At 54.2% G+C, this 141,225-nt stretch overlaps 1 protein-coding gene across 2 annotated transcripts; it reads left to right on the top strand.

Annotated features, from left to right (window-relative positions):
- The first annotated feature begins 72,771 nt into the window (after positions 1 to 72,771).
- Positions 72,772 to 126,005, top strand: PCDH1 (protocadherin 1). 2 transcript variants are annotated; one of them, XM_082324185.1, is made up of 6 exons: positions 72,772 to 73,072; positions 79,063 to 79,877; positions 81,459 to 83,651; positions 100,611 to 100,830; positions 123,488 to 123,530; positions 125,484 to 125,509. In XM_082324185.1, exons 1-5 carry the CDS (start codon positions 73,009 to 73,011, stop codon positions 123,511 to 123,513), a joined length of 3,318 nt encoding a protein of 1,105 aa, XP_082180311.1. In that variant the 5' UTR covers positions 72,772 to 73,008; the 3' UTR covers positions 123,514 to 123,530; positions 125,484 to 125,509. The 2 variants fall into 2 exon arrangements, with proteins under 2 accessions (XP_082180311.1, XP_082180310.1); XM_082324184.1 differs by lacking the exon at positions 123,488 to 123,530 and having other exon boundaries at positions 125,484 to 126,005.
- The last annotated feature ends 15,220 nt before the right edge of the window (positions 126,006 to 141,225 follow it).

The following is a 141,225-nucleotide window of genomic DNA, read 5'->3' as shown; positions in this document are numbered from 1 at the left end:
AGAGAGTCATGTGAAAAATGCTCTTGTTCCCTCTTAAGATGCTTGGAAGCAGCCTGAGGGCTTTAGCACTGTGCCGCTTTGGTTTAAGTTTCTCTAATGAGGTTTGCCTTCTATTACTGTCAGGGAACATTTTTCATTGTTGAAGCCACTGTAAATGCAAAGCCTTAAAAATGAGTTTCCATTTCAGATCTGACAGCTCAGCTGCTAATGTAAAATAGAGAAAAACCACAGATCAGGCTGCCTTTTAGTGCAATTAGCCCTCCAAATGGAGCAATTTACATTGGCACACTTGTGTATCTTCCTGCAGAAGGAAAAAAAAAACTCATTACTTAAGCTCAGACCTTTATGAACAGAAATGAGAGGAAGAGAGAAAAAACACACCAGGGACCAGAGCTCTGGGATGTGCACTCACATCCTTGCACTGCCATGCTGCTCGCTGCATGCCAACGTGCCAGTGAGCTACTGGGTTTGTCAGTGAGCGCTGGGCTGGGTTTGCACATGGTGCCTGCCTCCCCGGCTGTGCTCCCCGGTGCACTTTCGCCAGTGCCTCTCCCGATGCACGTGCTCGTCACGGTGCCGTTGGCACATCCCTCTCAGCACCTGCGGTGGGCAGGGTGGGTGCGGTGCGCCAGCATTTGTCAGCATGCGGGAATGCAAGCATTCCCCATGCCAAATGCTCTGCTGTCCCTCCTCTGCCAGAAGGGTTTACAGATTAGAGGCTCTCATCAATTTTTCAGTCCCTGCAAAAGCCTGCAGCGCTCCGATGTCATCGCCCTTTCTGTCATGTGTGAGGTGGACCAGCAGCATGCCCACTGCAGGCCATCATGCAGGTCCTCCAGAAACACACTCCTGGAGGAGCTGCCATTTGCTTGTCAACACCTGCCTTGCAACCTCACTCCCCTCGCCGGCTCTGTGCCTGCATCCTTAATATCCACCCAAGGCCATGGTCCTGCTGCCCCAGCCTCTCTCAGAATAAAATAAAGTTTCTTTGAGGTCTCGGTGCTCTGATTCATGTGTTGCTCTTGCCTTCTCCTCCCCTCCCCGCTCCATCCGTCTGGCTAATGAGGCTGGAGCAGCTCCGTCCAGAAGGTCTGTGTGCAACCCCTCTCCTGTGAGAGACGTGGGGAGAGCAGACCTTGAGACACAATCCAGACACAGCCAATTGCAGTGGCCCCTCCCGTGCATTTATTAATGCTGTTTGCAAGGACGAAATCCAGCTGCCTTGGGAGGAGGAGGCAGGCAGGACACCGGCAGGGAAGCACATCCCCGCTGCGGGTGGGGGACCAACCCTCCTCACAGGCAGAGATGGGGACGAGCTGGAGCTGGCTCAGTGACGCTGTGCGGGTGGGATGTGCTGCAGCTCTAGGCAGCGATAAACCAGAATTAGCTGAGCAGCTTATGCACTGCTTTGAACTCAGGGACAGTCTGGCTGTGGTGGGGTGCTCTCTGCCCGCCGGCCCCACAGAGAGCGGGGCTAAGCCTGGTGTGCTGCAGCCCAGCATGGTTGCTGAGCCTGGGATTCCAGCCTTTCTACTCCCTTTGATCATCTGACCTCTCTCCCCAGGCATCCTGCACCCAAATCTGGTGTTGTTCTCACCCTTCCAGCCCTCAGCACAGGGTTTCGATCCACGGGTCTCCATGCCAAGCTGGCTGGGGTTGCAGTAGCCACCCCTGTGTGAGAGCAGGCTGTACGGCTATGGACCCTGGCAGTATCAGCCCTTCAGATCAGGGATTTCAGCATCTCCTGGGGTGCCTGCAATGGCCTGGGGGCTCTCCCCAAAGCCACTGTGTCCCCTTTGGGGACCAAGGAGCTGGGCTTATGCCTCAGCTGCTGGGGGGCACAGAGGGGTGGAGGAAGTATGGGTGATGGCTGTCTGGCTCATAAGGAAGGAGAAGTAACCCCAGAGGTCCGCACAGTTCTCTTTGGCCATCAAACCTGTCTCACACCCCCGAAATGATCCTGTCAAGCTGACACCATGCGTTTCCCACAAGCCCCAGTTGACGGGCGCTGGTTATGCCACCTTATTCTACCTCCTCTGTAATCAAGCCCTGTACAAGCCGCTCTGTGGCACTGCCCAGGACAGATGTCAGGCCAACCTTTTCAAACAAACATCATCACGACACCAGCCTGCCTCCACTCACCTGAAACCTCCCTACTACTCTGCTCACGGAGCAGCCGTGCGGCAGGGCACAGAGCTTTGCATCCAGCTCTTTCCAACCTCCCTGCTCTATATCCTCGACCTCTGTCACCCCGCCACCAGCAGAAAGTGCCTCCTCATTTTACCCAGCCAGACTCCCATGGGAGGGCATGGCAGGTCCTGAGCCACCCCGACCGAACCCCCCCGGCCCTGCTGCTGACGCTGGATGCGCGGGATGCTGCAGGTGTGCAAATGCCGCCTCTCATTGTCTCCCACGGTTGTTTTGTCACTTCTCAAGGTTAGAAATGATCAGCTTCCCATTCCGCCGACTGCTGTGTATTGCTGCTTTCATTCTCTACAGCTGGTTTCACTTTTGTCTAACGCTGCCCGCTTTTCTTAACAGGCCTCTGCTCTCCTGATTGAGGGATTGTCTCTTCGGGTAGCTGGTAAAGTATTCTTCACAGCTTGGAATTATGATTCAAATTTTTCAGATTAAATGTGCTCTTTCAGCTGATTCAGCTCATAATTGTTTCCAGCTTTGTGGAACTGGTCCGCTCAATGCCGTAGGCATGTTCCATGTTGGGGAGGCTCAATTCGAGCCACGCCGTGGTCGCTTGCACCTAAGCAACCACTGCTTTTTAGCTTGGAGATCAATTCCTCTTTATCTGCCAAGATCGGTCTGATACAGACTTCCCTGTGCTGCACGTAACTTTTTTTATCGAGGATATTGATTTATGAATCCATGGCCGCTTTGGATACCAGCAAGTGTGAGATGCTTGCAGGACACTAAATTTTAAGTACTCTCACGCTGTCCTTCCCCTACTGTGCAAAGCATTTAAGGAGCGGGTCGCTCAGCTCCTGGCACATGCAGCTTCGCTGCCTGGTGCAGCCTGATCCACCGGGTGCAGCCAGGTGCTCTGCTCCCTGCACCCAGTGCGGGCCAGCTGGCCAAAAGCAGGGGGAGAGGAAGGTGCATCACCTATCTGGGACTGAGCATAGGCTGGCTGCAGTCCCATGGCATGGCCCGCACCTCGGGGGATGGTGCTTCTGCCTGCACCCTTGAGCCCTGTGAAGATTGGTGCCAGGAGGCTTGACCAGCCCTGCCTGGGGGCTTTCAGCCGTGGGATGGCATGGGTCCGTCCTGCAGCGCTGATGGTGTCTGGCAGGTAGGATTGCCCCAAAACCCAGGGAGAGGGAATTGGCAGCTGGTGCCACCTCCTGAACCCTGGTGTCTGAAGGTTGTTCCTGCACGGCCCTTCCCTGCCAGGCATTTGGAAGTGTCTAGCTGATGTTGCAGCTGGCAGCGGCTGCTTCTCCTGAGACTGATGTTTTATTGATGCCCAGAGGTGCTGGCAATGGGCACATGTGTCTATGCATCCAGATGGGAGCTGCTGTCCCTGAGCCAGGTGAGCTGAGCAGGAATGGCCTCTCCTTGCCCTGGGGACTGTGACACTGGCTCATCTGCCCCATGGGTCACCACCGAAGGCTGCAAAGTCCCAGGGCATCTGGGAATAGGGACTACCTCACACTGCACCTCTGTCCTCTCTGCTCCAAGCACCGAGCAGGTCAATGCTTTCTCCCATTCCATCTCTTCCCAAGGCTCTTGTGCCTTGGTGTGGACCCCAGTGTTGAGCCCCCAGCCAGGTCTGGAAATGGCCTGAAGGATGCAGGATGCCACGTGTATGAAGCTCAGCCTGTCCTGCCAATGCACAGAGCTCCCAGCCCTGGGATGTGCTGATCTAGGAAAGTTACCTGGTTTTGGACCCAATCTGGGGTGTCTGGCACCAGCACCAGCCCCAGGACCATATACCCAGGAGAAGGACCAGGGACACACCATGCCATCACAGGAGGACAGGGCACTCAGCCCATCCATGCACTCACAGCTACCTGGGACCATGCTGGGGCTCCTGTTTCCCCAGCCCTCACTCCAGAGGCTCCAGAAAAGCTGTTCACTGATGTGATTTGTCCGCATGTGCACCAGATCTGGACCAAACCAGCACACAGGCTTGCTCCAGCTTTGCCTGGGGACTTTGCAGCTCCTTGAGGCTCCTCAGCCTAAGGAGATTTAGCTGCCAGCAGGCCCCAAATGGTGTTTGAGTCAGCATTCCCTGTCTGCTCATTGCCTGCTCTGGGTCAGACCTGGCATAGAAAGCCAACTGGCTTTGTCTTCCCAGCACCAACTCTGCCCTGCACTGGTCCTCCCCTTCCTCCAGCCCCATGAGCTTCCCGTTCCCTGTGGTTACTGTTGGATCCCCACTGTCTCTTCAGCTTGTTTTTTTTTTGCTCTTTCCTTTTGCAAATCCATCCCTGTCCTCCCCAGGCTGAAGTGCTCCACACACTGCAGCTATTAGCTTTGGCCTGTTCCTCCTCCAGCCAGCACTGCCCCGTGCCATGGGCACTGCCTGAAAACACGCCCAGGGGCTTCGTCATCCTATTGGGAGCTGCAGGGGGCTGCTGCCATCCCTTTCCCGAAACACCAGTGTGCAAGGGCCGAGAAGGGCAGACTAGCAGGCAGTGCGAAGTGGCACCGTGTGCACACGTGTGTCCCTGTGTGACAGGGCTGGCACGGCTCTGGAAAGTGCTTGCCTTTTCTGTTATTTATGAGGGCTCTTCTGGCAGCATTGCACCCCTGCCCGGAAGGAGGCTGGAAATGGGATGAGGCACAAGGCTTGTCCCCTGTGTGTCCCCCGGCAGCACTGGAAGGACTGGGGCAGGGTGGACAGCATGAGGATGGGAGATGGAGCAGGGGGTTTGGCTGGGGAGACCTAACCCCCCCGTGCCTTCGCACGGAGCCGGCTGAGGATGAATCTGTCTCTCTCCTGGCATCAAACCTGAGAATTCAGAGCTAAAACCAATTCCATGTACAAGGCAACAGGCGGCTGCATTTTTCATGAGCCAGATGACTGCAAACAAAACAAGTCTTTTCCAAATGGGGGGATAGCCGGGCCTGTGTTAGGCTGCCGCTGCTGGTCACGGTCACTAAGCAAATGAGCGAGCAGCAGATTTGACAGGCCATCATGTTCCTGCGATCCACTGACAGGATCCATCCTCGCTCTCCAGCCTCCAGCCAGCTTTTCACACCAGCAGCCGGCAGCAGCAGGCATGCTGAGCTCCCCAGGGATGCAGTGGGGCCACTGACACCGGCACACATGTGAACAGCCAGCGACGCATCTCTCTGCTTGACACCCTCCTCGCCTCGCTGCCCAGGCCCCTCAGACCAGCTCCAGCACTAGGCTGGGCTGTTCCATGGGAAGAAAGAGCTGCATTTCTTGTTGCTGTGTTTTTTTAATTTTTTTTTTTTTTTTATTTTTAACACAATTAATTAAAAAACAGTGATCATCTCCCAAAAGACATTGTGGAAAAGCATAAACCCAGGAGCGGCTGGGCTGCCAGGTGGCTCACGGATGCCTCTCTGTGTTTCATCCTGCCAGGGGGCATGGGTGGAGGGACTAAAGTGTGCACCTCTGGGGTGGGCATCACTGCCCAAGGCACAGACGGACACTGCTGGCATCCTCCTGGCTCCGGTGCAGCCCGGTCCCAGAGCTGCCCCCCAGCCTGGGCTGGGTCTCTCCAGATCAGCAGAGCTTTGCAGAAATCTCCAACAGTGCCTTTTCCCAGCAGCGCTGAGCATCCAGGACCATCCCTCTGGAGCCGGCGGCGAGCGTGGGGACGCAGTGGCGGACGAGCATGGTGCAGTGAGGCCAGAGGCTGTGAGTAACCAAGCCTCCACCACGTCCACAAACCTCTAGGCCTTTGATTTTGGTGCTGTCTAGACAGGAGCACGTATCAAAGCACAGAAGCTGAGTGCATTTGCGAGAAGGACCTGAAGAGAGCGCGCAGCACACCCCCTGCTCTTCCAGAGCTGGCGTCAAAAGCCTTTTGACTCAGAAACTAATGAACAGGTTCCCTAATGACTTCTGGAAATTTTGCCAGAGCCTGAAGTGAAGTGCTGGGAGCCTGGGAAGGGACCTGGTGGGTTATTTTTTCCTGCAGAAAAAGAGTTTTGAGCACAGGTCTCCATGGACACGATGGAGATGATGTTCTCCTGGGTGGGTGGGATGAGGTGTCCCAGGGACATAGAGCATGGGGTGGGTGGGATGTGCTGCATGGCTGGTGGTCTTTAAACAGGGACTGGGCTGTAGTCTGACTTCGTGACCTCTCCAGAGGGGTCATCAGAGAGTGGGGGATGACTTCACCCTGCCTTGCTCCCCTGCTTCATTGAAAGTGATATCTGAATCAGTATTTTAATGATAAATAGGTATAGGGACACAGAGCCAGCAGTGAGTGATGGGTCCTTGTCCATCATCTGCATGGTGCCAGCCCCAATATGTGCCCATCATACATCCCGGGAAAAGAGCCTGCTCCATAAAACCAGTGAGGCAGGGTGCCCTGGGAACCAGCATGCCGGATCTTCTCCCACCCAGCTTGTGGGGGTACGGGGGTACCCCAACTTTTCCTGTGCCCAGCATCACCAGCATCACTGTGGGGAGACCAGGCATATCCCCAGCGTAGCTCGGGTGCTGCTGTGCACTCGCTGAGTCTCCTGCCAGCGCCTGACCCATTTAGAGGAGTGGAAAGAGTGCGGCTAAGCTTGAGTGTGGGGTTTGAATTTATTTATTTATTTCCAGACAGAGCCCTCCTGATGTAAAATCAATGCTGGCAGGTGGGCAACGGCTCCGTGCTTGCAATGGGAATGGTTCAAGTTCCGGTGATGGATCAGGGCCCCCAGGGGTGACAGACAGCATGTCCCCAGCTGAAAGCACCTCCAGGGTACACCCCTGGGGTAGGGCACAGGCCCTGTGAGCACCCCCAGATTTGGATGCCTTGTCTTCATCCCAGGGGCAGTACTGGCAGCCCCTGAGGCATGGGTGAGTGGGAAGGCTTTCCAGCAACACATACCCAATGAGCCAGCCCTCCCCAGAAGGCTGTGGTGCTGCTAAATTTGGGGCTACTCTGCTGTCACCATCTAAGCAGGGGACAATCCCTCTGAGCCTGCTGTCCCCAGTGCAGCAGCACTGTGCTCCTCATGCAGAAAGACTTTCAGGGCTCTGCTGGACTGGAGAGGTTTGCAATGGTTTTGGAGACCAGCGGGATGTTTTGGGGGATGCAATGGTTTTAGGGACCAGCAGCTGTGGATGAGTGCCCACACCCATGGGTGGGTGCAGGGCAGCAGCCAGAGCATGGAGTGTCGCAGGTGCCCTGGACATGTGCCTGGGCATGGCAGGGGATGCTGGAGCACAGCTGGGTGCCAGCACAGGGCTGGGAAGCAGCTCAATGTGTGCATGTCTGTGCCTTGCACAAGCTGGGGACACGCTGCATCTGTGACACCCCTGTGGGCACCCATTCCAGCTGCAGGGGCCATCCTGATGGGAGTCACAGGAGCCTGAAGTCTTCTGCCCCTTTCCAGGGCAGTGCCTTGTCATCCCCTGCGGTGCAGAAGTGCCACCACAGCGGCAGGGTGCTGTGCTCAGAGCCTGCTGGAGCCTCCTCAGGGACCCAGAGGCTTCTCTCAGCACTGGTGCAGCAGGTCTGGGGGGACCTTAGCAACAAGCAGGCAACTTTGTGCCCATTCGGAAGGAAAGGGAGCTGCTGGAGTCAGAGTAAATAATTAAAGTTGTTAACTGTGGAGGAGAAAGCGGAGATAAAGGAGGGAGCTCAAGCAGAAAACCCGGGATTTGCTGCCACCAGCTCTCCTGGGCACAGTCGCCCCATTGCCCTGGTCCCTTGGTGGCCGGTGTCCCCGGGTGCCATCCCTGCTGCCTCCTTCTTGTCCCCCACTGAGCATGGCTTTGCCATCTCCCTCCCGTTTTCACACCTCAGACGCCGGCTTTCACACTGTGGTTTACTTCTGGTGCTGGCACAGCTCGCTCCATCTGCCCACCACTGCTCTTCCTCCTTCTCTTCCTCCTCCTCGCTGGGGTGTCTGCCGTCAGCCCCCCATCGCCCTCCCAGTGCCCGGACCCATCGCACAGGGAAGCCCCCTTCCCATGTGTGCGCCTATTGATTCATCTTGTTTTGCTGCTCCCTCCTGTGCTTCATAAATGTCAACTTTTTTCTCTGACAAAGAAATTTTGTGGTAATGACTCTTTGTGCCGCTTCTAAATCCCCAATTACATAAGGAGCAGCAGCACAAAGCCATTCCCTTTGGTGGAAATCTCCGCGTAATCCCTTTTCCAGAGAAGCAGCCCGCCAGTGACACGCTTCTAACTCTTTGTTTGTTCTTTTGGATCAAATCTAACTGATTGCCGTGACTAATTAACTTTCCCTTTCTTCGGGCCTCTGTTGTCTTAATTAATTTCACAAATACTTCATTCCCAGCTCCCCGCCAACAGGCTCGGTGGTGCAAATCACCGGCAAGCAGCAGAGTGGCGTGGCAGGCGCCTCTGGCGGGGCTTGTGGCATGCCAGCGCTCAGGGCTGGGTTGACCTTGCAGGCAGCGTAGTTTCATGGCAGAGACATCCACCCAGCCGTGCCACCGGTGCCACCGAGCCACTGAGCAAGGCTGCAGGGCAGGATCCCCCGGGCACCAATGCTGGTGAGGGTGGCAGGAGGTAGCTCATTGGAGGTGTGCATGGGTGCATCATTGCCTGCTGCTGCCTCTGGGGCTGGTCCCCATGCAGGGCTTAATTCAGTCCTCTCCCCCTTCCAGCACCTGCTGTATCCTAGTTTTCACCCAGGGCATTTTCCCCTGCCCTGCAAGCCCCTCCTGAGTCAATGCCTAGGCATGGAGAAATTCAGCCCACGCACAGCAAAGTCTGGTGACGTCTTGCTGCAAAGGACGAGCTTTGTGAGAGCTTGCCCCATTCCCTTCCTGCTGGATCCTGGTACAGTGGCCACCACCACTGTCCCCTCCAGCTGCCACTCCGGGACCCCCGATGCCTGTGGCAAGCCCCCAGCATCACTCCCAGATGAGCAGCAGGGGACATGGCCCATGTTCTGCAGTGACAGGCATGTGGGTCTCAGGGCTAGTTCTTCTGTGGTATGGATGTGCATCTCTGTGCGGTTATCCCCCAGGCTAGGCTTTTCCGGACAAGGGGTTGAGATCAGCATTAAAATATGCCCCTTTGTCCTAGCCAGCACTGCACAATGGAGCTGCATATTCATGAAGGCAGTGCATTACATAGTGGCTAATGCCTTGTGTGTGCAGCAATCTCTGAGATCCTATCTGCTTTTTCAAGCAGCCCGTTGTGTTTGTTATCAGTCCATTGGTATCTCGGGTCTGCCCTGGATGAATAAACATAGGCGCTCTTCCACTCAAAGGCACTCCATCTGTGGAGTGCAGCAATAGATGCTCGCTGGAGATAAAGGGCAGGCAGCCTGGCAGCTGGCAGGGAACAGGATGCCGAGCGGCTGCAGCCCAGGCTGAGACCTCTGCCAGCCTTTCTGTGCATGGCGTGCAGCTGAAAGTGGGGCTGATATTGCCCTTGTCACCCCATGGGGAGGGCTTTCCTCCATGGGGAGATCAGGAGTCTTGGGGGAACCTGGGACAGGGGAGTGGGGGCACACACCTTAGACACTGCTCCAGCTCTTGATGTGGCAGAGTTTTGTGGCCACCACGTCCCATGTGGCAAGTGATGATGGGGCCATGACCATGGCAGGTGTTGGAGAGCCTTTGGCTTGCGGGATCTGTTGGAGGTGCCCCTGGCACAGGCTAGCACAGCTGGCAGAGCTTCGGCATCCTGAAGTCAATAGCAGCATCATGCAGGGAGGTGAGCAGAGGCAGGCGGAAAGCTGTGAGCTCTGAATCTGCATTGAAAGGGGTGACCTTCTTTACCATCAAGGCCTTTGGTAGCAAATGAAAAAGTTGGAGGAAATCCAGGAGCTTGGAGGGGATTCTGAGGGGGTAGCCCATCACCCCAGCAGGTTCTGGGATCTCTGAGGGACCTGCACTTTGGAAAGCATGAGGCATTACTGGAAGAGAAGATGGCTTGGTCCTAAGGCTGCCAGGAGAAATCAGATCCTTTGCAGGGGGTGGATTGAAATCCATTTGCAATTAAGCAAAGGCAGTGTTGCTGCATTTCCTCCCAGGCTGGCCAGCCTTTGCAAATCAGGGAGTGCAATCGCTGGCTGTGCTGTCATTCCCAGCGGCTGTAGTTCACCTGGGGCAGCACCCACCCCTTGCATAAGGCATGGATAAGGCATCCACTTCCACTCCCAGGAAGCTTGTTTCTCTGTTGCAGTGCTTGTAGCTAAAAAGCTTGTATCACTAGACAGAAGGGTACTTGGCCTCCGGGGACAGACGCTTCGGCACTGCAGCTTGGCTGGCCCACTGGCAAACAGGGGGTAGAGCTTCAGAGAAAAGGGCTAAGGACAAATTTTAAAAGATTTGGTCTCCCTTTGTAGAAACCTTTGATTAAACCGTGGCAGCTGGGATTGAGCTGGTGCTCATCTCCCTGGCCTCCCACCCCCTCCTACTTCTTCATCTCCTCTTCTGGCTTTTCTCCCTTTACTTTGGAAGGGAGCAGATCAATAAATAAATAAACCAAGAGAAATGTTATTTCTCTGGTGAGAGGCTCCTTGAAGTTCATCAGAAATAGCAATCCCAACCCCTTGTGCATGCGCAAGCAAGGGAGAATGGATACGATTAGCCCCTGGGGAAAAACACCAGTGCAACACGTTGGGCCTGTTTCAGAGGGCAGTGGACTGACAATTTAACAGCAGCGTTTGAGGTCTTACTCAGTGTCTCGAAGATTTTGACATGAAAGGGACACCAGTCAAACGAACGGAAGGATCATCTTGCAGGATTAAATGTCCTTGTCACTAACACATCAAAACACGGCATTATTTTGAAGGGACAGATCGTGCTGAGGAGTTTATAGCAGATTAAACCTGAAATTCCAGGGGATATTTGGCAGATAAAACTGACACAGGTGGCATCAGCGTTGTAGGAGCACCAGGTGACTGTGTGTCAAGTCCTTATACAACTCGTCCCCAGGAGGATAAGGATCTGCCTGGCCCTGCAGGGAGCCTCAGCCGTTAATCTGCCATGCAGAGGAGCATGCAAAACCCTGGAGTTGCTCCCAAATTGACCCAAAGCTTTCTCCACAGGATGGGTGAATTTGAAATCCAAAGTTTATGTAACTGGTGCAATGACTCAGGATCCAAAGGCTTTCATCTTGGGACTTGACTGCAATCAGAAGTTCCCCAAACTGCCACCTGGAAGAGTTTGTAAAGGAAACGCTCCTGCAGACATCCCGAGGCTAACACGCACACCCATACAAAGACACGCAGCGAAAGCTGTCTGGGTGCATTCCTGAAACTAGACATGTCCCTGAGTCCCACCAGCAAGGGCACGGGCCCCAGAGCACAAGCCTGCAGACCGGAGCCAGAGGATGAAGGCTGTGTGTGGGGCACAGCCACAGCCCCTCAGCCCTCCTCCATCCCCTTCTCGGGGAAGAGTAGGAGTCAGAGTGAAGGTGGACAGGACCCTCCTGGTCTTTGCCACTCTACAGCACTGTCACAAATGAGCTCTGGTTGCATTTGACCAAATGAGGGAGCAGGTTTGGGGAGCGAGCATCCAGGGGAGTGCATGACAAGTGTCTGCCAGGACAACCTGCATGCAGTGGTGCTGCTGAGAAACCTTGGGGCAGTGATGTGTGTCCTGGGACAAGGTGGAAATAAGGGATATCCTTGGCTCTGAAGTGTTAAACCAGCTCCTCTCCAGGTGCAGGTGTTAATGGGAGCTTGGCTTGGATACGGGCTGTAGGATAAAAGAGAGTCTTGCACGGACGATAGGAAGCTAATCTAAGAGTTATTGGCTATGGGTCAGCAGCACTAGCAGTGGCTGAGAAGAATGAAACCCAGCATCAGAGAAGCTGGGGTTTCTCACTCCGAAGCAGACTGTAACCGATAAATGTTGTGACTTCCTCTGCTGCACGCAATCCTTCATGGTTTACAGCAATAACAACCCAGTGACCTACGTCTTCACCCCTGCAAAGCTGAGTGCCGCAGCACGGTGTGCTGATGGGTTACAGGCTTAGCTGGCTTTAATGTCCCAGTTAAGTAGCATTTGGGGAAATCTAATGCAGGGACAGGTGCTCCATCCAGAGTGCTCTTCCATATGGAAAAATCACAAGGATACACTGCAGAGGGAATATTAATGCCGTCTTCCAGTCCTTGTCTCCAGAAGGAGACAGCAAGATATCTCGTCTAGCAGCTATTGCTGTCAGTTAGTTGACAAGAAAATACTTGTGTGCAAGGTCTACCCCATAGCCTATTCTATGGGAAGATGTTGGCAGCTTGAAAGAGAGCTACAGTAATTGCTAAATGTCTTTCATGAGGATTTTCACAGCCAATGTAAGCAAGGGGGTGCATGGGAAGCGGCAATTTGAGCACTCCTGTGTCAGCATTGAAATATTGGTTTTGTTCACGTAAATAGAGGCTGCAGGATGGGTAAAGCAAGTCAGAAAACTGGCATCACCTGGAAAATTCAAAATATGTAAAAATCACAGTGAAGGGACGGTGGAGGTGAAATGTAATCAGCCTGGTGGGATGAAGACCTGAACATGGTGTTGTCTGAGCCTGTCAAGCAGAATCCCCACAGCCATCAGGAGCATCTCTCACATGGCTCCTGGAAAGCTCTGGAGCTTGTACCCATCAGCTTTGTGAAGCAAGGCAGCAGCATGGAGAGAAGGAGGATGTCAGAGGCGATTGTTTCACTGGCTTTGTCCAAGCCTGCCATCCCTCTGGGAAGTCAGTCAGAGGGGTGGGGTGGCAAGCAGCATCTTCAGTTATTATGTTTTAAAATTCTTCTTCCTTTGGAGAAATTCGGTGTGACCAGGCCAGCTGGTTTCCAGATCACTTACCCCGAGGTAACTTACTCTCAGGAGCACTGCAGAACCAGCATGTCTCTCCTGTCCCCTCCCCAAGCCACCCACTCAGCAGAGTGCACTCAAAAGCCAGCTCACGTAGGGCAGAAAGAACCAGAATCACAGGACACTGCTGGGGATAGATCTTCTGCAACTGTCCAAGGTTACACCTTCATTCACGGGTGCTGCAGGACACCTATATTTGTCCTCTGCCATACAAACAAGTTCCTAGAGAGGCTGCCCTTGGATCCTGCCTGCACCCTGCAATACAAGCAGCCGAGGAGAGGAGCCCAGGGATGCCCCCACAGCTCTGCCAGCACCTGGTGAGGCTCACGTCCATGGAGCGGGGCAGCCGGCGGCCGTAAAGGCAGACAAGCAGCCCAAAGGGCAAAGAAAGGGACGCGCGATGAGCAGTCAACCCTGCTCTTCTGGGCTTGTGAAGTGAGGCAGGGAGAGCAGGTCCGACCAGCACAGGGAGAGACAGCAGCAGGGCGGCACGCAGGCAGCAAGGCTGCTCCGGATTTGTGCCCAAGGCATGCTGCTCTCCTGCCTGCTATTAACACAGCTTCCCCAGATAACCCACAGCACCGTTGCATGGTTCCTGCAGCCCTGCAATGGAGATGCAAGCTGAACTGTTGAATTCATCTGATTTGAAGGAAAAAAGGGCTGAAGAGAGATGGTTAAGGCTGCTGAGTACTTTGCAGCATCAAAGGGTGGCCTAAGCTCCTCTCTGCTCCATCTCTGTCCTGCCCAGCTTGCTTGGGTGCCTCAGGGATGATCACAGCCCCCTCCTCCATATCTGTTTTTTAAACAGCTTTTTGGCCCATCATTCCAGGGAGTTCATCACTGAATGCTCAAGCCTGTTGCTTGCTGCCTGCACATCAACAGAAAGGTGTCTCCTGCAGGGATGCTGTGGTGGGGCCCCAGAGGAATGATGCTTCTGGAGAAACAAGGGGTTGCAAAAGACCCTGGACCTCCCATCCCTCACATCCAGGCCAGGCTTCAACCCATTTCCATGAGTAGAAACAGCAGCTACAAAAAAAAGTAGGAGGTGTAAGATGTGCAGGGTACATATAACCAGATTACAAAGTATTCTTCCATTTTCCACACTCTGACAAGGAGGGGGGAGAGCAACAGCATTTCATGCTGATAGGCGACGCTGTCCATGGCACAAACATCTTATCTGTGCCTAGAAAATGAGGATGTGGAACCTGGAAATGAGAAAACTGCCCATTAGGCTAATGTGACATTAATGCTCCACGTCGCAGAGACTGGAGTGCCTGTGGTGAGCCTGCAACCTGAGAGCAGCAGGACCGAGAGGAGGGACTGCCACAGCAGGGCTTGCTCATGGATGGGAGCTGATGGGCTGCCAGCTGGCAGCCCAGGGACACCCCCCGGTTGTGGCAGCCTCACTCTCATCCTAAACACGCACTCATTTGGGGTGCCCCATGCCACTGCCCTGAAACCTCCATTCCTTAGCAAGGTTGCTGTTGTAGCAGTAAATGAAATGCTATTGCCCTATTACAGTCAGGATATCGCTCTAAATTGACTGTTTTATAGTCTTGGGTAATTTAATTTTTTTATTTAGTGAATGGCTTGCCATATGCCCACTGACTGAGTGATACAGCTATAACACGGATCATGTCAGAGCTGCTGTTTGAGAAAAGCTCCCATTGCCGGTCCAGGTCTCCATCACGTTCAGCCCCCATTGCTGGCAGGTATGGTGGTTTGCTGCAGGAAATCCCTGCCTGAGTGGGCAGAAGAGCCATCCAGAGACTCTTGAGAGAGACCAAGACTGAGCAGCAACCTGTGGGCAGATGGTCCAGCAGCAGGGTACATGGTTCTGAGACTGGGATTAGCACGGCGAGGATGCATGTGGTGTGTGCACCCCAGCTGCTGCCAGGCTGGGTGTGCAACGACTGGGTGGCTGGGGCTGCTGATGTGCACCCAGGACACAGATCTCTGGCACAATGCTGGGAGCCCAGGGCACTGGGACAGAGGCTGTATTTTGGGCTGTGTGTGCTTCATAACACTCCTGGTGAGGCATTCATCCTACCTTATCTTCCCATAAGCAGTTGCCACCCTCCCCTGGGGTGGCAGCATCCCCAGGGCTTGTAGGGAGCCAGCCTGGCTTAAAATACTGTGTGAACAGCAGAAGGATTTTCCAGCCAGACTCTGATCCTCTGAAAACGTAGGATGGATGGGGAGAAAAGAAAACAGTGGTGTGGCGAGACCCCCCTCAATAGCAGTGATAAGTCTTGCTCAGCCTCACTGCACCATGGGGCTCCCCCTCCCAGTGACTCAGACCATGATTTGGATCATTTTCTCCTAAATGGCCTGGCTGTGTTTTTCCAAGTGGATCACATTCTGCCTCCAACTGCCTGCAGTCTCAGTGGGACCCGCTTGGTGTGTCCTCTATCCTCTTTGGTATTTTGATCTCTTCTCCAATTTAGTTTCATCTGCAAATTTCAGGAATATGTTATTTAGGAGAGCTGTGTGTCTTACTCATTTCAATGAATGCCGCTTGGTAATATTGCTCGTTTGTCTTTTTAAATCTTTTTTGCTAGCTTTCTGCAAAACTCCTGATTTTTTTCTGATTATTTTCTCAGCTAAATTGGGAGAACACATTTCATATGACACTAGTCATAGTGCATGTTATGTGAACAGGCAGTTCATGGGGTGATTTTGCTTTGCTCCATCATGGAATGCTTTGAGACCCAACATGGGATGCCCCTGAGACCCAACAGCCACTGAAACCATTGCAGGACATCTCATGTAAAAAGGTTTTCCTTTATTATACGACTTGCTTCATGTCCTATATGAAAGCAGACAGGATACGGCACCTCTTACAGTTTCACAGCAAATATCGGCCATGGGCTCAGTGGTCCAGGGCACTGCAAACACACAGATAACCCCATCCCCGGCACAGGTCCAGTTTAAGGCAGGTTGGGCTCAGTGGAAATGTATTCATCTGCCTATCTGCAGAGCAGCTCTTTGTGCAAGGAGTCTGTTGGCAATGGGCACTGTCCCCTGTGTGCATGGGATGCCTGACCTTTGCGTGTGTCCATTGCCTCCAGGGCCCTTCAGGAAGCCTTCTGGTGATGTCTTGTAAGTCAGAGAAGAAAAAGTAATGAGGAAAATTATTGTCCTAAAATTGTGAGAACTTCAGGACTCAAAGCCATTTTTGCAAGTACCCTGAGGGCGGTGAAAAATTCAACCCCAGCAAAATACTGCTTTCACACTGGAAAGTACCTGCGAATCCCTCACAGTTGGTTCTTCTGTTTACTCTCTCTGCCAAGATTATTAACGAAGGTGTTAAACAAGCAAACCTAGCACTGGTCCCTGTAGTTCCCCTGACACTGCCTGATCTTTATAATTGTCCTTTGTCTTCAGCTTTGAGGATGGTAAGAGCGCCTTGCCGGCGCAGAGGTACAGGCAAGTTCATGAGCAAAGACTTCCCAGTGGAGATGGAGATTTTATTGCTACAATGTGGGCAAAGTTCCTGCAGTGACTGTGGCTTTGCTGGGTAGGATGACCATCCCTGTACCAATGTGCCCATCCCTGGGGCTGTCTGGAGGAGAGTGCTGCCTTGCATTATCATTGTCTATAGGACAGTGTCCATGGGGCACGTCTCTGGATGTCTCTGATGAATGGAGTCATCACGTTACCGTGTCCTATGAGAAGATAAGCCCTACATCTGCCCTTCCTCCACATGCATCCATGCAGAACAGAGGAGGCGGTGCCACATGGAGCAGGGCAGCAGGTGAGGAGGAGCGAAGTGGGTCCCTTCCTGAAAGCGTCTCTCTACAGCAGCTCTGGGGCAGAGAGGGACCAAGCTTGAGGTCCCCCGGCACTGAGAGAAGTCAAGTGGCTGTGGGCATGCACCAGAAGCCTGGGCGATAAATTCAACTGCAGTCCCATGGCACAGTCCCTGGATAGGTTGGCAGGTAGGACCCTTCCCAGCTGGGAAGGACAGCCAGCACCTCCCCATCCCAGGCAGTAGCTCTCTGCCTGAGTTCTTGGGTCCAGCAATCAGCTCTGACCTTGGGAGCAGGAGGGGAAATCCAGGATGTGCTTGTTGTTCCACGTTCCTGGTGTGTTTGCTGTGGGCTGGAGGCTGGAGACCTCCATCAGGTCTCCACCATTGATGTCCTCCTCATGGGTTTGCCTTCCCTTCCCCGCTCAGGTTCCCCAGCCACCATGGGAGTCACTGAGCACCGACAGCCTTCTCTAGAGGGGCAAAGATGTCGTCTATCCCCTGGGGGGCCAGCACCCCATCCCTGCTTCCCCGTACCCCTGCAGCCTGAGTGCCAGTGCAGTGCCGGGAAGCTGCAGCCAGCTCCTGAGCTCATTAACGTGGAGAGCATGCGTGCCCTGCTCCCCGTGCATCGATCTGATAAATGAAGAGCCGCCAATGGTATTTTCTACCCTTTTAAGTGTTAAAATAACATTTTAGTGAAATATGAGTAGGTCAGAGTTGAGCTGCCCCCTTTCATCTCACAGCACAAAAGCAGGCTGTCTTGGGGAGGGGTGTCTATGCACGTGCGTGTAAGCGTGCTCACACATCTGTGGCGGAGGTTCCCAGGTCCTGAGGGCAGATGCATATGCAGCCATGCACAAGCAGTGCCCTTGTGTCTGTGGGAGAGGATGAGGAGTAAACGTGCGTGCGCAGGTGTCAGTGAAGGCAGGATGCTGCACATGGACAAGTGCAGAGGTCGGGCTGTGCACAACACTTGGCCACGGGACAATGAGGAAGACCCATACCCATGCATACCATAGTGCAAATTTTCACAGGTGCAAAGCTCTTACAGGTGCAGAGCTTTTTTGGAAGCTTTAGCAACTCATGGCTGCTCCTTGAATCTTTCTTGGTCTTCTTTTTGCAATTCCTTTGTGGAAATGCAATGACTTGTGTTGAGGATTGGGAAAATGAAATTGCATTGTCCTTGAGCTTGGCTCTACCTGAAGGGCCCCCTCTGCACTCAGCCTCTGGCCATTGCAGTCCCTGCCTGGCAAGCAGATGAAGGCTGAATGCAAGGGAAACCAAACCCCACATGAAAAATATGGGTTTTCAGCCTAGTTAAACTAATCTATAAGATGGATTGGATGGGGAAAAAAAAAAAGGCAAATGCTCACTGGACTACGAAATGATACACTGAAAATTGGAGTATATCACTGACAGTTGCTCTTGATGGAGTCCAATATGTCAGGAAAAGAAGCAGTAGCGGTAGCAGGTTTGGCAGGTCCTGGGGGATCCTGTCCTGTTCCTGGGAGAATGATGGCCTGACCCCCCTTGTCTGGGGTATCGAGTCCTTTCCAGGCCTCAGGGATCAGCTGGACCTGGTGTCTGCAGGGGGCGAGTGCCGTTTTCACACTCTTGATATGAGTGGCCCCTTCAATGCCCAGGATTTCTGTGCATGCCCTGGAGCCTGGCTGGAGTTGCCTTGTGTGTCCTTCCCCTGCCCATCCCATGCACCCTTCCCCTACCCATCTTGGGCATTCATCCCCTGCCCATCTCATGCACCCTTCCCCTTGCCCATTACCCCTTGAGGCCCTTTGGTTTCCCCTCCTTCCCCTGCCTGCAGGAGAGTGGTTCTTCATGTGGCCTTGCATGCCTTCTCTCCAGCCAGCCAAGCCCAGCTCAGCCTCGGGTCCCAGCCCCCCTTTCCACCCTGTTGCCCAGTGTCTCTTCTTTCACCACATCTCTGGAGTATGATTACTCCGCGCCCTGGGTGAGAGCAAGAGAAATATGTGCTGAGATGACATTTCGGTTATACATGATGCTATTAAAATATGATAAGAATGCTATTAACATTAATAATCCTTTTCATTGTATCATTTAGGGAGCAAAACAAGCCATTAAATATTACGGAGTCATTGGTGCTTTGATGGCTTCAGGGAGGGGAACATTTGGCTGTATTTGTCTACATGCACTCTGAAAATGTAACATTATCTCTGGGAAATGGGTTTCTCTGGGCTCGTCATCTCTCTGTGGCTCAGTGGATCCAGGCCAGTATCTGATGTTCTGGGGTGGGCAGGCATCGCAGAAGGGGCAGGGTGGGATGGCCAGGTCCAAGGTGAGGCAGTGGTGTTGGAGATGACACCCATGCACACTTATTGGTGCACAGGGAGAGCAGACTGGCCAGGACACCCCTGGGAAGGGTGCAGGGGATATCTGTGTGCGAGGAGGCTGAGAAGGAGAAGACCATATGCTGCTCGTACCCGAGAGGAGGAGATTGCATGGGTTGGGAAGGGCTGCTCAGCCCACTGCAGGGCTGCAGATAGTTATGGGTACCTGTCTTTGAGTTTAATTTCCACTGCCCCCCCGCCTCTTTCCTCCTCTGGGGTATCCACAGATGTTACAGCAGAGGAACCACTTAAATTGCCCAACATTAACTGCGTGGTCCAGGCCAGAAACTCTCAGGCAGGGCTCAGCTCTTGGAGCAGGCTGCTCCGTTTGCATACTGAGTCTGCTGCTCGGTGCTCCCAGCCCTGTCAAACAACCTTCAAGCTCACTACAATTTACCCAGACCTCACCATAAATCTACCTACTCTCTCTGATGCCCTGCTCAGCCCCGAAGTTCATCCATGTGGGAGTTCCCTGGACACTGAAGCATTAGCTCTTAAATGCTCTGAAAGGCACCTCGCTCCCAGCCATGTCCCCAGAGAGGACCAGTCTTTGCATGCCTAATGCTCTGCCTACACTGGTTATGTTCAGTCTGAAGCCTGGCAGCCAGAGCTGGTGACAGCAGCATCCCCTTTCTGCACAGTCATCTGCTGGTGAGAGGGCAGCGGGGACATTAGCTCCTTGCTCTTCTTTTTGAGCTGTAAAACCCTCTCTTTGGGACAGCTGTCAAATACCCAAACTACCAGCTCCACTGAATGCCTACAACTGGACAGGAACCAGAGCCCACTCCTTGCCCATCCCATCCCATCCCCAGGATCTGTCTACGTGAAGTCTGGGCTGAGAAGTGGCACCAGGGCACAGGGCCAGCATCGTTCTCTGGTCTCGAGTGCTGGGCAGCCCTTTGATACCCACAGGCTCATTGGTGATGCTGCTGCATGGGGCCACGCCAGGGCAGCGGGGCAGCCAGGCGGTCTGCGCCAGGCTCAGGGTGCAGCCATGCATCCCCGGGCTCACCAGTGAAGGCTCAGCGTGCCAGAGAGGGACAATGCAGCCGAGCCAAGGCCCCTGAGCTGCTCAAATGCCACCAGGGCCGTTGTTATCTGGATGTTTCCCCATGGTGACAGGAGCAAATGAGGGAGAGAACTGAAAAATGTGCAGAAGCTTTTGACAGGACTGTCAGAGCACCGAGTGAGCGCTAACAAGGACAAGTGTGGGCTCTTTAAACAAATCACTGTCATGTTGCAGGCATATCATTGTTTAACACAGCCACCACAAGTCACCAGAAAAGGTTAAAGCAAGAATGGAAGACTTAGTCCTAGGAAATGTGTCACAGCTGGGCTGTCCTCGGGACTGATCGCTTTCTCCCTGCACTCCAGATGGCTTTAGGTCTGGAGCCCACAGTCCTTGGAGCATCCTTGGGATGGATCTGCCACAGTGCTTGGTGTTGGAAAGACTCCCCCGTGCAGATGTGATGCTCACATAGGGCACATCAGCAAAAGCAGCTGTGCTACACCTATTCCCTCTGCCCTGCCCTGGTGAGGGGCTGGGGAAGAGGGTTGGCCTTGTGCACTGACAGACAAATGCAAGCATGTACCTGCAACAACACCCCGGGGATGCTCCAGGGATGTGACCCAGACAGCCCTGGGAAGGACACACTGCCCAGTAGGCTCGGAGCCCCCAGGATTTGCCTGAAGAAGCCTCTCTGGCTATGTTTGACTCGCAGTTGTCCAGGATCCATCATTCAGGAAGCCTCAGGTGGTTTTGACATCACGGGCTCGCTGTCTTCTCCATGGGGTCCAGTGTCCTGCTCACAGCTGTGCACAGCTCTGCAGGACCAAGGGCTTGGGTGTGTGACAGTGGGGTCCTATCACAGCTGGTGACAGTCCTGTCTGTGGGGAAAAGAAGGGGAGACATGTGAAATGGGCAGGGGGCTCCTGGGTGAGATGAGCTGCTGCAAACCCAGTCCAAGCCCAAACCCTTGCTGCACACAACAGTTCACTGGGAGATATGAAGGTGTCCCTGTCCTTGGATACTTTCAAGGCTCAGCTAGGTGTAACTATGGCCTGAGTTAGTGTTGGATATAGTCCCAAGAGAGGACCAGGATCTCCAAGGAGCCTTCCCACCCACCATTGTAGGATTCTGTGCAGACGAAACATCCTGGTAATATGAGCCGTAACTCTTTTTAAAGTGTAAGAAATGAAATAACTGAGGTTGCTCACTGACACCCAGGGTCACTGCATGCAATTCATGAGAAGCCGCTCACTGCGCAGAACCAAATGTTCCTGAGTATGAAAATCATATGCCAATGTCACATAAGCAATCCAGACTCCGACCTTAGCACTCTGCTCACGTGCAAGCCATTAGGCAAGGAAATATATAACAAACAGCCCCCAAAGATCCTAAAGGCCCTACACAGCTCCTACAATGCCTAGCAAGTCTTCTCTATCCATCACGTAGCTTCTCCCAGAGCAGTGCATCAAACTTTAATATCTTACTCTTAGTCACACAAAGGCTGTAACAAGCCTGGCCTTTCATGCTACACAATCCACCAAATCAAAGGCTCTCTGACAGAACAGAGCACCTGAATATAATCTTTCTTTCTCATCTAAATCTCATCTATTTCAGGGCTCTGCATACCCCTCATCACTATGATATACATCAGCATTGCCAAACAGCCCATTTTCCTACTGTGTAAAACAATTGGGCATGTTTCTAATTAGACAAATATCATTAGACATAAGGCTATTGTAGGAGAGATGAAGGAAACCCCTATGTGAAATCAGAGCCAAGCCCACTGTGCTCCAACAGCAATCGCTTATTCCTCCATCCCTCCTTAAATGCGATGCTATGGGGCACTTTGCCCATATTTCCAAAGATAAAAAGCACACAGAGCCCACTGTTGGGGGTAAAAACATTATAGGGAATCCAGGCTAAAAAAAAAAAAAAAAATGTAAATAGAAAGATGTGAAGGAAATATCTTTAAAATGGCTGCAAGATAGCAATGCTAAAACTAATTCCTGGCAGTCAGGGATTTCACAGCTTAGAGGAGATTTTATAGAGGAAAATTTGGGAGTGGCAATGACAAGTACATTTCCCTACAAGAAAGGCTGGTGTGGGGATGTATGCTGCTGCCATGGCCAGGCACTGCCCACCCGTGCTGGGTGGCAAGGCACTGCTGGCTCCCCATGTGCCACGTGGAGATTGAGGCAAGCAGCCCAACCCCTGATGTCAGGATTTTCCCCTTGGACAAAGTGTCCAGAAAGGGAAGACATGACTCAGATGTGCTATGAGCTAGGCAGGGGCTTTCCAGCCTGTCACTTGCTTTTGTGCAAAGGCATGTCCTGTCCTGTAAGCCCTGGGGCAGGAGCAGAGAAGGGAATGAAGTGGGATTAGTGTATTGGTTGGGGTCAGGGCATTCCACTGCAGAAGGCACGTGCCATAGGGTACAGCTTCCAGCAGCCTGGAGATGCTTCCAGCTCCTTGTCTACCCCTCTGGTTCCCACAGCTGCATGGGTGAAGCTGGCTCAGAAGTAAGACGCCATGCAGAGAGGGTGCTGCACAGACCCTGAAGGACGTGGCTGGCAGAGCAGAGCATCCCCTGCTCTTGGTGTTGGGGCTGGAGCTTGGTGGAGCTGCCTGGTCCTGTTTTCCATCCCACATACAGAGCACCCTATGGCTGGGGATGTCCTGGAGCCCACACACAGCCTGTGTCCATGTACACCTATCTCCTATACATATGTCAGTGTGGACCAGCTCTGGCCAGGAGGCTCTGCTTCCCATTCTGGTCCCCAGAGGGATGTCTGTGCCCTGTGCTCTGCCATGGGAACCTGGGGGTTTCATGCAATGTGGGCATCTCTGCCTGTGTAGTGCCATGGCTTTGCTTTCCTGGGCTCTTTGCTGGGCTCTGGGGTCCACGGGAGAGGAGTGGCAGGACTGGGGCAGTAGTGGAGAGCAGGAAGACATCTTTAAGTTTCACCATCTGCATCCATTCCCATTTGGTTCCCTGTGCAGAAGCAAAGTGCCTGAATGCGTGCAGGTGGCAGAGCAATCCCATGATCCCACTGAATCAGAGATTATCAAGGGGGGAAAACTCAGGGCTTAGGTGGGATCAGGAGGAGGAGAGGAGGATTTGGAGCTGGTCCGATGGGTTAAGCCACTTGTACTGGCTGAGATTAGGCAGAGAAGAAGCCTGATTTAGATGTGAAATCTGCTGCCACCTCCTCTGAGCCCTGCCCACGCACTCCAGCATCTAGCCGTGCAGGAGGGTGACAGCTTGTCCCAAAACAACATAGTTCAAAGGGCAAGAGTGGGACCTGGAGGCTCTTCCATGCCCTTTCCAAGGCTCCTGTGAGTGGTTAGAAGTGTTCCCTGCTCCACTGCCATCCTCAGTGATCCCTTGTCTGGTACAGCATTGATCTTGAATGTCTGGCCGTCAGGTTCTGCCTCCCCTCTGCCCTGCCTCTCTCCCCTCTGGACAAGCCCCTTGCTAAGCCTGCAGATGGAGAGAGATGCAAATAATTGGCATTTACTGCTTCCCTTTCCTGCAGGGATCCATCACCAGTAGCATCACAGCTTTCTTTTTCATGTCTCCAGCCCTGTCCAAGAAAAGGTCACTTCCATGCCTGTTTCCTCTCTTACCCAAGATGTTTCCCTGCTCCGATGGGGTCCAATTCACTTCTTGCCTTGAAGTACTGCCTGCTTGTAAGGGCAGGAAGCACTGAATCCATCTGGGAGCCCTGAGTCCCACAGAGATGCTCTGCTGTCCAGGGTTGCCACTGTTTGCAGGGACCTCTGGTCTCGTCTTACCTGGTTGCTTGGCCACCAGTTGCTTCTGAAGCCGTCAGCCCCTCAGCCTTGTCCTGCCCTGGGATCTCTGCCAGGACCTGCGTGCTCCTGCACACACCTCTGCACCTTGGCATTTGGCTGCTGGGGCGCAGCATGGCATCCTGCTGGCTTTGGAGCAGAGATGGGTCTGGCAGGTGCCCTCCATACTGATGAGTGGAAAGACCTTGGAGATTTTCAAGGGTGAGGATAAGATGAAGGAAACCTAAAAAAAGCCAGTGATGTGAAACAGCCACTGGAAGCAAAAAGAGCAGTCAGTAATGACAACACCTCCTGGCACTTTCCTTTCCATGGTGCATCCAAGCAGCGTCCCCTCAGGCTGCTGTGCAGACACTTCTGGGAGTGGGTCCCAGGTGCCGGGAGCGCGCAGCAGCTTCCTGTGGGTGCTGGGAGAGGAAAGCAAAAGGGACCTTGTGTAGCTGCGAGAAGCAGCCTGGAAAGGAGAGGCAAAATCCATCTCTGCAAGTGGTCCCCATGGCTGATGGTGGCCAAGGGTGGCAACAGAGCCCTGCACATGGCCACCCTCTCCAGTCACTGATGAGCATAGTCAGGAGACAGCCTGGACCCTGAACTCACACCTGCAAACTCTCTGGAGAGGCAGGAACCAACACAGGACACCTCAATGTGCCACTATAGGAGGCTCTGGGTGGCAAATCCCCAAATGCAACCTTTGGCCTCCTTTTGGACTCCTCATGGCCCCTGGAGGGTGGTGAACCCCCTTGCTTCGGTGCACTGGCACTGCCTGGCAGCAGGGCTCTCATGAGCATGTGGAGGAGTGCAGAGAGAGCCAGAGGGGGTAGAGTCCAATTTTAGTTGTAATGAAGCCCCAGAAGTGCAAGATAAAAGTGCCAGCAGCCCTGAATGTGCCGCTGGTTCCCATGCAGCAAGTGGGACCGCATGGGTAAAGCAGGGCAGGTGACGGGCACGGGCTAACGCTGGTCCCGGTGTCTGCATCAGGGCAGATGTCTGCTACATCCCCACCACACAGTGGTGGGTTTGCATTACACTTGCCCGCTCTGTGTGTCCTGGGCATGGAGAGCTGTCCTGCAGGAGCTGGGGGCTGTAGGGCACTTGGGTAGGACAGTGCTGGGATAAATACCATCCAGCCACAAGTCACCATCCCAGAACAGCACCCCATTGGTGCCATCTCCAGCCATCAGCTGCCTCCTGAGAAGAAAAAGTATGTCTCCTTATGGGGAGCAAGAGCACCAGACCTGCAAGACCCGGTAGCGGGAGCTGCATGCCTATATAGGAAGGAGACCTAATGAAGTGCTTTATTAATTGCATTGTGAACTTTTCCTTTAATGATTCTCCCTGCAACTCCCTCTAGTTAAAGCTAATGGCCTGTAGCATGTTCAGCAGATGGATTACCCATAGGTGCCCAGGCAGCTGGGCCCAGCTGATAGAGGGGTGCGTGGGGGCTGCCAGTGAGGCAGACACATCACCCACTGCTCCCGCACATTCCAGGGCCCCACAGTACTGCAGGGGCTTTGCTGGACCCCAGGAATAGAAGGGCTGCTGGGGCACACTTTCCTTGCCCATGCACCTGGTGCATCAGCCTGTGACAGTGATGCTGGTACCAGGATCTCTCTTGAGCCCTCGGTGGTTGAGTTAGCAGGCAGCCAGACGGGCTTCCCCACTGCTGGGAGTCACGGTGTGGGGGATTGCTGGGCTTCACTGCCCCATGGCATGAGTGTGGCTTTGTTTGGGCCAGCTGGGTCTGTGCTGCCGTGCAGTTTTTCCTTCTTTGCTTCTGCGCAAGGCAGAGCTTGGCCTGGAGATGGCAGGAAGAGCCTCATCTGGGAGCTTGCAAACCTGGATGCACCAGGGCAGCAGAGTGGTATTCAGTGGCCAGTGGCTGGCCACCTCCACTCATCCCAGGATGCTGGTTTGGGGGCTTCACAGAGCCTGTTTGAGTTCAAAGTGGGGATTCAGCCTCATTATTTAAATTAAACTGTAGTGGATGCTCCTCCAAAATGACCACATGCCACCAACCGATGCTGGTGACCAGCCCCCTTGAGAACAGTGTGGGCAAATGGTTTGTGCTGCTCTGTCCCAGGTTGACCCTGGCAGAGCAGGATGGCCTTTCCAGTAAGTCATCACTGCACATGCTACCACATGGATTATATAGTGCCTTGTGAGAAGATACTGATTTCCATCGCCTACAGACTGTAGGGGTCACAGCGACCAGCCGCATTAAGCACTGTGCATTAACGAAACGTGGCCAGCTGGCTGCCTGCTGTGAGAGCAGAGAGCTGCGCTCCATAAAAACTCCTGAGGGTGCCACGGCCGGGTTCGTGATGCAGGAAAGGGCCACAGTGGCGCAGTGTGGCCCCATGCGCCCTGCTCAAGCCCTGCATGGTTTAGCCAGGGGCCATTCTTCCACAGACCTTCTCCAGGTACCTCTCCATCAGATAACCCCATGTCTTAGAGCTGCATCCTGCCCTGCATCCCTTCACAGGCCTTCAGCTCTTTCCATGCTCTCCCCTTTTTCCCTGTTCCTTCTTGCCACTCTCAGGGCTGCTCTTTTCATGGTGCACAGTAGAGTTAAGGGTGGGCACGGGCAGCTCTGGAGCCAGCTGCTGGGACTCATCACACATGCTGGGGCATGTCTGCAGACTGAGCATCAGGAAGGGGAATAAATTAGCAGCTTTGAGTAGAGCTGCAGGTTTCCACATGGGAGTTTTCTTCGTTTTTAAAGCAAGTGCTGGTGAAAGCTGTGCATTTCAGCCTGTCCACGTCCCACTAGTGAGTAACGTGAATGTGTTTGTATTTAGTGTTGGCACTAATTAGTGGTGGGAGATGGGGTGAGTGTGAGCTCCAGCTCTCTGCAGATGAGGTGACTCATCCATCCCCTCTTCTTCACGACAGACTTTCTGCTGTAGCTCCGTTAGCCTCAGCCGCCCCCCTGCACCCGGGGAACCTCTGCAGAGCAGCTTGCACATGCCCACCACTCCCCTGTGGACCGTGCTACGGTGAGCGCCTGATGCAAATTCCCTTCCCAGATCTGGCTGCTGCCACATGATGAGCCTGTTGCTTTGCTGCCTTAGTCTGCACTGAAAGATGAGAGTATTTTTAGGCTCAGACCAATTTTCTGCAAAGGCACCAGCCTGTGCTGTGGGCCTTGTATAGCACCAGGTCACTCTCCCACAGCTGGGGCTCTCCTCTGGCTGTGTTGGGGTGTTGAGGACTACAGAGGGCCCCAAAGCAACACCCCCTCTGAGCCAGGAGCCCTGCAACCAGCAGGAGCCTGACATGCTGTTGTTCTCCAGGGGTTTGCCCCCAAGTCCGTAAGTTGCTAAGGGGTTTGCCCCCAAGTCCGTACCCCCACCATGCTCCCCCTGGTGTTTCATGCAGGTGCACAGGGCAAGGCATGGTTCAGGTGGCTGCAGAGATGCAGTGGGAGGTCTGGGCACTGCCAGGGTCATGGCAGCCCCTCTGCAACCATCCAGCCTGCAGCAGCCTATGGTCTCTGCTAAGCACCTAGATTGTGGGGGTGGGCTGGTATAGGGAAGGAATGGGGCAGGATCACTCAGCCTGGGGTAACCTGCAGCATGGTGGGGCTGGGGGCTGCTCAGAGGGGCAGGGAGGCAGCAGGGACCTGAGGCAGGGGCTGCCTTGGTGCAGGGCAAGTGACATTTGTTGTGATGGAGGTACAGGGCCACAGCAGATGGGGCAGAGGGGGGCTTTGTAAAACAATATTTCCTCTGTTCTGCCTCTCCCTGAGGTCTCTGTGCCTGAAGCCAATGTAATTTCTGTTGAAATGAAGCCTGGCATGGAAGTTCAGAATCTCTCTTGGTCATGGACGTGGGCAGACCCACTGCCTGGGTGCTGCAGGGCAGGGAAGGGCTAAAGGATGGCTGCAGGGCAGCAGGACGGCCAGGCTGTGGGTGCAGGCATCCATGCTGCTCTCCAGTGGATGAGCCAGGAGTGGGCTGAAAGAAGGCTCGGAGAGTGCCAGGGTGGAGGCCACCGTGCAGGGTCCTGAGCAGGTCTGCTACAGCAGCTACCCAGAGCCGATGTGTCTGGGGACCTCAGAGACTCCCCCAGAATCCTTGTTTGCCATGCACATGCCCCTTTTGGGTCCCTACCACCCCTGTTTAGGGGTTGGAGGGGCTGTAGGGCAGCCCAGCAGCTCCAGGTGGCTGTGGTGAGAGAGACCACCTCTCTGCAGTGGACATGGCAAATCACTTCCCCAGACCAGTTTTTGCTTGGACCATGTCCTCAGAAGAAGTCACACCTTAATGAAACACAGCTTGTCTGGCACAGGGACATCCATGGTGACCAGTGCCATGTCCTCTGATGTGAAGCTCTTCCACTGTGCAGAACTCAGCCAGGCTCAAGCTCCCAGCCATCAGCAAATGTGGAGCTGCAGAGGATGCTTAGCTGTGCCCCACCAGGGAAGGCTATTAGCCCAGAGGAGCTGTCTGTTGGCGGCCCAGGAAAGCCAAACCCCCCTGGCTCAGTGCTTGGCAGCAGAGCAGAGCAAATCCCCCTCAGCCATGTCTGTACAAAGGCAGAGGGAAAGCAGGGGTCGTGGGCACCAGCCCCAGGGGCCCTTCACGTGCATGCATCTCATGAGAGTCTGTTTCTGCCTCTTGAACACAAAGTAGCTGTTTTTATTTTTTTTCCTCCTGTAGCTGGAATTTTGCTGCATGTTTTGTCCTGGATCAGCTGAAAATAGCTCCAGTCAATCTTAACAATTCATTAGCTCAGTTTTGTCGTGAAACTGTTGTTGCTGTTGCTTGCACAGGAGGAGAATGGCTCCAGTGGTGGCAGAGCACTGTGTTTGCTGCCGAGAGCTTCCCAACAGACTGTTGTTCGCTGGGGCTCTAGCTTCAAAGGCAATTTCCATGGACTGCACTTGCCTGACCCCAGTCCTGGCATTTATTATGTGCTCGTTTGATGCAATGCAATCCAAGGCAATTAGCTCACCCATTATCCTGATGCCTGTCCAAATACTAGTGTGGCACTTTCCCAGCTTGTGCACGGGTACCTTTCCTCAGTGACTCTTTCCCTGCTAGCCCAGGCCAACACTCTGGTCAGCACCCTTAGCATGGTGGGGCGGGGTTTTTTTAGTTTTTGAAGCATCTTGGTCTAATACCATCAAGTCAGAGCAGGGGTGAGCGAACCCAGCACACACTTTGCTTCTGGCCTTCCATTATCGCTGTTCAGCTGTGCATCCTGAATGAGCAAAGCCGTGGCTGATATCTTCATAGCTTCAGCTCTATGTCTCCCCATTTCCCGCATGGGGAGCAGGGGTTTCATTACCAGCAATGTCCTGTCCTGGCTGCCCGTATATTTATGGCAGTCCTTTTTTATAGCCAATTTTGTAGAGTGCCCAGCAGTTAGCTCAACTGCTTCCTTTCATTTCTGCATTATTGCCAATTTCCTGTTCCACAGACTAAATTTATCACATCTTTAATTGTTTGATAACTCCTAGAACCGGCTTAGAGTCACCCTTCCCTATGCCAGCCCCGTTCCCTGTGTGCAGGCTTCATGCTCCCATCCCCAGCACGTGTCTTAGTCCCATCCCAGCACATATCTGCAAAGAAGATTCCAGCCTGAGAGCCTGTCTCAGCATCTCTCGGGTGCTTTTGGCCTCCTTTCTCTCATTTTAATTTGCCAGTCCCAGCCTAGCTCAGCATCCGTACTTTGGTCCACAGCCAGTTTTTCCTGGGAGTCCTTGCGGTGTGTGTAGGTCCGCCTGGAGGTCTTTCTCCTGACAGCAAAGGCGGCATTATCCTATAGATGTTTGCTCTAAGCTGTGTCCTTCTCAGCTCATGCCTGTCCCAAAGCAGATGCCAGGACTTCTGCCAGGTGTGAACAGCCTCTGGCAGGGGTAGGTCCATGGCACCTGCTAGCTGCCTGCATTTGGGCTGTGAGGTGAGCAAGAGAGAGGAGGAAGGATGCTGTTGTGTTGGGACAGCCCAGTCCTTCCAGAAGAGCAGTCCAGCCTATGCTCTGAGGCTGACAACTGGTCTTGGACCAGAGTGCAAGACAATGAGACCATTTTTCACTTTAGCTCCTGAAGTCCTTGTGCTTGTTCATTTCTGTGAGCTATTTGGAAGTCTCTGATGACTCTTTTGATATCTGCTGTCCTGTGCCGCTGAGCCAACAGCATCCTGGCTGCTGGTTGCGTCCTCGGTCTGGCCCAGCAGGGAGATCTGCAGACCGGCTGCTCGGGCTGCTTCGTGGTGGGTTCTGCTCCAGCAAAGATTTCCCTCCTGACTGCAGGCTGCTTCGCAAGCTTTTCTGGGAAGCTTCCAGTTTTTCTCCTAGATTCAATTTTAGCCAGACTTGTAATGCCTCTAGTTATTGCTTTGGTTTTGTTTCAGTTCTGCCAGACTTCTGGCCGCTGGTGATTTGTGTGACTGCTTTCTGGTGCCCACTCCCTCCCGGCACCTCAGCACCACTGCTGAAGCATGGCTGGGGTGGGTGTGCATGGTGGGCACGTGCAGGGGTGCACAGCCCCTGAGCCATGCAGCCCTGGACGTCCTTCGGCAGGGTGCCAGCCTCCTGGCACAGAGTTGCATCCTGCTCCCAGGTGCTTGTCTCCAAAACCTGCAGCAAGTCCTCTATCCAGGAGCTGCGCAGGCTGGATGCCTGAAGCCTACCCCCAAGGCTGAGCCCCACAGCTTTTTCAGTGGCCTGGCATGAGGTTGTGTCTCTGTGCCCTGAAGAGAGCTTGTGGGGCCTCCAGGAAGGTCAGGGACAGTTTGAAGTCAGTGTGAAGAGAGGCTTGGGGGATAGAGGCAGACGTGCCTCTGTACTGAGTTACCCATTTCAGAGGCTCCACCCCATACCTAATCACAGCTCAAAGACACCAAGCAAGTGTCATGCCAAGACTTTCTGCTGAATAACATCCAAACGTCCCAAGCATATGCCCCACTGCTCAGCAGCCTGGCTGTGCTATTGCAGAGGGGGTCGAGCATCACCTCTGTGCAGAGCCACAGGAGCACTGCACCCTTGCAAGAAGGATCCCTGTCCCGTACAGCGTGCATCCATCCATTTGGGACAAGTTTGCTGTCCTTGTTCCTTCAGGCTGCCTTTAATGCATGAATTAGATGGGTCTCAGTGCTGTGCCCCGTTTACACCTAATTGTGTGACATCCCAAAAGCCTGGAGGGGAGCAGCCGGTCCTCAATTGAGGTCCTGGCACAGTCTTTACATCTCCCCTGAAGTAGCCCTAGCTCTGCAGTGCTGGAGGTGACAGGTACCTTTTAAGGGTAATTTGGAGCCACAGAATTACCAGGGGGCTTCACACCTTGCATTGTTAGTGCTTGTCAAATATTTATGAAAAAACAATCTGGGGATAATTAATTCAGCAGCAATGGCAAGGCCCGGCTGAGATTTATTTGATGGATATGGTTGGAGCATGGACAGAGCTCTGCCAAGTCCAGGAAAGTGTATCATCAATAATAGATTTGTCAATAGATGAAAACATCATCAGATAAGCTAGTCTTGAGTGCCACCTGGCCAGCACATCCCCGCAGTCATCCATGGCCAGTGCCCGAGAGATGGGCTGCAAGCTGCCCTGGCAAAACAGCTGCCCCACAGCTCCTAGTGCCACCTTTCTGGGCTGGAGTCTTGGTGGCCAGTGGCAGGGGACCAGCAAGAGCATCTCCAGGGCCACTCCACACAGCTGGCCCCACAGGGCATAAGGGGTGGGATACAACCGGCTGCAGGGGGAGAGGCTGGGGGTAAAGAGCCCCTGCGCTGGCCATGTGCCATCATTACTCCGTTTGGTGTCACCGCCATCCCCAGGGGAGCCCCTGCTCTGGGATGCATGGCACAAAGGCGACCTTGAGCACTGGGAGGGCCATGCTCTTTCCCTGAATAGCTGCCCTGCCGCGCCATGCCCGTGGGGTACCCCTGACCCCAGCCCTACTGCCCAGCAGCAGCCAGTCTGCAGGGTCTTGCAGGGGGCTGTACACACTGAGCCCATTCATCCACCAGAAAGGGGCCCTTGTTCCCTGCAGACAGGCTGCAGGGGCTGGACCAGCTGCAGCGGCACGGGTCCACCCAGGGCAGGACCAGCCCCGGGCGCTTCACAGCCTGGCTGGCTCCAGCAGGGCTGGCCGATGAGCTATGAGATGTTTCCCACTTCTGGCAGCTGCGGGCAGGGGTGCAAGCAGGGCTCCACAGCCTCCAGCACCCACTTATCTTCTGAGGCTGGGGTAGGCTGCGCTGGGACATACAGTCCCATTTCCGATGCACCAGGCAGGGACCAGACCTTGCTGCTCTGTTGAATCGAGGCAGCCAGGGGACCATCCCCTTGCCTGGCATGTGCCAATGCTGGGTGGACATGGAGCAGCACAGGGAGGAAGCTCTGCAGGCTGGCTCAGGTGGAAGCAGGAGGGATGCCAGGAGGCTGATGTAGTGATGACCCCATCCTGTCCTGCAGCCTCTCCCTGCCATTGCTCCTGCTCTGACAAATCCCAGTGCCCCACTCGCAGCACCCTGCAGCCCCTGGCACATGGGGCTGTGAGTGGGGCACCTTCTGTGGGGCATCCCCCATTCAGGAGATGCTGGGCTTGACCACACCCAGGGGGCCATGCCACCCTGGGCAGGGTTGCCCTCACTCCCCACGGGCATCGGGGCTCCCCAGCCACTGGGTCGCTGGCTCAGGCTGCTTCTCATCCATCTGCTCTCCTGTCACATCCCCATCTCCCTGATTATTTTAATGAGGATAATGATTCACACCTGGGCAATTCAAACCCGCTAACAATAACAATTTTAATTAGTTTCCACTACAAATCTGAAACGTCGTCATTAACATTTAAAACGCTTGCAATTGGCAGCTCCATATAAAGCAAGGCCTGGGTGGGCTGGGAAGAGCTGTGGGAGGGGCAGGCAAGGCTCAGGGGTGCAGATGGGATGGGGAACCTGCTAGCGGGGGGCAAGGCCAGATACCCACACGCTGTGGCCCTGAGCTGTTCCACCCCACTCCAGCTAGCCCACGAGGGTGGGTGGCAAGGAAATGCATCACCCAGGCACTTCAGTGAGTGTGGGCAGAGACCAGCACCTGACACTTTGTTGCACCTTTGTTGCTTGCAGTGGCATGTGAGCTGCAGCCTTTGGGGACATGCGTGGGCAGGCAGACCCACAGCAGGGGACACCTATCACCCAGGCAGTGATGCACGCCCAAGCAGGGGCACCTGTGTGCCAAGCACAGCAGGTCGCTGTGCCCCACACCATGCACACAGGGCATCAGGAGAAGGGGACATGTCCCAGAGGCTCACCCTACTTCCCCAAGTCTCTCTTGAACCGCAGAAAACCTTCGCTCCCCCAAAAAGCTTTGATACAGACTTCCCACTGCACCACAGCATCTGAAGACCATGAGCATTGGGGTCAAGCCTGTCTCAGTCCTACACCCAACTGTGTGCCCCACAACTGCCTCCGGTGCCTCTCCCTCCAGGCAGACCTGTCCAGCCCCAGCACAGCTCTGCCCAAGCAGCCCTGCAGAAGATGGGGAAGACCTTGGAGGGGACCAGGCACAGATGCAAACATGCCCCTCTCTCACATAAGGTGTAAGACTGGGGAAGAAGTGGTGGTGCCCTAAAGGTAAATAAAGGGGCTTTTTCATGGGGGTGGGAAGAGACAGTGCCCTGGAGCACAGAGCAGGGTTGAGCAGGCTCTGGCTGGTGCAGTCTATGTGCAGATCTTCGATCACCTGTGGGCACACATGAGGAATGCTCCCTGGACCAGCAAGCCTTTCTGACCCAGCCCCTCCAAGCTCACCCCACTGTGTATCTCTTATCCACAAGGGTCCTTCTCACCCAGGGTACAGCTGCAGCCGGTGGGGTAAGGGGGCGGGGGCTCTGGGCAGGCTCCTGCAGTGTCTGGAGTGTGGGCAACACAGGTCTAGGGCTCCAGAGGCACTGGGAGCAGAGCAGGGTTAAATACAGCTGCAGAGGAGACCTGCTGCTGTCACTCTGCACATGCTGGGGTCCCGCAGCCCCTCGCCTTTTCCTCTGCATGGTGGAGGACTGCCTGCTTGCCCTGACTCCTCAGCAGCCTGGCATGAGCTAACACAGCCCCATGTTCCCACTGCTCTTCCATCTGCCTGCGGTCTTTCCTCCACTGGAGGCATCTGTGGCCCTGTTCATGGGCTTTACCCTTGCTTGGCTTGCTCAGGCATGTGTGGCAGGGGACCACACTCCAAGAAGTTGCTCCAGGCACTACAGAGAACAAGGGGAAAAGACAACACCAACGACGCTTTGGTCCAGCTGCTGCCTCTGGGATGTGGGGTCTGTGTCCCCTAGGATCCTGGGCTCAGCTTTCCCTTGACACCAGGTCTGCCTTTGCAAAGCAGAGCCCTTCTCAGGCTGCTCCTGCAGCTCCTGGCACTGATGCTCGCCTGTCCCTGGAGGAAGCTGGAGGAAGAAACACTTCTACAGTGCCCAGCTCAGGCAACCTGTCAGTGATCACATCAATCATTCAGCCAAGCCTGGCCTCATGGGACATGTTTAGCAGGAGGATCTGGAATAATGCTGGGCAAGGATGTTGAGCGGCACATGTGAGGCCCGTGTGCGTGTTGCCCCAGTGGCAGGGCAGTGAGATGCTCTCCTGAAAGCAGCAGAAATGAGCAGCAGAGCTGAAGCTGTGGTTTCAGGGTGATGGGGACTCAGCAGTCCCTCGAGGGTGCCCCAGTGACAGGGGAGCAGGCAGCGTTCCTCCAGCCCAAGACATCCTGGTACCTGGGGTGGCATGGGGTGCGGGAGCTTGCAGGGTGCAGGATGGAGACTGTGGCTGCTGGCAGAGGATGTGGCAACTGCTTGGGGAAGGGTGACCCACAGCCTAGGCAGGGACCTTGGGGTCAGACTGGGGACAGGACTGCAGTCCTGAGGCTGTTTGGTGTCCTTGAAGTTGTTTCACTCTAGGCTTGTCCAGCTCTTTGCATGCTGATGGAGGGAGCTGCTTGCGTCCTGCTCCGCCAAGAGCTTTCCCCCAACTTGGCAAGCCTGAGGGTCACCAGGGCTGGAGCTGTTTCCCTTGTGCATGCCCTGCCAGCTGTTTTGCAGGGACACGAGGGGCTCTCCTGGGGCTGTGAAGGGGCCCATGGGCTTGGGGTGCCTGTTGTCACAGCAGTGCAATGAGGGGCACCCGGGTGGGAAGAGGACAGGGACTGTGTCTCCACAGCAGCCCAAGGCCACCATCAGCCAGGACAGACCCTGCAGCCCTTCACCTCCTGGACCCCCACGCTGGTGGGGAGGGGACAGTTGTGCTAGCAAATCCCCCACCCCAGCTAGATCCCAGTGCGAGTGCTCTCCCTCTTGGCTTGGTGAGATTCTGCCTGTCTTGTGCCCAGGGTGCAGTGGTCTCCGGCCCTGGGACATGAGACATTGAAGGGCTGTGCACCTTTCCTACATCTTTTGTAAACGGAAGGTGCTGGGCACTGGGGAACAGCATTGTGGCTGGGTCTTGGGCTTGGTAAGTCCTGTTGTGGCCCTGATCCTGCATCCTTCTCCTGGGTAGAGGTTCCCCTTTACCACTTCCCTCCAGGACCTCATGTCCAGGGAGCAGTTGAACCAGCTCTTTTGCAGAGTGGACACCGGTAGGCTTAGGGCAGGGTGGACAGCTGAGCCTCTTGCCCCCTAGAGCCCCCTAGACTCAGCATCATGCAGGGGACCCCTGGGCAGATGAGTGCTGCAGAGCACCCTGCCCTCACTGGCCCACAGCAGAGAGGAAGACCACAGCAGAGATGGGATGATGAAGCCAACACACAGGCTCGAGACAGGGTGGTAGCATCACTGCTGAGAGCCCTAGACCATCCCTGCAGCCAGATCCTGGCCAAATCCAAGTTCAGCAGCTTCCTGAGAGGCTGGCAGGCAACAAGCTGCTGGGGCAGAAAGCATGAGTAAAGATTACAGCCACCTCCTCTCCCTCCCCCAGCTACACCGGCTGTTGTCTTAGTGTAAACAAGGTATTTAATATGCAGAAGCACTCATTAGCATCTCCTGGTTTCAGCAGCGTCGCGTCTGCAGCTGGACTCACGGGACATGTCACAGGAAATCTCTACACACAACTTTTAATTACAGACAAATGGGTGGACACGTTGTCATTACCAGCTCCCGGTGCTTCCTGCCAGTCCAGGTCTGCCTCACCTCCAGAGGAGCCTGTCGCCATGCTGGGGCTGTCTGAGCTGTGAGGGGTCCCAGGGCAGCAGGAATGGGGCGGATTCTGGGGGTGGTGGGCAGCTGGGGGGTAAACAGGGACCTTCCAGCAGCAGACATGCATCCCCAGCGCTGTTGACTTGCTGCAGCATGGAGTTGGGTGTAGGAGCCCCATCCTCACTTTTAAGGCTGGGGTCTTGGCAAGGTGGGTCAAACCCTTGTGAGCACATGGGAAGATATGGATCGACTCCCCTCTGATTTCTCCTGGAGCCTCATGGACCCTGCTTCAAGGTGTTTAAGCAACACTGTCCTCCATAAATGCTTCCTGGACCACAGCCATAGACCACAACCATCCTTGACTCCCTTTGCCACTCCTTGGGGTCCTGTGGCTCACGATGACAAGGCGACAAGGAAATACTCAGCCATTTGCTGGACTCAAACCAAAGGATCCCAGAACGGACCCTGTTCTTCCCAGTATGCCAAGGGGGAGGCAGCTGTGTGGGCTTGAAGGTCATCATGCGGACAGATGGCCACTGCTCATCCAAAATCAGAGGTGTTGGTCCAAACTGGACACTCCAGCATTCCAGTGCCCATGCATTTCCAGATCCTGGAGGTGCCCATCTGCAGTGAGATGGGTAGCCATATCCTGCCAGCTGGCTGCACAGAGAAGAGCAGGATGGAGAGGGCAGCTGGGTGTAAAATCCTCACCCTCGGAGGGAGCAGTGTGCAGGCAGGTGCCAGGGCCAATGCCGAGCCACCTTGTGCGGTGGGGACAGGAGCCCTATGCTGACCCACAGCCTGCAGCCCGCTCTGCAGCCAGACATCAGCTGGGGGGAAACCAGGGGAGCAGCTGGACGGGGACCTGTCCTGCACAGCCCAGCATTGCTCCGGTGCTGCCGGAGCCTGTGCAGACCTCCCTTCTCTGATCCTGGTGTCAAGCACGTTCCCAGGGCAGTGGTTTGGCCTGGGGCACGGGCAGATGTGTTGATCGCTCTTTCCATCACAGAAGGAAACCATCTGAGCTCCAGGCCTGGTTTCTGATGCTGGGCTGGTTTAGAAAGCAGAGTTCACCTCTGAGCTCTGGGACATCAGCCAGCTCGCCAGCCCCTGCTCGGGCAGGGTCTGCCTGCTCTACAGCAACACTTTTTTAAAGCAATCTCATGCAGGTTTGCTTTTGCAAGCAACTTATGGCTGATGATTTCTCACTTGCTTTCCCTTGGGGTCACTTCTGTGCTTGAGGGAGGGAGGAGAGGGGTGGGCAGGCATTTTTGCACACAGCTTTTGGATATTTTGGAGGCTGCAGTAAGTGGTGCTCAGGCTGGGGATTAAGGTGCACTGACACAGGGTACAATAGACAGCTGCCACCGGCAACCACAGCTGCGCCAGGGCCCTTCCCTGCACAGACGGCTGCTCCCAGGTGGGTGCCTCCCTGGGGAGGCAGATGGGCAACAGCAGGTTATAAAGTCTCTTCTTGCAAAGCTGTTAGCAAAAGTCATTCGTTGGCTACTGGAGTTACCTGGAATACTATCCCAGCCATGAAATGCCCCTCCTGAGGTGGGCAGCAGGCAGCAACCAGCAGCCTTCTAGGTAGCTGAAAGGATGCCTGTCTCACTCTGGCACCAGCATTCCTATCCCAGTACATCCTGGACAGTTAATGAAGGCTGGGATGTGGGGTGCGAGGTGCAGACTGGGATCTGTGCAGCATTGCAAGGAAGAACTGGCTCATTCACACGTAGTTTGGACATCTCTACGTTCCATGGTCTGGGGGCAGCTGTGCCTTCCCCTTGTTCCCTTGGAGGGGCAAAACGGGGGTCCACAAAGGGACAAAAATCTTGGGGCTGGGCTGGATTTCAGGACTCCATGCTCCATATGAGAGCACAGATCATCAGCTCTATGAGCTGCAAGGCCAGGAAAGAGTTACAGCAACTTCCCCATGGCACACCCCTAAACACCCACGTCACACCTCTAAACACCCACAGCACCCCGGTCTGTGAGGGTACCAGCCACATTCGTCATGCATCTAGCCCAGACCTTGGAGGGCATCTTCTCCTCCTCCTCCGCATCGGGGCTGAGCATGTTGCTGGCATCACTTTGCTGCATCCTCCCCAGGGATCACCAAGCAAAGCGCATGCAGAGCTACTCTGCAGCCCAGGGGTCACTGGAGGTGAGCAGACAGGTGATGCGCAGGCATGTGTCCTCTCCTCCTGACGTAGCCTGGGTGCCCTCCCATTCCCTATTGCCCTCCCCTGACTGCGAAGCGAGCTGGGATCCCCTGGAAACATCAGAGATGCCAGATAAAAGGATCCTGTCCATCTACCTGCTCCTTCCCCTCTCCAAAGTCTGCTGTCCCTTAAATTGCACTGGCCCTGTGGCTCCTGACTGCCAGCCACATCCTGAAAACAGCTGTCCTAAAAATAACTCTCCCAAAAGCCCAGCCTGGCTTGGCACATGCCCAGCCCGGGGCTGGGAGTGAGCAGAAGGAGCCAGGACATCCCTGTGCCCTCTTGGCTGCCCGGATGGGTGTGTGCACTTGCCTGTATAACTATGCACTTATCTATAGCCTGGGCTTTCTTCACCACCACAGTCTTGGAGCTGCCATTTCCTCCCCACAATGCTGGCACTGGGGCCACGTAGCCACATCGATGCCAGGGTGACACCTCTCCCAAGGGACCACAGTCCCCATCCCAGGGGAAAGGCAGGGAGGGACACAGCAAGGACATGTGCCAGCCTGGCAGGAGGTGGGATTTGGGGGCAGTGAGGTGGGTGACTGTGCAGGGAGGGTGGACTGAGGGTGTTGGCTGTTTGAGGATGGCTGTGGCAGGTTTGGGTGGGGGCATGGAGAGATGAGGACTGTTCCAGGCAGAAGAAAGGGAGGCGGATGATGAAAGCCAGGTTGGCAAAGTCTGAGGACATTAGGAAAACCATCAGGATTTACACCTGGAATGGGAAAATCGAGAGAGAGAGGGCTGGGAGGAGGGTCTCATTTAAGGTAGGGGGTGAGAAGAAGTGCTCTTTGGCTTTCTCCATGGCAACTGCTGGAGCTGGAGGAGGGAGGACTGGGAGGAGGATTAAGGGACGCGTTTTGGCCATGCTGATCCTAAGCTATTGCCTGAACATCTGTGAAGCGCGGTGCGTGTCCCTGTGCCTCCATGTGCCCTCTGGAGTGCTCCTGCCAGCAGTCCAGAGGGGCATCCAGCTGCTGCTTAGCAGAGGGCTGCACCACCATCTGACCTGACAGCAGACATCTGAGTGGTTTTGGGGAAAAGACACCCGCTGCCTCCCAAAATCCAACAGCAGAGCATCTCCAGCATCCTGTAGCTGGTGCACCGCAGTTTAGACCCTGCCCTGGTGGGGATAAGCCTCCTGCTCCCTTGAATCCTTCTCAGCCACCACTTGGGTCTCGCCATCGCCTGCTGAACTCTGCAAGAAGAAAGCTCCTCTCTGGGAGGTATTTTTAGGCCTGGCTCCTGCAGTTTCCTGATGCTCACAGCCTTTCAGCATTGCTGATCTCTGAAAACACACTCCCCTTCCAGTCCATGTATCCTGCACGGTCTGTTCCTAGGTGTGCAGCCCTGCTCTGCATGCATCAAGAGGCGAGCAGCCGTCACATGGACTCATACGCAAAGGCAGAGGTGTCCCAGCTCCACCAAGAGCCAGGCAGGGAGCGCCTCCCTCACCCCACGTCACTGCCACCGGCGACCTGGATTCCTCCCTGAGACACGAGCCGGTGACCTCAGCAATAAACAAAGAAGTGGAATAAAACCAGGGCAAGATAGATGCCTGTTTTATAGGCTTTTTAAAAGCTTTTGACTCATTCTGGCAGTCAGTACTAACCTTAAATTGCTATGTGATGGAACTGGTGGAAAATCATCTGGCAACATTGAAGCCGTGCACTGATCCATCAAGCGCAGGATAAAAATAAACAGCATGTAAACGGGCACCGGGGCTGGCGGGAGGGGCAGGACCCCCAACGTTAACCTCCACACCCCGACACAGCACCTTCCCTTCGCCCTTGGGGCCAGGGCTCAGTGCTTCACAGGGCTGAGCATCCTCAGTCCCCTTATACACAGGAGGGCTCAACCCTGTGCAGGATGGGACCCGAGGGCTAGCATCTCCCCTCTACGAGATTCTTCAGTAGAATCGTCCTTGGCTGGGATCCCACCACAGTGCCTGGGCCTCTGCATTGCCCCGTGGGACTCAAAGCTGGCATATTTACTTCCCTGGCAAGGTTTATAAAATAGACCCAGCATAAACATCCTGCTCTAAGCAGTGAGGGGGAGCGTGATTCCTAAACAGACCTGGGATGTCTGCTCGGAGAGGGTGCACATCCCAGCTGAACCCATCCTCTCCCAGGGCGAATGCAACAAGGAGTATTGCCTAACATCCACTCAACATCTGACTAGAAGAGCGGGCCTGGGAAGTCCAGCCCAGCAAAGTTGGGCTCTATGCACTCTGCATGTCTGAGAGCCAGACAGAAACCCAACCCCATAAGCAAGCCCGGCTGTGCATGGTGAGGGGCCAGCACCAGCTACTCAGGGCAGGATGGCAGCATCATCTGTCACCTCCCCACCAGGGTCCCACTGTCCTGACAGCAGCATCCCCAGGAGAACTGACCTGCTCCTAGCTGCAGCCTCAGGTCACAAACCCTGTGTGAAACCCCCAGATCTGATCTGTCCCCAGCACCCAGGAGTGACTTACCAGGAGCATCCACATCAGACCTGCATCCAAGCAAACACGCCAGGGGCTGGGACCTGCGAGGAGCTGGGTGCAGAGGCGGGTCTAATCCTCTGGCACCCTCAGTGTGCCTGTGGGTGCCAGCAAGTGTGGCTCTTTCCCAGGATGTGGCACTTGTGCCGGAGTACCTAGGGCCAGGGTGGATACCAGTCTTGGTACCAGCCAGCCGGCAGCGTGGTGGCCAGCGAGACCATGTCACCCTGGGGACACAGAGCTGGGAGCGCCCATGTGACTGTCTGCTTTGCCTGCCTTTCAGCGGAGAGCATTTGCAGCATCAGATGTGCTGCTCTGATCTGGAGGGCTTTGAAGCGGCTTCTAATGCATTTCTAATTCCTGCTTATCGCTGGAGCCTGTCAGAGCTTGTCTCCCCGGCCCCTCTCAGTGCGGTGCTCTAGCTCAGCTCTGTTACAGGAAGATCTCAGCTTCAGACCTGTGGTTTTTGACTGGAAAATCTCCCCACAAGCCCCTTCCCCGGCTTGCACTGTGGAGAGGGAAGCTCACACCATGTCAGCTCCCTGCCTGTCCCTCTCCTACTCCTTGCATCCCTTGGCACCAGGTGGGATGAGACCCTGGTCCTTGCCAGGCTCTTTTGGCAGGTGTCCCTCTGCTCAGCTCATCACACCCTCTCTGTCCACAAGCCAAGTCACCTCTAGGAGATGGGGGAAGCCCTTTCAGGATGAACTCTGCAACCCATCTCCAACCCCAGAGTTCTGGAGATACCTTCAAGGGGTGACAGAAAGTCCCCAATGGAGAGGACAAGTGAAATGATACCTATGCCAGGGCACTGCCTGCCCCAGAGCCATGGCCGTGGGACAAGGAGCTGGGTCCCAGCCCCTGTGCCCTCCCATTTCAGCCCCTGGCAGTGCTGGGAGGGCAGTGGAAGAGGCAGCCTTGACATCCCCACACCAGCCAGCACTCCTGGGTAAGGTGCTTCTGCGCTCCTCGTATCTCATGTGATGGTGAAATGGCTCAGTGCAAAGTGCTCTGAGGCTGCGGATGGGAAGTGCCCTCTGCACTGTGCTGAAAGCTGTTATTAGCGTTAATGGCTCTTTTGCTGGCAATATTCAAATAGCAACCACTCCATTTTCATTGCAAATCTTTTCCCCCCTCTCCTCTCCCCCCGCGAGGAAGACAAAGGCTCCTCACTGCAGAGTCCCAGCAAAGCCACTCTGGCTGAGGAAGCCCAGCTCCCAGAGACCATCAGCGCTGCTGGGGCCAAGCCCAGGCAGAGCAGGCTGCACATGGCCTGGATGTTTGCAAAGGAAAAGTCCAAAGCAGCTGCTAAACCAGCACTGGGGGAGCGAACAAAGCTCCCTTGTGCAAGGAGCAGATGTACCTAGGCAGAAAGCAGAGATGGGGGAGAGCATACACAGCCCATCAGGGCCATGGGCACTGGTGGGCACCAGAAGCTGGCAGAGGCAGTGCAAAAGTGCAGAGCATATCCCCTTTGTACCCCACAGCCCAAGGGATGGGGTGGGCTTGGGGCTGGCTCGTTGGTCAGCAGCAGCCCTGGGGCCATCCAGCCTGCCTGGCACTGACTGCTGTATTTGCATTTCTGGGATTCACAGAAAACGAGAGTGATTTTTTTTACTTAGTAAGCACAGAGTTTATGTTAGTTGAAAATTGACTCAATAAATATTTCAGCCGGTATTTTAACTGCATGCGCGGGCTTCAAAGGCTATTAGGGGAACAGATTTATACAAACAGGCACTGAATCACACTGGCCAGAGCACGTTATGGACCGAGGTATGAAGACTGCTCCCGGGGGAGCTGTTCTTGCCACAGCCCAGTTTGGATAAACTAACTTCTCCTGAAAACTGGTAGCGATGGGACCTGGGACTCGCACCCCTGAAATGCCAGTGGACACCACTCGCTAGGGAGGATGCTGAGCTGGTGATTTGCAACATGGGGTGCGAGCCCCGATGCTGGTTTGCTCTGGGAAAGCTGATGTGACTGATGTCTCTGCAGGCTGCTTTGGGTCCTGCCACCAAGTGATGAGGAGACCTGGGTGCTGCTATGGGGCTGGGGGTGCTGAGGCACTGGGAGGGCCAGGACCTGCTGCTGCCAGGGTGCTCCCTGGTGCTGCAGAAATGAGCTGAGAAGCAGCAGGGGAGGACCGAAGCCCTGGGGGAATCATCTTCCTCCCTCCTGGTGGGGAGAGGGAGGCAATTACTGCTTGCAGAGCCCTCCCCGTCTGCCTGTGCACTGAAATGGCCCCACGGGCAGGCTGCCAGGCATGCGTGGCGTGGCCAGCTCGGGCTCTGCAGCTCCCGGCATCGCTCACACCCTGCGCTGCTCTGAGCAGCCTCGTCCCAGCAAGGCACAGCTGCAAAAGCAGCAATCTTGTTTTGGGCATCTTGACACACCTGTCACCCCCCCAGGCACTCTGTCCCCCACCTCTGCCTTCCTCCCCATTGGTGCTGGTGCAGGCACGTGCTGGAGCCCAGCAGACCTGGAAATGCTCACAGCCAGCCAGACAAGAAACCACTCCTCTCCATTTGGAAATTAAACGGGAGCTTTAAATATTGCTGAAGCCAATTGATGGGGTGGACAGGAGCCCAGTGCAGCCGTTGCCAAGAGCTGTCCGGCATGGAAGGGAGAGGACTCAGGTCCCAGCAGCATCACCTCAGATGTCCCCAGCCCCATCCCCCTTGGCCAGTGCATCCACACAGCTGCATGGGGACACCCCACCATCCCGAGCCCTCCCTCATAGGCACAGCATCCCTGGGGTGACAGCCGAGGGTGGTCCTGGTCCATCAGTGCCCCAAGTGGGTCCATCCCTGACCCACGGTGCAGATCACTTACAGATTTGCTGGCAGGCGGGGGGCAGGGAGACTTGCGCCAGGATTAGAGCAGTTTGTTCTGGGATTAGAGCACTGTTTAGCCATAGCACGGTGCAGTAACCCTGCTCTGCTTTACTGAGCTCCGTGGGATTAATACTTTGTTTCAAAGGATTAGGGCGATTAGGAGTGTTGTGGGGGGTGCTGCAGAATGCAGGGTTGCTTACTGGTGCCACACAGCAAACAAGCACTGAGTCAAAAGGACTCGGTTCCTCGACTGGCTGGGAGGGCTCCAGCAATGCCCCAAAATCATGTTCCCATCTCTGAGGGCTGTCAGTCCCTCATGGGTCCCTGCCCAGGGCATCAGGGCCATGCACAGAGCTTCAGAAGATGCACTCTGCCTAACCCCCTTGGTGGGATGCAAACCCATCCTGTACCGTGCCAACCAAGTCCAAGCCTGGCCTGACCCCATCTTCCCCATCCACACATCTCAGCTGCCTTTTACCCCATTCCTGCACAGCCTTGGCCCAGAGACCCATGTAGCAGGCAGGGAGCAGAGGCCATATGTGGGAAGCCCTTGGAGAGCAGGGAAATGTGAAAAAACATTATAAGCTGTCCCCAAGTCCCCACGCCCAGCAGGGACCTCTCATTCCTGACACATTGGCCAGCAGCTTCTGGCCCTGGGACCCCCTGTGCCACCCTGGCACCACAAACCAGCAGACCTGGGGTACAGGCTGTGTCAGTGCAGCAGCTCCCGGCTGGCCCCATGCAGCCCTCCATGGCGAGGTTGCTGCAGCAGGCAGAGCTGGCACCTGCATCCCATGCTCACCTCCTGCCACTTGAGGCTGCTGGGCACATGAGGTGCTCTCTCTCCCTGGTTTCCCAGTGAGCTGAGGTGCTCCTGTGAGTCCCTTGCTCCCCAAGCTCTTCCCAGAACCCCAGCTCCCTCTCTGAAATGCCATTCTGGGGTAGGAACTGCTGGAGCCCAGCACAAGGAGCTCAGCGGGGCTGGAAGCAGGACCAGAGGAACAGCTCTCCCCCAGTCTATCAGTGCAGGAGTGAAGGTAAAACTGCAAAACCCACCCAAAGTTAGAAGCTGGAAAAGCCAAGGAACGGCAGCTGGAGACTTCAGCCCCGGGTCTCTGGCTGGGTGCTATGTTCTGTGTAACTGGGTGCAATTGCAAGCAGCCCTATGCCACGGTGGCAGCGCCAGGGATGGCTTCTGGACTCCCACATTTCAGCCCTCATCCTCTGCCAATGTATCTGCTTGCTGTGTTATGCTGCAGCCCAGATCACTGAATTGATCCAGCTACAGAGGACTTGGCTCCATTCCTGCCAAAGCCCCACCAGCGGCGCAGCTGAGGGCAAGCAAGAGGCTGCGGTGAGCAACTGGGCTGCAGTGAGACCCCGACTCTGCAGCTCCTGATGGCTGATGCTCCTGGGCCAGCAGTACCAGAGCTTGGAGGGCTGTTGGAGGTGAACATCTCCATTGTGGCAGATGGTATCCCAGGCAGCCAGAGGCTGCATCTCGGTACCTTGTGCTGGATATAAGGAAAAACTTCTTTCCCTGGCACAGGTTGTTAGAGGGGAGGGAGGATCTGTCTCTTTGGACATTTGGCCAGGCAGAGCCAGGGCTGACCTTGCCTGGTGCTGGCAACAGTACTGTGCATGACGACACACAGGCAGCACACCCCCAGTGCATGTGTGCATGCAGGCGTGCATGCCCAGGGAGGTTGCATGTGTAAATTTACACTTGCAGAGACATGACTGCATGCACAGCACACACACCGGGAAGCACACACGTGCGATTACTGTGAGTGTCCTAACCAGAGGGACAAGTTGCATGCAGGGAAATTTTCTCCTTTTCAGAGAAAATGTGTAAATGCTGCTTTGGGCACAGCCACAATTCGACCCCAGGGCAGACCCAGCAACAGGGACTTCACGTCTCCCCTGGCCACATAGAATCATAGAATCGTCAAGGCTGGAAAAGACCCCTAAGATCATCGAGTCCAACCGTCAACCCATCACTGCCAAGTCCATCTATACCATGTCTTCGAGCACTGTATCTATCTGTTCTTTAAATACCTCCAGGGATGGAGACTCAACCACTTCCCTGGGCAGCCTGTTCCAGACTAAACAACCCCAGTTCCTTCAGCCGCTCCTCATAAGACTTGTGCTCTAGACCCTTCACCAACTTTGTTGCCCTTCTCTGGACACACTCCAGCACCTCGATGTCCTTCTTGTAGTGAGGGGCCCAAAACTGAACACAGCACTCGAGGTGCGGCCTCACCAGTGCCCAGCACGGGGGCACTGTCACCTCCCTGGTCCTGCTGGCCACACTATTCTTGATACAGGCCAGGAGGCCATTGGCCCTCTTGGCCACCTGAGCACACTGCTGGCTCATGTTCAGGCGGCTGTCAACCAACACCCCCAGGTCCTTTTCCGCCAGGCAGCTCTCCAGCCACTCCTCCCCCAGCCTGTAGCGTTGCATGGGGTTGTTGGGACCAAAGTGCAGGACCCGGCCCTGAGCCTTGTTGAATCTCATGCAGTTGGCCCTGGCCCATCGGTCCAGCCTGTCCAGGTCCCTCTGTAGGGCCTTCCTACCCTCCAGCAGATCGACACTTCCACCCAACTTGGTGTCATCTGCAAACTTTCTGAGGCTGCACTCCATCCCCTCATCCACATCATCAATGAAGATGTTGAACAGGACCGGCCCCAGTACTCAGCCCTGGGGAACACCACTCGTGACCGGCCGCCAACTGGATTTGACTCCATTCACCACCACTCTCTGGGCTCGGCCGTCCAGCCAGTTTTTAACCCAGCGTAGAGTGCACCCATCCAAGCCGTGTGCAGCCAGCTTCTCCAGGAGAATGCTGTGGGAGACTGTGTCAAAGGCCTTACTAAAGTCCAAGCAGACAACATCCACAGCCTTCCCCTCATCCACATGTCAGTGCCTGGCTCCTGCTGAGGGCCAGCCCATTCCCAGCTGCTTCTTTGGGAGACGACTGGGCTGTGCTCGGGACTGGCCATGCCTGGAGAAAGGAGATTTGTAGGTCTGAGATTGAGCTGGAGAGGATCTGCAGAGGAGGGAGGGTTGGGTGGGGTGGGGGGCTACTGCCTGGGAGCTGGGGTAAGCGTAGATGGTTTTCATCCTTTCCGCTCATCCAGCCTGTAAGGAGAGCTTTATTTTAAATCCTTTTCCGCTGCTCACTCCCGCAGAGCTTGTGCTGTGCTGGAATGGTTTAATACTGCAGAGAGACAAATGAGTGACTCACGCACACATGCAGAGGATAAAAATACTCGGGCCCCTTGCATCCTGTGGCCTGGACCCGCATGGCGTGGCCGTGCAGAGCAGGATGGCTGGGCATGTTGGAGGTAATGTGCCCACTCCTGCGAGCAGAGCCAGGGACCAGGTGCTCCAGGGACTTGGTGAATGCTGCCAATGCTGCCTCGGTGTTTGGATAATGCCACTCTCACCCCAAGTGGCTCCAGATCTCTGGCCATGAACGAAGGGGATCAAGGGCCATGTGCTGTAGGGAACTGACTGGGACTCATGTGGACTTTATATCCTTCATCAAGCAGACGAAGATGCAGCTTTCGGCAATGATGCTGCATCCCACTGCTGTGTGAGCACCAAGACAGGTGATACGCCACATTGCAAAACCGGCAGCACATACACACAGCCTAGCTGCAATGTTGCATCCAAGGGATGGCCACAGGGCAGGATCTTGTCTCCTCTGGCCTCTGGAGGGACAACACAGCCCTTTTGGGCAATGCCGGCAAGGTGTGTCCAGCTTTCGATACCACCCTGCCTTGCTAGCAGTGGCTTAGCCTGGAATGTGCAAGGGTCAGGCCAGAGCAACTTGTATTAACCTTGGCTTTCCTATTCCCAGGTGGAGGAAGGAGGTTTGAAAGCAGAGACTTAACTTTGCATTTCTTGTCTTTTGCATAGTTGTTTTTGAAAATGGGACATTTTGCAATGTTTTTGCATGCTTTATGCTGCTTTTTGCATGCTTTATGATGAAAGACTCCCATGTTGGTGAGTGCACACACGGCTCTTAACACCCCAGGGACCATTCATGCCCATCCCTCCTGTTGCTTTGTCTGTGGGGGCAGAACTGGTGGATGACAGTTGTCCTGTTCCCTTGCAGAGCTTGCTGTTGGCTGTGTCGGTATTGGGCACTGGCAGGATTGGGAGGGTACATCACCTAAAAGTTTCTGGAGGCTGGTCAAACCCTGTTGAGCTGCAGAGCATGGCACTGCCCAGACAGTGGGAGCACACAAGGCACAGAAGTGTTTGCCTGTGGGGTGGTTTGTGCAGCTCTGTGCGCTGGAGAACGGGCAGAGAAGCACCCTGGGAACCTGTGCCATGACTTACAATCCCTTGATAGGCAGTGATCAGCACTAGCTTGGAATGATGAGAACAGGTTAAAAATGGGAAAAAAAAGAAAAACCATTGGCACAGCAGTGTATATCAGGTTGGCGAGAGAAGGAGATGCCCCTTGGGTGAAGGTTTCCATGACAAAGCCTGATGGAGCTTCCTGCCAGAGTGTGGCTGGTGGCAACCGGTCCTCTGCTTCACACTGCTGCCTCTTCCTTGTTGGCTGAGGAAGAGGATGCCAGCAACAGGAGCTCCCTCAGGTGTCCCTGTGGTGCCCCAGGACACGTGGGTGCTGCTATGGGAGTCACTGGTGGTGCTGTGCTCTGTCCCCAGGTCCATACAGCATCCAATTTCCCATTGGGTTCCCTGGGCCCACAGCCCGGGAGGCAATGGGAGGGCAGTGGGGATGTGGGATTTGGGGATGGGGTCTGAGCACACCATGGTGCCTGTGCCCATGCACCCACCCAAGTCACCCTTGTCCTGGGCATTACTCGTCCAGCTGGTGATTTTCCAAGGCAGGGGATGACCACCATTGATTTGCCCAGAGAAGTGTTACGCAAGGAGCAGGAGACTCTCCTGACTTGGGCATGATCTGAGCTCTCTTCAGGCCTTTTAGGGTCCTGCCCCATTCCTCCCAATGCCTCTGAAGTGTGAGCTGCCTCCCTCTGCATCCCCGACCTGCTGGTGCCCATCAAGGGGTTTTCTTGCAAGCAGCTCTGAAACTCAGCAGGCTCCAGTGGGTTTCGGTTTACCAGAAAGTTCCCAGGCTGGGGAGAGGAGAGGCCCAGGTGCTTATGGCAGTGGGACCACTGGCGATGCACCCCACGGCAAGGCCAGCAGCCCCATTGCCATAGCTGTGCGTGGTGGTGTGGGGCGGCAGGAGAAAACATCCCTCCCCGTAACCTGGCAGGCTCTGGAGATCACGTTTCTGGCATTTAGCTGGAAGCTGAAGTGCAGGAGACGGGGCTCTGGCAGGGATCCCAGCACTCTCTGCTTTACTGGTAGCAGGGTGGGGAGCTGCCGCGGCTCGGCAGGAGGCCAGCCAGGGGCTGGCGTGTGAGGAGGAGGATGCTCTTGCAGGGTTGCTGCCCTGGGAGCCGGCTGGAGCGGGAGAGGACAGAAAGCAGGGTGGAAAAGCAAGGAAGGGTGCCAGGAAGGAGCGGCGGGTGAGGTGGGAGCCCTGCTCAGCGCAGGGCTGCAGTCTGCCTCCGGAGGCTGTGCAGAGCTCAGGCATGCTAGCAGATGCAAATTGCTCCAGCCCTGTTCACCCCCTCTGCTTAGCTCTCCTACATGGCTCTGTGCACATGCCTGCTCTCCCAAAGGCAAATGTGAGAAAGCAGAGGCTGTTTGTCATCCTCTTTAAACCTATGTGCAAGTGAGCATGGGGACATGCTCTTGGGCTGAACGCAGCTTACCTCCATCACCGAGTGCTGGCTGGAGGAGACTGAGCAACCAACTGCATGGGGGTTTCCTACTTTGGCTAGAGCAGCTTCACTATTTTGTGGGTCCCCTGTGTTGGAGGGGTCTCTCTCCACTGCCAGCCTTGCTCACCTCACTGGCAGTGGTGACAGAGGTGTCATTTCCCACTGCACTGATCCTGAGCAGGCAGGAATGGAGCGCCTGGGGCAGGGTGGGCCAGCATTGGCTTCTCCTGCTCCTGGTTGTGCGCTCCCAGGAAACATCACCCTGCTTAGTTGGGGGTCGTGCAGGGAACCAGCTCACAGAACTAAGCCAAGTTAAAATACATGTATATATATGGCAAAAGAAAGGGCTATTTTTAGTCTGAATTAGTTCCTGGATCTGGATCTGACCCACCTGGCAGTCTGCACGGCTGCACCCAAGTACTGGGTGACACTAGGGCAGGAGAGAGAGGATGTGGGGTGGGATACCCTGACCTGGTATTGGTACCAGTGCAGGCAGGACACACACCAGAACACAGGGTCACCTCCCGGAGGCGTTTACACCAGGCTGCAGCCTGCCTAAACCAGCCGGAGCACCAGAAGGGGCAGAGCTGCCCTGCCACCCCATCTCTAGCTGCATGGTCCTGCCACCCCAACTCATAACAATGCAGACATGAGTCAGTTTGTTGAAAAAAATGCTCCTTTTCTCTTTTTCCCTTTGCTGTATCACTTCCTAGCTGGGTAGCTTGCTGAACTGTCTGCTGCACAGCCTCCCCGTGGCCAGTGCCAGCACAAGGAGGGAGTGAGACTGTTCTCGGGGCAGATGGTCTTTCCCTGCAGATGGGAGTATTTCTGCAGCCTTTTCCCTAGGGCTGTATCCAGCAGCAACATTGCCCTCACTGCTCCCATTTCTTTCTTGCTTTTCAGGACACATTTAGCTGTCTTTCATGGGAACTTCTTAAACCCATCTTGGTAGCCAGGGCCTGGCCAGTGCTCCAGCCTCAGGGAGGGTAGGAACACCCTGCCTGGGATGCCAGGGAGCTGATGAGGAAATCTGTGGTGCATTTGAGGGCACTCCATCTCACATCAGCTGCTTGGCATGATCTGTGCCCCTGCCCTGCTGCACCCAGCTCATCAGCGGGTCATGGAACTGTGCATACCCCTTGGCCAGGGCTGTGCTGCCGGGGCAGATGCTCCTGCAAACATCTACTTTGTCTTTCTCTGTGGCTTGACTATCTCCTCCCCATGCAGGGGGGTTCACTGGTGTGGAGCTGGGTGGACCTTTGAGAGATCCAAGAGCTAATGCTGCGAACCTCACGTGCCACCTAGGGCAGGGGCTGAGGCTCAGCATTTCTTAGCACATGCATGAGCCACCTGTAGCTGGTCTCCCCTCCTCTGCTCAGGACCACAGATGCCCTCTCCCCAGTGCTTGCAGGCATGCTAATGCTCACTTGCTATGGCTCCTGCATATTTCTTCTCAAAACACCAACCTCAAGTTTGGCAGGAACAGCCTGCACTGCTTGTTCCTAGTTATAACTCTCAGCTGGTTGTATTAAATAGGATGGTTGGATCGGCCTGTGCTGGTCTGAAGACTGCCATCTCTTCATCACTATTTACTGCTCTGCCAGGCTCACGTGTCAGCTGCAAATATTAGCAGCAAGATTTTAGATTTACTTCCAGACCACAGATGAAAATGTGGCATAGCAATGAACAGCACTTTTGCTGGTCTCCACATCCTCTGGGGAAGTCTCAAGTGTGAGCATTTCAGAGTGCAGGGGCAGATTCACGAGTGGAGGGGACCACCTCCCGCTGGTGGATGTGATACTGCTTGCCGCGACCACCCTGTCTGGTCCCATGGGTGCTCCTGCTGCCTGTGCAAAGCTGCTGCGTGGCCATAAATCACCGCCCAGCATGTGGAGGAGACCTGAGATCTGTTTGAGGTGGCTGTCTTCTGCCATGGAAGTTCAGCGGCTGCTTCACCAGCAACACAACCGGTCTGGCAGCACGGCCAGAGGGTGGAGCAGGGAGCAGGGACAGGAAACATTGCCCTCAAATTAGCCCACCCAGGTGGTGAATCAGAGCCTTTCCTAACCCTGGCTATTCAACTACCGATTGATTGAATAAACATGCCATAATAACAGCTCATAATGTGTAATGTGGCACCCATTATGTGCAGGTGCCCTGATTCCGGAGCAGATACCAGCAGAAAGCATCTCGCCTGCTCTGTACATGGCAAGGAAACTCTGCAGGTGAGAAAACCTCCAGACAGCAAGGTGAGACTCTTACAGGCTTTACAGGGTTGAACCTTGCCCCAGAAGGAGTAAGGCTGGTCCCCACCATGCCACCAGCACACAGTTCAGCATCATCACTGTGTGAAAGAAGGGAAAACCTAGTTCTTGCTTTTTATTTTTTCACATCCATTATATTTGGCATGAGACAGCAAGAAAGACTGTATGACTCAGTTCTTTGCAATGCAGCCTCTCTGTGGCTTCCTGTGTCTTGAGGGCTGCCACTGGCTAAGGGTCCCTACATTGGTTTTGTCTTTCTAGCTAAATTCCTCTTCTTTGGGAAAAGCGGGGTCCTCCAGGCTTGACTTCCCCTGGGCAAGCTGCCTGTCCTGCTGGAGGATGGGGTGAGCTTGCGTGGGCCCCTAGGTCTCACAAACGCAGGCAGCAGGACATGAAAGCCTGAATCCATAGAGGATGTACAGGGGAAGAGGGGTCACTTGTGGGGAGTGAAATCCAGCCCAAGCGAAGCCATCCTGAGCAAGAGCCTGCCTGCAGCTTTCCAAGGGGCTCTGGGTCCTGCTCATCTGGTGGTCTGGTGCTGCTGCAGGAAGCCGTGGGCTTTCTGGTGCCAATGGGATGCATGCTGCTCACTGGGGCTTGTTTGCATTTTCTCAACGTGGGCATTCAGAGCAGGTTTGCTCCGTGGGTCTGGTGCGAAGTGTGGCAGGCATTTTCATGCACTGATAATCTGTAACAATAGGGTGAAAATCTCTCCTGCATTGTTGTCAAGTTTCAAATCTCTGATGGGTTGGAACAGAGACAAAGCTCTTCTGGTTTGCTCCTTTTCCATCTCTCATCATTCGGGCTGAGTGGGCAGATCTCTCCAGAGCTAGGCAGGCAGGGAGCTGAGAGATGTTTTCTAGTTTCATGCTCTTTACACTGTGATGTGTCCTCCAGGACCTCTTGTTTCCATTTTGTTGGATGAAAGGCAGCGTGTGGCCCATTGCTCCCCTTCATATCTATTCCCCGAGGTCCCAGGTGTTTACCTAAGCAAGGTGAGCTGAATGGAGCAGCTCTGGCATACCCAGCCCCTGTGCTTCCCACAGCTCCTGAGGTGCTGCCTACCCAGAGATCAGAGGAATTGCAGTCTGTATCGGCCATCCCTGAGAGTCCAGGAGCTTTCAAAGTGGGGAGCAAACCTTGCTCTTTATGGGCACTTTGATGAGTAATGGGTAGAGGAGGGTGGGGAGGGGTTGAGTTTGCAGGATCTTTCTGGTGACGGGAGTGCCATTCAGGGCTGGAACCAGCAGCTCCTGCTCCATCTGCACCTCTGTGCATCTCCATGTCTCCCTGTGCTGCCCATGCCTCCCTGCTTCGTGGCTCACCAATGCCCTTCCCTGCAGCCACTGGTGGGAAGGTGCCATCTCCACCATCCAGAACTGGGGATACATTGTCCAGGGTGTTGCAAACTCAGGGGCATCTCCCCACCATCCTCATCCCTACACCTCCATCACTGCTGGTGCTGTATTCATCTGCCTCCAGTGCAAACCAGGCTGCACCGACAGAGCAAACGTCCCTACCCCAACTCCACAGCAACGTCCCTGCTGTAGCCCCCACTGCAACACCCTGATCCCACCAGCAATGTCTCCCCACTACAGCATGTCCCTGCCAGCTCCCCAGCCCCTCTGCCATCAGCCCCGATGCCCTTGCTGATGCATTTCCCCCTGGCCTGCCGGTTTCTCTCTGCCACCCTGGGGAGGAGGCAGGGAAGGATATAACCCGCCCCGGTATTTTCCAAGCCTTTCTCCCCAGGAGCTGCACCTTCCGCGGTGTCTGGAGGCAGCATGGGGAGCTGCCAGCTGGGCTGAGCTGCCTGGACACTCATTTCCACTGCGAGGGCCATGCCGCGGAGCCCACGCCGGCAGCACCAGGTCATGCTGCAAGACTCATTTATATTCCTTAGTGTGCGGTGGGTGCCTGTCTCTGCTCTTGGTGGTTCTGGCTCTCCGCTAGCAGGTGGCTTGCTGGGGTTTGCTGGCAGCCGTAAGGGGAGGGTATTTTTAGCTTTCCACTCCCTCTTGCTGTGGGCGGTATGTGGCATTTATTTGTCGTTAAAGTATTTCTAATTAGGGTGGCAGGCTGCTTACACGGCAGGAGTGATGGCACAGAGCTGAAATGAAAGGTACCACCAGTAGCCCCCAAGCTTCTGGGTGCTGGGGCAGTGGTCCTGCAAGCTCTCCCTGCTCCCATGCCCAAAGGTCCACTTGACTCTTCCCATGTCAGAGGGGAGCCGCATGGGTTGGTTAGAATTGCAAGAGACCCAAGCCAAATACCCATGAGCTGTAGGCAGAAGCAGAGGTGAACTTCCAGGGTCACAAATCCATCCCCATTTAGCACAGGAACCACCACTGAGGCCATGCTCAGGCTCTGTGTGAAAGCATTTCAGTGACTTGCCTCCCCATACCCCTGGGAGATGCCATCTCTAATCAGGCAAGAGCTGCCTCCTCTTTCTAGCCTCCATGTGTCCATGCCCAGTTTGGACCCACTTCTTCTCATGCCAGTCCCTTGGCTCAGCTCCTGGTATTCCCAGGCCTGCATCCAAGCTCCCTGCCTGCCTGTCCTGCTCCTCCATGCCTGCCCGTGCACCTCCTGCACACGTGTCTGGGGAGAAAACACTTTGTAGCTGTGAAATGGTGCCCTGCAGGAAAATGCTATCCAGCCTGTCAGGGTAGCTCTCTGCAGGGTGCCCCGTGCCTTTCCTAAACCTCCACAGGCTGGTGGAGCCTCCCTGGCACACGAAGTCCTCGCTGCAAGGATCACACGTTCCCTGGCATGCGGGAGAGCCCTGCTGGAGGCAGCTCTGGGGCACGGGGCCAGGCTTGCTGGGAACCCGAGCGGGGAGCGCTGCGACTGCACATGGAGTGCATGCAGGCTGCTGGCTGCACCGGCCTCGTCCTGGTACGGGGCCAGGCTGCTGGGCTGCAGGCAAGCCCTGCGCTCTGCAGCATGGTGGGGAGAGTGAGCCCAGCCTCTCTGACAGCTTTGGATCCTTCTTGCATGGGTGTCACACCTCTGGCTCCACTGACCAGATCAACACATGCTGCTCCCCCTTCATCCCCTCTCCCCCAACCTGATTGCAGGGGCTGATTGCCTGTGAGTGTGCTGAGGTGCGGTATGGCAGAGTCAGACTTTCAGAAGCTGCCACCGTCCCAGATTTGCTGCTGCAGCTCCTTGTGCTGGCATTAGAAACCCAGATCAGAGGCGGGGGGAGCATTAACCGGTGTTCGCAAGAGTACTGGCTGCGGGAACTGTGTGGGAACTGAGCGCTGGGAAGAAAGCAGAGGCTGGGAAAGCAGATGCCAAAATGAACCTTGGAGACATCTCCCGGAGCTGAACAGGAGGATGGTCTGGCTGTTTTGCTGCCCTGGACCCTCTGTCGCTCACCCCATGATAAGACGTGCTTGCACATACTCTGTGCACATCTGTGTGTGTGCATGTGCATATGTCTGTGTGTGCAAGCTCACGGGTATCTTCCCTGCAGTGACACAGCTCTGGGGAATGTCCAGGCATGGGCAACGACCTTAAAAAGGACCTGTTGCAGCAGCGTCTTCAGTGCCTGCATGGCAGAGAGCAGACAGGAGGTGACTGACTCACTGCAGGTCCAGACACTGTGGGAGGGCTGGTTTCAGGTCCTGGCTCCGCCAGGCTCCCAGTATGACCCGTGATGGCTCCTGGCTTGTGCCTACATCACCAGCTGTAACAGGAACCCAGATTCAAAGGTGGTGTCTCATGGTTGCACTGCTTGTGTGTGGCTCCACCTAAGAGCCTTCACGTTGCCTAGGAAGAATTGAAAGCAAAATCCCTGCCAAACTGTAGTGCATTTGGCCTCTGCATGTCCAAACAGTATCCCCACATGGGTAGGAGCTTATGCCTTCATATGGATCCACGTGCATGTTTCCTCAGGAGCTCAGCCAACACTGGTGCCTCAGCAACACCAGTGTCTGTGTGCACACAGTGGAGCGGCAGAAACAGAGGCATGGTCAGGGCAGGTGCCTGCATGTTCCCAGCAAATCAGGCTGCATCTCAAGGCAGTCAGGCATCGTGGGCAACCAGGAAAGATCTTCTCCCTGGGGACCCTCAAGCCTCCTGCTCTTGTTGCAGCTGGGTGTCTGCAGCACTGGGTCTGGAGCAATGCCCCCACAGGTGCCAGGTGATGGACGAGCAGGCAGAGAAACCTTCTCGATGCAGGATGATGCAGTAACCCTGGATACTGGAAAGGTAATTGGTGAGAAAGGAAAAATCTGAAAAAGGCACCTGCTGCTGAATTCAGCCATCTCGAAGCTCTTTGAGGTAGCTGCCGATTTACACATCAAAAGAGCAAACTGAGAAAAGCCTGCCCAAAGGTTGCAGCAGAACTGTGCTCAGGTCCTCACCCAGATGGCTACTGGCCTCAGCAGATGGGGTAGGACGTGTCCCTCCCAGCTCAAACTGCCTCCCTCTTGAGCCTGCTCTGAGTTTTCCTTTATAGGCTGTAGGGGATGTGGACACCTCTGGAAGACAATTTGTGACATTCTCGGGTAGCTCCAAGACAGGTCTGTCAGCTGCTTCTGGAGCAGCCCGTGTATGCAGAACCCGGGGCTTGGCTATGTGAGGGAATGACCAGTGGGATAGAAAGCACCACTGCAAAGTTTTCATGGCCAGGGATCCCACACATGTGCGGCTGGACAGCCACCATCAGTGATGCCTTAGCTGCTGTGGTAGGGGTTGTTTTCCTCGGCCTTTTGCCCTGTGCTTTGTGCTGTAGCCTTGTCCCAAGCTTCACAGAGGGATGGGCAGTGGAAGGGGCATTCCCCACCGAGGGTGCTCATACCCATGAAGTGGTTACTCTCTTGCCCTCCCACCATCAAATGTTTTCAAGAGAGCTGGCACTATGTGCACATCCCTAGCAGATCAGGATGGAGGGGGATTGCTTTCTGTGCCATGAAGAAAATGAGCTTTCTAAAGGGTTGGCTGGAATCAGCCAGATGTTGCCACCAGATAACCATAGTTTTGCAGGGCAAAATATCTTTTCTGATAAAGCAGATTTTGGACCATCACCATCATCAGTTTCAGTTATAGACCCTTCTTCTGCTCATGGAGTTGGGCCTGGAGGAGAACAAGAATGGGGTGCAGAAGGAGAAGGCTGAGAAGCTGTTTCACAAGGGACCTCTCCTTGAGCCAGCTTCATCCTGTACATGGCTGGGCTGGTAACAGGGTGGGAGTGGAGGCTCAGCTGCAGGCCTGGGCTCAGCATCTCCGGCTGCAGCACTCCAGGATGACAACAGCAATTTCCATGGTGTTTTACAACCTGTCAGTGGGGCAGACTGGCTCTTGAGGTCCTGCTGAAGGGGACAGGCATTGTGTGGTCCCCATCTGCTGTTAGGTTTGTCTATCCAGCTCCTGTCTTGTCTTGTTTCCTGGCTAATCTCCACACACACTGGGTTTTGGACCTGCAGCCCTGCCTTCGCTGGGCCCTCAGGAGGCTGTTGTCCGCCAACAGCCTGCACTGTCCTTTTCCAAAAACCAGCTCCCAGGAGCAGACAGACAACAGCTTCTCTGGCACAAGGGATGGGGCCAGGGTGAAGCCCCCTCTGAGGTCCTGGTGCTTGCAAGGGATGCACCTTTCCGCACTCACCCAGCAGCCCCCGTCAGCCTTGGCCATGGCATTTCCAGTCAGAAAGCCTCAAGGAAGCTGTTTGCCAAGTGCAACAAAACCAGCCGCAGCCAATTACACCGGCTTGTCCTCCTCCAGGGATGTGGGGGTGAGGAACAAATGTCCAACACCCAGTATCAAGAGCCTGCCTGTCTCATGGTGCAGGGAAGAGGGGAGCATCCTGTATCGCCCTGAGACCTACCGCAGCCAGCCAAAGCCAGGAGCCCTGCTCAGAAACCGGGGCCAGGCTGGAGATCTCAGCTGCCCCCAGGGAGCAGGGGGAACAAAGCAGTGGCCTGGCGAGGCAGAAGCAGCATGTGGCCGGCTAGCCCCAGCCTCGGATGCAGCCCACATTAGCAGCCTGCCTGGAGTCTGTGTATTAGCCGTGAATTAATGTCCTGCAGAGACTGGGAACCGGGATCATGCGGGGATTAAAGAGGCATTACCCCTTTGTTAAAGCTGATGTTTTTGGGATAATCTGGAAGCTTTAGCTAATACATTATTACAGAAACTCCTTCAATCACAGTGGCAGACAGTAAGCAGATTTGGATATTACTGCATAACTGTGCAGGCCTGCTGCTGCTATTCTTCTCTGCCTGGGCAGCACCATGGCACAGCCATGTGTGTCCTGCCCTGGGAACTCTGCAGAGACCCTGGAGTGGCCTTGTCTCTTAGAAGAGATCCCTGTCTGCAGATGCTACATGCACAACCAAAGGAAGGTTATGTCCTGGCCAGGGGGCTCAGGGCTGCTCTGGGGAAATCAGCAACTTCGGAGCCACTCAAGAGGCTTTGTCTGTGGAGGAGAGCACAGGGAGCTCCAGCCTTGGTAGATGGCTCCGCCCATCCAAGCATCCATCAGCAGCGCCATTCAGCTCACAGCTGCAAAGAGATGGAGGTGGCTGGGGCAGAGGCTGGGGATGGAGCCGCCTGTTCCCACAGCAGCTGGTGGCCAGGGATGGCAGGGACCTGCAGAGGCAATCAGGGTGCCAAACCTGGCAGCCCTGGGAAGCTGCCCTGGCCTCATCCCTCCTCCTGCCTGGCAGATCAGCATGGCGCAGGGCTAAGTTTGCAGTGGGGAGGCAGCTGGACAGCAGGGTGCTGTTGAGAGGAGGCCAGAGGGGCCTTGGATCCCCAGATCAAGCAGGGTGAAGTATCTCTAGAGTAGGGGGAAGCTGTTGCTGGTGCTGGCGGCACACACCTCCCCTTGGTGCTGCTGCTCCATCAGATCTGCTGCTGCTTGGATCCCCAAATTGCTCCCTTCTGTTTTCTCAAGAGCTGCAGCGGGTCTAACACAAGATGATAGCTTTTCTTCATCCCAATGTGGACAGCAGCACCAGGATTTGGGGCTTGTGGAAGAAGCCACTTGTCCATGCTCCCAGTGGTCCCAGGTGTGGAGGGCTTCACAGGTGGCTTCTTGGCACCACATTCCCAAGCCTCATTGGGACTTCTGTGGAGACACGTTCCCAGTTTTCTGTTACTCCATCACATTTGTGTCTCCCCAGGCATGACCCCACAGGGCACCGGGGGCTGCCAGGGATGCTTTCCTAACTTCTGACAGTCTGGGAGGGTGCGGGAAGCTCATGTGTTCAATAGCTCATTGCTGACCTGGACTGCGCAGGTGGGGCCAGGCCCTGATGCTCATCAGCAGAAATCATGGCAAGACACTGATGGTCCACAATGTCCCTCTCCTCTGGCTGAAGACGTTGGCGCTCTGCAAGCAATCTGTCTGTGCCGAACACAGTCAGCCTCCCTTCCTGGGAGCCCTCCACCCTGCACAGGTTCCTGCCTGCTGGCAGACTGTCCTGAAGCTCAGTGCTTCCCATTCCTCCACAAAAGCTTATGGAAATGGGAAAGTCATGGAGAAAGATCGCAAAATCCTGCTGGGAGCAGTCCCCTGGGCACGTAGCATGGTCCCTGTGGAGGGGCATGTGGAGCAGGAGGCAGGTGGGCTCTAGCAGCAGCTGTAAAATGAGAGGAGGCTGCAGGCAGAGGGGGGAGGAAACAGCAATTGCAGGAGCTGTTCCTGCCAAGGTATCAGCTTGCTGCTCCAGTACTGTCCATGCTGGGTAATACCACCTTCCCTGCCTGTGCGCCCCTGTGCACCCACTTCCCAAGGCTCGCCGTGCCACCTCAGCTGGAAGGCCACACAGGGCACAGCATTTATGCAACCCCAAAGCTTACACTTTCCCTAGCATCAGCATGAGCCCAAGCCCTCTTGCTGAGCAGGGTCGCGTGCCCTTTCCCTTCCCATGGAGGTTCCCATTTAGGCTGTCCCCCCCATAGGTCTGTCACAAGCCAGAACCAGGTTTAACCTCAGTCTCTGCTCATGACTTTGCCTCCAATCCTGCCTGTCAGGGATGCTGTGACTCCCACAAAGCAATCCCAGAGACATGGAGGCAGGTAATTAAAGCTGCCATGCCTGGGATCGAAGGAAGGGTAGTTCTCACTGCAACACATCTCCTAGGAGTGGTGGATGGAGATGTAGGAGGCTAAAGCCTGGCCCTGCAGACCTGCGGAAAAGGCAGAGACCTGAATGTGGCAGTGTGCAATGTGATGGGACTCGGGCTTGGGCCTGCTTGGCAATGCTTTGGGGACAACTGGGAAGAGAAACAAGGAAGGTTCGTATTGCTCTTATTGGCAGATGCATGAGATTGTTTGAGCCAAGTGCTTTTGAGAAAATAGATATTAACCTCCAGAGAGCTAAGAGAAAGAAAGAGAAAATGCAGCGGGTAAAACATGGGATGGAAATTGGGAGGCAGAGATGGCTGAGAGCACACACAGCCAATGCAACACACGCACAGGGGACCCTGCTGAGGATGGGGGCATGGAGGAAACGTGGTGGAGCTGTGGGACCACCCGGCCAAGCAGAGGGGCATCCCAAAATTAATTCCTCATGCAGGAGCAGGGAGTCGTGTTCCCAAATTCCTTCCTCCTCAGGTGGGGAAGCAAAAGGCAGAGACGGAGGATTCAAAGCCGCGATGCTGGAATGCACAAAAGGTAGCAAATCCCCAAGCCCAGATGACACATCTGGAGTCCTCAAAGAGCTAAAAACCAAGTGACTAAGCTCTCAGCAATAACACACAAATTCACATCCTCCAACTATTGGACCGGGGGCAGTAAATGCTGGGCCTACAATTTAAAGAAGGCCCCGGGGTGTGCTAGGGATTACAAGCCAATAAGCTTTGCTTCAGTGCAAGGAAATGGTTGAAACAATTATGCAGAAGCATAATTAGAAATCTCGTAGAGCCGGGGTTCCTGAGCTGCCGTATCCAGCCACTTCAAATGAGTGCACATCACCTGAGCAGCTTCTCTTTTCTAGGCCAGGTTATTCATAGGTCTGGTCCCCTCATGGACGTACAGGTTGTGTCCATGCAACAGGAGGCATAGTTTGGGGCCAGGATGGAGGGGCTGGCAGCAAGCAGAGCTGCCACCGAAACTGTGAGCAGACCTCAGGGCCTCAGGGAGAGCAGGACCCTTATCAGACAGAGGGGTTTAGAGTCTGCCAAGGCACTGGCACCCACGCTAACAGCAGCAGGTCAGACCCAGCATAGCCCAGGGCATGTGGCTTTGCCCCTGTGCTCCAAAGAGTCACTTCCCTCGTCCTTTCCCCAAGATGCTGCACCCAGCGCTGATGCTCTGCACAAACAAGGGAGTGCTTGCTGGGAGGAAGGAGCACATTCAAGCATGGAAGGGAACCCACTGTTCATACATAGACAAGGAAGAGGCCATGGGAGCACTGAGCAGCTCCATCTCTGGTGTTTCTGTACGTCTGCACATCAGGATCCAGACTGAGACTAGAGAATTGGCCCCTGCCGCCAGCACTGTGGCTCAGGAGTACTGCAGTGCCAGGAAGATGCTGGCAGCCATGCAGGAGGTTGCCATTTGCTCATGTCGTGTCTTTTCCTCCTTCAGGGCACCTTTTGCACCTCCCCATACCCAGCCACCGAGTCTGGGGATGCCTCAAGGAAGGTAAATCCTGCAGAGCTTACCCCCATTGGTGGAATCAGCCAAGAGCTAAAGTTGCCTCATTTCCTTAGAAAACCGGGCTGAAATATAATGAACATAAACCAGACACCCAAATGACCAAATAGCCATCACTCCCCTGCAGCCAGCCAGGGTGTCTCCGAGTGGGCTGGTTCCACCAGCAGGGATTGGGCAGGCTGCCTTCCATTGACGTGGTTTTGGATTATATTTTTTCAGTGCTAACAATAGGATTGCAAAACAAAAATGTATTATGAGATCTGTTTTATTACTTCCTCCCACTTTCCTAACTAGGTGGAGTGGCATGGAAAGGTCCATGGGGTTTTAAATACCTGACTCAGACTGAAAAAAACCCCACCCAAAAAACAGCTGAGAAAGACCTTTCTATAAATCCTTTTGTGACAAAGCCCCCTGCAAGGAACCTCAGGCCCTCAGGACACATCAGCAGAGGTCTGATGCTCAGAGAGTACCTCTTTGCCTGCTTCAGTCCTTTGGAGCTCACTGTGCCCCCAAACCAGCCCCGCTGAGCCCCCCCATTGTTATGAGGTGGGGGTACAGGCAGCCAGCCAGCACAGATGAATGTTTCTGCCCTGGGCTTTTCTTGGCAGAAAGAAGAGCAAGCATTTCCCTCAAGGGCCTCCTCTGCCTGCCTTGTGCCCCGGGGCGTTCATGCACCTTTCTCTAGAGCATTTGCACAGGGCACCACAGAGACTGCAGGCTGGTCTGGAGGGACGCTGGTCTGGAAATCCCCACTGCACCTTCCCACAGCATATGCCAAGGGGCCTGAGGACAAGAAATCAGGAGGGACCCCCCTTGCTCTTAACTGTTGAAAAAGTAGGACATGTCTCCCAGGCTCTCCTGGGCTCCTTCCATCACTCCAAGCATCTCTCCAGTTCACTCCTGCCTAACCCTGCCCTCTCTTGCTCCACCAATGTAATCCTCAAACTCAATAGTGTCCCCGATTTAACTGTGCTGGGGGTCCCTTTGAGCTGGGCCTGTCTGGTGTCTCACAGGACACTAATACTGCAGGCGTGGAGTCACAAAGAGCAAAAGAAGGGCAGGGAACAGGAACATGTTGCCCAGCCTGGGAACTGCCCCTTCAGCCCAGCTAAAACTGCCACTGCAGGCAGCTCAGGAGCCTCTTGGTGTTCCTTGCACTCTCAGGCATCCCCAAGATGGACCATGCACATCACCGGGGGATCTGGTGCTGGTGGCCGTGTGGGGCTGACATGGCAGAACAATGGTGTTAACAATTGCTCTGTCCTCCACGTATCTCCTATGCCTTCCTTAGTTGCACCATCACAACTGTCTGTGGGGCCACACTGAAGTGGAGTGGGTTTTGTACAAGGGCCAACAGCTGAGCTTTCACTTGGGACAAGCCCTGCTTCAGCTTGATGGGTTTTGAACCCACAGGGCAGCCCCTGCGTGGAGCAGGTGGGGAGCACAGGGTCCCCTTCCCACTTGCATTTCAGCAACCTGTGTGCTGGCTGTGCCTTGCATCCTCCCTCCCCATGCTGCCACCTCCCATCATGGAGCACCCTGGTGACACCGGTGTGCTGCCCCCTTCACCTTCCTCACCACTCACGAGGGGCCGACCAGCTCCTTAAACCACTTCACAATGCCCTTTGTGTGTGGCTCTTCAGCCCACTCCAGGTCCAAGTGACGCTGCTGTAATCAGGCCAAGAGATTTAATTTTGTGAGGAAAACCTAATGCGATGAGGTTCACTAAAAAAGGGCCAACACTCTCCAGTGTTTTTCCTTTCTCTGCTCATCTACCCTTTTGCTTGAAAATGCATATCTGGCATGCACAGCCCCTCTTTAACCCCAGTGGCACTTCCCACGCTTGGCTCCACTTGCGTTGCTTTCATGTCTCATGCACAGTGCCATTGAATTTGCTGGGTGGGAGAGACCATGGTTTCTTGCCATGCAGCACCGAATCCACTTTCTTGCAGCTCTTACTAAAGGCTGCAGTTCCCTGTGATATCCCTCCAACAGAGCCACCTCCATACTCAGGCTTGGGATGTCTTGATTTCCAAAAGGCTTTCCTTGCTGCCTGTTGGCTGGGTCACGGTGGTTTTGCCAGGGACATCAGCTGAGTGGATGGGATCTCATTATCCAAACCTCCCCTCCAAGTTGTCTAAGGACATTAGCTTTACTTCTTGCTACGGAGAAGACCCAGACAAGACGACTGCTTTTTCTTCTTGGCCCCTAGATCCTGCAGCTCAAAGCCTCTTGTGATTAAAGCCTTGATTACTCAGGGCCAGGATGAGGCTGGAGGGTAGGGGCAAGGCTCTGGCCACAGGGAGGGTAACAGGAAGAAGGTCCCCCCCACAGTTGTGACTGTCCCCATCATTCCCTAGAGACAGACAGACTGCCCCAAGAGCCTGGTCCCTATCCTCTCCATTCCCCATGTGGCTCTTTACACCCTGCTGTCAGCCCATCCCATCAATCTGTCCCTCTTGCACTTTCTCATTTCACAGCTCTCAAACCCCGACACAGTCCACCTGTTTCCAAAACAAGCCCCTGGGCAGCAGAGCCCAGAGCTGGGCGCAGCACCTGGGCCCCTGCACCGTCATCCCTACAAGAAGCCACACCAGGCACGTGGCTCACCTCCCTCCCAAACCCTGACAAGGAGACACCTCCCCGTCACCTATCACAAGCCCCGTCCTGAGTGCCTAGGGGTGGCCACCCCATTTCCCAGGGGCTGAGACAGCCTATCTCTGGGTCACCCCACATCACCGCTGGCCCTGGCAGACGGCAGGATCCAGTTTCAGAAGTGCAGGGCCAGCTCCTGTCCTGTGCCAAGCCACCAGTGATGCATGCTGCAGATTGTGACCATGGACTTGTTTGCCTGCCTTGCTCTCTCAGCCCCTTGCTTGCCAGGCTCACATGCACGTGGGCTGCAGTGCTTCTCGGGGGCCCTTGCACCGTGCCAAGGGAGCTTTTCTTATCTTCACAGGAATGAAAACCTTTCCCAAATCAAAGTGCTTGTGTGGCTTTGAAGAGTTTCCTCTGGAGATGAAATAAGGCTGTTTGCAAACGTGAGTGATTGCTGCTGAAGCTGGAGCTCTTGGCGGGACAGTGACTGGGCTGCTGGTGAGCATTGGACCAGGTCTGTGGTCCTGGGGCTGCCCCAAGCTGGGCACTTTGGTGACCTCAGCAGGCTTGAGGCCAAAGGAGCCATCCTCCAGGCTGAAACTTCCCCCCCTCAGACAAAGCCCACCAACACAGGGCTTTTCTAATTCATTTCTAACTGGCTGCATGCTGGCAATTGTGTGGCATGAAAGACAACCAAAAAAGGAACATTTTAGAGGATTATGTGGAGATGCTATAGATGTTCAAAGGGCACCCTGCGCAATAAGGTGCTGCACAAATCCTCAGGTCCCCAGGACCCACAGGGCCCATCTGGAGGGGAAAAATAAATGCAAGGGCCAGTGCAGCAAACAAGTCTGAAGAAAGCCTCACCTCCTGGAGGAAACTACTCAGACTGGGTTGTTCTGTTTTGAGATGCTGGATGAATGGTGGATCTGGAGGGACTAGAGACAATCTTGCTGTGGGCTTGGGGACAGGCAGACATGCTTATGTGGTCGGGGACTCACCAGCACAGGCTGTACCTACCAGCATGCCCTGGGGAGCAGAGAATGCCTAGGAAGCCAGTATGCATGTAGATTATTTGTTGTTTGATATTTTCCCTTTAATGATTTTGTCCTAAAATAAATATACAAAAGTTCAGGGCCCTGCAGGTTGTGTCTGTTAGCAAGAGAAATGGATGACTGAGTCAGTTATTGCTTTGGAGCAATCGATGCTATTTGTTTATCAGGATGGGCAAAGTCTAGTCTCCCTGGACACAACTTGCTCACAGCTCCTCATGAACCTGCCCCAAAGCTGTATCGCCACCCTGCCCACACAGCCCTGCCACCTCTGCTCGGCCTCCTTGGCCTTGCTGCTTGTGAGGAGAGCACACTCACCTACATGGCACCAAGCAAACCAGATGGCACGCTGCTGCACAGGCCAGGGGGTCTCCTGAGCTTTGGGGACAGAAGTACTTTGTCAAGGGGAAAGAGGGGATAAGGCCCACACTGGATCCCAGCCTGGGGTGGTGATGCTCAGGGGAAAGAGGAAGCAGGATGTGCTGTGCACTCTGTGTCAGTGATGTGTCCATCATCCTGGCACCTGGGCACAAGCAGGGAGCGTAGATGGTGGACCCCGGTACAGAGCACAGCGATGCTCACCACATGCATCCCATCCCCAGTATGCCACCCGCTGCATCCCAGGTCCAGCTGATCCCCACACCAGCACAGGCACCCTGGCACAGCCACCATCCCCATGTGCCCCAGCCCCACACAAAGATTCCAACACAAGGATCCCACACTCTAGACCTGCAGACCTCCTAGTTCAGGCTTGTTCTCTCCCTGGGGATATGTCATTTCTGCATGGGGCTGGATCAGGCCCACTGTGGCCAGCCTTGCTGTGCAGGGCTCCTACTGCTGGGAACTGCATCCCTTGTGAGAGAGTCTTGGTTAGACTTTTTCAGCAGAGCCCAGCTTGTTTGTCACTTGTTTAGCATTACATTCCTCTTGGAGTCTCACTTAAGTGTCTCTGGATTTTGCCCTGGAAGAGTGTTGGCTCTGGAATCTTGCAGAGCAAACAAAGAGCAGAGATAAAGGCGCAGCATGATCCTGTCAGAGTAAACACAACTCTCCAACCTCCATCCCAGAGACTGCAAAGGCCACACAGGTCCACCACTGCCATCACCTCCCACCCCAGCCCCTTGCTGGCCCCAAGCCTCTGCCTGTGATCCTGCCTGGTGGTGCAGGGAGGCCACATGCCAGCCCCAGCACGCAGCACACTGACCTCCCACCAGATACTTCCCGCATGGCCTCAGTAATTCTCCATCGTCAGCCCGGGCTGCCCTGGTTTCCCCCACCCATGAGGTCCCAGTGCCAGGGCTGCCTGTTCCTGCCCCCTGTGCCCACAATGATCTTGTTTCTACCCCACTGATGCTCATGGCACCTTGGGTTCCCTGTCCTCCACCTCCCTTCTCCTTCGCTGTCCACTAACTTTGCCTTCGGCCCCCACTTCTCACTCTGTCCCTGCCATCTCCTGCCAAGTCCATGCTATCCCTGACCTCTCCATCTTCTGGTGTCCATGAGCATGGCCTGTCTGTCCCTGCCATGCTCCCTGCCCCACAGTCGGTACCCAGCACCCTCCCTGCCATAATTCCTGCCCCTGATGCAACCCTGAGCCCTACAGAAATATGCTTGACAGCACGGCTGGCCAGGGCTCTCCGAGACGTGTCTGCCCTGCCAGGAGCGGGGGTAAGGAGAGCCCAGCCTCTCCCTTTCTCCGTATGCAGAGCAGCTCCTCTCCTGCCCAGCCCAGTCTCCTTGGGCAAGTCAGAGCATGAGCTGAGTTTCCTGCTGTTGTGTCTCCCGTCCCCCGTGTAAGTCACGCTGGGCAGGGCAGGTCTGATCTGGTCTCCTCTCCCTGAGTTTCCTCCTGCCTCCTTTAGATTGCAGCGAAAAGGCAGGATCTTGTGGGAAGAGGTCATGTCTGCCCCAACAGCCGACAACTCCTGTTCTGAGGATGTGGAAACCTCCTTTCACCAGTGCCTGCTCGCAAAGACTGTCTCCAGGGCTGGACCATCTCCCAGAAGCAGTTGGAGGCTGGCTGGAGGTGGGCTTACAAGCAAGAGACCATTGGACCCTAACAAAAGCAGGAAGTGGGTGGAATTCTCCTTGCGGAGGAGGTATGAATAGCAGATCCCCAAGAGGAGGAGAGGCCAGCTTAGAAAACAGCAGGGACATGGTAGATTCAGCTGATTCCTTGCAAAGCTGTGTTTCCAGAGAGCTTCCCTCTTCCTGCTCATCTCCAGCCTCTCCTCCCTTTGGGCCAGCTCTGCCAGACCCTCAGCAGCTCCTGCAGTAGCAGGACATGAACCCACCTGTGTCTTGGCCAGGGCATGGCTGACAGTTCCTGCTCCTAGACCTGCACCCTGCCAGGTTGAGGGGTGTAGGTAGGGGTGGGGAGGCAGCAAAGGGGGCCAAAGGACCCCCCCCACCTCATGCATAGCACAGCTCACTGCTTACCCAGGAGCCCTTGTGCTAAGCCCCATGAGCAAGAATTTGATTCTGTAGGGGAATAAACAGAGTGCCAGAGGCAGGGGATGGGAGGGAGGCCACCACAGCCCAAGTCCCTGGCATGGGCATGGTGCTGGGAACAGCAGGAGCAGCCCCTTGGGTGTAGCTCACAGCCCAGGGAAGCTGAGCATCCCCACAGGTTTCCGATAGTCTAATAGGCTCTGGGAAGCTCCTCTCAAGTCTGAATCCCAAGATCATCTCGGGCTTTGAGCACCAAAGCTCAATTTGCCAGCAGTGTTTCATCTTTGGTGCTCTGCTGTTTCTACTTGAAGAAATCTCTGGTGCCGCAGAGGATGAGTGGAGATTGGAGAAACCTTCCTGCTCTCTGCAGAAGTCTGCCTGAACCCTGAAGCAAGAGATTGATTAATCATTGCTTGAATAATTGCAGGGCACTGCAGACAATCTGTTCCCAACTGCCTGTGAAAGGAAGGGATGAGGTGGACCGTTGGGCCCTTGCAGGCCAGGGGAGGTCACTCACCCCAGCCCATTCCCACGTCAGCCTGAGTTGCTCCCAGAAGCTGGGTTAAAAGGTTCCTTTTTAAAAAAGAGATCTAATCTCTTTAGAAAAGCTTGAGCAATACTGTGAGCCCATCATCTCCCTGAGAAAAGCTCTTCCAGCCTTCAAATGCTTTCACCACTAGGACACTGGCTTTCAGTTTGAATCTGCCTCTCTTCAGCTCCAGCCCTGCTCTTGTTACACCTTTCTGTGGGATTTAATGGTTCCCCACTACCTTTTCCACGTGGGAGGACATAGGCCAGGTCCTCAGATCACCTGACAGCATACTGTTTTAATGAGCATCACATCATTAGGCCTGGCTTTCCAGCCTGTGGTCAGGTCTGTGGTGCTCCTCCAAGCTCTTCAGGTATCTCCCTGACTTCCACCGAGTGTGGGTGCCAGACGCAGCACTCCAGCAGTGAGCTATTTACTAGCGCTCCCCTTTCAGACACCCACAGCACGGTGCACCAAGTTTGTTTTGGGGTATCTGTTCACGCTGATCCCTAATTTCTCTTTGACAGTCAAATCCACATTGCTGGATGAGGCATATACTACTGGGAGGGCTTCAAATGAGCTCCCTTGGTTGCTGGTTAAAAACCAATGTTCTTATCTCCACCCTGTATAGGCATGCCTAGAGTCATTGCTTTCCAAGATCTAGCCTGCAGGCTTAACATGCAAGCTTCATTTCCAGATATATTCCTGTGTTTATCTGTATTCAAATGCACCCTGACCATTTAACCAAGTGATTCAGCATGAAACCATCCTCATTCCTTTCTATCTCATCACTCTCCGTGTCATTTTCAAGCTTTACCAGCAAAGATTTCATACCTTCATCTACATCATTGATAAAAATTTTTAATAGCAGTGGACGAAGAATGGGTCCCCGGGGGGAGGTAGGTAGAAATAGCGCTACTTACTGATATCTACCCATTAGCAACTACCTCTGAGATCTGCCAGGGAAGCATTTTTAATCCATCTAATATGTGCCCTGTTAATTCCTTATAATGCAAGTTTTAATCAAAATGTCAGGTGGAAGTAAGTCAAATGCCTCGGAGAGATCCTAGTGTACTATATCAACACAATTGCCTTTCTCAACCAGACCGGTAATCCTGTCAGAAAAAGACAACAGGTTTGTGTGACTGGCCTCGCTATCCGTGCCATCACGCTGGCTGCAGCTCCTGATTCTGGGGACCTCACATCACCATTTGTTCCTCAACCCAGGGATCCACATGTGGACCGAAAACCCACTAGAGACCAGCAAACCCCCCTGAGCAATACCCTCACCCCCTTCTCCTAGCTTATACCCATGTTTCTTCCTCATTTGCAGTGGGGGATGGTGGTCCCTGAGGAAGGGGATGAGCTTTCAAGGCTGGACAAGGAGGCCTGAGATGCTCAGTCCCAAGGGTCCATCCCAGGAGGAGCTTCCAGCGTGGCAATGGTGGAGCCCGTGCAGCCCTGAGATGCGAGGTGGGCTGAGCGCCGTGGGAGGACCAGAGCTCAGGGGCTTCCCCGGCTTGCAGGATCTTTCATCCTCCGTCACCACAAAGCCGGGCCAGATCTGCATTTGCAGCAGCCCACAGAAGCTGCCTCTGTTGTCTTATTTTTGTTATTTTTGAGAGGATATTTTAGCGCTGAGCACATTCCCTCCTGTTGCCATGGCAGCCGTGACAGGGGTTATATACCGTGAGAAAAATACCAAAATTAATGAGTGAGTGAAAGTGCAGCCGAGAGAAAAACAAGGTTAAAAAAAGAGTTAAAACAGTAATAAAAACAATCTCCCAATAATTTAGCAGCAAGCGTCCCACAGCAAGACAGGCAGCAACCATCCAAGCCATTCAGCCCCTCCATCGATCCCGGTGCGGGGGTCAGCCGTCTGCATCCTGTGGCCAGAGCATCTCCCGGCTGTGCTCACCAGCGCATCGTGGTCCGAGGGATGCACCTCTCCCACAGCATCCCGCTTGTGCTCCGGATCAGGCTGAAACAGCCCAGCTCCTTCCCCCGCAAACCTGCAGCCCTTCATTACGCGGCAGGCATGCGGAGGAGAAGTTCTTTAATGTGCTCATTTCCTTGCATTTGGGTTTTGAGGATCTTTTTGTTTTTAATTGTAGAAACAAGCAAATTGTCAGAACATCTGTGTTATTAGCATTTGCTGCCCAAATCCACGCTGCTGCTTCTCCTGTGGAGCCCAGAGCTGATGAGAGAGAGAACAGAAGAGCCTTTGAACTCCTTGCAGCAGACGGCAGCCAGGTTGCTGCGTGTGTATGTTGGGGAGGGGGTATTTATTCTCTTGTAAGGTTCATTTGCTCTCCGTGTTTCCCTTTCTTCTCGCTTTCCCAGAGATTTAGCTGGATGCTCTTCCCTCACAGGCTTTGTTCTTCTGACAAGGCCTCACTGGCACCATGAAGCAGCTGTCTCTGTGTGACGCCAGAGCATCCCGGCACGGGGCACCCGCTGCACGGGGCAAGCCAGCGCCTCCAGCAGCATCTCCAGGGTCGGTGGCACTGCCAGCACCGGAGCAGGTGGATGGGATGGATCTGGAGGGTCTCACGATACAACTCTGTGGCCAAAGCTGCAAATGGTTTCCCGTTGCTTAGACTGGCCCTGCTTTCTAGGAAATGGTGAAGACAAGGTAAGGAATGGTGACTCATACTGTAACGCCCAAGCAAAGAGAGGACAGGGAATGGCAATGCCAGCATCAGGCTTTCCTTGCTGTCAGAGGGCAAGGAGCACTCTGGGAGGAGCCTGGCCACTTTCAAAGGCAGCAGGCAGAGGAGGAAGGTACAGACAGAGAAATCACCCCTGGGATGCCAGGCCTCTGGTGGCCTGGACATGGGGTCCAGCCAGCTCCCCTGGCCATCGGGTGCTGCTGGCACTGCAGAGGGCTTTGCCAGGCAGCTCCTCTGGGCTGCAGAGAGGTGGCTCCTGAGGCTGGGACACTTTATCCCCCCACGCTCTCTCAGAAACATGCCTGAGCAGAGGCTGCAGATGGCAGGCACTGGTCCCCCACAAATAGGCAGCATCTAGTAAGCTGCGTGCATGCACAGCTTCCCCGGCTGCTCCCTGCGCAGCCTATCAACTACCTGTGCCTCTTGTGAAATGGAAACCTTTGGTCACCAGCGATCTCTTGTTTGCCTTCATGGCTCCACAGACAGCCTTGGATCCACAGGGTCACTTCCTCAGTTCTTCCCTTTGCTACAGCTTTCCAGCCCTCCAAGGATGGCTGCCAGTGACTGATAAATTAAATCTCATGTTGTCTCCAGAGAGTTTAATTCTCTCTTTCTGTCCAGATCCCCAGCTCACACTGTATCAGCAGGGTAAACCCTGACAAACCCCACAGCTCCTTTCCCTGCCCTTCCACGGTGGGCTTTGACCTTCCCTGGGTTCTCACTTCGCATCTTCTGCTAAATTGGCTTCATGAGAATTGACACCCAGAAAAAAAACAACCCAACATACAGACACGGAGAAGCCAACATGTCTGCAGGAGCAGAGATGGCCCTGCTACAGGAAAGTCTCAGAAGAGAGCAGGGTTTTCCACCCAGAGGGGATGACTCTCCAGCCCCTTTCTCCTGCCCAGCAAGAAGAAACCCTGCCAGGGGCTGAGCTTCCTTCTTGCGGGGGAAAAGCGGGGCGATTTGGGCTGAGCCGGAGCCAGGGCTCCCCCGAGCAGGCCGGCGCAGCCTCTAGATGGTGCAGTCATCGCAGCCGAGCTGAGCATGTGTGCAGCGAAGGGAGCTGCGCAACAGGTTGGCGTAGCTCAGCGGGAAGCAATGCTCCCATCCTCACGCTGCGGCGAAGCAGAAAGGACTTTCCAGCATCTTGACAAGAAATCTGCACTGCAACCGGCCGAGAAGGCGGGTGCTGCTTGGTGAGGGGCCCTGCAGGGTGTCTGGTCCTTGCAGGGTGCCGACAGCCACCCCAGCATCTCCATCTGAGAGAGCTGAGGTCTTTGGCAGGGCCAGGCTGCAGATCTAGCCCACTGTCAGGGAGCACTGTCTCTCCTCGCAGGAACACAGAGGCCAGTGGGAGCATCAAGGGAAGGGGCACCCCTGGAGCACGCTGTCCCCAGGACCCCTGGGACTTGCACTCAGCCATCTGAGGTCCTATGGGGGCCAGCAGGCAAGTGAGGACCCAGCTGAGGTAGCACAGCTTGTGAAAGCATCGCAAGGGCAGCCAGGAGCTTGCAGGTGCTTTTAGGAGCTCGCAGGTGCTCTCTGCTCCCAAGTCCCGACACCCTGCAATAAAAGCATGATTCACTGAGGTGTGACGGGAGGGGACAGTTGCTTTTCCGGGCCCCACTGCCTCACCTGGGCAGGGCTGTGGGAGCCATTGCTTGCAGCCTGCCAGGAGCCCTCCTTGGCTGGGGGGGATCCAAGGAGGGGTGGGCACAGCCCCCCGGTGGGCTTGCTCCCACGGAGGGGCCCTCTCCTTAGCACACCGGGGTGCGCTGCCAGCCGGGCCCCCTTTCCCCGTGCAGTGGGGCTGCAGAGGTGTGAAGCACCGGGTAGAAAAATAAATGAGTGAATAAATAAATAACACCGGGAGGGAAGCGAAAGGGGAGACCCATCCCACACGTGTGTGGGTGAGGAGTGGAGGGGTCCCCGGGGTGAGGGGGGGCCCGGGGGGCTGCGGCACCCCCACTGTTCCACCGTCACGGGGCTTGGCGCGGTGCCCGCAGCCGGCAGCCGGGCGGTGCTCGGTGCGACGGCTCTGCCCGGCAGCCGACACCCGCCTCGTCCCGGGCCCGGCTGGGCTCGGGATCTGATAAGGAGCCGGAGCTCCACCTCCCCGTGGTGGCGGCGAGAGGCGGAGGCAGCGGGGAGCGGGGGGGGGGGTGGGAAGGGGCCGTGCCTGCGCTGCGCTTCCCTTGCACATCCTCACACACACCGAGGGACGGAGGCGGGCACGGACGGAGCTGCCCACCGGGGCTGCCGCCAGCCCTGCCGCCGCCGCTCCGCCGGAGGAACCGCAGCCCCGGCCCGGGGGAGGGGGGGCGGTTCCCACGGGAGATTTTTTTTTTGTCCCCCCCCTCCCTTTTTCCTTTTTTTTTTCCTTTTTTTTTTTTTTTTTAATTTGGTTTTCATCCGTGGATAACGATCGAGAGGAGCCGGGAGGGTGGGGGGAGCCCGGTCCCGGCGGGGAGGAGGCGATGGAGACGCCGCTGGATCAGCGCGCAAGGGGTCGGCACGGAGCGCAGCGCCGGCCGCATCCAAGTAAGAGCTGCGGCAGGGCCGGGAGCCCCCGCCCGCGGCCGCGGAGAGCTGCGGAGCGGCGCGGAGCGGCGCGGAGCGGAGCGGTGCGGGGCGGCGCGGAGCGGAGCGGTGCGGGGCGGCGCGGGATGCCCCGGGCGGGAGCCCGCCGCTGTGCGGGAGCGCGGGGCCGGGCGGCGGCGGAGCGGCTCTGGCGAGCATCCCGCTCCCCTCCGCGCCTCTCTGCGCCGGGCTGCGCGGGCGGCGGCAGCGGGGCGCGGGGCTCCGCGGGCAGCAGCGGCGGCGGGCGGCTGCCGGTTACCGGTCCCGCCCGGCGCTGCCACTTGTTGTGCGGCGCGGAGCGGGGCCAGCCCGGGCCCGGGCAGGGTGGGTGGCGTGGGGCGGCTGCGGTGTGCGGCTGTGTCGGGGTGAGCCTGGTTTTTTTGTTTGTTTTGGGGTTTTGTTGTTGTTTTTTTTTTTTTTTTTTTTTTTCCCGTTGGGGGTGGCTGTGGGTGTGTCCCCCCCATCCACCCGTGGGTGTGTGCGCCCCGGGTGTGAGCGCGGCTCGGGGTGCGCTGGTGCGTGGGAGCGAGAAGTTGCGGGTGAGCTGGGAGCCGGCTGGGAACCGGGGCGAACGCTGGGTGCTGGGAGCGGGGCTGTGCGTGTGCCTGTGCGTGTTTGTGCGTGTGCGAGAGGAGCGGGGCGAAGGGGGCTGGCAGGTGTGCACGCCTGTGTCGGTGGCGGGGTGTCTCGTATGCGTGTGCCACTGGAGCGTGGGTTACAGGAGTGCTGTGCGTGTCGAGGAGCGGGCTGCGGGTGCGTGCGGGGAGCGGGGTGTGTGTTGGTGTGTGTTACAGAGGGGTGTGTGTGCGGGTGAGTGTGTCAGCGGGGCGTGCGTGCCCGCGCCTTAGAAAATCCGTTTCCCTGCCTGTACGCGATGCTGAGTGTGAAGCCGGGGACGGGAGAGTGGCTCCCGTGTGTTTTCCGCGGGTGTCTGCGTGTACGTGCGTGTGTGTGCCGGGCTGGCGGCGGGCACCCCGTTCATCCCCCGGGGCTCGCCGGGGAGCGGCGGAGCGGGGCGCTCCGTGCCCGGAGCCAGCGCTGCCGGCTGCGGGAGCCTCAGCCCGGGCGGCCCCGCCGGCGGCCGGGGAGCCTCGGCCGCGGCGGCCGGGGAGCAGAGCCCGGCCTCCATCCTCCCTCCCAGCCGGCGGGGGCGGGTGTGGGCCCGGAGCCGCGGCTCTCCCCGGCCCCCTGCGAGGTAGGCGGTTCCCTATCCCCCCCTGCCCAAGGCTTCCCCAGCCCCTCCGGGCTGCGGTCCTGGAGAAGAGCCGCACTCGCTGCTGCCGGCTCCCTGCGGCCCTGCTGGGGTGTTTCAGGGCCGCGACATTTTTGCCTTCCCCCAGGACTCCCCTCCAGGCCGGGATGGAGAGCAGGATGGTGGCAGGGAGGAAGAGGAGCCCGCAGGATCCCGGAGGGACTGTGGGGGACCCCCGGGGTGGGAGGATGAGGGCTGCCGCCCTGGGGAGGCTCTGACAGGTCTTTGCCTCGCTGGCTGCGGGAGTTGGAAAGGATGTAGAGAAGGAGGCAGGAGGAGGGAGGGCCACGGGCTTCGCCCTCTTTTCATCACTGTGCAGCTCCTAAGAGATGATTTTTGGGGTAAAGCTGTTCACAAGCAAGTGGGGTTCCTTGTCGCCATCTGCTCTGGCTCGGGGTTCTTGGGCCCAGCCATATAAATGCCGAGCAGCCGCAGTGGCAGCCGGAGCCAAAGCAAACTATGGGACGTGCCACAAAATGCCCAGGATTCAGCCCATCCATGCCTTCGATGCAGGACAACATCAGTGGCTGTTTTTTGGACAATATGGTCCTTGATCTCAGCCCCTCACGCGGAGTGGAGTCAGTGGAGCTGATTAGCATTTGCTGCTTGCTCCAAGCATCAGAGCAGAGCTTGGGGGGGGGTGGGGGGAGATTAGTACTTGTGTGCTCAGTGCAGGGTTTGGATAGACTTGTAAGCATGGCTCTGAGCCACGCAATCAGCCGTTGGGAGCAATAAGAGCATGGACTTTGGTACCCGTTCCCGGAGCGGTGCTGCCTTCTGTGGAATGGGGCCAAGGGGCTGTGGGAATCACAGGGAGCACAGGCTTGTTCAAGCAGTTGCTTAAATTCTCGGCGCTTTATAACCTCTCTCTCATTAGGGCTTGTTTTTTTTGGGAGTGGATGGCTGAATTCTGTAGGATTTTGCATGCCACTGTCCTCCGAGAGCTTCCCAGTCATGCATTAAGCAGCGTGACTAACGCCTCTCTCATGTGGTTCAGTCTCTCTCACACTCTCCCCGTAGGGAGAATTGTGTGTGCGGAGGAATAGTTGTTTTGGGAGGGGTTTTTATTTTTAAGTGCTCTGTGCTCTGCCAGCAGGTTGGAAAAAGGTGCCTGGCACTGGAGAAGAAAGTGTGGGATGGTCCTTAGATCCCATGGGAAAATAGCCCGATGCCTTGGACTGGCCCCTGGGAAGCCTCTGTCTCCTGCACAGACGTGCTTTTCCCCAGTGGTGGAGGCTTCTGCCTCCTCCTCCTCCTCACACCCAGCTCTGGGCTCTCACGTCTGCGCTGTGTCATTCGCACCCCTAGGCGCCAAGCAGGATTCCTTACCCCGGTGAACCCGGGGCCCCTCACGCCTGCCGGCAGTCCCTTGCAGGGTGATGGGCCCACTCACGTTCCCAGACCCTCTTTTCCTCCAGCCTCCCTGCTTTGGAGGTTTCCTTCACCTGTGAGAATGGGGTTTGTGTTCAGGCTCCGGCCCCTTTTTTGGAGCAGAAAGCATGGGTGCTGAGCACCCTTGGGTGACTCCCTTCCTCCTCCAGGCTGGCACAGGGCTCCTGCTGTTTCCAGCTCCTGGGGCCCTCCCTCCCAGCTCAGTCAGGGCCATGTGAAGCATCGCCCCATGCTGGGACTTTTACCTTTACCTGCTATCTTCCACCTCACATCAAGGCTTAGTCAGGACGGCGCTACGTCATCCGCAGTTGCGACCCAGCCTAGTGCAGACAGGATTATGCAAACAGTCCAGTGGCAGGCGTGGGTGACTCTCGTGGCCAGGGCATCCTCCAGGAGCACCTTCCCAGTGGCCCGGGCTGCCTGTCTTTCCCTTCTCCCTGTCCTCACCACACAGCCATTTCCAAAGGGAGCGCAGGGCAACGGGGTGATGAAGCTCAGTGCGGGTTCAGACACCCTGTGAAGGCAGGTGGACATGGGGGGGGGGGGGTCTGGTGCGAGCGCACACGCATGCTGTGGGCAGACACACGTGTGACCCAGCCAGGGCATGCACACGCACACAGTGCAAATACCCCCACATGGGGTGACATCACACAAATGCACACCCGGTGGCGACAGGGGCATGCGCACATTCTCCCCCCACGCAGGCACACGCATTGCTCAGTGCACACACACGTGCGCTCAGAGCAGGAATGCAAAGTTGTGTCTGGTGCACAGGCTCTCCCTGTGCAGGCGTGGATGTGCTCCTCGCAGTGCATGCACATGTGGCATGCCTGCACACCCTGCTAGTGCACATGTGAGCACATGTACGCTTCTTCCTACAGACACACAGTCACGCTCTGGGCAGGTGCACATACACCCAAATGCTAATGGTGCACACAGGGATACATGCACACTCAGTGCAGACACACGTTTGCACGTACATGCATTGCTGGGTTTTGCCTGTATTGATGCAGAGATGCATTATGTTTCTGCTCAGCTTCTTACCTTCTCCATCCTCAGCCCTGTGCAGGGATGGAAGAAGGCTTGTTTGCCCCTTCCCTTCCTCCTGGGGACATACATCTCAGAGGTATCTGCACACAGCACCGGTCTGGACAGTTATGCATGCCCTCAGCAAGGTGGAGATACCTCTTGTTTGCATGATGGATGCTTGCAGGACAAGGGAGCAGAGTCAAGCTCAGCTTCAGGACCATAGCTTCATCTCCAGAAACAGAGATGTATTTTCACCTGTGGAGGGAGAGCTCCTCTCTTAGTGCCACTGATGAGGCACTTGTCCATGGGGAGGCAGAGGGGTGGAGGGACTGGGAGCTGCTGGCTTGCGGGAAGTACCAGCATGGACAGTGAAGGATGCTCCACTTGTTGAGTATCTATATGATGCTGGGGTAACCAGGAATTAGGCACTTGCTATGTGGCACCATGGAGGGGAGATGGTGGAGTGCTCACCCATCCCACAGGCTGGGTGCAGAGTATGGAGAGAGCAAGTGATGGGAGTGGCGAGAGAGGATTGCTGCTGTGGGGCCATGGCAGATGCTTGTGGCTGTTGATTTTAGGGCATCCAACCACTGGGCTTTCTGGGCGCCGGTGAGCTGGTCTGCACCCCTTCACGCTCACGGCTCAGCAGAAGCTGCCTGAGTGTGCCTGGACCCTGGAGGAAGGTGTGTTCCCAGAAGGGAAAGCGGGGGACGGGAAAGCTGGTGGCCAGGCACAGCACTAGGCAGAGAAGCTTGGTGACAGGGCATGTGGCTTAGCGCAGAAGGGGACAGTCTCTATGGGGCTGGTGTTGCGCCTGGCACTGCCTCTGCAGTGTGTCCATACTGGGAGGAGGTTTCCAGTGACTGGGTGCCTGCAGTGCAGCGTGTGCAGTGTGTGTCTCTGCAATGCAGGGGGGCAGTACTTCTGTCACTGCCTCTGCAGTGGGCGGGGTGGACATTGGCACTGGGTGGGCAGCGGGAGGCTGTCCCTGTGGGGCAGGGTGGGTACACAGTGCACGCGTGCAGTGTCCCAGTCTGGAGTGGGAGAGAATGGGAAGGAACAGTGTGTCTGCAGTGAGCAAAGGGAACAGTATTCGCTGGTGCAGGGTGTGGGGTTGCCTAGTGACTGTGCAGCAGAGGGGAGATGCTGTGCCTAGCATTGCAGTGTGCTGGGGCTGTGCAGTGCCGCTGCTCCACGGAGAGGCACGCAGTCTGCCCTGTGAGGTGTGTCTGCGCTGCAGTGCAAGGTGGGCAGTGAGTCTGTGTCCCTCTGATACAGTGGTGGGCAGTGCCCCTCTTTTTGTGAGGGGTGCAGATGGATGGCAGTGCCCCGCATGCAGTGCAGGATGGATGATGTGCGGGGCTCCTGCATCCCTGCAGTGCCGGATGGGTGGTGCCTTCGTATCTTGCAGTGTGAGGCTGGCAGTGCTGCTGTGTCGGCAGTGCAGGGAGGGCAGTGCTGCTCTGTCCCTGCTGTGGCAGTGCCGTGTGTCCCTGCATTGATGGATAGGTGGTATTCCTGCAGTGCAGGCAGTGCCCTGAATCCCTGCAGTGCTGGGTGGGTGGCAGCCCTGCATCCCTGCAGTGCCCCATGTCCCTGCAGCGCTGGGTGGGTGGCAACCCTGCATCCCTGCATTGCCCCGTGTCCCTGCAGTGCTGGATGGGTGGCAGCCCTGCAGAGCAGGCAGAGCTTCTGCTCCCCTTTTGATGCTTTCTGCAGGGCTGGCAGATGTGTGCAGTGCCTCTGTGTCCCCGCCATGCGTGGCAGGCAGTGCCCCTGCAGTGCGTGGCACACAATGCTCCTGTGTTTCTGTGGTGAGAAGCTGTCTCTGAGCCTGGCCAGCTCCCATCGGGTTGCTGGCAGCAGGCTGTGTGCAGTCCACCCTGTTAGTGTGCCTCGTTGGGTCTAATTACAGTTTGCTTGGTGACGAAGAGGGTGGACAGTGGCAGGAGTGGCTTCCTGCAACTGACAGGAAGCCAGGGATGAGGTTTCAATGACTGGGTTGCTCACTCGAATAGGGTGTTGCAGGAACTTTGCAAGCCAGGCCCAGTCCTCCCGGGCACTTGCTTGAGGAGGCTTCCAGGAGACCACAGCTAGGGCCAGCTCTGCCAGGCGAGCCCCTGAAACCACTTCCCTTCAGGGGACTGCTTTGGGACATGTGCAGTCCTGCATGGCACAGGGGGTGCACCCAAAAGAATATGCCACAGAAGTGGGCTGGGGTGGAGTGGACCCGGGGGCCTGGGGCTACCTAACCTCCGGTGTCTGTGTCTCCTTCCAGCTCCCCTGCAGTGCAGGATGAAACTGCTGGCATCTTGCCTGGGCCTGTGGCTCCTCTTCCAGCTCCCTGCACTGGTCTCTGGGACACGTGTGGTCTACAAAGTGCAGGAAGAACAACCCCCCAACACCCTCATAGGGAGCCTGGCCTCTGACTATGGCTTCCCAGATGTGGGGCACCTCTACAAGCTGGAAGTGGGGGCCCCGTACCTACGTGTGGATGGCAAGACTGGGGACATCTACACCACAGAGACCTCCATCGACCGGGAGAGCTTGCGTGACTGCCAGCACCTTGGGCCCGGAGAGCCCTGCTTCCTGGAGTTCGAAGTGTCCATCACTGACCTGATCTTGAACAGCAGCCCACGCCTGCTTGAGGGGCAGATAGAGGTGCTCGATATCAATGACAACACCCCCAACTTTGCCTCGCCCGTGCTCACCCTCTCCATCCCTGAAAACACCAACATTGGGACGCTCTTCCCCATCCCCCTGGCCATGGACCGGGACTCGGGACTCAATGGCGTTGCCTCCTATGAGCTGACGGCTGGTCCGGAGGCACAGGAGCTCTTTGGGCTGCAGGTGGCGGAGGATCAGGACGAGAAGCAGCCACAGCTGATTGTCATGGGGAACCTGGACCGGGAGCAGTGGGACTCCTATGATCTGACCATCAAGGTGCAGGATGGAGGCAACCCACCACGGGCGAGCAGCGCCCTGCTTCGCATCACCATACTGGACATGAATGACAACGCGCCCAAGTTTGAGAAGGCCCTGTATGAGGCAGAGCTCTCCGAAAACAGCCCTGTGGGGCACTCTGTCCTCCAGGTGAGTGTAGGGGCTTTCTTCTCCCCAGCTCCCCTGCTGCCTGGCTGCAGCAGGGACAACCCAGGGAGCATTTATATGGCTGCTTGCTGCCACAGTTCCTCAGGGGATGAGGGAGCCTAGAAGGGTTGCAAGCCATAGGAGCCCACAGTGTCACCTGGGGTCAGCAGGCAGGCAGGTGCCTGGGATGTCACATCTGCTAAAACGAGGTTGGAAAGGCTGCATGGGAAGATGCAGCCAGAGCAGGGGCTGCAGAACATGACTGAGGGGCAGCAGCAGGGCTGGTGGGTATGCGGGAGCAAGGCTCCGGGTTACGGGGAGGGCTGGGACCCGAGGTTCACGGGGAGTCTGGCTTCATGCCAGACTGGTCTCAATGCTGCCTGCAGACAAGACATAGACCCTTTCATAAGTTGCATTCCCGTGGCCACTCCATGGAAACTCAGGCTTGCACAGGAGATGGGGGGCAGGCAGCATCCCTGCTGCCCGTCTGGGGGGGCTTCCCTTGACTCTGGGGGTGCCTTGCTGTCTGCAGGGGCCAGGGGCTCTGCCCAATCTCAGGCAGTCATGCAAACTGGCCCAGGAAGCCCGAGGGGGTGGATCTTGGTGGATTTGGCTTGGAGGGGGCATTGAGATGATAGTATCCGACATCTGTTTATCTGCAGCTGCCATCTTAATAAGCAGAGCGCAGCCAGCTCTCATCTGCTTGCTAATTCTGATGTGAATTTTTTAAGAATTCATTTTTCACTGTTAAGAGAATGGAAGTTGGAAGCAGATAAGGGAGCTGCACGGCCGGGAGGAGAATGGGCTGAGACGCCGCTGCTGCCATTGCTCAGCTTTTATCTTTCAGGGGGAAAATGACTTCCGCCTTTTTTGTGAGTGGAGGTAAAAGGTGGAATTTACATTTAACAACTTTCGTTCTCCATCCAAATCTGCTGAGCAAGATAACGGCGGAGCAGCAAATGGTGCAGAGAAGAGGCTGCTCGGAGAGCCGATTAGGGAGGCAAATGTTAGACAAACCTCATCTTCTTTAGAAAGCAAATAATAGGCGTAGAGGCAGGTTTATGTGAATGCAGAGCTCCTGACGGGCAGGCAGGGATGGCTGGTGCTGTGCAGAGCTTAGGCGGCCCTGGTCCCTGCTTGGCTGCATCCTTGAATGCTGGGATGGAGTTGCTGTGACTCTGCACATCCTTGCCTCCCTCCTCATCCTTGTCTTGAGCCCCTATTCTGGGAGAGTTTTGCAGAGCGGATGCAGCCAGAGCCGTCCCTCCATGCTGCTGCCTGGGTCATGGCAGCGAGGGTTCCCAGAGGATTCCCTGCATGCCAGAGCTGGCCAGGGAGCGCAGCCGACCGGCCCAGCCGGTTTAGCTGGAAGAGCAAGGAAAAGCCTCTATGCCAGAGGGCCACTCCCAGCCACTCTGCCGGTCCCAGGCTCTTTGCCCCATAGTCCTTGGCCCCAGAAGAGGAAATCCTGGTTTTTCCCCACCAGCCATCTGCAGAGGAGGCCACGGCAGTCAGTGTGGCAGTTTGTGGAGAGGCTCACACTGCCTTGCCCTCCTGCTCACTGTTTCTCCCTCCATCCTGCAGGTGAAAGCCAACGACTCGGACCAGGGTGCCAACGCTGAAATCGACTACTCCTTCCACCAAGCCTCGGACATGGTGCGCCGGCTGCTGCGCCTGGACCGCACCACAGGGCTCATCACCGTGCAGGGGCCCATTGACCGTGAGGATGTCAGCATCCTCAAGTTCTCTGTCATGGCCAAGGACAAGGGGGCCAACCCCAAGAGCGCCCGCACCCAGGTGGTGGTCACCATCAAGGACATGAATGACAACGCGCCCTCCATAGAGATACGGGGCATTGGACTCGTGACCCACCAGGATGGCATGGCAAACATCTCAGAGGATGTGCCAGTAGAGACAGCAGTGGCTCTGGTACAGGTATCCGACCGAGATGAGGGCGAAAATGCCGTGGTGACTTGCGTGGTGGCTGGTGATGTCCCATTCCAGCTGCGGCAGGCTAGTGAAACAGGGAGTGACAGCAAGAAGAAATACTTCCTGCAGACCACCACGCCGTTGGACTACGAGTCGGTGAAGGAGTACACGATTGAGATTGTGGCAGTGGACTCGGGGAATCCACCCCTCTCCAGCACCAACTCTTTGAAGGTGCAGGTGGTGGATGTGAATGACAATGCGCCCGTCTTCAGCCAGAGCTACACCGAAGTGGCCTTCCCTGAGAACAACGAGCCCGATGACCTGGTGATGGAGGTGAGTGCCAGTGATGCTGACAGTGGCTCCAACGCCAAGCTGGTTTACTCCCTGGTGACAGACCCCTCCTCCAAGGGCTCCTTCACCATTGACCCCGACTCCGGGGAGATCCGGGTGAAGGCGGTGCTGGACCGAGAGCAGCGGGAGCGCTACGAGTTCTTGGTGGTGGCAGCAGACAAGGGCAGCCCTAGCCTCAAGGGCACAGCATCTGTGGCCATCAATGTCATGGACAGGAATGACAACGACCCCAAGTTCATGCTGAGCGGCTACAACTTCTCAGTGATGGAGAACATGCCGCCCCTCAGCCCTGTGGGCATGGTGACGGTGATCGATGCTGACAAAGGAGAAAATGCCCGCATCCAGCTGTCGGTGGAGCAAGACAATGGGGATTTTGTCATCCAGAATGGCACTGGCACCATCCTCTCCAGCATCTCTTTTGACCGGGAGCAGCAGAGCACATACACTTTCCGACTGAAGGCGGTGGACGGTGGGGATCCTCCCAGGTCTGCCTATGTGGGGGTGACCATCAACGTCTTGGATGAGAATGATAATGCCCCCTTCATCACTTCACCTTCCAATGCCACCTACAAACACATCCTTCCTCACACCAGCCCTGGCCAGCAGGTGAGCAAGGTCAAGGCAGAGGACATTGACTCTGGTGTCAATGCGGAGCTGACCTACAGCATCACAGGAGGCAACCCTTTTGAGCTCTTCCAGATCTCCCCGCACAGTGGAGACATCACCCTGGAGAAGGAGATCCTGCGCAAGCACCATGGCCTGCACCGCTTGGTAGTGCGCGTCAACGACAAGGGCAAACCCTCGCGGCACGGCACAGCACTGGTGCACTTCTACGTCAATGAGACACTGGCCAACCGCACGCTGCTGGACACGCTGGTGGGGCACAGCCTGGACACACCACTCGACATAGACATCGCTGGAGACCCCGAATATGAGCGCAGCAAGCAGCGAAGCAACATCCTTTTTGGAGTCATTGCTGGCATCGTGGCTGTCACTCTGGTCATCGTGCTGGTCATCCTGGTGCGCTACTGCCGGCAGCGGGAGGCCAAGAGCGGCTACCAGGCAGGCAAGAAGGAGACCAAGGACCTGTACGCACCCAAGCAGGCCAACAAGAGTGGTAAGAGCAAGAGCAAGGTGAAGAAGAGCAAGTCCCCGAAGCCACCCAAGCCCACAGAGGATGAGGAGGAGACAGGACTGCAGAAATCGCTCAAGTTCAACCTCATGAATGACTCTGTCAGTGACAGCCCCCGAATCCACCTGCCCCTCAACTACCCGCCGGGCAGCCCAGACCTGGGTCGCCACTACCGCTCCAACTCGCCACTGCCCTCCATCCAGCTGCAGCCTCAGTCACCCTCTGCCTCCAAGAAGCACCAAGTGGTGCAGGACCTGCCGGCCACCAACACCTTTGTTGGCACCGGGGACAACAACTCGACAGGCTCCGAGCAGTACTCGGACTACAGCTACCGCACCAATCCCCAGAAATACACCAACAAGCAGGTAGGAGAGCTCATTCTGAGGCCGGCAGCGGCCCCCCCCCTGCACCGGGGAGCCATCTGGACAGAGGTGTGGGAGTGAGCATGGACTGGCCCCCAGCCCTGCATGCATGGCCTGGGGGGCTGGCGAAGGACTACCCCGGAGCTGAGCCACGGAGCCTGGTCGTGGGGTGGGGAGGGGATGGGGCTGGTGGCAGGGGGGAGGCCAAAAACTGTTGGAGCCCTTGTCAGAGCACCCGGGGCTGGGTCCTGGTGGCACTGCCTGGGTGATGGTAATGTGAAGGGCACTGCATGCATGTGTCTCTGCATGTGGAGCTCTGGGAAGGGAATCCCACCTGCCCAGGTCCCTTTTGGGGACTGGATCTAAGAGCACTGCGGAGGGCAATGCCCACCCTCCCATCCATCCCTCTGCTTGGGCTGACTCATGGGAAGGAGAGACTGGTCCTGCTCCTGCCACAGTTCTGGGCAGCCAGTTTCCGGCCCTGTCCCTGTCCAGGGAGAAGCGAGGAAGGTGCTAGCCTTGCTGTTGCCAGCCTGGCTCTGCTGGTGCAGCTGAACCTTTCACCATCGCTATGCAAAGCCACCCAAAAGGGAGTTTTGCACCCACTGTGGCTGCCCAGGCAGGTGGGGCTGGGTGGAGGAGTAAAGCTCTGCCTTTTTCCCAGGCTCAGGCTCTGGCTTCCCCCAGGCTTGGGCCCTCTGCCATAGCTGGCGTGGTGAAAACCGGGCTTCCCTTAGCATGAGCATCGGGCCCGGAGCTATGGCTCTGTGGGAGCCGTGCTGCAGCCACTGCAGAGGAGGAGAGCGGATCCCGGCGGCCAGGGCGCTTCCTCTAGGCAGCACGGGTCCGGCCATGTGCTGGGGCTGGGGCTGGGTCTCGTGCTCAGGGCTGGAGGAGCAGGGCACTGGGGTCTCTGCTGCGTGCTGCGGTTGGGTGACTGCTCTTGGTCTAGCTGGGGGTTTCTGCTGCGTGCGGGGCAGGGTGGAGGTAGGTCTTGGCTGCGGACTGGGAAGGGCTGCTCGCTGGTGTGCACTGGAGCTTGGAGCTGTCCCAGAAGGTCATGGGATGAGCCCAGAGCTTGCAGGACCCTCTTTCCTCAGGCTGTCTGGCTAGTTAGCTTGCATCACATTTCTGCTTTGGCGCCTGTCGGGTCTATCCTTAACTACCTAGGGAGGGAGAGGGCTAACGAGCGCCTGTGGCTTTGCCTTCTTCCTGGGGCCCCGTGGGTGAGGACCACCCACTCCCCTGCCGTGCTGTACCCTCCGTGCCCTATGGAGACCCCTACTCCCTTCTTTGTATCCCAGTGAGCGGCAGGCTGGGCTCCTGCCGTGGGGCTGGGCTCAGCTTCCCTGTTGGATTTGACTTCAATAAAGTTTTCTATTTTTGACCGGTTGTGCCTTATTTTCCCTGCTGCCCCTGAAGATGCTCTTGCTCCCAGCAATTTGCCAGGCATATTTTGTATGTCCTCAGCCACTGGAGCACCCAGCCCCTGCAGTGCCCAGAAGTGATGCTCACGTGGGCCAGACGTCTCCTCAAGCCCTCCACTGTGCCCCAGCAGGGCCGGTCCAGAGGCCTCATGGTACTGACCCCCTCCCCAGACTGACATCTCCCATCTCCAGTCACTGCCTGGCTCTCTAAGGAGACAGCTTCCTCCATGACATGGTTCATAACATATGCATGTACATACACACAGACATGTACATGTGTGGATGTGGAGGCAGTCTGAGCCACAGACCAGCCAGCCCAGCTTTCTTCCACCCCAGCATCCCCCTGCATAGCTTCTCCTGTTTCATCCCCATGTCCTTTTAAGACCCACCCATGTCCCAAAGCCAGCACATGGAGGAGCAGATCCCTGCCGCGCAGTGCCTGGCTAGCATGACCCAAATCCTGCCAGCGAGGGCTGGAAGATGCCTGCCTCTCACCCGCCGCAGTGCTGGAATGAGGATGCACACGGTTGCAGATGGAGTCTTGGTGCGTCAGCAGCACCAGGGCGAAGCACCTGAAGCAAGGTGCTCTCCCCAGCCCGGGATGCGACGGGCACCCTTGCAGCGAAGGAGAGGTCCTCCCAGGCAGGCTTGCTGGCGGCAGCAGAGCTGCAGGCGGGCAATGGAGCCAGGTGGCCATGCTCATAAAGATGGCTCTGCCTCTCCTGGCGGGCAGGTTGGGGGTGATGCTGCTGTCATGGGGCTTGCTTAGGCTCTTGTCTCCAGCGGGTTGGAGAGAGGATGGATCCTGGTAGGCAGGAGCAGCACAGCACCCCTTCCCTAGGCCGTGGATGGGGCTGTCCTACAACCCCCTCCCTCCAGCCAGGCATCACATCTCAGGGACCTCCTCCCCAGTCACCCCTTCTTTCTCACAGTTTTTCTTTCAAACTGGGACAGACATCCCTGTGCCCGTCACACCAGCTTCACCTCTTCCCCAGGGGCTCCAACCGGCCGCACCAGGCTGCCAGAGAAGAGGAGCTCTGGTGCTGGGAGAGATTAGATCATCTGGGGAAACCAGTGGTTCTGGCTTTGGTGGTTTCAGCCCTGTGCCAGCCTTGGCTCTCACAGCCTCCTAGTTTGTTTTGCTAACAGCATAAGGTTTTATCTTGAACCATCCAGGAAGCGTCTGGGCCTCCTAGGCAGGCAGGACTGGGACCTGCGGGGAGATGCGATGGCTGCAGTGGAGGCAAGGAGACACCAGCAACCACCTAAATAACTAGTCCCTGCAGGGCTGGGCAGGGCAGGCTAGGGGCTTGGCTCAGCGTTGCTATCTGCTTCCCTTTGGGAACTTTCTGAGAGAAGTTTCTCTTCCTTCCATGGCCTCGGCAACTCTTTGATGAACCTGGGGCGAGAACACAACCTCTCAGATGCTAGTGTGGGGAGCATCTCTTTCTTCTGCCCGTCTCCCAGGTCCCATCCTTTGGGGCTTTTTTACACCGGGCAGGGGGGCTATGCTACACCCTCTCCCGGCTGCACAAGCCCAAGACTGCCCTGAGTCCTTACAGCCCCCCACCATCCGAGAAGCTGGCTAGAGCGGTGTTAACTTCAGCGTGATACTGCAAGCTCAGCAGAGGTGCCTGCACCTGCCTGCAGGCTCAGGAGCACGGTGCAGGATTAATTACTCTCTGCGGGGGGGGATAAGAGGAATATTGTAACTGTAATGGACAGAAATGAAATTGTCTTGTTTTAGAATTTAGTCTCCATAAATTGCAGGTTTAGGTGTTGGCAGATGTCTGGGAAAGTCTCCTACTGTCCTGGGTCAGTGGATTTTCTCAAGGTCGTTCACGTGGAATGAGCTGATAAATGGATCCAGCAATGAGCTGCAGATGGAGCTGAGGGTTCATGGGGGACCTGCCCTGTTTTTCCCCAGTTTCAGAAAGACACTGTGCTGGGAGCAGTTCCCAGGCACTGCAAATTAGCTCCTGCTCCTGGCATCAATTGCACTTGGTTCAGATTTGGCTCTGGCATGCAGAGACTGAATGAGTGAGTGTGTTAGTGAGGACCTGGGGGCTGCAGTGCAGGGGCTGAGCCCTAGCTATGCTGAGAAGAGTGACTGGGCTCTGCAAAACAACTGGGAATGCACAGAGGCTTGTGAGCACCAATGGGGTGCTTCTGAGAACTTGGGGGAGCACAAGAGGGGGTGAAGAGTGGGTCGTACACCATGCTGGCTTCTGAGGAGTTGGTGAGGATGCTGAGAGCCCCGCGAGCAAGGCAGAAATATGCAGTGGCTTCTGGCAGGTCTGTGCTGGGGGACTTCAGTTTATGGCAGGGACGGGTGCCTATGCCTGGGACAGCACTGTGGGGCATTTGGGACCTCAAAATGAAGAGCTTCAGACACAGGAGATGAGCAACCCCATGGTACAGCCTAGCCTGTGCAGTCAGAGACAGTGTGTGCAGGCTGTGCTGCAGGGGGAGGTGACAGCGGGGTGTACTCAGCCTGCGCTCCCTGTGTGGGAGGTGACAGCAGGGTGCTCACAGCCTGGACCCCATGGAGGGGTGGCACGGAGGTGTGCATGGTCTCTGTGGCAGGGTGTGGTGGAGGCATGTGCACAGGCTGTGCAGCAGGGGTAGGTGATGTGGAAGGATGCAGCCTGTGCCGCCTCTGTGAGGAGGTGGCACAGGGAGGGGTACAACCCCTGTCCCAGGAGGAGGTGACAGCGGGGTACGTGCAGCCTGTACTGCAGCGGGAGGAGGCATGGAGAGGGTACACAGCTGATACTGCAGGGAGAGGTGGTGCAGGGTTATGTGCAAGCTGCATGGTGTGGAGAAGTGGCAGCGGGGTGTACACAGCTTGTACATGGCAGGAGGTGACAGTAGGGTGTACATAGCATGCAGCCTTGGGCAGGTGACGACTCTTCTGTAAGCAGCGTGTCTGCAGTGAGGCAGTAGCACTTACTGTCCCTATTCCATCAATGAGAGCATTGAGCCTCTCCCGCCTCACAGTCCCTGGCCCCACCATCACTTGAGACCTCATCCTTTGCTTCCTTGAAGGTTTTCCCAGCCTGTGCTACCTGCCTGGGGCTCCTCACATCGAGCCGGGCTGCCTGGGTGGCTTGCAGCTCTGGCCAGTTTCCTGTTCCCACCCTGCTGAGCCAGGTGCCTCTCATTCCTCCCTGCCCTCCTCTTCCTGTCTCTTCTCAGATCCCCAGGCTCTCCCCTGCCTGATACCCTTGGAGCCAGTGTTGGTCTGTGGTGAACACAGACTTCCCTAGCTTGAATCTGGGGGGCTTCTTTTTTTCCCCCCACCCTCCCCTCTTTCCTTTCACAATTGTATCTACTTCCTTCTATCCCTCTCTCCTGATCTCTCCCCCTGCTCAGCTCGGGCAGTGACCTCCCCCTTCCCTGTTGCTTTCCCCTCCCCATCAGTCTCTCCTGACCGGCTGTCTGCTGGCCCTGGTACAGAGGGATGCTGAGCCCTCCGCAGCACAGGGCTGAGTCCCCGGCTGGCTCCCACAGCCGAGCTGTGGATCCTCTGTGCGATGAAAGCGCTGGCTGTGTGGGCAGCCGCCCAGTCCAAGCTGCACTGATTGATATTCCCAGCACTGCTCTGCCCGCTCGGCCGGGCTCTCAGCTGCAGTGCTGTTCCCTGCTCGCACAGACCAGCCTGGAGCGGGGCCCAGCCCTGCAGCCTGCTTAATCAGTCACCCAAATCCTGGGGCAAAACCCGATGCTCTGATGGGGTGTGTCCCCAGGCACTTTGTGGTCCCTCCGTCCAGAAAGCAGCCAGGAGGCCATGAATGGGGTGAAGGGCAGAGAGTGGGATGCAGCTGAAGGAGCTGGAGGGTGGGGTGCTCCTGGTTGAGGACAGAGCTGGGATGTAGAGGAGGCTGGGGTAATGAGAGGGTGCATGATGTAGGGCAGGATGGGGTGGGGTGTTGTGGGGGAGTGCGAGGGCTAAAAGATGCGTGGAGCAAAGGGGCACAGAGCAGCTCAGTCCCTGGGAACTGTGTCAGCTCAAGGTGGGGAGGGCAGCCCCAGGAGGGCATGGGGCAGCAGCGAAGAGGTGGATGCTGTGCACTTGTGTCCCTGGAGCTGGTGTCTACCTGGGACACCACAGCATGAATCATGGGCAAGAGCCATGCAGCAGTGCATGGGCTGATTCATGTGGGGCTGTGCCAGGGTGGGTTACAAAGAGCAGGAGCTCCCCTTCATGGTTTGTGGGTTCTTGAACATTCAGCCCCTGCAGTACTCTGCCAAATCTCTCTCTTGCTGGCATGTTCTTTTGAACACTGCCCCTGGAGCTGAGCCCTGTGCCAAGACCAAAGCACCTTCCTCCCCCTCCACCCTCCATCCCCATGCATACCTGTCGCATGAGAGCACCTGCCCATGAAACCCTGGTCACAGCCCATCGCCATGGGAGAGCTGTGCTCCTACATACTGCCCTGCAAGCCAGTCCATCCAAGCTGCAGTTACACAACCCAGGCTCTGCTCTTGGGAGAAACCAAGATGGTCGATGGAGATTACTCCAAAAGGGACCCTTCCCACAGTCCCCTGTTCCTTCAGTGCCCCAGGAAGCATACAGTCTGCTCAGCTGAGGCAGAGAAGGAGCCTGGCTGCAGGGGCACAGGCCACCTCTGGCACTTTGGTCCCCCTCTTCTTGTCACCTCTGACGCTAGCTGCAATGTCCATCAGTCCAACCTGGATGAAGCTCGGTCTTGGTCTCACCTCTGGGAGCCAGGGTCAGCTGTGACTCAGACCTGTTCAGCCTTCCCTCAGTAGGTCCCCTGCTGACCCTGTCTTCTCTCTGACTTTCTGGACTTTTCTGGAGGTCTCTGTCTGCACCCTTGAGGACCTGCTTTCCATATCCCACCAGTAGTATAGGTTTCTTTTCCTACTGGGGTTCCCAACTCAGCCCTGTGGTTGAGACACAAGAAGAGGAGGTCAGAAAAAGGAACAGAAAGAAAACAACTCCTCAAGATCCCTTGAAAACATCTCCTAGTTGTTTTCCCTCAATGTCTTCCCATGGTGTAAGCTGTTTACTGCCTTAGTCCTTCAGATGCTCACAGGAAAGAGTGGTTAGGAGAGCAGGTTTGTGGCAGTGACCTCCTAGGAGGGCAGACAAACACTTGTACATTATCTCATCATTTACCTCCATTTTGGCATTCACAGCCATGCCTTGTGGATCCTGCCCAAAGATCCCTAAAGATGCCCCTGCCCTGGGAGGTAAACATCCTTCTGAGCACCTCTTCACTTGCAAAATACACACCTCCTGATCTACTGTCTAAACATGGCACGGCTGGGCAGCCCTCGATCTTGGCAGGTTTCATCAAAGCTCTCTTTAGAGCCATCATTTTGGGAGGGCAGCAAATCACCACCTCTCCCTTGGAACTGATCCTGCTCTGTAGCGAAGTTGTCAGAGCAGAGTGCCCTGATTCAGCTCCTCTGAGACATCTCTAAAACCTGGAAGCCTGGAGCTATTTAGCTCCCACGTGGCCTGGTTTTCACATGCTCCAGACTCCCTGATGCTCTTGAGCAGCTGCAAAGCTGCTGCCAGGGAGACTCTGACAGATATCCATCCATCCCTGCTGTGGGGGGAACTTCTTGTCTGAGCTTGGGACTGAGATCGTGTTCTAAATGTCTTGCTAATGTGATGTCTGATGTTCCTCTTACACTAATCTGTTAATCTTTCTGCGTCTTCATCAAAAGCACTCAAGCCCAGTAGAAAGCAAAATCAGTATTTCAGATATTTGAAGAGCCCTTCGTTATTATTCAGGCTCGGCAAGACCTTTTGGGGTGTTGTGATTCAAGGCCCTGGGAGTGCCTGGAGGAGCTTGGGCTGCTTTTTCCAAGGATTTCAAGTAGATCACAGTTTATTAGGGACTATCAGGATGTCTTTTGCCTGGAGAAGAGAGCTCAGAAACCTCTCTAATGTTCAGGAAATTTTTCTTGAGCCACGATCTGCAAAGTCTGTCCCAAGGACTTCACAACTTACCTAGAATTTGAGGACAGGGTAAAAGAAAGCTGTCCTCAGCTCATCCATACCAGGGGTCCTGTGCCAGTAAAAGTGGTAATGCCAGACCAGTGCAGGCAAGATAAGTGGCCTTAACAAGCCTTACAATATTACTTGTCTTACCTGTTTGATCTCTCCAAATGAAGGCTTGTCTTACCCAGTATCATCATTCATCATGAAGTGCAGGTTGGTTGCAGACCACTAAAGCGGGGGCTCTGCCGATGTCTAGAGCATGTTGGTGCACAGACTTATGGAACAGACACAATTCCTTGACCAAGCAGGAAAAGCTTCTGCCCTTTGCCTATGGAAACAGAGGTGGTTAGAAAACAGGGTTGCCATCAGAGGAAAATTTTCAATTTGAAAACAAATCAGCGAGAATTGACAATTTTTTTTCTATTTTGGCTCAAGTCAATCAACAGATATAGATGTATATATATTTTTTTTTCCTAATAATTTCTAAAGGCACAATTCTGACTGACCTTTTTGAATTTAGCTTCATAATTAATACTTGGCTTGAATTCTGAAATGAAAGTTACCTTTGCAAGAGCATCATTTTTTCATTTTTACGTGTCAGCAAAGATATCCTCCCTGCCCCAACTTTGAAACAAGAAACTCACTTGAAAAATTATCTGATATCAACAAATTGACATTTTTTCCTTGTGAAGTCTTCCGTTGAAGCATTCCTGGTTATCTCTCTTTTTTTAGAGTCCTGAGTCTATGGCTCTATACCCCCTGCTCTCCCCAGAGCTTTCAATACTATCTGTCAGCTCCACTGGGTGCGACTGGGAGCCAGATTAGCTCATTATTTTCCCAGCATTATTTTCCCACTCTACAGCTGTTGGATTCCTTGAGGCCTTTATTCAAGTGTTACTCCCGGTCCTGGAACCTTTTTCTCCCTGGGATCTTCAGATGGTTTTAACGTGATTATGAGACCTCCTTCTGTGTCCTGAACAATTTCCGCTCTATACCAACTATCTACAAAATGGCTCTATTATCAGCTTGAAGGTGATAGACATTTCAAGACACCACGGTCAGTCCAATTTAGACATTATTCCATAAAGATTATGACCCCTTTAGATTTTATGATTCACCCTTCAGATGATTTATTTCCATATTTTCCTTTCTAGTCTTCATTTCAACCAAAGAAAAGCCAAATTGCACATCCTTGATGGGCTCAGAGCTCTGATAGGCTGAGAGGTTAGGCAATCTCTGTCCTGAGGCTGTCTAAATGGGTTTCTAATTGTGTTAAATCTTGCTATGAGTTAGATAAATTCGATCTGACCAGGCAGGTTGGCACCGGGCTTTGGCGGCTTCTTTGAGCATCATGCAAATTTCAGGAGGCTTCAGGGCACCTATGTGGAGTCAGCCCACATTTTACCCAGATTTATTCATTAAATAGTGCCTCGGGATCTGATGTCCATTTTAGGATGGCTGTTCTGCTATCATTATTTCAGCAGGACTTGTAGCACCTCTCTTCTGACTGCAAGGTCAGCACTTGCTAATTGTCAGCAATGGAAGCCATGCGAACAGCCACTTAGAAGAGCTGCTTTTCAGATAATACCTGGTTTTGGGAGGTGTGATTCACATGGATTCCTCTGTGTCTTTCTTCCAGTTGTGGATTCCTTCTGTAGCTTCATTTATCAACAGTGAGAGCTAAAGGGTTGTTGGGAACAACCCTCACTTCAGACACTGGGATAGGGATGGACACAAGGATTTGTGGGCAGAGCACAACCATCAAACAAGACTTCATGAACAAGACCTCTGGATGGACTAGAACTGTCAGCCCCGTTGCTAATGTGCCTTGTGCAACCACAGTAGCTGTGATGGAGGTGACCCCAGCAAATTGTCAAACTGATAGATCAGAAAACTGAGCCTTTAAGTCTGCTAGTAGTCCTGTCCAGAATTGTTAGTGCTTGTCTGGAGACACTACCTTCAATGACAAAATTCTGGGAAGGCCTGAACATTCTTTTTTTTATGCAGGAGGGGTCTTACAGGTGTGCATAGACCACACCTTTGCTTAGAGCTGGGTCCGTCTGTCTCCCTCCCTTGTTTGTGCTGGCTGGAGCTCGAGGCAGGCAATTGTCCTGCCTGGTTGCTCCATCCCTCCCTTGTCCAAAGCAGGCAGAGCCCCTGGGACCTGTTCCTTTGCTCTGCACCATCTCTTTCCTCAATTCCTTCATGCTGTGCTAAAAGGGAGCAATCCAGTAATGCTGGGAGCTGCAGCTCTGATTTGGTTCAGTCCACTTTATGAAGTGATAGGTAGCCCTTGTGCCTCTGAAAATCTGGACCTGGAGATGCTGTGGCAGGGCAGGGAGGAATGTCTGGGGCAGAGAGGATCCCCAGACCACAAAGGGGACCAGGGGGGCACAGGAAGGAGAAGCACAGTCCTTGAGGAGCAGAGGGTTACCATAGGTGCCAGGAGGCTGACACCAAGCCAGGGCAGCATTTGCCTTCGCTGCTCATATGCGAACACTCACCCTCATTGTGCTGTTCTGCCTGGTGCCTTGTAGTGTTGTGATCTCTTCACATCATGTACAGGTGTGGCAGCACCAGGCATGACAGTGGGTGCAGGAGGAGTGGGGGATGCTCTTGGGGGGTTTCTTTTCCAAAAGTCAGTGCAGTGGCTGGACAGTGGGCTGCTGGGGTAGCACGGGAAGGGGTGGGAAGAGCTATCTGCTGTGACTCCGTCCTCACCCCAAAACACCAGCAGAAGCACATGCTGTTGCTCAGATGAGCTGTAAAATGGTCGATTGTTTATGGCCACGAGCTGAGCTTGTTCCTAGAGGTAGAATGTTGCCCTGGACCGTTCTTGGCAATTCAGGTCCAGCTTTTCTCGAGGCTTGCCCTGGTTTCCATGGGCATAATATTGCCCTCAGCCTCCTGCTCTGAAGAAGCTGTGCTTCTCTCCAGACATGACACTAGCAAATAAAATAATTTCCATATGAAGCAAAGCCTCCATATATGAAAAGCTGGATCTGTGTAGTTTGGGGCATGGTCCCTGGGCTTATCTTTTTTTTTTCTCAGTAACTAGGGATGTTGCATAGCTCCAGGTTGGTTTGTAAAAGAGAGGGGTTCATGAATTAATCTGAAGTTGACTAACTCATGTGCTACAATGGCTCCCTTGTCACTTATTTTTATATTCAGGGCATTGGGTCTGACATTGCCTTTCACTTTCAGCCCTGTGAGTTGCTGCATTGTGGCGGCTGTTGGGGAAGCAAGCTCCTTTTTGGCAGCTGGCTGAAAGGCCGTTGAGGCTTCTGGCATGTGGGGAGGCGCAGGAGCAATTGGAGGTTGCCAGATGAGCCCATTAGCCGCCGATCCTGCTTTCAGATCAGCAGTGAGGTAGTTAACAATTTTGATATTTTCACCACTCCAGTGTTAATTGGCACTCGGGGCGGGGAGCAGGGCAGCTCACCTCCATGGGAGCTGTTGCACCGCACCATTCCTCTTGGCAGGAAAAGGGTGCCCGGGATGGATTTTAAGGTTTCCTTTGTGAACAGCTCAATTTCTGGTTTGTCAGACAGGACTGCATCTCCTGCTGCTCGGTCCATGCTGTCTGCGCAGGGGGTGATGCCGTGTGTTTGGGGGAGCCGGTGCGACACCCCACAGCCCTGTTCCTTCATAGCACTCTCGTTTTGGCTGAGTTTGTTTTCCCCAGGTTTAGCAAGGAGAATCAGCTTGGTGTGGGTCCCGATGAGAGCTGGAGATGTTTGTGATGAACGGAAGCAGCAGGAGGGAGCAGAATGGGGCTGAGGAGGGAAGGGGTCCCCTTAGTCCCCCTCCAGCATCCGTGGGTGGGGACCTCATGGTAGAGAGCATCAGGACAGAGGAGCCCCTTGGCAGGGACTGGTGTTAGGGGGTTTTGGGGTGTGCAGCCAGGACTAGGCAGGCTGGGTAAGGCTGTTCAGGAGAGTCCGAGAAAATTTTTCATCAAAACAAGTCCCTGCTATTGTCAGATAAGCCCCAAAACTGAAACCGTGGGTGTGACCCTGGCTTCTCCGTTGCAGAAAGGCTGTGGCAGAGCTGCAACAGGCACAGAGAAGGGCAGCAAAGCTGGCCCAACCTGCCCAGCGTCTGCAAGAGGACAGGCTGCACGTACTCACGTGCTGCAGCTCACAGAGGACACAGCGGAGCAGAATGCAGCGCAGATCTGTGAAATTGGAAAGGGGTAGAGTGAGGAGCAATTACTCATGTTTTCTCATAACCCCGCAGGTAGGAGAAGTTCAAGGAAAAATTACCAGGCAGCAGATGTAAAACCAAAGGGAAGTGCTTTTCCACGTAGCACATGGGCAGAGAGTTCATTGCTGCAGCATGCCACAGAGGCCAAAAGCTGGCATGGACTCAAAAAGGCGTGAGAGCACTTCACAGAGGATGGGGGTCATTAAACGTATGAGCTGCAAACGATTCCTTGCTCAGGAAAAAAACCTGAGCTGCGGCACAACAGAAACCCGCAGGATTTACCAGGGGATCAATGTCTTCATCACAGCATCTGCTGTTGCTGGAGGCAGCCACTAGTGCCCGTGCTCCCTGTGGAAAGTGGAGGACGGGGGCTTGCTTTGCTCCTCAGATGTACAGGCTGGCACAGACAGGTTTCCCCATCAGGAATATAAGAGCGAACACTGGGGACCCCTTGAAAGGAGTTTTTTCAGAGCCACAATTCCTCAGCTAAGAAAATAGATGGCTTTGCCCCAAATCCCATTCTAGTGCAGTGGCAAAGTGGAAACATATAGTTAGAAATAGAAAAACAATGAATACTGGGAGGGGGGGAAAGGAAAAGGGAGGGAGTGCATCACAGTTAGTAGAAATGAGTAGTTATGAAGTCTAGAAAATTGACAAGGAAAGCCAAAAACATTGGGGGAAAATCAATTTTGACGAGCTAAACACAATAAGAAGTACTTTAAAAAATGTGCTAGGAAGAGGTGGAATCCAGTAATTGTCATTTCCAAATGGAGATTGCAAAATCGTTAATTATGTAGAAAAATGCAAAAGTATTCAATAAATAGTTCTAGTAATTTGGACTGAGGCATAATCAAGTAGGATGCAGTACCTGCCAATGCGCTGGTAACCAGCAAAGACATTCAAAATACCGTCTCCTTTAAATAGTGATATTTGAAATAATCAAATAAAATAATTTGAGCCAAAGAGTCTTCAAAGTTCTGGAGTAGGAGCTCTCTGATCCGGGGGTGTTAATAGAGCTGGGGACCTGAGGATGGGCCAGGAGAAGTGGGAGGGCAGTGATGCCATGAGCCAGCTGGAATAGTGATGGGAATGCTGTGTGCACCACACAGTGTCCTCGTCAGCCCCAGGGAACAACTGGATTAATAGCTAAGGCAGGAAACTCAATGACGGAAATAGCATTGACGTCAGTCAACACAGTTTGATGGGAAGGGATACTGGGCAGTGTCATTACATGACAGTCCAGCTCTTAAAGCTTTCCTTAGGCATCTGCTCCTAGCTGCTGCGAGGAACAGGATCTGCTCTAGGCATACCTGTGGGTCTGAAGCAGCAGAGCTTGTTTTATGTTGGTGTGAGATTACAGTGTTCAGCTGATCAACTTGGAGTTTGATGAAGACGCCGAGTTGATAATGCGTTATGTTGTTATTATTATTATTATTATTATTTTGAATTAACACTACTCATTATAAGTAAAGCATTGTTAGCTAGATGAAGATCTGGTTTATCAACAGCTTAGCAAAGAAAAGCAGTTGTTGGTTGGGAGCCCTCGTGGAACAAGGTTCTCCTGGAGGAGCTCTTCGGCAGCAGTACTGTGCCTGCTGCCATTCAACATTGCAATCAACGATCTGGAAGTAAATATAAAATCACCACTGATAAAATTTGCAGCTGACACAGAGATTGGTGGAGTGGGAGATCATGATGAGGATAGAGCAGTCATGCAGAGCAATCCAGATTGCTTAGTAAACTGGGTCCATTTAAACAAAGTGCATTTTAACACGGCCAAATGCAAAGCTATACATTGAGAAATAGGGAATGCTGGTTTATATCCTGGAAAGCAGTGACATTAAAATGGATTTAAGGGTCACACTGCATGAGTAGCTCAGCATGAGTGCTCGTGGTGCTCCTGCCAAAGGGCTAATACAGTCCTCATGAAAAAACCTGAGAGGTAGGAGAAGTGAGGCTCTACAGAAAGGCCTGGTGAGATGGCACCAGCAGTCCTGCAGGCATCACCTCTGACGAGGAATGGGGAAAAAACAGGGGCAAGTAAAAATGAGGGCCACAAGACTGATTTGCTGCCTTGCAGGTTGAGATTTAAGGAACCCAGTTTGTTTAACTTCTCAAAAAGAAGATTGAGGGGTGCCTTGGTTGCACTGTACAAGCAACTTCTTGTGTAGAAAACACTGCGTGCTGGAAGGCTCTTTAACCCAGCAGAGAAAGGTCAAACAAAACCCAATTTCTATAAGTCAGTGCCAGACAAATGGATTCAGTGTCTTTCCGTGGCTCCAGAACAAGGCTCTCCAGGTGAAGAGCTTCAGCCAGACACAAGCTACTATTATTTTTGAAGTGCATTGGTCACAGCATGGTGGGGGCTACGCAGAGTACGAGGGGGGCACTAACTCCCATCAGTGTCATGCTGCAGTGCAGGGTTGGGCAGAGGAGAGTGGGGTTGAGTGTGGGTTGGCTTTGCGCACAGTGAGGCGAAGAGCCCTTTCAAGGGCTACCAGGCAGGATCTGACATTTAAAGGAGGTGTTTTTTAGGTAAAAGTGATGCTATTTGGAAGGAGACCCCTCAGGGGAGGGATAGTAGCTGTCACAGGCTGGGTTTCTGAGGCTGTTTGTTTATATTATTGCAGGCACCCCAAGGAGCCCTAGTTGTTTGTCAGGGGTTTTACAAGCACAGAGTGAAAGCAGAAGCTTGGAGCTAGGGATGAGCCACAGTGGCAGAGGAAAGCAGTTTCAGACAGGCAGTCAGGGTGCAGGAGGAAGCTGTGGAACAGTGTTACCTGGTGTGGTGGACAATGACATCTGTATAGTGAAGGCTTTTGCAAGCTTTACGCAACTGCACAGCCTACAAAGTGGGCTGGGAGATGACCTCTGGAGAGTCATCTGCACACAATTCTGCAGCGGGCAGGACTGCCTTGACCTCAGCTCCTCCAGAGCTGTACTCGAAGACCTCCTGAGAGGTGCTTGCCTATCCCTTCATGACAGAGATTGCACCTTCTGCTTTGGCAATCTGTTGCACTTGGCTAAACCTACCATTGCATTTTTTTCCATAGCGGCTAACCTCAGCCTTCCCTGCTGCAGGTGAAGGCCATTCCTTCTTGTCTGTCCATGGTCAAAAGCATCAGCTTTCTCTTTGCAGAAGGCTTTTATGAGCTTGAAGAGTGCTGCCTTTGCCACCCTTAGCCTTCTCCTCCCCAAACCAGTTTCCTCAGTCTTTTTATGCTTTGCCATGATTTCTAACAGCTGCTTGTTTCTGTTCCTCTCTGCTTAACTGGTGCACATGTTCTTGAAAGTGGGGTCCCGACTGGACACAGCTCTGCCTCTAAAGTCCTACTTGAGCCCAGCAGAGCAGACAGATCCCTGTGTGACTTAAAGACAAAGCGCCTGTTTACACATCCCAATATAGATGCATTTTTTGGTGAAAGATTGACACCATTGATGGATAGTCAACCCATGATCTGTGTTGTAACCCCCAGTCCTTCACCCAGCCGGCTGCTTGTGCAGTGATTCTTTTTCCCAAGTGTGCAAATGTGACAGATATATTCCACATCTGTCATCCAAGCAATTAATGAAAATACAGGCTAGCAATGGACTCGGGACACAACCTGAAGAATTTCATTTGATACATTATCCCAGCTGAAAGGCCTGTCTTCAGTAATTACCTTCTGAATACAACTTTCTAAATGCTTTGCATCCACCCTGCAGTGAATTGCACCATATTACCTAAGCAGAGAAGTACCATGCTGCACCTACACTATTTTCCTGCATTACTTGTGAGAATATCATCTAAAATAGTGTCAAAAAGCTTCCTAAAGTCAAGATATAACATTTACTGCTCCTCCTCCATCCACAAGGCCTGATGTCTTTTCAAAGGAAGAATTTCAATGGCTTGACATGTTTGTTTGTGACAAACCTACAGTGGTTGTTACTCATTTCCTTGTTATCTTGTAGGTACTTACAAAGAGTTCTTTTATCTGTTTCAGTATTTTTCCAGGAACTGAAATTAAGCTAACTGTTTTATAATTCTCCAACTCTTCTTTTTTCTCATCTTTAAAGACAGGTGCTATTTTAGCTCACTTCCAGTCTTCTGGAAGCTCCCAGATTCTCTACAAATTCTTTAAAAAAAAGTATATTAAATAAAAAGGAAAACAAAACAAAAAAAAAAGCCCTAACAGCTCTGAAGTTACTTAAATCAGGTCTCTAAGCACCTGGGGTGAATTTAATCAGGTCCAACCAACCTAAAAGCAGCTAGCTCATCTAAATGCTCCCTGTGTGTTCCTCCCCTTGGTTAGTCTCAATTTCTTCCCCTTCCTCGTTGGTGCTAGCTGTGTGGGATGCCTGATTGCCACTCAGTTGTAGTAAAGACATCAGCAAAAAAGGTATTCATCCTAAATGGTGTGTTGGTTCCTCTCTCTCCTGATTGCCTTCAGATCCCCATCAAATAGCTCCTTTCTTGGGCTCCTTCCTACATTTATGGGTGGTATTGTGTCTTTTTCTGTCCCTTGGTGTTTGTGTTTCATTCTCTGTGCTCATCATCCTGCTCTTGCCCTATGAACTTGTGCTACCCTTTCCACTCCTTGGTAATCATGACAAAGAAGGATTTCATGGAAGGATTTGGAGGAGGATAATGATGTAGCTTAATGGCTGTTTGCAGAGAGCTCCTCCCAAGCATGAGGCAGAGCTGGGGAGAGAAAGTGTGAAGTAGGGTCTTTGAAATGTTTAACAAGCAGACAAAAGAAGCGATGGTGACCCTTGATGGAGAACCTCTTAAGATCAGAGATGGTGTCAGGCCAGAGGCTGGAGGGTGAGGGATGGTGTCACCGTAGAGCTCTGTGCTGGGCAGTGATCCCATTAGAGAGCCTCTTGGGAGAGGTGGGCTCGGCCAGGTGGGTCTTTGAGAGCACCAAGGGTACATGCAGAGTTTGAGTGCGAAGTGGAGACCCTAGATGAAGGGTGAGGTGGGGGCCAATGATTCAGGGTGCTGTGCTAATGGGAGACCTTTCTGGAGCCTACCTGTTATGGGAAAGGGCATCTGCCCAGGGTTATCTCTGGGTGGAAGAGGAAGCTGGGGCATGACCCGTGGAGGGAGCTGCTGGGTCAGGGGAGTGCAGTGACCGTGCAAGGTGTGCTCCCTGCATGGGGTGGTGTCTGATGGGGTGCTCTTGGCTGGGGTGGAGCCTAGGACTGTGTCTATTGAGCTGGCTGTGGGGGGCTGACGATGGACCCTGCTGGTGTTAGGAGCGCTGGGCGGGAACACTCTGCCTCTCTTTAGGGATCAGGTTTGATGACCCTCCTCTTTGCCTTCATCTGCTGGGTGGGTGATGGACCAACTTTTGTCTTTTCTCCCAGTTACCTCATCGCCGAGTGACGTTCTCTGCAGCCAGCCAGGCTCAGGACCTGCAGGATCCCTCCCAGCACAGCTACTATGACAGCGGGCTGGAGGAGTCAGAGACCCCAAGCAGCAAATCATCGTCAGGGCCCCGCATCGGGCCACTAGCCCTGCCTGAGGATCACTATGAACGCACCACACCCGACGGCAGCATCGGGGAGATGGAGCACCCTGAGAATGGTAGGTACTCATGGCACACGTGCCTGCCCCCTTCCCAGGAACCCTGCGCCTGAAGCTCCTCATCCTCAGTGCTGCATCTCCCCTGGTGTGGGTGAGATGGGGTGAGGAGCTTGACTGGGACAGGCTTGCAACGTTCAAGTCTGGTGGGGCTGGGAGACTGGAGGTGAGGCTCAAAGCAAGAGAGCAGCAAGGACTTGGTGGGAAGGGGAGAGGTGGATGAGGGGGAGGAGGTCTGGGAGAGGCCAGGAGATGGGGGAGTGGGAAAAGCCAAGGAAGCAGATGGGTTTGGCAGGAGGCAGATGGGTTTGGCATGATGTAGATAGGGGGACCAACAGGATGGTCCGAGATGGCAGCACAGGTGGCATGCGGAGTGGGTTGTAGCCCAGCTGATGGTGAGCTTGTGTGCTGCAGTCAGGTGGTCCCATAGGTGCCTGCCCCCGTGGCAGGGCAGGGGTGTAGGGGCGGTTGGGGTGTGATGCAGCTCTCCATGCTATGGTGGGTGTCGCAGCCATGGGAGTTTCACGGGGAGCAGAGGGGGAGAGCAGGCTTAGTGGCACAGACTGGGGTAAGGAGATATGTAGAGCAGAGGATCAGAGAGTGTGATGGTGGCAAACCCAAGAGCGATGTGTCCTGCCTTCATTAGGCCCTTCAGGTCTCCTCCTGCTCAGGTCCACCTTTACCTGAGAACCCCACCAGAGGTGTCTGCAATCTCACCGCAGGAGAACTGGCTTTCCCCCACCCTGGCGCAGCTTCAACCCCAGTTCTGCTCCTTGTGCTGCCTCTGTGCTGCCTGCCTGACTACCCTCAACCAGCCCACTCCCCAAGCTATCTTCTCTGGCTAGCTTAAGTTGCTTCCTCGGACTTGGCTCTGGCTGTGCACATAACATCTACTTTCCTGTACCTGCTGCCTTCTGTGCTCTTGTACTGAGGGGAGGTCACGGTGGAGCTGGCAAGTTCAAAGAAACCTTTGGGAGGGAAAAAGAGGTGCAAAGAGATCTCCTGAAGTCTCCTCCTACTTCTGGGAGCAACCTTGACTTTGGGATGGGTCTGTATCTGGTGTGAAAATGGCTGAGAGTGTGTTCAGCTGGTCTAGGGAGCTGCAAACCTGTTGGGTCCCCCTATTAAGGAACACAAGGGGCTCAGGGTATTTTGTGGTCTTGAAGGTCTAGTGGAACATCTCTCCCTTCTTCCCAGGTTAGTTCCTGGAGTAACGCTGGAGTTCACTACGCTATGACCATTGAGGCAAGGCATGGTGGTACCAGGTCTGGCAGGGTTCGCAAAGCCATTTGTTGCTCTTGCAATATGAAGCACCGTCCTGTCTAGGAGTGTCGTGAAAATCACTTTCTTCCCAAAAGTACCAGCCAGTCAACTGGGAAGAGCAGTGTGGAGAGGTTCCTGGAGTCCTGGCGCAGGATGACAGTACTGGACTTCTCAAGTGCCCTCGAGTACCAGACAGGTGCCTGCAAGACAGGCTTGAAGGCCATGTGGGCAAGGAGATGCCACATGGCTGTGCTGAAGGGTATAGTGTGGCAGTAGTGATGACGGGGCTGGAAGAGGAAAGTTTGAGCCCCTGAAGGTGACAGGCAACCCAGAGATGATGAGGGAGGATCAGGGCTAAAACAAGAGAGAGGAGGACCTGGAGGGTCTGCAGTAGGAGATGGAGGGCAGAGAGGGCTGCCTGTAGTCCCTGGGATGTTTGTTGTCTGCCCAATGAGGATAAGCAGACCCGAGGACGGCTAGGAGACACTGCCCAGAGCAGTGGCTCTCACAGAGACAGAGCACCCGGGCATGGCTCCCTGCCCACAGCATCACAAAACCCAACCTCTCCTATAAATTAGGCAGCTCTCTCCCTTTGCACAAGAGATCCTGTGTATGTTCACAGCCCAGGAGGACAGAAATGACCACACACTCCTATCCATGAACAAATCCACATGTAATACAGACATGTGCAGAGCCTCCCAGGGGATAACCGTAACCCTGTTCTGCTTGCTGTCCTCCAGCCTGTCCTGGCTTGGCTCCCTTCACGTGGCAGTGGTTGGGAATCAGGCTCCAGTGCCTCTAGCAGCTGTCCTGACCTGGATAAACCCAGTTCAGTGCAGAGGCCATGGCAGGCCAAGGCTCTGGGGAATCCACCAGCATTAACTCTAGTTGGTCCTGGTGCGCTGCCGATAATCTGGCAAAGGCAGTTCAATGAACTTGAGGGGCTGGGGTAAGGGCCACGATCTGTTAAGCAGACTATTAGGGGATCCTGGCACTGAGCCAGGTGATTTGGAGATAATGAGTTGCTGGTCATGTTGGATCAGTTCATCAGAGTTGCATTTCCCATGGTCTGCCTGCCCGAGACACGGCACATCAGACCTCTCTGTGGTGCAAACAAGACCTCTCTCTCTTGTTTGTCCAGAGAAGAGTCATGTCTTGCTTCCTGCAAAGAGTCTCCAGTGAGGTGGGACCATCATGACCTTTTGGGGGACTGTCTCACCATGCCCTTGTCGTGGCTTCTGTAGCTGCTCGAGTAGCACCAGCGCCTCAAAGAGATCAGATTTTGGTTTTTGGTGAAGCTGGGAAGACTAAGCATTCTTGACCTTATATTAAACTGAAGAGACTAATTGGATCCCACACACCCTATCTCATGGCGCGAGCGCAAGACTGACACGACTGTGCATTTTCTAGGCTTTCATCTAGTTATAAATATCCAACATAACAGGGCTTCCATTGCTTTCTCCAGGAGATTATCCCTGCAGCCGAACCAATCTGATAAGCAAGTATGCAAGGCTATTTATAGCTTTTCAACTGGAAGACAGATCCATGCCTTTTCTTCGTAGATGGTTCTTCACTTGATTAACACACATATCAGTGTCCTCCTTTTTTGGACACCTTTTACTGTGCAGACTGCAGCAAAATGCTGTATTGCAGGGGCTGAGCCAGGTCCTTTTCAGGAGGAATTATGATATTTCTGATGAAGACTTCTCCAGTATCTTGGCACTGATGTGCCAGCTCCTCAGTCATCCCAGGCATTTGTCATCCCTGGTATTTTACCTAGCTGCCCACTGTTTCCTCCCCAACATTTTGCCATGCTGTTATCCACTTCTGTGGGGTACACTGAGCTGGGAACTGAGCTTAGTCTCCCACTTGGCCACCCGTTGCTTTCGCTAAAGACATCTGCTCCCCCTGTATCACAGATTTGCTTTAGTTGGAAGGAGCCTGGGAGTGATTCTGCTCTGCAGAGGATCTGCCCTGCCATAATGCATACAGAGCTTGGATTATGAAAGCGCCAGTCTCTCTTCATTGACGATGGAGAGAATTTAGTAAGATTACAGGACCAAATATGTGCAATTTAGGAAACGTTACATGAAGGCTGTTTCACTCTGTCCCTGTGTGGTACAAAGGTACCTGAGACGACAACATATTGGATGAAGTATTTCTGAATTGCTTTCTTCAGCCCACAGAACAGGGGCAAATGTTTATTCTGTTTTATCCCCGTTATTTAAAGTGGGGACTCCATGCCATTTTTAATGCATGCCATTACAACCCTGCACTGAATATGTAATTAACAATCATCTCAGGAGCTTTCGCAATGTACTTAGTTCAGTAATATCTGTACTTCACAGACGTTAATGAGTTTATCCTCACAGTTCCCCTTCCAGGGAAGAAATTCCACCATAGGTGGGGAATGAAATAGAAGATTATACTCTGCATTTCTGAGTTGTCTGCTAGCTTTGGGTGACCCCCCTGGATGAGCTGGCAGCTCCTCGATCTCCTCTTTTCAGAAGGTGAGAGCCGCTGTAGGATCCCAGTGCTCCTGAGCCATGAGGCAGGTCTCCAACTGCTCTTGGATGGCAAAGCTGAGGCTGGATCAGCCACCTCTGGGCAGCTGCTGACATACGAGGCGTGAGCAGCATGGCTTTGGGACTTTGTGGCAGAGTTAGATGTAAAATCCTCTCGCCTGGTGCATAGCCATAGGCTTTTCTGACAAGATCAGCCTTTTTTCATGGTCTCCTACCTCCTCTGTACACCTCAGCACAGCTTGACCAAATGAATTGAGATACCATTTCCAGGGTTTGACTGCTGGACTTAATAAAACCCTTTCAGTCCAGATTTTTTTTTGTTTCGAGCAAGATTGGTAGATTGATGCATTGTAAAGCCAGAAGGAGCAGCTTGTCTAACCCCTGCATGACACAGGCCATAAAATTTAACCCTGTGATTTCTGTGTTTCACCATGGCTGAGCAGGAGTGCTTCTTTGGAAAGATCCTATTTTGATTGCAAATGGTGGCAAGCATGCGAGATCCCTGGTGAGCCCTTCCAGTGGTAGATCCTCTCTGCCCTCAGTTTCACAAGCTTACACTTAAATTCTGCTTGAGCTGCTCTAGCTCCCATTGCTTTCCATTGAATCTTATGACATTAGAAGACGCCTCGCTTCATGCATACCTGTAGATCACATGCAAGCAAGTCAACATTTAAAGTTCTCTTTGATACCCTCAAAAACTGAGCCAAGTCCCTTACTATGAGCAGAGCCAAGGCAAGACATTTTGGCAGCTGGGTCTCTCTTCCTTTCCTCCCACCCTTCCTTGGGCTCCTCCCAGCCATTGCCATCTGCTTGTGACGCCACCACAGACCTGCAGCCCCATTCCTGGGCAGCAGCAACATCTGGCACATCTTGGATGTATGTGCTGCTCTTTGGCAACCCTTGCAAAGGCAGCCTGGGGAGATTTTTTCCTCCTGCTCCCCTTTGCTATGCTTCTGATTATAGTTCAAATCTTACGTTCCTTCATATCATTTTTTCTCTGCATGATTGCCAATTTGCCAACAGATTTTTATCGGTGTGGATGTGTCCAGATGATAGCCTGCAGCTCTCCAGCAGCACTCAGTGGCATCCATAGCAGCACCAGGCACAGAGATAATGTGACTGCTAGTGTTTGTCTTCATAGTCTCATGACAGGCATGTGTGTCCATCGGATGCAAACAGAGCTGCTTCTGGCTAGCACTGGGCTGTGCGTGCACCCTGCAATATCACAGCACCTTGAGAAGATGGGTGGCTCAGAAGAGGACTCCCAAGCCAACGGTCCCTTCTCACTGCTCATGGTGATGAGATGGATTTGCAGCACTGGGCAGCCACTACCTCCTGTCTTCTGCTTAGTCTCAGTCTGGTCATGAGCTTTTTAAGGTTCTCACTGCTATTGTTGTTCAGTTCCTTCCAGCCAGCAGGTGGGACAAAAAAAAATTACTTTGTCTCCTCTTCCGGGAGAGTGAAGTCTCTAGATCTTCAAACCTATTCTTCTCTTTTTGCATTATCTTTGAATGTCCCTTTTGTCTTGCAGAAAGTGTTCCAGGCACATGTTCAGTCTGTGCATTTTTTTCAAATGTACTCTGCAGCATTTTTGCTTCATTGCAGAGTGCTGAGGAATGCTTTTGTCTGGGCCCCTGTCTGAGATATGGGATTCGAGCTAGCTCTGTGCCGTTCCTGGTCAAACGCTGGTGAGACCAGATAGGATGTCTGGTACACAGACCTCTTCTGTTACTGAAAGATCTCGCACCTTGTGGGAGAAAACTAAGGGATAGGATAGGATAAATGCTGCTGTCCGTGGAATAAAGAAAGATGGCCTCTGGCTGGCACTGTGCACTGGTCTCCCCTTTGCTGACTGAGAACCAGCAGGTCACACATCTGATCAGCTGAGAACTGTTGGCTTGGGTCTGACTGGTGTTTGAACTCCTCTCTAGCTGAGACATTGTGGGATTTTTTTTAACTTTTCTGCAGCCCTTTCCTTTTTAACACAGACTATTGACATCAGGGCTGGAATTACTTATTGTAGGTGTTTTGTCATTACTAGTAGTTTCCAAGTCCTGCTCTTTTTTAGGGTATGCATACTCTCTGTGACCATCTTCTGCATCTTGTCCAGTTCTACAAAGTATGTCTGGGTTTCTCAGTGATCTTCAGCTCTACAGGCATCTGCATTTCTTCATAAGAAATTGTGAGCTTCTCTACTTTTTTCACTTAATGTTGGTTCACCCCCAAAGACAACTTCTGATTTTCCTAATCGATACTAAGAGAGATGTGGGAAAAGATTCTTATCATGAGAGAAAACATCTGACAGATTGCAAATGGTCATGGATTACACCATCTTGGTTTCAACATGCCATTTCTGTCTGAGCTGTAATTTCAAACTTGTTCTCACCCTACTTCTTCTTTTCCATATTTTCCAGCACCTGTGTCTGGGTAAACTCTCTCTTACGAAAGAGCCGTTCAGGTCAGAGTAGTTGTGGCATGTCACATCAGCCAGGTCACCTTCCTTAATTGTACCAAGGATCCCAGGCTAAACAGGGTACAGCTGATTTTTATTCCCCAGACTAACAAGTACATTGCTACTAGCTACAAAGAATGCCTTTAATCCTCTCAAGACCTTCTAAGAAGGATGCTGCTTGCTTCAGAGGTTGTCCAAAATAGCTTTAATAATTTATTTGACAGTGTCTTCCTTGTCTCACAGGATTCTGTGGTACTGCACATGTAAGATTGTCCTCAAGTTCTCCAAAGATCCTTGGCATATCCTGGGCATCTCTAGAGGAGTTATTTGAAGGAACCACATTTCCCTGTTGGATTCTGATGACTTTTTTCACCCTTTCTGTCCCTGAACTATGGTTGCATTATGTGATTATGAAAAATCTAGGTGGGACAGTCATTCTGAGTCAATGCCCAAGAGACAAAAAGCTTCATATTTCAGTAGGAAGGTGCCTTCTCTTGTAGAATATATAGGTCCCTATGGCTGTATGTGTGCCTCCTGCATTTGAGATTGGATTTTTTGAGTTTTCTGCTATTCCTTATGATCCTGCTCTGGCCTGTGACATCTTCCATTCCCTCTTGCTGTCTGTGGCATGATGATGGAAATTAGTGAATGTCATCTCCCTTCTTTTATGTCCTTCACATTCGTCCTACTCTGAACCTACTGGATGGGGAAAATCCTGTCATTTTTCTTAATCTTTATTCTTTCTTCCATTTGGAAGCCCTACCCAACACAATTCTCTCCCTGCACTATTGTGAGTGCACATCTAGGGAGGTGACCCTGCTCTGAATTTGCTGATTTACTGGGCAATACTGCAGAGACCACAGGCTTGGAGAATATGCTGAGCACTAGCCCAAAACTCACCTTGCTTTTTGGAACCACTCTTCCCTGTTCACCAGGCTTGGTCAGCTCCATGGCAGACTTTGAGACTTTTCTTGTAGGAACCAACTCCAAACAGGTGGGAGTATATAATTTTTATCTAAGAACTATAAATGAACTTATGCAGGGAAGATGACTTCTACTGTCCCAGGGAAAAGAGGATTTCCCAGTCTGCCAGACCAGGGAGACCAAGCAATGTCATGTACCTCCTCCAGTCCAGGGCAGGACACTTTCCACCACCATTTCATCTCAGCAGCCCTGGGGCTGGGTTGTAGCTCTCACCTGGCAGGACATGCACTCCTGCAGCCCTAGTGACATTAAAACAGAGAACTCTTCACCTTCACAAGGTGGCTGCAAGGTGAGATATAGGTTTCTGTCACTAAGTCTGCACAGGACTTCTTAGGTTTTTTGCTTTTGTCTGGCAATGGTTGCAAATGCCCATGCAAATGGTCATGCACAGATATTCTTACCTGGACCAAATCTAGACACCTCTTCTTTGGCATGAAGTCTATTCTCCAAAGAGTAGTTTATGTCATCCTCAAACTTTTCAACTCAAGTTCACTAAACTGTATTACAGGAAGAAGCTTTCAGAATTAGATCTGCAACAGGAGCAAGAAGGTGGGTCCCTTCTTCATTTGTACCATGTTGCTTTCCAGAGAGGAAATTTCCTCAGAATGAGGGGTTGGATGAAGCTCCTTCAGACTCTTCTTTTGTGTTTTCTATAACATTTTAAAATGTACACTTGAACAGGGCTTGAGACCTGGTGTCCTGCCTTTGGACGGGTGCTCTGGAGCAATTGCAGATGGTCTGTGTGATATCCATGGGGGAGAGCCAGCAGCTGAGTTATAAGCATTTCTGTTGATGAACCTGTTAACCACAGCCAGCATCCCATGTGTTTTGTTAGCAAGAGTGCCAAAATAGGCAGCTCCCCTCCTTTCTGTCTTGGTTTGCTCATCCCTGTCCCTGTGCCATGTGGTCTGTTGTGCCAACACAGCTGTTTGTCTGGCTGCATGGCGAACTGGATCGGGGAGCTGATCAGGCTGAAGTTTTGCTGGATCACTTTTTTTTGCTATATTACTCTTCAGTCAGAGCAATTTTCCTAACCTGACTACTCTGTGGCTCCACAAAGAGCTGAACTTGCAGAAAGCAGGGATTTTGCAGAGGGGCAGTGAGCAGCCAGATGAGGTCGGCGTTCAGGTTTAGAATATGTCTAAACCAGAAAAAGCGACCAACTGTAAAAGCAATAGACAACTAGGATCCCTCAGCAGTCCCAGACTATTTGTTTTTTTCAAAGACCTGCTTCCTTAGAAAGCTCCTTTTGAAGTAATTTGACATGCCATTTCCAACTCCTGTGTGATCCAACTCAGTTATTTCCCCTTTATCTGCCTCTGAATGCTCCTGAATGTCTCTATAAACCTTCCTGCTTGGCAGTACCTCTTCCCATGTAAAGGGACGTGCATTAGTGTGGGATTTAAACTTAATGCTAGAGAAGCTTATGAAGTCTCCCATTTGAGCTTCTTGAGGACTTCACACTGCATTTTCTTTCTCATAAAAATAGCATGTGCCTGAGTTTGAAGAACTGGTCAGGTGTAGATCCCTCAGGTGCAAAATCCCTCTTGTAGGTATGAGATAGAGGATAAGGGATTCATTCCTGTCCCCAGTGAAATCAATGTGAGCTTTGCTATTGAGACAGGTCAAATGTCAGTCTCAGTTGTTCACTCTTCCTCAGGATTTTATGCTTTGTGCTCTCACTATCAATGAATCTCTCTTCCTGTCTTCTTCCCACAAGCTCTCATCCATCCTGATTTGAAGTCACCTCCATTAAGTGGTTGTAACGCTAGTTCTTTGCTTTACTTGCAGAGAGGACACTCCATAAATCTAACATTAGTCATGGCATCTGGCGAAAGATACCAAGGATAGGCTGCTTTGACTCAGAGGTTATCTAACCGTATCAGCCCCTGTATTTGCCCTTCCTTTCAGAGAGCTGAGGTTCCCCTGCAGGAACCAGGGCTCATTTCATGTGAGCTGATGCAACCATGCAGTCTGGCCAGGGCCAGTGCCGACACAACAGCGGTGTAGAGAAGCCACATGGCGGTCAGCTCCTTCTTCCCTGGGCAGTGCGGTTGGACCTGGGCTCCCTTTCCAACACCTCAGCCCTCTATCCAGTCTGAGCAGGACAAGAAGCTTTCAACAAGCAGAAACAGGGGAAGCTTATGATGTGCTTCGTGGCTGGCAGGCTCCATTTTCCCAGGCAGGCACATCTAGACAGGTCTCAGAGGCATGCAGTGATAAGTTGTCCATGTTTGTTATTACTGGAGACTGCAGTGGGATGGAGAAGGGGCTGTACCTTTGCACTGGGTACAAGGCTTCCCAGATAATCTCTGCGATGGGCTTCAGCCTTGCTCCTCATGGGAAAGGAGGGCTGCACCTCACTGGTGGAAGAATAGGACTGCCGAGGGTCTGATGGATACTGAGTCCTACATGGGTGCTCCTTCCACTGCTGTATCACTAAAAACAAAGAGCCAGATCCTATTCTTGGGTTTTGAGGCCAACTCCCCCAGCACAGCTCATGTCTACTGGGCTAAACTCTTTCAGTCAGTGTTGCTTCATCCATCCTGTCCATTGGGAAGGGTTCCTCCACAGTGCTCACCCCTAAACTGCTCCAGGGCTCTTGTCTGGCAGAAAGCTGCTCTGAACCAGATGAAAGCAGGCTAATCTCAAAATGAGCCGGATGATGAGGACAGTGCTCATGGTGGGTATTGGAGATGCTTAGGTTTACACTCAGGACCCTTACTCCAGCGTAAGACTGGTGTTATCAGGTTTAACTTATTTCACTTTTAAAATCATTTAGGGTAAACTTGCAAAAATGCTGAGAGTCAGGAATAAATCAGCTCAGATGGCCCGTGTGTGAGAGAACATATGCCTCTGTTTTAGTCTATCTATCTGTGTTCATATACTTGTTCAGATATAAAAGGTAAAACATTCTTACATGGATAGCCATAAACACTCTGTACAAGAAACACTGGGAGAGGCTGGGGAAGGGATCCAGCAGAGAAGAGCAGGATGCTGGAGTACATGGGGCCAACTTCATAAAACCAAGAGTTCTCCATCAGTTTTATGTCTGTGTCTGTTTTAAAATGACCTTGCTTGGAAATGAAAAAAACAAGGAAGCAGAAAGAGAAAGGAGGAGAGGGTTAGGATATGATCTTTGTTCAGGGATGTGTCAGAACAGCATGTTGTGCTGTTTTATGGCTGCTGAGGAAAGAGAAGATGGAGTAGGGAATGTAAAATGACAGAGAGTTAGTAGATGTGATATTTGCCTGATATATTCTGCTGGTAATTAGTATAATGCCAATTAGACATAAGCTTTTTTTTTTCTTCTTCAGCTGTATAAGTTATTGCTTGAAAATATGCCAACTAAAACCAAGATATTAAACTTTGAGGGATATGGAGATCTCTGTTCCTTGAGGATCTCTAGATGAAATTACCCAGACAACAGGGATATTGACAAAAGCAAGACTTATTATATCTAGAAAGAAAATGAATAAAAGCAAAAGAAATTGTGTATTCCGTGTCTAGCGTTTTGCTGCTAATTAGCCACACAGGAAGGGGCACCCACAGAGATGCAGATAAATCAGTGAGAGAAGGCAAATATCTTGCCTTTCCTGAAAACAATGCTGCTTCGACGTTATTGTTCACCCTATCAGTTTCTTTCAGCAGCCAGATCCTGAGCCCTTCCCATGTTCAGGCAGTTCCCTGCTGCAGGTAAACCTGCTGCCCACACACATTTTATTTTTCATTCTCCAAGCCGTTTTCTCTCTCTGCTAACCCACATCATAAGACACAGGACTCATGTTTTGCCTCTTGGTCCCTTGGGACATAAACCTCCTTAATGATGATTAATGACTTCCTTCGAAGGGTCAATTGCTGATCCTAGACCTCTCAAGTCACAGATCCTTTTGAGCTCTTTACCTGTCCAGTTCTGGGCTGCTCTTTCAAGCAGGTACACCACTGTTTTGCTCAATGCTACACACATATTTTCTGTTGCTATGGACTATGCATAAGGAGCAGACCTGCTATTACTGTCTTCTCCCTTTTGAAAAATAATCTGTAAAAATTATGCCATTGGACTGATTCTGGAAGTTTTCATACATCTCTGTTGGACTGTGAAATCAAAATCTCGTGATCATCCTGCTGTTCCCTTGTGCTGTGCTTTGGAGGTGTCAGAGCTGGCAAATCCCCTTTGCCAATCTGCCTCTAATGCAAGGGATGCTGTATCCCTGTTGTCCTGCCAGGATGTTAGGCAGCAGGTTTAATCCTCACTCATTCTTTAAAGCGTGTTTTATTCATTCTGCGCCTTTAGGACTGCCTCTGGCAGGTCTCCCTCGAGTGGTGCAAACTTTATTGCATCTAACCTCCAGCAGTCTGTAAACTGCAGCACACAGGGGTAGCTGGAGGTTGATATTCCCTATAGGAAGCAATTATCCTTCTTTTTCCCACTCTCCCACAAGAGCACCTTTCTGCCATCCTAATAAAAAACATAGGGCAGAGCAGTATTCATCAGGATCTGGGTTTTTTTCCTGGGTCTTCCCAAACAAACCATAACCAGTCTGCCCTGTTCCTAAACCTCTCCATTTGCATCAGCACACTGATCATAGAATCATAGCTGCACCTTTGCAAGCTGCATCGGTGTTGATACCTCCTATTTTTACATGAGGAGGTGAATTCTCCCCAGCCATGGCCATCAGCACTGCAAATCCTTTCAGTGCCTCAGTGGGGAATCGTGCCAACAAGATGGCAAGTGGTTCAATTTGGAAATGTTAACCACCTGGGTTGATTTCTTGGCATGTATTTTGGCTGCACCACAGGAGGATTTGACCAGTGCATATGCTGCTTCTGCCACGTGCCAGCCACAAAATCTCTCCCCATTTAGCTTCCACTGCAGATTTTCAGCCTCTGAGGCTGTGGGTGTTTGAGGCGTCAATAATGTGCATTTTCAGCTGGGTTTATGGCATGTCTCTTCACTGCAGAGAAATGGGCTGGGTAGTTCAGAGGTTCAGGCTCTCCTGCGTGGGCTGCTCTTGATCTTCGAGCAATCAGCCGTCAGACACCCTCATTTGGTGTCGGATCATTCCTCCAAATTTTCATGACCATACCCCTGGTCTAATGCTCACAAAACAGCTCTATGTTGGATTTCATGTGCATTTGGTTCTCTGTGGCTGGGTGTGGTATCCGGGTCTATATGTGCATCCTCCATCAGCAGACAGGTATTTCCTCCTCAGGGCAGCCCAAGAGCATCAGCCCTGGATTTAGTGCCCGTTCCCAGATCCTTCAAATATCCACCACAAATTCTGGCAAGGATCTGGCCTTTTCCTCCTCAGTGTCTACATTATGGTTCAGGCAATCAGCACATTTCCACAGTCAGAACAGACTCTAAAAAAGATGAAATGACAAGTGAATGTGCTCACTTTACTCTTAAGCAGCCCAGGAAAGATCTGTGGAAAGAAAACAAAACGTATGCATGCAAATCCATACTGTCATTTCCTTTCCCAGTTTCCTTGGGGTTTGGCTTGACTCTCTTCCAAGGGCTCTTCCTTCTCCCTTGCTCTGCGTCTCTCTGAGTGGTCTTGGTTTTCTTTGTTTCCAGATCCCATTGTTGAGGCAAGCCCTTTTCATAAAGTTGTGATTTCTTTTGTCAGTTAAACACCTATGTGACTTCAAAGGCCTTGAACAGTGCTTTGCTGCGTGGCTACTGGCCTCCCTGCAAGAATAATTTCCCCCGGTTCATTGTCCTGCTAGTGAAAGATTATTAAATTGTTGATGGAGCTTAACAATGGTTTTGTTCAAAGTCAGACATGCGTATGCCAGTTCTTTTCTCCTTGACACAAGAGCTTTAATACAAGTGTACAATGAAAGGCAGCCACCAAGGAGCAAACACAGAGAGTACTCATAAAACCAGACCAGTATTCCTATGTCCCTGTACACATGAACAGGCACACCTTGCAATGCACTCCTATGCTGCGCATGTGGCTACCCACTCACTCCCATCCGACACAAGCCTGTAGGTGAGGTGAGACAATTGGTCTTGCTGAAAATTAATTAAAAAAAATAAAATATCCTGCATTAATTCTTGCTCATATGATTAGGACACAAGGAGGATCGAGGAACTAGCAGGTGAGCAATGGCAGGAGAGGACCACCCTTTTCAGGAGCAGTGGAAGGCCTGTACAGTGTTGGCATAAGGCTGAAACAATTGCTGTATTCCTCCTGCTCAGAGCATGCCAAGTACACACATACATCTCCCAACCAGGCTGCGCCTTCAGAGCAGCTTTTGGAACCTGCAATGAGGATCATTATATAGACTGCGCAGCCTCAGGCTGCTTGACATTTTGTATTATACAGACTTATTTTCAATTGCTTATCACTTCAGCAGATTTTCAACGCTAAAGCTTAAATTTTCCATGCTGGGTTTCCCTCAGGTTGGTTTCTTTTTCTTTTTTTCTTAAGTTTTAGCAGAGGTGTTCCAGCTGTTTTTTGAGAACAAGAAATGCTGTCTCAGTCCTGCTAACAAACTGGTTATAAGAATTTCTTTTCAAGACCCATTAGCTTAACCATGCTTTGGAAGAGAGGTGTGGAATTTGGCACGGAAGCTGTCAGCATCGGTTGGGGGTTGCTTGCCCCAAAATGCCTGAGTCTCTTAATGAATGTATGCCAGCATGCATCCCTGTGTAGCTGCGCCCACACACCATTGTGTGGCCTTCAAACAACAGCATTTCTCAGGGCTTATGCAGCCTTGCCCTCCCTCAGAGACCTGGTGCAGGAGCTTGCTGCAGTTGCTGTTGCTGGATGGACATCCCTCCTGTTGCTTGATAGCATCCCTCCTGGATGTGCCCTTTCCCCAGTACTCTCGGGGTCCCCAGTTTTCTTTGGGGTGCTAGGTACTGCATGGCACGGCTTGTTCCTTGCCTATGGGAGGATTGAGTGTGGCTTGCTCTCCTGCTGGAGCATGTGGCATGCATGGGCTCTGGTGTCAGGGTGCATCTGAGTGTGCCTTGCTAGGAGAGCTGCTTTGGGGCAGGGTGAGGGGTCCAGGGTCCTGTTCCTGCTGGGAGATGGAGCTAGCCTGTAGTGCCTCCCAGCCTGCCCATGGTGGAGGCAGCTTTCTTGGCTCATTGCCAGGCTGACATTGCAGAGGTCCATCCAGAGCTGAGAGAATCCTGCATCCCCCCACGCACAGCACCGCAGCTGGCAGACTAGCCCTGGGGCTGGGGCTCAGTCCCTTGCTGCCCTCCCGGTCCCCGGGCTGCCAGCACAAAGGGACTCTTTCCTTATCTTCTTCTCCCTTTTATTGTCCTTCCTGGGGCATGTTCCCTGCCCTTCTCCTGCTTCTTCCCCGGCGAACTGGCAAAGGCTGCCTCAAGCTCCAGTGCCCTCCCTGATTAGCTGCTGCCAGGAAGGGAAGCACGACTGCAGCTTTAATTAAATGATAAGGGCAGAGCCCCGGAAGTGGGGAGATAAGTGCAGCGGTGTCTGCCACCACACTTGCCCAGGCCCTTTCTAATTAGCTTTGAGAAGCTCTAGAGAGGAAGATTAACCCTTGGAGGGACGCTGGCTGGAGCAATGGGCTGCAGCAGACAGCGGGTGCTGAGGCCAGCCCCAGGGATGGGGGGCTGCAATTCGCCTGAAAGCATGTGTGGGATGCGGGCTGGAGGGGACCCCTCCATGCACTCTCTCTGAGCCCTGTGCCTGAGCAGAGGGGCTGGGTCAGAGAGGATTAGACCCCTGCCTTTCACAGGCTCAGGCACAAGGTAAAGCTCAAGGATTAGCCGCTCAGGTTCCTTCTGTAAGAAGCATTTGCTGCTTTAACACATCCTATTCCTGGAAGCTGTGAGGTGGCCTGGGGCATGTGGGTTGCTGCGCTTGCCCCCGCTGCTGCCCCAAGGCTTCCAGTGCAAGCAGATGAGTGTCCCCAGCCTCTGGAGCAGTGGCAGGAGCTCAGGGCACAATCCTCCTTCAGGAGCCATGGGACAGGTCTCTAGTCCCCTCCAGAACCCACGATGTGTCTCAGTGATGGTCTGAGAGGGGAGGAGGGAGATGGGGTGAGAGGACCACTGTATGTCAGCAACCCATAATAATATGGACTAGGAGCTCCCCAGGACCTGGTGCCACAAGGCCCCGACTTCAGCTCTCCTGCTGTTCACCCAGATGCAGCAGAGCCTGGCTGGAGAGTGCATTGCACCAGAGGGCTGGGCAAGGGCACTTCAGCTGTAGGTACCCTGTAGCTAGGTCGGTGGGTAGCCAGAACTCTCTCTGGGTGGCACTGCTCCTGGCCCTGGTGGCCTGGCCCCTTCTGGTCACCCCACTCCCATCGACTGGCAGCACACCAGTACCCGGGGAATGCCAGAAGGCTCTGGGTCAGGCATCCCTGTGTCCCCAGGGAGCCTCTGGCTGGACAGGGGAACAGATCAGCCCCACAGACCCAGGCTGAGATCCCCACCGGGAGGGTCTGGGAGGAATCCTATGCAGGGGAGGTGGCAAAGGCAAGGTGAGAATGTGGAAGGAGCAATTGTGTAGGTATTTGGGTAGCAGGAATGCGCATACAAGGCATGCATGAGCTGACAGCCCCTGGGGATAGCAGGTGGTGTTCCTCTGCCTATTTACATAACCATCATTAGCCCTTGCAAGAGAGGACTCAAAAGCCAGAAGAGCCCTGTGCTCCGACCTGCCCCTCCTCCTTGGGCAGGGGGGGAAAAAGGGTGGCTGCTCTGCTGCCCACAACTTCTTGTCAAGACCTTTGTGCACTCCTGAAGGTACTACAGGAGTTGTTACTTACCTGGGCTGGATATTGCAGGGGCAAATAATGAGACTGGGAAGATGGTTTTGTAATTGCACAGTTTGGTTTGGTTATTGCGTAACTCCTTGACCTTTCTGGTGGTTATTTGTTGAATATCTGTTGTCTGTAGGTGTCATGAGAAGTTCTTGGTTGGCCAGAGGACAGTGTTTGGATATTATAGGAACCAGGATTTCATTTTGGAGCTAGACTTGTTACTGTGTTTTATGCAATGTGGGTGAAGAGGATTGCCCAGTAATGCTCATTACCTGACTTTTTGTTTTCAGTTGCTTGAAGTTTTGCCAAATTTTAACTGCAAGGACACAATTTTTCATAGTGGACATATGCCATTTACCAAATGTTTTGAAAAGTGGCAGTGAAATCTGTCCAGATATTTCACTTCCGAAAGGAGGTAGGAAAGGAAATTGTTATTTTTTTCTCAATAGTAAAGCAATCCCCCTATCCTCCAGCCCCATGCTTTAGAGAAGTCATTTCCTGTGATCTCTTGACCTTTTCATTGTACCTTCCCCAATTTCTGCAGCCTGCGGGGTAGAGTCTCACTGGCAAAGTCTCTTCTTCCCAAAAAGCCTGGTATATCTCCCAGGTGGTTCTGTCCTCTCCCCTGGAGGCACAAAGGGACTCCAGGGAAAATATTTTCCACCAGAGCTTAATTCTGGTCTGCATCATGAAGCAGTCTTTCATGAAGCGAATTAAGACTGCATGGACGATCCTAATTTTGGCATTTCCTAACCTTTGAACCTTGTAATCCTATTATTAAGGTAGTTCTTAACATAATTATTCAGTAATTTAATGTAATAATTCTGCTTTTTATAGTCCAGCGAAGGTTGAAGCCCCACTGTGCCAGGGTAGGAGATCATGTAAGTGGCACCACAAGCACAAAATCTGTTACAGGGAGATTGAATTTGTTTTGCTGGGTATCACAGGGATTACAGTGAAGCTGGGGGGCAGATGGTGCTTTTGGGAGTCCTGTGGGTGCCGTAGTCTGTCACTGAGCCCTGTGAGCCCTGCCTGGTCCCTGCAGGAACACGGGCAGTGTCCAGAGCCATCGGTCTGGGTGCTCCTGCCACTGGCACAGGGTACAGATCACCTCCCGCTGCTGTGGTGATGTGGCTGTGGGATGCCTGCGCTTCCCAGCCAGCCTGCTGCTGTCGCACAGCCGCCTGCAGTTTGCAGGTGTAACGGCAGCAGGGAGGTGGTCCCTCAAGCTCCAGCTACAGCGAGCAAGGGAAGAACATGTCCTCTGGGAGCCTGGGCTCAAGGCCCTCACTGGCAACAAAGTGGTTTAGCACTACCTGTGCTGGTGAGGCTGAGGCTGGTGGGTGCATCTGTCCACATTAATTACGTGCTGATTCTGCTGTGATACCCTTGGCAGGATCTGGGAAGTCATTTGCTTCGGTGCTGCAGGTAGTGTGTGCTGTTGTAATATACTCTAGAGGCCATAGTTTGATCCACATGTGCATCTGGGGGCTGACAGGCCATTAACTTTGGAGCAAGCTGTCTGTACTGGTGTTTAGATACTATTGTTTAGCATGAGGGAAGAGATGCTCAGTGCTGTAGGGTCTGGGGGAGGTGCCCGTGCATGTTATATCTCTTGACTTTGGTGCCTAGGAGAAATCCATCTGTGTGCTGGCATCAGTCTGAGGATCTTTCTCAATATTTATTGTAAGAGTGGGTGTTGCTCGTTATTGCCCTGAGAGCTGTAGGTGTGGTGTTGAACTGCAGTAACCACCTTTATGGGCAGTGTCAGGTCGGTCTCAGATACCAGAAGCCATCTGTCTGCGTGCTGTAGTGATGGTGTTAAGTTTGGAAAGCCATCTGTCTGGGTGTTGTAGTGCTAGAATTGGTCCCTGAAGCCGTCTGTCTGGGTGTTGTAGTGCTAGGAATGGTCCTGCAAACCGTCTGCCTGAGTGTTGTAGGGATGGTATTAGCTCAGTCTAGGAAAAATAGGGACTGACGTGGACTGCGGGGAGCTCTCCGCTTGTGCTTTCAGCTTCCGATATTTCTGTACTGATTGATCTCTGGAGCATTGCTGTGGAAATGGGCAGCAGTCCAGCAGCCTTCCCCAAGGCCTGGAAAGAGAAATTGCTGTTGTGCTTGTGCTGCTCTGGAGGTAGAGGGCTTTGGTCACGTCCACACGTGATGTGGGAATCAGGGGTCAGAAAGGAGACGGACTGAGGAGCTGCAGAAGGAGAGCTTGCCGCTCTGGTCCCCTGTGTCTGGAGGGTGGGCATTCCCTGCTGAGGATAATGCACTGGCCGTGCCCACCTCATCTGGGGACCTTGAGGGAGGACCTTGTGTCTGGGTTTTGCAAAGGAGATCACGGCTCCACAGTTGTCTACAGCACAGCTCCCCTCTCCCAAAAGCCCTTGCAAGGGGAAGACGTGTTGGGAAGGAGCTGCCAAGCTCCTGTACACCAAAGGAAGCCCACACTGAGCTGGCAGGTGGGGATGCGCTGTTGAGCATCTCTTGCTGCCAATGTGGGGGGACTCCTTCAGGCTACTGAGTCACGCATGTTGCTGCTGGGGAAAGGCATGGAGAGGGGAAAGCCAAGGGGCAGGATAGTGCAAGGCACTCATTCCTGCAGTGTCGGGATGCAAAGACATGAAGACTAGCATAGCATAGCATAGCATAGCATAGCATAGCATAGCATAGCAATGGGGCTGCCGGTATAAGAAAATGGGATGTTGCGGCACACTATGCAAATAGCTGTACTGTTAGGTTGTAGTGAAGAAGGAACAGACCATGAAGTAATGGTGCCTGGAGGAAGCAGCACCACAGGGGAGTGGTATCTGGAGGGAACAGCGCTGTAAAACATGGTACCTGGAGGAAATGGCACCATTAGAGCAGTACTGCCTGGAGGAGAGACAGCAGCGGGGGGGAGGCAATACCTGGAGGGAGCAGCAGCACAGAACATGGCACCTGGAGGACGTGGCACTGCGGGGGACCAGTACCTGTAGGCAACAGCGCCATGGGGGAATGGTGCTTCCCAGGAATGGCACTGTGGGGGAACAGCACCTGTAGAGAGCAATGCCGTGGGAGAGTGGTACCTTTGGTAACCACGCCATGGGGGACAGTACCTGTAGGGAACTGCGCTGCAGGGGAACGATACCTGTAGGTAGTTGCGCTGTAGGGGAGTGGTACCTATAGAGAACAGTGGCATGGGAGGATGGTACCTGTCAGCAGTACTTTGGCAGGGGAATGGTGCCTGTGGGGAACAGCGCTGTAGGCAATGGTACCTGTAGGTGTGAGCACTCCGGGGAGTGGTACCTGGAGGGAGTGATGGTGCAGGAGAATGGCACCAGTAAGCTATGGTGGAGTAGGGGAATGGTGCCTAGTCTCAGGAGCTGTGCTGTAGGAAGGGAGTCGTTGGAAAGAGCAGTACTGGAGAAGCTGTTCCTATTGCATAGATGCTGTAGGGACAGGCAGGGAGGACAGTGCTGCTGGGATATGATGTCATGGGAGATCTCCACTGTAAGGGGTGTCCCAAGAGTGGTCTGCAGAGCCCTGAGGGCTTGGTGTGGGAGAAGAGGTGTTTCCAGGTGTCCACACCAGGGCAATAGAGGTGGTAAAGCTGCCTGTACTGGAAACACTGCAGCCTTCCCTGGCTGAAAGACAGCCATTTTGGAAGAAATACTTCACACCCCAGCCCTCAGTTTGCAGCGTGGGACATGCTCCACCCTTCTGCTCCCTGACCAAGGCTAGAAGAGGTACAGTGCTTTTGGGCTCTGAACAGGGGTAGCTGGTTGAAATTAGTGGCTGATGTTCTCCATGCCATCAGGTAGGGAAGTTGAGTCTTTCTGATCTAATGCTTCAGGAAAGCATCCTGCTTTGCCTCCAAGCTGCTCTCCCCACACTATCATATTCCCCATTTCTCTGTACCACTGAAACTCTCCAGTCCCTCCTAGCATGCTGTGCTTCCCTCCTCCTCCCTTCCAGGCTTCTCTGCATCCTCTGCCGTGCTATGCTGTGTCACGTCCCCACAGTCCCACTGTCTTCCCTCCCAGAGCTGCTCTACTACATCCCCTCACCCACAAGATCTGTCCTTCTGTGCTGCATCATCCCTGCTCACCCAGTGCCGCACATCACACATATGGTGCTGATGTCCGATGCGAATGGAAGACAGGGAGAACCAAACCAGACTGCGAACGTTGCAGATGGTGGCAAAAAAGAAGTGGTTGAGGCTGGCTCTCAGCCTCTGCTTGAAGATACCTGGCTTGCAGTGGGTGAATGAACCTCTGCAAATCTACTGCAGCAGATGGAAGTGCCTGCTGAATGAGGCTGCCTGCTTTTGTCTCCTGCCTAACAGTACTCAAATGCACTGTTGAAATCCCCCACTAAGAGCAATAATACTATTAGAGGAGCCCTTGCAAGAATGTGTTCCTGCCCTGCATGGGGATATACAGAGAGAAATAATTAGCAGAGGCACCAATATGTGCCTCTTCCCAGAGGAGACAGCCTGGCACAGTCTCCTTCACAAAGAGCAGAGGTGCCCTGGATGTCAGGAGACAAGAACAGCCATGCCAGCATTGAGAACAGAGCCGCAGCTCGAGAGAGCTTCCCCTCCTCCAGCCAGAACAAGGGCCCACGGTGCATCTCTGAATGCATCTTGGTGTAAAGTCCCAACCGTGCCCCCTTTTCATCTGAAAAGTTCAAAGGGATGCGACTTTTACTACCCCGGATTCATTCCTATGCAATGTGCCCAGGCAGAGCAGCCCTAAGGCAGCTAACAAGAGGATGCCAGAGAAATGCAAAGCTATAGAAAGGGGGGAGCCAGAAGACTGTGAGGACTGTGAATGCCCAAACAACCAGGCAACCCTCCTGACTGTGAAATACAGCCTTCTGGTGTGGAAATGCCGATAACAGGATGGGCCAGCCCTCCGAAGGAGCGCAGTGAGAGGGCAAAGCTCAGGAAAACACGGCAGCTGCACAGACATAGCTTTTACTTTGCATGGCCAGGATGCCGTGGAGGAATGAGATGCTGGAGAGGGCATGGCCATCCTCTTCATCACCTGGGAACTTTGTCAGATTTCAGGGATTCAAAGTCACAAAACTGCATTCCTGAGGTGAAGGAGGGATCCAAAATCACAAGTACGCTTCCTACGGTGAAGCGGACACTTCAACTTCGAGGTGAGGTTTGGGCTCTGCCTCCTTACCACACTGCAGGACATCCAGAATCAGCACTTTGCGGGCAAAATTTCCACCAGCGTTTACCCCCAAAGAAGGATTTTTGCTTGTCTGCAGTGGCACACTGAAGTCTCTGGCCCACCGGCATGCACTAAGAATTAGGCCGTAGGGTCATGTTTGCTCTAAATCACAGCTATTCAGGAATTACACCCTGCCCCGTTCCCGGGCTCTTAAAGCAGAGCTGGTTGTGCTCATGGCACATAATACGCTCCTTTAGCAGCAGGGCTCCGATGCCAGCATCTCACTGCAAGTGAAGGGACAACGCTGGAAAAAGACCTTGGTGCCAGAAACAGACAATGGGAAAACCAGAATAAAAGACCCTGAACACAGCGTTCCTGCTTGATCCTGCGATTTCTAAGCTGCCTTTGGCACAAGGAAATCATCATAGCTTTGCTCACTGGAGAGGTAGCTTTTATTTCGGTCCTGCCAGTACCCCCTGTAGACTCAGCAAAGCACCTTCTGCCAGAGCAAGAAGAGGTGACACTCATCTACTCCCCACCCTGGGGGTGCACATCACCAAGGCATTTCTAGAAGCAGAAATGACGATGAGCCATCCCATTTGTCCAGTAGGAAAGCAGATGAGAGAGAGACAGCAATATTGCCTCTTGAGCAGAAGTGAAAGATAACACAACACAACCTCAGACTGACCAAGCCGGTGGCCACCGGGGCATCCTGTTGTCCTGAGAGGAAGACCTGGTGGATCATCTAGGACACAGGCTCCAGTCTCTGCTTTGACTTGCACAGAGTAGAGGTGAAAACTGAGCTGTCTTGCCTCTGGTTTCGTATCTTACTTTCTATCTGTAGCTAGGAGAAAGAACGAGGCAACTTTCCACATGCTCAGGAAATAGGACAGTTGGTCTGTGGCCAGTCCTGAGAATGACCCCAAAGACATGTACTGGCAAGCTATGCTCTCACACTGGCCTGTGCAGGCATCTTGTCCCCTGTGATGCTTGGGCTCCTCCTTTTGCACCCTGCAGCATGAGCGTGGCTGTCCCCTGCGCACGAGTTCATTTGAGTGTGCCCATTTGTGGTGCATGAGCACGTCAGTGTGCATCCAGCTGGGCTGTATCCGTGTGTGTGTGTGCACATTGCCGTGTAATGCAGAGCCCCAGTCCCTCTGCACGCAGGGACTTGGAGTGCCACAAGCCAGGTGGCTTGAAGCTTTGCCTCAGGTTCCCATGTGGGTCCTACAAGGGCCAGTGGGCTCCAGGGAGGCTAGGATAAGGCTGGAGAAACTGGTGAGAGATCAGCAGTGGTGGCCAAGCAGCCTCAGGGAGGCTGGAGCAGGGCCAGGAGAGGCCAAGGGACTCCTAAAGGCAGTGGGTACCAGAGGGATGCTGTGGGGCTTGGTGCAATGCGATGGGGAGGGCTGGCAGAGGCTGAAGGGTCCAGGAGGATCCTAAGGGTGGGTGTGGAGGCTGGGGGCTGTGCAATGATGTGACCCTCTCGTCCTTTTTCTGCTCCTCATTAGAGTCCCCTGAGCGGAGCAGGCTGTGAAGGGGGTCTGCGCTGAGGTATGTCCTTATGGCTTCTGCCAGGATATCACAGCTTACGTGTGTTCCAGGGGATGGGACACAGAAGATGGCTCCCAGCACGGGGAGCAGCGTGGGTGCCAGAGCCTCCGCTGGAGCCAGGGGGAAAATCTGGGGTGCCTCAGCCCCTAGAGGAGCTGAGAATTTGGGATACAGTCACTGGGGGTTGTTCTAGGGCTAGATATGCTCATGCACTGGTTTGCTGCTAACTTTGCCCCTTCTTCCATGCCCATCTCTTTAATTCTCACTTATGACCCTTGCCAACCATTCTTGGCATTGTATGGAGCCTTCTCCTGCAGAGACCTTCCTCGCATCCCGGGGCTGCCTGTGTGTGAAAGCTGTGCCAGCGTGACTCGCAGACGCCTGTGTCCGAGAGCCCCAAACTGCTGGCAGGAGGGACGTGCTGATGAGGGCAGAGCCCCCAGCACGGTGTGAATGTCTCCTGTTTGCTTCTTCCCAGGGCTGAGGGAGTGCCAGCAGGTCTGTCCATTTTTGGGAGGAGGGGATTATGTGTACCAGTGTGTATCTGGTGGGAAGGGGCATGCCCTGAGCTGGTAAAAGCCTCATATGCCTCAGGTCCCCAGAACTCCTTAGTATCTCCCTCCATTAGTCTGCAGGGCTGTTGGTCAGCAATGCAGTGGCGTGGAGCTGGGTGGAGAGATGGAAAGGACTTCTGTGAACCAGAAGGGACAACTGCAAGTCAGAGCAGTCTCAAGGTCATGAGCAGCACCCCCTTTCATGCCAGCATCAGCATCAGGCTTGATCTGCCAGCAGGTGCTTGTGGTAGTGGGCAGTGACGTGTCCCAGGCAGTGACAGGGGGCTATGTTGTGCCCCAGTTTGGGGTAGATGGCAAGGAATGGCTTGTGTCTGGGATGGTTCTTGGAAGGACACTCACCTCTGCATGGAAATGCCAGGTTTTGGCCTCTGAAGACTTGTGACAGGTACTCCCTGTGTAAAGGACACATGGCCAAGGCTCAAGAAGACCTTGTAGTGTCTGGGGTTGAGGGTGGCTGGTATGTGAGGACACCAGACCATGAACTGGTGTAGCTGGTGGTCAGTTTCCCAGCTATGCCAGGAGCAGGGAGCTATTGATGCCCTCGGATACCTGGCTCTTCCAGGGGCAGGTGTTTGGTGCACAGAGAGGCGCTCCTGGGGCAGGGACTCATGAGTATCAGATATGTCCAGCCTCTTTTGGGGGTAGACATGGGTTTACCCATGTGTGCTTTGCTGCACTCAGGGATTTCAGGCTCCGCGGGACACCAGCCGATGTCTGAGGACTTCTGGCTGAGCATGGGGCTCCTGCTTATGGGTGCTTGGGGAGGCTTGTGGGTGGCCTGGCATGTCTGATGGTGAGCAGGGCAGGGCTGCCAAAGGATGGTGCTCAGGAAATATGGTTGTACCTCAGGGCAGTGAAGAGCCTGACTGTGTTTAGGGCAGTTCCCTGTCTCTGCATGGTGAAGCTGTCAGTGGTGCTCAAAGGTGCTGGACCAAGGGATTTCCTGGAGCCTATCAGGGTCCAGGGTGGTGCCCACACCTGTGGGGTGACAAGTCCTGTGCCAGCCTGTCTCCTGCTGTGCAAATCCAGGCTGTGGAGCCCCTCCTGTGCAATGCTCATCTCCAAAGGGGGTGAGCTCAGTGAGCTCTGCCCCATGCTCTGCCTGCCATTTCTCTGCACACAGCCACTGCAGGGAGCATGCTTGTCCAGGGGGAGCTGGGGCTGTGAGCTTGGACGGGAGACATCAGCTGCCAGGAGCCTTGTGTTCTGCCTTTGCTCCCTGGGTGGCCATGGATCCGGCTGTCCCCTCCCACTGTGGGAGGGTGTGTGTAGAACAGAGACGTCCAGGCTCTGCTTGTCATCCTTGTGCTCCATCCTCACATCCTGAGCCGGTAGTACCCAGGCATGCTTAATGATGCTCTCGCTTGCTTCTCTGCAGATCTCCGGCCTCTGCCCGATGTAGCCATGACTGGGACCTGTACCCGGGAGTGCACAGAGTTCGGCCACTCTGATACCTGCTGGATGCCTGGCCAGTCCTCCCCCAGCCGCAGGCCCAAGAACGCCCTCAAACTCTCCACTTTTGTGCCTTACCAAGACAGAGGGAGTCAAGAGCAAGTTGGGAATGGCAGCCCCAGACTCTCAGAAGAGCGCAGCACCAAAATGGCCAACCTCCGCCTGCTCCCCACGTACAGTGCCTTCTCCAATAGTAGCCATGAGCCCTGCAAGGACTCTCCCATGGAGGAAATTCCTCTCACCCAGACCTCGGACTTCCAGCCAGCCACCACCCCCTCGTCCCAGACCACCAAGAGGGAGATATACCTGTGAGGCTGGGCGTGAGGGGCAGGGAGCAGATGTGCTTCTGAGGCCAGTGTCCAGAGGAACATTTTAAACTTCAATGCTTTATCGATCCGGCAGCCGGTTCTCCAGGCAGCGGGCTCCACGGACAGCAGGGCAGGGCAAGGCAGGGATGAGAGGAGCACCTTTTTAACCCTTTGTTTCCTGGGGCTGGGGGTGGGTGGGAAGGATGAAAGCATCTGAAACCCAGTTTCTGAGCACTTGCAGGTGCATGTCTCTGAACTGCTGCATTGCCGGGGAGGGCTGGGCAGGCTCCTGGTGCGGAGGGCATGGCTGGGGAGAAGGGCTTATGTACCAAAGGTCCACGCAGAGCTGGTGAAGTTCCTGGGGCATAGGACAAGGGGTGTCCCAATGCACAGGGAGCGAGCTGCCTGTCCCTTTGCTGTAGACTCCTGTAAATACGAATCTTAGGAATGACATTCAAGTCCTGCCTGATCGAAACTTTTTATTGTCCTTGAAACAAAAGACGTTTAAACAAAAACAAAGAAAAACACAAAAAAAAGAAAAAAAAAAAAGAAAAAGAAAACAGAAACAAACCACAGGGAGCAAGTTCCAGCTTTGAATGGTTTGCTGCGTGGAAGAGCCCACAGGAGCGCAGCGTCCGGCCCACACTCATGTTCTATATTGTAAATAGAGATGTGACCAGTCCCTGAAACAGCAGCTGGGGAGCTGGAGGAGAGGGGCAGTGTCCTAGCCGGACTGTAGGGACTTCGCTATTTTTCAGCCTGGATCTCTTTCTGAACGTTGTCACTGTGCCCACAAGCTGCAGGGTCCGTAGGGACTGCCCGGTGCCATAGGCGGGGTCTGCTTTGGAGGGCGGTTCCCTGGTGGTGGCCCTGCACCCGGCAGGTGGAGGAGGGATGGGGAAGCCCCCAGTCAAGGGACCGGCTGGGTCCGGAGAAGCCCTCAGTCCGACTCTGCTGGCAGGGAGGTCGTCATGGGCTGTGGCGTCTCAGCCCATCGCTTTGTGCCTCCTCCGGGGCAGGGGATGCCCATGAGGCCGGCTGTGCCATGCCTTTGACCTCCGTCCCATCCGCCTGTAAGCCACCATTGCCTTTGTGAGGAGGAGCTTTGTCTCAGGGTCACACCGGGGGCCACCAAGCCCCTGCCCGCTGGACTCCCGCTGCCCTTAGGCCACAGGGCCACTCTCACGGGATCCAGCTTTCTCTTCCATTGTCAAAGGTTGACCAGTCTCCCTGGCAGGTCCCCGCTGCCCCAGCTTCCTCAGCTCCCTTGCAGGGTACCCAACTGGGGCAATGCTACACATGTGGTGGGGAGAGGAACCCTTACCCCTCAAGGGACTCCCTGCAGGGGGAAGCCTGGGCGCTTTCCTGAGCCTCTCTGCTCCCTCAGGAGCCGGGGCATAGTCCTGTTTTGGGGGCTTCACATGCACCCCTGGCAGGAGGGGTCCAGGGCACTCGCGCCTCATTCCTGGGTAGCCCTTCCCGGTCCTCCCCCGCCAGGACGCAGGGAGGGGCTGTGCTGCACCATTGTTCTTCCCGTACTTGCACGTGCATCGATTGTCTTCATCTCTGGGATCTTCCTTAGGGAGCGAGGCCAGTGGTAACTGCAGGACGGTTCCCCCCGTGGCTCATCTTCAGTCCATGCGGTCCATCACCGCTGGGCTCGCTGATGGCTCTGCTGGGCTCAGCCGGCACTGGGACACTGCAGGGACAGGTTACCCCAGCCGCTGTGGGTCAGAGACTGTCCTGCCATAGCTGTAGTGCCTGTCGGGGTGCAGTGCACCGGGGGCCCCCCTGCCCAGCCTCCTGCCCTCCTCCAGCATCCCTCTCTCTGAGCAGCTCCTCTCTCTTTGCTTCGGCAGTGGTGGCAAGATGCAGCCAGCTCCCCGGTGCAGCTCTGGTTGACCTGAGGGGACATGGTGCAAGCCAAGCCCGGGTAACAAGGGAAGGGTGGCAGAAGGCACCTGCTCGCACCCGCTCCCTCGTGTCCCAGTCCTGCTCCTCGCCTTCCCCAAGTGGCATTGCGCCACACTGCGTCGCCCATGGCCCCGGCACCTTGGGGTGCCACCCAGAGGAGGCAGGACCCTCCTCCTGGCCTCCTGCTGCTGCTCCCTGCTGAGCGGCTGGGGGTCCCTTAAGGTGGGCGTGATGGTCCTGGTGGATGTCCGCCCGCCCATCCGGGCATCCCTGCTCTACCCTTGCCCGCAATGGCCGCCCAGCAGGGCCCACATTTCCCTGGCCTGGCTGCCTGAGCAGGTCACGCTCCTGAACTTGTTTTTATTGTAGCTCTGTAGTTTCAGGGCCAAACTGGGCAGAATGTGCAATTTGGCCACGCTGGCCAGGATCTTTGACTCCACTGCCAACTCGACTGCTCATGCCTCCCCTCGGCTCAGGCAGTGGCAGTGTCCAGTGCCCCTCTTGGGGACCCCCTGGGAGAGTGATGTAGCCACATCTGAGGGGTGCTTGTCCAAGACCAGCTTCCCCCAGCCCCTCACCTGTGGATGGGCTCCCTACCTTATGCTTGGGGTCACCAGAGGGACCCTGAAGCTTGAAGCCCTGTGGCTGGAATTGCTGTCGTCTCCTGGAGCACCTGGTGATGTTCTCAGTGCAAGCATGGTGCAAGGGTGGGGGGTGAGTGCAGAGGGGGTCCCCAAGGGGTGGGAGGTATGGGTGCTGGGGATGCGTGCAATGGGGAGGGAGGATGTGGGGGTTCAGTCTCGTCGGGGTGCACAGAGGGATGGTGGGGCTGGGTCTTTGGAGGGGAGCACAGTGGGGAGAGGTCATGGGTATCTGTGGGGTGGAGAGGGGATGGGTGTCTAGGGGAAGCATGATGGGGGAAGGGTGCGTCTGTGGGGAAGAACAGAGGGGGCAGTGGGAGTGGTTCCTTGGTGGGGTACCAAGGGGTGGGAGGCTATGTGGGGTGCAGTGGGAATGGGTTCCTGGGGAGGAGAAGGCATTGGACATTGGTCCTGGGAGAGGGGGTGCTGGGGATTTGTCCCGGGGTGAAGTCGACAATGTCATTGGGGATCAGTCCTGGGGGAGGGCAAAGAAGAGGTGCTGTCGGAAAGAAGCTCATTTGCACAATTATAAGCCAGAAGGATAAAGCCTCTGTGCACGTGGCGGGGGGGAAGCTCCCCACGGGCTCCAGTCTAGACAAGCACAGGGAAGAGGAGGGGGGTTCAATGCCTCTGCAGAGGGGTTCACTGTATCTCACACTGCACTAGGACAAGCCAGGGGTAAAACCAAAGGTGGGAGCCAGGGAGCAGGCGGGCTGCGTGGGAAGGATCTAAGCGACCCCTTTGTAGCTCTTCAGTGTTGGTTCTATTTATACGAGATTTCATTTCCTTGCTTGTGATGCCTTGTTTTTTGTACAGTTTTATGTACATGCAGGTGTAGCTTTTCTAAAGGAGAAGTCCTATGGCAGAGTAAAGTACCCAACTATTTTTCAGATGGTGACCTATGTCTAAGGCAATGCCTCTTGCTAAGGTTGTATTGCTCTCAATGTGTGATGCATTTCCCTGTGCGGGGAAGGCTTTTGGCCTTGGGCTTGGTTTTCCCCGGGCGCTGTGAGCACAATTGATTCCCTTGTAATTCTTTCTGTTCAGAGCAGTGAGCATGACACCGTTGTGATCCCCTTTCTGTTCTCTCCTGTTCTGTTTGTTTGCTGAGCTGTCAGATGACCAACTCCATTGTAATTAGCCCTTCCTAAAGCTTTACAATAAAAGTGTGAAAACCCGGGTGCCTATGCCTGATGGATTCTTCCTCTGTGTCACATCCTTGGGGGCGGCCTGGGGCATCCTCAGGGAATAAAGCACATGGAGGCAGTGAATAGCCTTGGTGGCTGTGGGGAGATACCTACTCCTGCTGCCCTCCTCCAGGTGCAAGGAGCACTGGTGTGGCCATTCTTGTCTCCCTGCTCCTGTTTTCCAGCTTAAGGATGTTTCTGCACAGGTATGAGTAAGATAAAACCACAAAGCAGTTTGCCACAGACCAGTCTCCTTTATTTAAAACCAAAACATTGCAGTGAAAAGACATCTTCAGCCCCAAGGCTGCCTGCACTTGTGTCTGTCACCAGCTAAGGTGGGAACCAGGGAAAGTCCCACCAACCAGCTCCAGACTCCCTCCCACCTCCATCACTGCTCCGCGGAGGCCTGATGCTATTTCCCGCCATTTCAACATCTCCTTAACAAGCATGCTTGATTTTTTTTTTTAGGTAGTTTAGACCCTTTGGAAACAGCTGGGCCACTTCAAACCAGGGCACATTTGCGGCTGCTTCCTACTGCAGCTGCAGGAAGCTTGCTCAGCTGCGGCTGTTGTGTTTTCCTGCTTGTCTTTGCACAGGACTGCGCTAGGCAAGATCAATAGCTGTACAGGGCAGTTTCTTAGCTCAGAGTAGAGATGCTTCCCTCATTAGTCGGGTTACGTATGGGTGCTATGTGTCTCGGCTGTGTTGCGCTCACACACAGCACCGCACCTCTCCCTCTTTGCTGAGCTGCAGGCACGGGGCTTGCTGTGGTCTTAGCACCAGGCAAAGGCAAGACTCACCCCCAGCTTGGAAGACACCGGCAAGTGTCCCTGGGAAGGAAGAGTTTCCCAGTGAAGATGTAGACCATTGTCCCCTCAGTGGGGTTTTGTAGAGACTCCTTTTCTACCATCCCCTTCTCCCTCGGCTCTCCTCTGGGTCATGCCTCCCACTCCTGAGGGATCATGCCCTCATGGGTGAGGGTGTGGGGGGCTGTCAGCTGCCCCTCTGTGCAGGAACACGCCAGCTGGGCATCAGGGATGTGTCTCCAGGGGTCCTGGGGAACCAAGTGACCTTGCTGCCTGCTGATGCCCCATCTCAAGGAAAGAGGATCCAAATGTTGAGGATGGTGCCAGACTCCCACAGCTGGCACAGGGAGAGCAGGTAGCACCACGTATAGCTCTCAGCACCCACCTGCCCCCAAGATAACCAGGATCACCAAAGAGTGTCTTCCTAAGCAGAGACACAGTCCCAGGACCTCCCTGTCCCTCCTGAACGTGCCTGGCCTTGTGCCATGCCTTACAGTTGCTCCTCATGCTCCTTCCTCCTCCCCAGTCAGCCTAGGCTGTGCAGACCCCCTGTGCCCCCCATTCATGCCTCCTTCCCCTCCTCTGCTCTACCCTTCTCTGCTGCCCCAGCATGCCCCATCCTACCCACTCCCCCACCTCCTCTCTTCCCTCCTTGCCTCTCCTCCCCTACTCCACTGTGCTCCCCCCTGACAGCCCCACCCTCCCCTCACCCCACCCCAGTGCAGCAAGCCTTCTTGGTCCTCCGGCACAGCCCTGAGCATCACATCCAGCCAGCTATGTGCTGGTCTGCAAACTGTTTGGTTTCCATGGCAGCACACATTGATTACTGGGGTGGGAAGGGGGCTCACGAATTCTGCTGGTGAGGATGCTGCGTCTGCCCAGCATAGCTTGGGGTTTGAACACAAGGGTCCCTGGTCAGTACTGCCCTTGGGATGGGTTTCAGTGCCCAGTGAGGCAGGTGGATGTGGAAGGGGTGTCCCACTGGACTGGGTCCCATAAGCAACCCAAATGGAATTGAGTGACATGGCCTCAGTGTACCTGCCGAGTCCACTGGTCCTTGGAGGTTTGCACAGCCTGGGGCTCCACAAGAATCATTCCTAGCCTAAGGTAGAGGAGATGGGAAGCTGCCCCTCCTGCCCACTCCTTGGCAGCCTCCCCTGGGGTGGGGGATCTGCAAAGAGGGGCAATGGTCTGACTGGCTGCCAGGTGGGGACGGTGTGTGAAGGGAGATGGGCTGGGCAAGGAACCACTTGCTGCATAACCTTTGTTCTGACCTGGGTTTTTCAAGTACATCTGGTTTAATAGGGTCCTGGTCTTACAGCAGGAACTGGGAATGTGCCAGGCCAGGGACATCCATTTTGATTGAAAACTTAATTCTCATGTCTCCTGAGGGCCTGACCTTGCAGCTTCAGCTGTCCAGCTGCCTGCACAGATCTGGCAGATTCATTTTCAGTGCTTGCATGGTAAAATGGATGAGGTTTGGGGTCTTTTTCTGGCTCTAACCATGAGAGACCTGATGCAGCGGCACCATCCTCCTCATGGAGGCTGCCTCTTCTGAGGCTTTCTCCCAGCATGGCTTTACTCAGTAAAATGCACCATGAAGTTTAAAGCAGTGTTGTCAGTAACCACAGAAGATCTGTGCTTACTTGGTTCCTTGTCACAGTTCCTTACTTCTACAGCAATGGACATTTCTGCAAGCCAGAAACAGGGAACCTGGTGGAAATCTCAGAACTGCCTGATCTATTTTCACTGAATATTTAAAGAAATAAAATGATCCTGAGATCATTCCTGGGCCAAGCAGATCTGGTGGGAGGACAAAGTGAGCCAGCAGAGCTCTGCACAGAGCTGAAGTGGCCAGACAATGAGTTCCCACCAGGGTGGCTTTCTTGCTCAGATGAGTGATGGGGTGGCACAGCCTTTGCTGCCTACCTGTGCTGTGATGGTGGCCTCTCCTTGCATGGGAGCAGGGCGCTGGGCCATTGCTGTGCCAGCCTGATGTTCAGGGTGGAGGTTCAAAAAGAGTTTAAGAGTTGACACCATCTTTCTGGCAGGGGATGTGTTTATGCCATGATGCCCACAGTGGACTGCTGTGGGGCCAAAAGAGCAGGGCTGGCTGTGGAGAGGGCAGTGATGTGCTTCAATAACTGTACTCCATGGTGAGATCCTGCGAGGAACAGAGCCCACCGTGCAAGAGGAGCAGGACCATGATACAGGGAAGCTGCAAAGCCCTCCTCCCCTGGCTGGCTTTAGGCTGAGGAGAGGTCATGCCTGCCCCGCTTATCCCCCCGTGTACTGCCATTAATAGGATGAGCAGGGCTGCCTCTGCTCACAACGACCATGGAGCCCAGCCCTGCATATGTTGCGGTGGCCTCTGGGGGAGATTGGATATTGTGCTACAGGAGAAACCCCTGTAATTGCCCACAGGATGATTGGGATTTGCAAGCAGCTCGGGGGAGGCAGGGGGACCCAGCCCCAGGCAGTTTTCTGTGGTGTGTCTGGTTATCTGGCAGTGTGATGAAGTGGATTAGGAGATTTAGAGCAAGCCCAGCCCTCTCTCCGGGGGGCTCTTGAACTGAAGCCCCTGCAGACTACACAGCTCAGTTTATTCCCTTAGGCAGACTGATAGAAAGAAGGCTGGGGTGCTGCTCACAGCAGCTAATCTAAGAGCAGGAGCTTTTCCCCCTCTGCTAGCAGGGAATTGGCATCATCCAAGACAGAGAGAGTCTATCAGTTTCCTCCACAGCCAGATGCTCAACCCCCAACAGCTTTCACCCCACATCGCTGTTCCCATCCCTCTCTTGAGCTGATCCCAGCCCCAGGCCCTCTGCAGTGCTGTAAGCATCCTTTAGCCTGGCGTGAGCCTCTGAGATCCCATGCCAGGATGGCCTGGCACCATGTTTTAATCACACAAAGAGGCACAGTTGGTTGGACCGTGCTCTTCTTCCCCATCTGCTCGTGGCGGTCATGGAGCTGAGCCTGGCCCACACAAAGGCAGGCACTCTCTCTACAAGGGAGTGCTTGCGGGGGCTTAGTGCAAACAGACCTAATAGGATTAGTGCAAATGGGAGCCATGCTCTGTTCCAGCGGAGAGGGATGCACGCCTGCCCTCCCTTGCTGAGCTTGCATTTCCCTCCCTGCCTGTCCATCAGCCCTGATGGGGTGCCAATCACCAGATGTCTCAGCACCCATACTCCTCAGAAAAGTCAGCTTTCTAAAACTCGCTGTCCTAGGCTCCTCCAAATTAACAGATGCAATGCATCAGATATCTTAGTCCATGAGCCTGTCTTTCCACCCTGATCTCATTATGGACAGCCAGCTTCTGTTGCAGAACCTGGTTGAGTCCCACTTTCACTTGTGAAACAGCTTCAAATTGCGACATTACCAGATTCGCCTCTGGAGAAAGACATTTTTTTCAAAAGGCTTTTAAAATGAAGGTTTGCCATGTCAGGATGGACACCAAACCCTTCCTCGGTTCTCTCTTTGCAGCAGCCTTGGCACAGCGCCAGCGCTGCAGGGAGCCGGGGTACTCTGGAGCCCCATAATGATCTGCCTGTCTTTCTGGGCAACATGGAAGTCTTTGGAGGACCATCAGCACCTACTGTTGATTGGTTAGCATTGCAATAATACCGAGGCTCCCACCATAAACCACTGCGGTGTTATGCTCGGCACCATGCAAACATGGACCAGAGATGTTTGCTTCTCTGGCTTTGCCACACTAATGTGATTTATAACATGCTTATGCTGGGCTGTGGGAAGACTACCAACCCATGCAACCACAACACCAAGCAGACACCTTCCCCCCCAGCTACCCTGCGTGGGAAGCTCAGCTGCCTGCGATCAGGGCAGCTGCACATGTAGACTGAACCTGGGCATCAGGGATTGTAACTCTACAGCTGAGACGAGCCCTTGGAGATGGAACAAAGATGGCTGTCAGCTGGAGGGGGACTGTAATTAGGCAAAGTTGATAGTAGCTGTCACACAAGGCCATCGTGGGCAGGGACGTATCCTGGCAGTGTGGTGCCGGCCACCCTCTCCTGACTGATGCAGCTTGGAAAGAACAGAGGGATGCTGCTGCAGAAACTGCTCCTGGGTCTCCCATCACGCAGGAGAAGGTGTCTGTGGGCAGCTGCATGGCAAGATCATGGAGTTGAGCTGCTGCAACATCTCCGTACCCATCAGAGACGAGCTGTAAGCCTTTTCACACTTAGCAGGGGAAATTCACGAATGTCTTGCTGCTATGTCTCCCAGCCTTGTCCTTAACTGCTTTTCATTTCTCCTCCTGCCCTATGAAATAATTCCAGATTGGAAGAAAGGGCTGCAGAGGCTGCTTTACAGACTCAGAAAGGTAGCAGGGAGTGAGTGACTTAAATGGCTTTTCCAAAGACCACATAGACCTGGGATAGTCCTTCATTGATGGTCCAGCAGATGAAGGGCTCTCCCAGGACTCTGTGTGGCCTTTGGGCAACATCTCTGGAGTCAGCTGGACTGGGTCAGGCCTTAGTTTCCCTATGAATATGTGGATCTGATCTGGAGAAACCATCAGAGCAGGCTGCTCTGCCCACTCATAATTTGTTGCCTGCATGGCAGTATCACAGCTCATCCTTCACCTAGGCAGACACAAATATAAACCATTCACAAGGCTGGGGAAACCCCCAAAGCCCAGTGCTTTCTACCCAAACACAGTAGAGGTTTGCAAATGGAGGATGTCTGTCATTAGGAAATGGATAATAAAGGTCATCTTGCCTTGCCCACACACTAAACACATCACCCTGGTGGTGCATCCCGTGTGCTCCACTTTGAGCAACCACTTCCACCTGCCTCTACATGCGTACTGCCTTGCTGCAATAAAAATCAAAGCCAGCAGGAAAGCCTTGAAGGAAGCAAATGGCTGTGTGCCAGCGGTGCTCGGCTGTAACTGCGCCAAGCCTGGGCAGGACAGTGGGGAAGGTGCTGGACACAGCTGGATGTGCAAAGCACTGGGTCTGGGCTTGTGTGGAAGGGAGGGATGACCAGGGGAAGCAACGAGGCAGACAGGAGATGCAGAGCAGTGAGAAGAGTGGGAAGGTGTCAGGAGGGACAGAGTCTTCTTTCCCTACCTTATCTTACCTTGGACTAAAGCCTTCCCCCATGCTCTCCATCCCATCCCACTCTGCTCTGCTCCTGGTCCTGGTCAGTGTTTCTGCTGTCTCCGGTTTTGCAGGGGACCTTCTCCTCTGGCCTTGGCAGGTCAGACTCCTCCATGCACACTCAGCGCACAGATGGAGCAGCTCCCACGCGCCGTGCTTGCTTACTGCAAGCAGACCCGTCATTCACGTGTGGGAGGCCCGGCGGCACCACACCCCCTGTGGTATTTATATCACAGCCCAGCGGCCACCCCCAAGCATGGTTGCGAGGGCATGGCATTCCTATCCTGGGATAAGCTGTGCTCATCCCAGCCCTTTCTAAGCTTGCTGGAAAGGATGGCATCTTTCCCAGTGCCTCTCTGGCTGCCAAAGTCGGTCTGCCATGGCACAGGTCCCTCACTATGTGGACAATCTCATCCGAAATGCTGACGACACCACCTGCACCCCAAAATGCTTTGCTGGGGGTAAGGCAGGTGGGGAAGGACTGGCCATTTCCAAAGAGCAAAAAGCAAAGGAGAGGCTATTTTCCCCTGCCTTGCGTAGCCCTCCGTAGCCTGAAACCTGCTGAATTATGCTCATGAGTCAAATTTGCAGGAGGTGAAGAGATGATAAAATCCTACTTGCTGTTCCAGGGCTCCGCCTCCAGCCTGATGCGATGCTGGCATATGCTCCAACAGCACAGCCACCAGCAACGGCTGAGTGCAGCAGCACACCAGAGGCAACACTTGAACCCTTCACAGATGTGGCCCATCAAACAGCCTTTGGGACACGGTGAGATCCCAAATGGGTCACATACATATACTTGAAATAAAATCAGCCACAGCTGAGCCTTCTAGGAGCTGGTTTTCCCCACTCCTGTCAAAGCTGAACACTTGCTCTGTGAGATCCTTGTCCTGCCTGGGAGGCAAATGTCTTGAGGGCAAACCTTCCTCCAAGCACCCTCATCCTTCCCCTGTCCTGGGATGAAGTCTGGGTACTGTGGGGGTACACGACACCCTGCATACAGCACACACGGGGGGAGAGTGACCAGCATCAGTGTGTGGGCAGCGGCTGCTGGTGGTGCCTGGGTTTGCACACACATGCCATCCTCCTCCCTGCACAGCTGAGAGCACTCCGTGGGGCTACTGACAGGGCTCTGTGTGCGTGCAAGCCTGCACCAGCAGAGATGCTCTGTGGGTGACCATATGTCCGAGGGGGGGCCGTGCATGTGGCCAGCCACAGAGCATGTCCCTACATGTGTTCTCCCTGGGCATGGGGCAGGGGGCCACATGCTGCTGTGCTCTCACATGCAGCCACAGGCAGGTGTGTGTGCTGCATTCAGCCAGGGGTGGTTATTATTCTTTATTAGTTTTCCTGTCCATCTGACATATTCTTTATCACTCTGTCTCAATCTTTCACTCGTCCTCCTTCTCTCCCTCAATCATCCTCGATTAGTTTTTCTGTCTGCCTCCCATTCCCATATTCTTCATCAGATGCTCCCTCTCCTGCCCTCCCCCACTCCTCCTCTCCTCCTCTCTCTCCATCTCCCCTCCACGCAGCTTTCCTCCCTCCTGTCTCATCTCCCCCCTGCTGTGGGAGCCCATGAGCCTGCAGTGGTCAGGAAGCTTGGGGCCATTGTGGCTTTTTTCCAGGAGCTGGTGGCTGCTCTGTCGCTGGCCCTCCAAATGCTCCCGCTCTGTCTCCATCGCTGCCCCAGCTGCCAAGCACTGGGGATTTTCCTAGCTGCCAGGAGCAGCCTGGGGATGATGAGTGCCTCCGCCCCTGCCACTGGTGCAGATGCTGCTGTGCTGCTGAATGGGTTGCAAATTAAACCCCTGTCTCGAAGCAGCTCAGGAGCTGACAACTCCTTTGAGAGACAGTAGATCCCCTTGGATGCTTGTGCCTTGCTCCCATTTCCCCATCCTTCTGCTCCTCCTCCAGTCCATCCCAGCATGCATCCTCCAGCAGGGAAAGCACTTATCTTGTGCCTCATCCCCATTCCCTTTCCAGGCTAGTAGTAGAAGTCCCTGAATAGGCTGGTGCTGTAGGACTCATCTGTGAGACTGAAGGCAGCTTGCCAGTTGCCAGAAGAGGCCCTGGCTGACAGCCCCAGGCTGATTCACAGCCTTTATTGCCTCTCATCCCAGCGTCTGTGCTGCTCCTGCTGGGGTGCCTCCGCCTGCACAGACCTGAAGTCACCAACCACACATGGGGGAGATTGGAGCAAGGGTACAGCCATGGGATGGGATGAAGTTGCATGGCCAGAGACTATGGAGATCAAACAGAGAACAGAGCTGATGGTGGACCTCAGGCTTTGAGGCATGGGGAGAAGGCACAGCATGGAGGGATGCTCTGGAAGGCACCTTTGGCAAAAGACAGGGGATGGATGAAGACATACCCTGCATCCCCCAGCAGAGAAGGCACAAATATTTTGCCTCATCTCCCTCCCTTTGGGGGCCAGAAGGTGAAAGTCTGGAGTGCTGGAGGACTCAGGTAAACAAAATGGGCTGGCAGTGGCTGCCGTGCCCCAGGCACCGGAAGGAATCGATCGGCCCAGACTGATGGCAGCTCCACATGGAGATAGTACCTCCTCAGTTGCTCCCCTCCCCTGACCCTAGAGGAAGAGGGTGCCCACAGGACTCGATGATGGCTGCAGCTGACAGCTCTCTGTGTCCTTGTCCCTGCCTCCCAGCACAGAGAAAATCAGAGCTAGTGTTGCAGGAAAGACCCTCAATGCCACAGCAGCCTCCTCTCTGCTGTATGTGGATGGCAAGGATGGATGTCTTGACCTGTCAGTTGGGGCAAGCACAGGGTTTCTGCAGCTGGGCCCAGCATGGTGCTCAATTTTGGGAGTGAGCCATCCTATCTAGAGTCTGATTTCCCAACACTGCACTTGCTCCTATTGCTGGTTGAGAAGCCTTGTCACTGCCCAGCCCCAGAGCTGCCTTTACTCTTGCCGACAGCGTCAGAAAAGCCCATTTCAAGGGGTGGTGGGGAGCTGAGTTGCAACCAGGAAGCCACATTGGATGGGCGACCTCATTAGTGCCCAGCAAAGCTGCAGGACCCTCGCTGTACAGCGGCCAGCTCCCCTCTGGGCAGAGGGGTGCTGCAAGAGGCGATCGGTCCTGCATTGCATCCGCTGCTGATGCTGATGTATGTGACAGGCGCAGGGGTTGCCAGGAGACAGCATCCTCCTCCTCGGGCGCTGTGCAGCCAACGCGGCTCTGCGCTGGTGATGTAATGCTCCTCCGGCACTGCTCATTGCCGGCCTGCCCTGTTTCTCCCTGCCAGCGATGGAGGGGAAAATGCCAAAGCCTTTACAGACATTCCTGTGGCCTTCCTCAATCTGCGTTGTGCTCCCTCCCCTCCTACATGTGCAGCAAGTAAGGGTTTGCAGAAATCAGCTTCAGTGTCAGCACCAAAAGTGCTCTTGCGTCCTTCCCATCGTGGGTCACCAGCCCCGTCTCCCGATGTGTGAGGTCCATCACGGACCCCCCACTTGGGTTTTGCCTATGTGCAAACAGTCCATGGCAAGATCTGAAAAGGTCTTCGTCATTTGTTCAGATATGGGGGGGAACAGGGAGAGGCAGATCGCCACTCACGCACACAGAGGCTCATTGAATAAATATCTGGCTACAAATTATCTGCTGATCTAATAAAAAAGATATTACCTACCTCTACAAACCTAGTTTCAAATTATTCCTTCTGCTCTGTTCAGTAGCCTACTGGGAGATCACTGGCAGGTTAATTTGCTATTGAACGGGTCCCAACTGGAATTAGCACTTCAGCCTGCCTCTGGTTTCACTTGACAGTTAATGAAAGTCACTGTTATTCACTCCTGGCTCTGAACTTTATGCACTGCACCATGTTTCACGAGTGTGAAAGAGCTGACCAGGGTATTTTTCTTCGGACTCACGAAGTATTCAGTGCTTGCAAGACCCAAAAGGTGCTGAGATAGAAAATAAACTGCCATTTGTATGCTTTTACATGAGAACTTGGTGTGTTCCTAACAAAAGTGGCCTTTATCTGGGGACTGTCATTTTGATTATTTTATATTTGTACAGTGCCCCAGAGGTGTGCATAGAAAATGAAAACAGATAAAGAGCCTGAATGAGGCAGAGCTCCGCCAGAGGCCCTAATAAACCAGAAGGCTGGGCTGATGAGCGAAAGCTGGCACGGGGGGGTAAGTTAAAATGATCTGTCCTGCAAGTCAGCACTGCTGACTGATCTGCAGCTGGGGAAGGCAGCATGGAGGGCAGCAGGTCTGGTCCACAGGGCTGGGAGATATGCCTTGTGAATGCCACTGGGGAGGAGTGGTGGCTCACCTCTATTGGGAGGGCACCCAAAACCATCCCTTCCCAGCACCAACTGGGCTGAGCTCTATCTGTGATGATGAGGACTTGGGTGACCTCCATCCCTGTGGTGTTTGAAGAGGGTATGGCCAGGGACTGTGTATGGACTGCTGCGCAGAGGACCACCTTCCCCTCTGCTGGGCTCTCCCACCACAGCTTCTGCCCAGAGATCTCCAGGACAGACAGTTGACTCCAAGCAGGCATGACAGCAGCATTTCATGGAGCCATGTTGCCAAAGTCAAGGTCTGTAACAAAACAGATGCAACAGAAAATGCAATCTTTGCAGTTGCTTATCAGTCCCATCCCACCTTCCTCACCCCGCTGCTCTCCTTGCACAGCTCCGTTAGCCCACCATGTTCTCCTTGCTCTATCACCCTCCCCTCACCCCATATACAATTTCTGCAAACCTCCTTGACCTGCCAGCCATGGACCAGAAGCTTCCCTTGCAGCCCAGGCATGGTTTGGTTGGGGGTCTGTCCCATCCCTTGCCCCTGAAGACCTGTCATGAACAGCAGGAAGAGCTGAGTCAGCAGCTCTGGCATTCCTCTTCCCCCTCTGACACCCTGAAGTCCCATAAGTAATTTCCTTCTCCCTCAGTGTTTGCACCCTTGAGGCACTCAGAGACAGTTATCTGGCTCCTGCCTGCATGATTGATCGGGAAAGCTAGACAGATTTAGTTCATTTAATCTGCCTCCTAAATCCCATCCTTCAGCCCCTTCATCATTTTCCTTGTGTCTCTCTATTGTGTCTGTATCTCCTTGGGACAGCAGTGCCTCCAGCTGTGCCCAGGCATACAAGCTGCAGGCAGGGGCTGCTGGTGCCAGCACGATGCCTGGCAGTCCTGGTGTGTGTGGCACAACTGCTGCACTGGGGCACCCCGTATCCCCTGGGCTGTCTCTGCGGCGTGCCACCCTGGGAAGCCAGGGTCTCTAAGGATGCTTGGGGGCACCTTGCATGCCAGGCACTGTTTGCCTCTGGCTATCATCTCCTCGGTCTGTAGGAGCCTCCTTTGCCAATGCTGGTCCAAGCCCAAGACCCTCCGATGTGATGGACAGTCCTCAGTGCCTTCATCAGACCCCTGTTATTGCTTGCTCCCTGACGAATGTTGGAGAAAAGAGCTGCCAAAGCAGGCAGCACCAGGGCAGGGAGAGGAGGCATGGCACATAGCTGCAATCATTCAGCTCTCCATGCTGGTGCCTGTCATGCCACAGCATCCCCTCTCTCACACAGCCCTCTGTGCTCCCTGGCATCTGCTCCATTCCCAGCTGAGCACAGGGCACTGGAAATCTTCTAGGCAAACCCAGGGCTCTGCTTTTGTAAGTACTCGCTGCTGCAGATTTTCCTCTCTGCAAAATTTG

This window comes from Platalea leucorodia (genome assembly GCF_965183815.1).
Source record: "Platalea leucorodia genome assembly, chromosome: 11".
Lineage (NCBI taxonomy): Eukaryota > Metazoa > Chordata > Aves > Pelecaniformes > Threskiornithidae > Platalea > Platalea leucorodia.
The sequence above is the reverse complement of the archived record's forward strand: the minus strand, read 5'-3'. Positions and strand labels throughout refer to the sequence as shown.

What these genes read in the sequence shown, in the direction of transcription:
- PCDH1 (XM_082324184.1), top strand. Translation starts at nt 73,009, where the DNA reads ATGGAGACGCCGCTGGATCAGCGCGCAAGGGGTCGGCACGGAGCGCAG. An exon ending in GCAGCGCCGGCCGCATCCAA is followed by an intron (nt 73,073 to 79,062) that starts GTAAGAGCTGCG and finishes GTCTCCTTCCAG; the next exon opens with CTCCCCTGCAGTGCAGGATG. An exon ending in GATGGAGCACCCTGAGAATG is followed by an intron (nt 100,831 to 125,483) that starts GTAGGTACTCAT and finishes GCTTCTCTGCAG; the next exon opens with ATCTCCGGCCTCTGCCCGAT.